The following is a 142,558-nucleotide window of genomic DNA, read 5'->3' as shown; positions in this document are numbered from 1 at the left end:
ATGGCTGCAGTGTCATACAAGTCAAAAACAAAAGTGACATTCTGAAACTGTGCTTCTTCAAATAATGCTGCCTTTCACAAATCTTCAAATATAGAGAAGGTTTTGTGTTTGTCCCTCTTTTATTTGGTTCATTACGTGGCAAACTGATTACATTGATTTAGATTATTGGAAGAAACACCGTTGCAGTAGAAAAGCTCCAGTACTTCCACCAACATGACCCCTGGCAAGTAGGATAAAAATAACACATACACAAAATAAAAGATTTTCTGTCAAAACGAAAAGTTATGTTACTCCATCATTTAATGAAAATAATACATTTCTACATTTCCCAAAACATAATATTCTGTAAACGTGTCCAGAGGTAATATAATGTTTTTCAACCTAATGAATCCAATTAAAAAATGATTGCGAACTTGAAATGAAAGACAAACGAAAGCCCACCAGTCACCTGGGCAACAAACAACTTTATATGCATCAATCTGAGAATTTTCCTGATAACTATACTTTTATCACAGAGTAACTTGTAGGTTTGTTCTAGACTAAAGATGACATTTTGATGAGAAGCTGCTAACATTGCCTACGCAGTGTTTTGTTATTTCTCATTCCAGATAAATACATCCCCTTTCAGATATTGCACAGAATCTGGTCAATATCTTTCCAGCAAACCATTTAATACAGACAGACAGACACAGAACAGATAGAAATGATAGAAATGGCAATTCCCAATCACAACCTTTTATACTGAGCTCACACTCAAACAAAAAACTAAGACATACCTTACAGGCAGGATATACCTGGCATGCAACTGAAGCATTTTGTTTGTAGAGCATAGAAATAGTTTTAGAATGTTTTTTCTAGTTTCATTGATTATAGTAGAAGCTAATTGATGCGGCATACACTACGCTAACGAATCACTTCAGTTATGTGCCTGGTGTTGTCTGCCTGTTAGAATTAAGGTGGAATGAAAGAGTAATGTTGGGGCTACTCATCAGTAGCTGTACTGTACTGTACGTGCCTTCACTCTGCCAGTAACCGTCTAGCAATTCTACCAGACAGTCCCATTCAGCTGTCTGTATCAAACACACAGCTACTGTGCGGTAGCCATATGATTTGGAATCAGGATGCTCGGGTGGGGTCAGGGTAGTCCACTGGTGAGGAGCAGAGATACTTACCGGTGTGGTCAACTGTAGCATGGGGAATCAGAGAGACAGGTTACAGCTCAGTCTTGCTATACTAAACACACACAGGCCTCACCGATGCAGCCTAAACACACACAAGCCTCATCAATGCGGCCTAATACCACTAAACACACACAAGCCTCATCAATGCGGCCTAATACCACTAAACACTCACAAGTCTCATCAATGCGGCCTAATACCACTAAACACACACAAGCCTCATCAATGCGGTCTAATACCATGACATTACATTACATTACATTACATTACATTTAGCAGAGACTTCTTGACCAAAGTGATTTACATATGTCAGCTATATTACAAGGGATTACATTGTCCCTGGAGCAACTTGGGGTTAAGTGCCTTGCTCAAGGGCACAACGGTGGAAGCCGACAATTGAACCGACAACTTTCAGGCTACTGCATGCTAGCCCAGCTCCTTAACCACTACACTACCACCGCCCTAATACCGTATGATGTAGTTCTGCAAGGGCTACTTAACAAAGCAGGAGCATCAGATACCCAGATGATATCAGTGAACAAAGCCCCAAACTTCATTGTGTGTGGTTTGTAGTGTTTTGTTTTGTTTTGAACCCGGATTGGCAATCTGGCTATTTGGTTAGAACTAACACGGATATCTTGCTTTGTGAAATAAGCCCTAGTCTGCTAAACTTATCAAATTCCTTATAAACCTGATGTTGTGTGTTGGAGTTGTCTGACAGTGTCATATGACCTCTCACATACACTACTGTTATCATCCAATAATAACACAAGCTTCTGAAATAGTCTCTGTTAGGTGATACAGCTGGATCCATTCTTCTTGTATGCGTATATATTAATCTAATTATATCTAAAAATAGCAGGTGGATGGTGGAAACACTTTATAAAGTGAAATTCTGTGAACAAAGACATAATAGAATTCCTGTAAAGGAAGATTGCAGTTTAATCTGATATAAAAGTTTATAAAACCACTGCCTGTGATACTGGCAAACTAAATCAATGTTCACATTATCATTAGCATATACACTGAGATCTTACACATGTAAAGCACATATAATGACGCAGTTGGTGACAAATAACATAAGACGACTAACACTTAACATGCAACGTTTCCCTTCAGCCTGAGGATTACAAACGCCTTATGAGAATACAAATGTGGTCTGCAGCAGTGAATATGCTATTTAAATAGTGTAGTATGTAAAATCATCTTTACCAGTATAAATCACATTTCCCAAAAAGGTAAAGCATTACATTGCCATGACTTTTGGATGGAAATAATTTAATCAAAATGTAATTGTTCTGGCTAAGCTTATATGAAACAACTTTCTGGATGCTGGTGATGTGTGTGTGTTTGTGTTATCAGTCCTCACTTGGGTTTGGCTGCAGTAGGTACTCTGTCTGTCTGAAGATCTTCTCGGTCCAGTTCTTGGTGCAGTCGGCTCTGGCTAGCAGGTTTTCAAAGTGAGCATCCAGCTCGGTCTTCTCTGCCTGTCCCAGATTCTCCTGTGTGAACTACGCAAAAGCAACATCTGATGAGGGCAGCTAATCAATACCATTACACAATTAGCCAGTCATCCGGCCATAAACCATTCATAGCAAACCAATCACACACCAAGTCTTTGTTTTCATCTGCTATAAAATAAATGATGCACAAGACTGCACCAAAATGTAAAACACACTGACATTCCTAAGTCAATAGTCTAGACAGCATTGGTCTATGTATCAATCACGTCAACAGTGTTATAACCTATATCAACAACATTTGGGTAGTAGCCTAGGCTAGCCTCGGCATACACAACAATGATCACAAGTTAAAGTGTGATTCATTTAAACCAAATTAGGCCTACTCGGTTATCCTGCTGCTTTGAGTTATAGACATCCTGTCTGCGTGAGTGGGAAGAATTTCTCCAATGGCATGGAAACGACCTGTGCGGAAACAACAACTCCTAACTCTCATAACCTTTCACCCAACTAGGCCTGTATTCCAACATGGATGGAACGTGGGAGGACGAACAGAAGCGCTTCAAGGATTATGCTACACCAAAACATCGGACACAACGACAACTCTCATACGCTCCCCTTTATCGTCTTCAAGTGAAACTCTAAAATAAATAGTAGGCTAGCCTAATTAGGCTAGTTTTATGATCGTGACACTTCTGCTTTAATTAGGCTATTTGTTGATGAGAACCAGAAGTGTTGACAGGGTAGACTATTCATCCATCACCCCCCTGGGCGACTTTCAATAGCGCATCATCACATCACGACCGAGTCAGCCGCGGTTGGTGGTAGGCTAGATGGACCACTTCACGGCTTTCTCCGTTTCATGTCTTATGTGCCCCACGCAACACATCTACTACGCTTCGGGTAAAGTCACGTAGGCCTAACTTTTTAGATGTCACGTCAAAATGTAAAGCAAACATAAAATGTATATGTTGAGTTTAGATTAGGTGACAATGAAGAGATCACTGATGCGATGATGGATATCCCACATTCGGATAGCTAATTTGTTGTCGCTGTCAGTTTCATTTTAAAGTCTGACTTTCGGTTCAACTGTTTGGCGAGTCGCGATACCAAGCTTACCTGGACAGCTCGAGAAAAAAAGACTCCCGCATCCGAGGCTAGTTTCTTTACACTAAAATCCATGATGTCAGCGAACGCAAGCTGTGTCTCCAGCGCATCTGTAGTAGGGCTCGGGCTCGGAGTGCGGCGGGGAACTGTGGATCACGCCAGAAGAGCAGTGCTGCTCACAGCAGAAAGAGCAGTCGCTCACACTGACAGAGGCATCGATGCGCTCGGAAATCGACTACTCGGCTTGTGTTTAAAGGAGCCTTTTGTATTTCATATGAGCTATCTTATGGTCGAGGTCCAGCTGTCACCGAGGAAACGATTCAGTGATAGGCTATGATATAAAACATCTGATTTTGATTATTTTATCAACTTATTATTAACAATGTTACTGGCTAGACAGGGCCTGTTAGTCCAGTCATTTTATGAAATTGCAATAGAAGCAAACCCAACTGATTTCGTATCCTCAATATGTCCTAAGTAGGCTAAGGGAAAAAAGCCCCGGAGAATCCCATAGGGGAAAGTTTGGAAAAAAAACAAATATAGCCTATTCATACGCCTAGGCTATTAATTTTTTCTCTCACGTGAATAGGGTAAACATTTTAACCTTTAGATATCACCATGAAAGTTACTGGATTACTTACATCAAGAAAAACAAAAAATGTATTATGTATATGTATATTTTTTTCAATTGTTTGTTAACATGGGCAAAAATACCACAACAGATCTAAACATTGGGTATAGCCAGGTAAAGAATGTTGTTGACAGATAACAGTAAAATACTTAATGTTAAGGTCTGAATGGAACCCATTTAGGCTACCCATAAGCATTAATACATAGAGGCTACTTTAAACCAGCCTTTATTAATTATTATTGCAGAGATGGGGTTTGGGGCTGGGTCCGTGGTCCTCTGCCCCTTATGGTGAATTTGTCTCTATAGTTTTTTACTGTAAGATTCCACAATTTTCACCTGGCTATAGGCCTATCCAATGTTTAGATATGTTGTGGTATGCAAATTAGCGCATAGGGCCTACATTATTATGCACCGTTTTCTCATGTTACCAAAATATTTTTAAAAAACTTGTAATACATTTTTTGTTTGTCTTAATGTAAGTAATCAACTCAGTAATTTCCATGGTGATATCTAAAGGTTAAACAGTTTAGCCTATTCACATGAGAAAAACAATGAATAGGCATATGAATGGGCTATTTAGGTCTTTTTCTAAACTTTCCCCTCATGGGATTCTTTGGGGCTTCTTGTCCTTACTCAGGACATATTGAGGATACAAAATCAGTTGAGTTTGCTTCTGCTTCTTTTTTTCTCTCTGCAGTGATCAAAATATTTTGCTGGACGCTGGCTAAAAACGAGAAGCCCATGGTTGCAGCTTGCACTCGGAAACTAGAACAGTGCAAAAAATAGTGCTGTTACTGAATAGTCATGCTTCCACATGATGTAGCCTATCAATTGGTCTGAAACACTTAACCAGAGCCACACTTAACGGTTCTTTGGCTTTTCCACAATCGATCATAGGCTATGTCTCTAAAAGTTGATGGACAAAATACATGTGATGTGACTACGTCGTGCACAGATCCTTTATGGGTTTTGTCTGCCTGCATGGTTTATTATAGGCTATGGGGCAGTTCCAGCGTTATGGATGTGACAATTGGACTCATATTGGTAAACAAAATAGAGTGGGGGCAACATTAGTATCAGTGAATTCATTTGCATAACTTTTAATGCAACCTCTGTCCTCTGAATACTGAGAAATCCTCTAATTTCATATAATCAATTTTATCCTAAGAATACAAGGCATTTTATCAGCGTTATGGATGTGACATGAAATGGACACACTTTTGTGAGAGATTACAGGTTTTCTACAAACTCTGTGAATTTTGAAGGAAACTGCCGAAACTATGATATATGTAGCATGAAGGAGACTTGAAGGAACACAAAAAGTGTGTTTTTGAAACTATGCGTAATTTTTGTAATGCATTATGTAGGAAAAACTGGCGTTATGGATGTGACGGTTTCACGTTATGGATGTGACGTGTCTGAACCAGTCCTTGACAAACTACATAAAACACATAATTAAGTAGTGAATTTTGATATGAAACAATTGAAATAGTAATCATGAAAAACTAGCGATGAAATTATTGCTTCCTCAGTGCCCACTAAGATCCACAGGAAGAATCAGGACAACAAGTCATTTAAAATATAAAAAATAAATTAATTTTTTTCTTTTACCATCATCATTTTTGGTCAGTGATTCCCGGGTTACTGAAACACCAGGGAACATGATACTTGGTGGCCACTCCCCTAAATAACTAGCCCTACCTGAACCGTTGCACCCAAGATGACAAAATATTTATGGTATGTTAGTCTCAAGAGCCCGCATCAACCTACCCACTCATTTGTGATTTGCACACATAAAGTACATGCACGGGCACGTGCACACACGCACATGCACACACACACACGCACGCACGCACAGTCGCACACATACAGACAGGCAAGCACACACACACATAAACACATACAGACAGGCAAGCACACACACACACACATGCACAAACACCCACCCACATGAATGCAGACACATAAACACACACACACAAAAAGTCAGCCATCTTCACCAGCTAACACGATAATCCAGTTACTGTACAACAACAGTATGACAGTTAGATTTTCGCTCAGATCGCTCAGATTTTCATTATTAGGCCACTTGAAAATAGGCTATGGCTAGGCTAATCACTGGAGGTATTTTAATATTATGTTTGTTTTGCTAATGCTTAGGCGAGGCCTCCCTGTGGTTTTGATCAACCTAATAATCTTTGAAATGTCAATTGTAAACACTAAGGTTACATGCGTTGAAACTGACATGCCACCAGAACAGACGTTTTATCGGCTTTGAGGTATAATAAAGTCTCCAGTCTTGTAAATTGACATATAACATCCATAACGTCACATCCATAACGCACCATTAAAGGTTTGAAAAGTAAGAAAGGGGCACAATTTGGTCATCACACTTTACATTGATATAAATCAGCTTTGCACAGACACTATGGACATTGTCGCATCAACACTTTATGTGTAGCATAAACTTTTCCTATAAAACGTTATGGATGTGACATGGCCATGGAACTTGCTGACTTAAAAACAAAAGCCTTACAAATGTAAGGAGTTGTGCTCTTAAAGGCAAGCTGAGCATAGACATTGCTCTACCATTCCCTTGTCAATCTGGAATTTGTCAAATGACACAATTTGTTTCTACCTTGGGTCCATTTATCCACTTTTTAAATATGTATAATATTACCATGTAAAAAATGTTGTTTCTGGTATGGTTGAACACCATATTTATGATGTAAAAAGAGAGTCATTCTCCATCAAATTCAATCAGATCAGTTACAAACAATAAAATATTGACCTAAATGAAGATTTTAACAACAGTTCTATTTGCGTATGCACAACTTTTTTTTCCATGGTAAGGATGACCTTTACATGGAATTGCCCTATAGCTTTTACAATGCTATCTTTGAGCTGGCCTATTGCAGGCACTTCTTTCTTTTTTTCTTTCTTTCTTATTTATTTAGCCTATTTATTTATTTATCTTTTATTATGTGTAGCTTACCTTTATTTATGAAAAACAGCACCGTAAAATAAAATATTAATCAGTTTCCATATCTGTTTTCTTCACACAAAATAGCCTCCCATATAAAATTGTAAACATGGTGAGCTTAGACTATATATTCCATTACACAACAGTGGCCATTCCAGTTACTCAACAAAGCATTAAGACTTGAGAAGAGTTGACATTCGCCACTTACAGTATATCTGTCAATGTGCCTACAAAACCATAGGCACATCATGTTTATCCTTGAAAACTATACAGTATTTGGTAAATTGCAGTACTTTTGTTTTTCATTTTTTCTATCTAATTATGATGTGCCTATCTTCCTAATTCTTTAATTGATTCTATCTTTCTGTCAGCTGCTCTACTAAATTGCAGTATTTTTCATTTCTCTATCTAATTGCCACCTATCTGCCATAACCCTCTATCTGCCCATCGTCCTGCTTTTCTATAAGTGCTTCTATCTTTCTCTCAACTGCTCTCACACATCACACTCCCTTTCCCATGGCTTCCTGTTTGTGTTCTCTTCTTGGCTACTTGGTGTGGTTCTGCGCCCACTGGGAGAACCTCTGAGCGTACGCCGTTGGGCTGACGGTGGAGAACGCCCTGCCGGGGAACCGGATTCTCTTCCACAGGTTCTCCAGCCTCTTCTTCAGTCCGTACACAGTGAAAATGTCCACCACGCCCACAAAGTAGCGCAGCTCGGGACCATCGATGACGTGCACTGGGTTCTTGAACTCCGGCAGAAGCCTGCGGTTCTGGTCATGGAACTCCTGGAGTTCTGTGGAGTGCCGGTGGGGAAGTTCCTGTAGGGGGGTTCCGGTGACTGGATCCTCTGCAAGGGCATGGGCCTGGCCCCTTGATTGGTCCGACTGCAGCAGGGCTGAGTCCTCCTCCACCAAAGTAGCAGGGATCTTTAGAGGCTCCTGCTCAGTAGGGTCTGTTTCTATATCCACAGATCTATACATATTGTAAATATGAAAAACATAAGTAAGACTGTGGTGTGATTATATTTTTCAACAGTAAAGTCATTACAGTAAAGCTATCTATGTATCTGTCTATTTATCAATCTATCTATCTCCAGTGCTTGAAAGTGTGTGAACCCTTTGAACAGTTTTAGAGTTTTCTGTTGTTTTATCATGATTTTCTTATTTTATCATCACCAGTTTTTAAATATGGTGTGTATATTTATCAAATTCATGGACATACCCTTCACTATAGAGATTGGCATGGGGTACCTTCCATAACATCATCTCTCAATGCAAATCAAACCAGCTAATAGGCTAACAGAAATAACACCATGCCAATCTCTGGTGAAGGGTATGTGATGATGTGGGGCTATTTTAATTCCAAAAGCCAAGGGAACTTTATCAGGATGCATAGTATCCTGGATCCATGAAATAACTGGCCTTTAAAAATAAAAATCTGCCTGCCTCTATGGGAATTTAACATAGGGGTGTGTATACGTATGCCCCCTGTATTTTAAGGAAGAACATATTTATTTACGATACGTAATTCATTCAAAAAGAAAATTGGTGTCCTTCAAGGATAGACTTTTTTCTCATTTTCTTAATTAAGGCATTAAGATCAATTTCCAAAAGATTTTTTATTCCTCTTTTTAGTCCACTTTAGCATGGGGGTGCTAACTAAGCACAACTGTATCTATTTATCAGTCTCTGACTTCAAACATCAAACCTATCATGCTGTATCTATACACTGGACTTAGTTGATGTAAATAAAATTATACGGAAAACAATTACATTAACATTCTTGGGGCGTAGAGAAGATTTGAAAGCAATACAAAATAAGCCTCTGTGCAAACCACTCAAACAACTTAAAACGGTATGTTCCATTACAGAGAAAACTAAATTGAGAAATTGTAGTTGACTTTAACAAAGTTATATGGTGTGAAGACCCTCCACTTCCCCTGCTGTCTGTGTAGAGGCCTATGCATTGACTGTGGGGTTGTTAATTGACTGATTGCATCTGGAGTGGGCGACTGGGTGTGGTCTATATAAGCCTGAAGATCAGCCTCACTAGGGGTCGGACCCTCTCTGACATTCTGACTCTTGCACTCACACACATCGAGACTTTCATTCACCACATCCACACACATGCAGACACTCAACATCCACTTATTTGCACACACACTTTTCTTCTTTCCCAGTCTGCTCACACATCCATTCTCTGTCATTACTGGTATTTCCATCTTTGCAACTGCAACCAGAAGCCCTATCATATACCCTATAGACACCGTTTTTCTGTTAGTAAATAAACTTAGGTATTGAAATTGCATTTGGTGTTGGCCTCCATTTCATGTTTACTGTCCACACCAGCTCGGCCCAAAAACAATTACATTAACATTCTTGGGGTGAAGTGACTGATTGAAAGCAATAGAAAATAAGTCTCTATGCAAACCAACTCTATGCAAACCAAAACTTAAAACGATGTGTTCCATAACAGAGAAAACTTGGTAAAACTTTACTTGACAGTATCGACATAAGAGTGACATGACACTGTCATGACACATGAACCCTAACCCTAACCCTAACCCTAACCCTAAACCTAACCCTAACCCTAACTTGTTATGACAAAAACCGAATGTCACTTAATAACAGAAGCGTTATGTCATAAACATTTATGATTTGTTTATGACACGTTCATGACAGTGTCATGTCACTCTTATGTCAATACTGTCAAGTAAAGTGTAACCGAAAAGTTAATTGAGACATTCTTAGTAATATCTGTCTGATGCATAATCTGTTATGTAAAATATGATGTTATGCTTTGACCCACACCTCAGTGAGTGTGCATAATGATGAGGACACTGAGTACGTACATGGTGGTCCGGAGGACAAGGGTCGCGAGGTCGTGGTTCTGGTCGATCTCGTCCAGATGCAGGGGCTGATGGGCCAACAGGATGCTGTAGTCCAGAACATTTAGGCTGCGCAGGAACTCAGAGTCCAGCTGCACCTGACGGACCAGCCAGGACCGGTGCTCGCCTGCCAATAGGAAGACAGCAGCAGTGAGTGGCTTTACACTCCCTATGGCCACTGACGCTTTCATTTCACAGTGACACGCTTAACGTTGGGTTTGAGTGAGTAATTCGACCTATAAACCTTAAAATAGAACATTTTTACCGAAAACACTTATTGTACTCATGCAAGAAATCTCCCGCCCAACAAAAACCCATCGCTTCAATGTCAAATGGATTTATAATGTTGATTGTGAGATTGCACGCAGATGTGAGATCAGATCTCAAAGTGAGTTTTCACACCCTTGGTGTGCTTTTCACACATAATCTGTGCTGCCCTCACTGTGTTCTCCTTACCCAGGTTGATGTGTTGCCCTGACTGTGTTCTCCTTACCCAGGTTGATGTGTTGCCCTGACTGTGTTCTCCTTACCCAGATTGATGTGTTGCCCTGACTGTGTTCTCCTTACCCAGGTTGATGTGTTGCCCTGACTGTGTTCTCCTTACCCAGGTTGATGTGTTGCCCTGACTGTGTTCTCCTTACCCAGGTTGATGTGTTGCCCTGACTGTGTTCTCCTTACCCAGGTTGATGTGTTGTCCCTCAAAGTTCATGTCCTTCAGTACCACAATGCGCTGTGTGTCTTCAGCGGGGGGGTTGGTCCAGCGTCCCACCTCACAGCCCTTCACGTCATATCTGAGGAGGACAGAAGCGGTATTGGTGAGATAACACGTCACACCCACGAGATACCACACGTCAGGCCAGACAAAACTCAAGACTGCAGGACCACATGTGCCCAATGTGCAATTTTACACATAAATGCTGCCATTTAAATATATAAGTAAGTATATATACTTGGGTAATGGGTATATATAGTATATTGGAATAAATGCAGAGACCCTCACAAGATCAAAAAAGTAAGTATATATACTCTTTTGATCCAGTGAGGGTCTCTGCATTTATCCCAGTCCGTGAATTAGTGAAGCACACTCAGCACACAGTGAACACGCAGTGAGGTGAAGCACACACTAATCCCGACACAGTGAGCTGCCTGCTACAACAGCTGCGCTCGGGGAGCAGTGAGGGGTTAGGTGCCTTGCTCAAGGGCACTTCAGCCGTGGATGTGGGCATGGGAGAGCAGTGAGGGGTCAGGTGCCTTGCTCAAGGGCACTTCAGCCGTGGATGTGGGCACGGGAGAGCAGTGCTCAACCACTTCCCCCGCCCACATTTTTACCACTGGTCTGGGATCGAACCGGCAAGCCTTCGGTTACAAGCCCGAAGCCCTAACCAGTAGGCCACTGCTGCCCCATTTGATGCATTGCCCCAGATTAAGCCACTGGATAATTTACGTCTGCGGTCTCCTGGCAGGGTACCGTCCGTTACACATCCAACAGCTAACATTCAACCAAAGGCCAAACAGCCAGATGATAAAAATTGCATGCAGTAATATTATATATCACACATGGTGCTTTAATCTGTAATATTATATATCACACATGGTGCTTTAATCTCAGTTCCAGTAATATTATATTTCACATGGTGCTTTAATCAGTAATATTATATATCACACATGGTACAGTAATATTATATATCACACATGGTGCTTTAATCTTAGATCCAGTAATATTATATATCACACATGGTGCTTTAATCAATAATATTATATATCACACATGGTGTAGTAATATTATATATCACACATGGTGCAGTAATATTATATATCACACATGGTGCTTTAATCAATAATATTATATATCACACATGGTGCAGTAATATTATATATCACACATGGGGCATTAATCAGTAATATTATATATCACACATGGTGCAGTAATATTATATATCACACATGGTGCTTTAATCAGTAATATTATATTTCACACATGGTGCTTTAATCTGTAATATTATATATCACACATGGGGCTTTAATCAGTAATATTATATATCACACATGGTGCAGTAATATTATATATCACACATGGTGCTTTAATCAGTAATATTATATTTCACACATGGGATATCACACATGGTGCTTTAATCAGTAATATTATATACATGTATCACACATGGTGCTTTAATCAATAATATTATATATCACACATGGTGCTTTAATCTGTAATATTATATATCACACATGGTGCAGTAATATTATATATCACACATGGTGCTTTAATCAGTAATATTATATATCACACATGGTGCAGTAATATTATATATCACACATGGTGCTTTAATCTGTAATATTATATATCACACATGGTGCTTTAATCAGTAATATTATATATCACACATGGGGCATTAATCAGTAATATTATGTATCACACATGGTGCAGTAATATTATATATCACACATGGTGCTTTAATCAGTAATATTATATTTCACACATGGGATATCACACATGGTGCTTTAATCAGTAATATTATATACATGTATCACACATGGTGCTTTAATCAATAATATTATATATCACACATGGTGCTTTAATCTGTAATATTATATATCACACATGGTGCAGTAATATTATATATCACACATGGTGCTTTAATCAGTAATATTATATATCACACATGGTGCAGTAATATTATATATCACACATGGTGCTTTAATCAGTAATATTATATATCACACATGGTGCTTTAATCAGTAATATTATATATCACACATGGTGCTTTAATCTCAGTTCCAGTAACAACTCAATTGATTTCTATACCGGTTGTATGTTCAGTAATAATTGTAGCAATTAATTGTTCAGTAATAATTGTATTCTATACACAACACCTGCAGGCAGCAGGTAGAAGCAGGGGCGAGTGCAGCAGGTAGACGCAGGTGTGAGTGCAGCAGGTAAGCAGGTGTGAGTGCAGCAGGTAAGCAGGGGCGAGTGCAGCAGGTAGAAGCAGGTGTGAGTGCAGCAGGTAAGCAGGTGTGAGTGCAGCAGGTAAGCAGGTGTGAGTGCAGCAATGAGTGTCCAATATTCCAATATATGGTTTAATGTTCTGCATTATGTCCAATATTCCAATATGTGGTTTAATGTTCTGCATTTCTCATTAGTGGGTCACTTTGATACTAAAAGTATGATTCTAGGTAATGACTGTATGATATCTGTACTGTCCCTGTGTATATCTGAGTGTGACTGTATTTAGAGATAAGCGGGAATATTATGTCTTTGCAGTGTTTCACTGTTCTACATGGCTGCGTCAGTAGCTATCTGTTCCGGATTGCCAGGCTGCCACTAATCAGAGTCTGATTCAGTGTAGTCCACATGAGATGGGATGACCAACGCCATCTCCTGTCAGCCTGGAAGGATACTTAAACCCTAACTATTTCCTTGTCTAGTTAGAGCAGCTGATGGATCTTTAGGTGAAGTCATGCTGTCTCTCCCTTGATGCGCATCATTGTAAATAAACTCTGTTCCTGATTTTTCATACTATTGGTCTGACTGGGTCTCTATTAAATCTATGGTATCAAAATTACCATCAGAGTGCAGCAGGTAAGCAGGTGTGAGTGCAGCAGGTAAGCAGGTGTGAGTGCAGCATGTAAGCAGGTGTGAGTGCAGCAGGTAAGCAGGTGTGAGTGCAGCATGTAAGCAGGTGTGAGTGCAGCAGGTAAGCAGGGGCGAGTGCAGCAGGTAAGCAGGCATGAATGTACTCACCTGGCTGTTATCCTCTCGTCGGGATAGAAGACGCTCTGCATCACAATGAAATATTTCTGAAAAAGAAAAGTGTCCAAACCTGAGTCTCACTTCACTACTTACACAGACGCTGCTGAGCCCACACAGACGTTGTGTCTGTGGTTTGTCATATAAGAATGTGATGATCAGTTACCTTTACGTCACCATGAATGATGATGCGGTGCACACCTATATGAAGACATGGAGGACACATTCATTACATTCCACACCTGTATTAAGACATAGAGGACACATTCATTACATTCCTCACCTGTATTAAGACATGGAGGACACATTCATTACATTCCACACCTATATTAAAGGAACCGTATGCAAGAAATGTATTTCAATTAATCATAAAATGGCCCTGATATGTCACTAGACATTAGGAAATCGTGTTTATTTCAAATACTTATATCACTGACAACAGTAGTCCGGCCAGGATATTGTCATTTAAAAAGTGAAGTTGCGGCCCTCAACTGATGTTGATGTTGTGTTTTGTAATGTCATGTTGTGTTTTGGCCTGATGCGCCACCCTCCACCTATCTACTAATCACAAAGTCAGTGGTGTTTCGGCATCCGGGTTGGCAACCTCGAGTCAGGGGGGAGGGGATACACCGCTCTAGAGTAATTTGAAAGTGATTGCAGTACCACTTTCGGCCACAATCTTACATATGGTTCCTTTAAGACATGGAGGACACATTCATTACATGTCATGATTTCTATTGTGACAATATCATAATATCCCAAATAGATGAGCAGCTCTGGTCCAGGCTTTGATGTGGTGCTGATGTGCCATATCACGATCAAATCAGCACTAGCTCCTTTGTAGCTATCCGCCACCAGCTGCTGTCTAATAAAAGGGACATCATGAGAAGTTCTCATGTTCCTTACCCAGGAACCACACCATCAGTAAGTGGAGATATCATGAGAGGTTCTCACGTTCCTTACCCAGGAACCACACCATCAGTAAGTGGAGATATCATGAGAGGTTCTCACGTTCCTTACCCAGGAACCACACCATCAGTAAGTGGAGATATCATGAGAGGTTCTCATGTTCCTTACCCAGGAACCACACCATCAGTAAGTGGAGATATCATGAGAAGTTGAGAAGTTGTCATGTTCCTTACCCAGGAACCGCACCATCAGTGAGTGGGGATACTTGTCTAGATGCTCCATGTATTTCTTCAAGTTAGACAGGAGGAAGTTGACCTCACGTTTATTCTGGGTCTTCAGGAAGTAACATTTATCATTCCTGTACCGTACAAGAAACATATTTAAAACAAACTCAACTGAGGTAAAACACTTGGATGATGCATAACTGAAAAACAGGAATTCAATGTTCTGTGTGTCAGTGCTAGATGATTTCCTGTGTTCTGTGTGTCAGTGCTGGATGATTTCCTGTGTTCTGTGTGTCAGTAGATGATTTCCTGTCTGTATTCCACACTAAATCCATAGAATAGTCAGTCATATAGTGTATGCTTTCTGTCTGTGTGAGTGAGTATGTGAGCATGTATGTGGTATATCTATGCAACTATGTGTGTGTGTGTGTGTGTGTGTGTGTGTGTGTGTGCGTGTGTGTGTTCTCTTCACTCATTAGTGCCACTGGTTTAATTGTCTGCGTGCTAAGCACTCACGTGAGGTAGAAGTCGGCCTTGCTCTTGGAGTTGCTGATGAACTGCAGGTAGCCATCGGTAGAGAGGGACGTTTGGTAGCCTCGCTCGCAGATGTCAAGCGCTCGCCGCAGACTGACAAACACAGGGCCCGCAAACGTCTGCATCTCAAACCCCTTCAGACCACAACCAGCCAGGGATGGTGTGGATGACAGGAAAATATGCATGTGTGTGTGTGTGTGTGTGTGTGTGTGTGTGTGTGTATGCGTGAGAGAGAGAGAGATCATATATTTCTTTTTGTGTGTAGATGAGTGTGTGTGAATGTATGATTCCAAATTTCTGTGTGTGTGTGTGTGTCAGTGTTGCACGGTCTGCCCGAAATTAAGCGGTCGCCCGCGGATGATCGCGGTCACCCGCGGTTATGAGTCGTAAACAAAATATTTTAATGATATTCGGGTCATTTGCGGGCGGGTCAGTTAAAATGAATTAAATATATATTTTCTACAAATAGGCCTACTTAAAATATCACAAGAAGGCTAGCTAGCATCAATACAGTAAAGCATCAATACAGTAAAGTCAACAGTAAAGAAGCTGAAGACGCGAGTTAAAATAATAAAGACACCCCTTCAGGAAAAGCGATATAGGCTATGGGAAATATTGGGAAAAGTTCTTAAAGAAGATGACAGTAGTACACTATGGTATATGGTCTATGTAGGCCTACTTCTTGAAGCCATTTATGTATGACAGCCAAAACGGGCAGCCTACAGGAATAAATGTTATGGCACAGACTACACAGCCATATCTACCGGTATAGGTTCGCGCATGCATAAAAGTTACCTTAGTTCGTTGTGTTTGTGACTTTAAACAGTGGATGTGCTTTAGTAAAGCTTTGTGCTTCATTCAGCATTATAAACCAGATCTTACGCTAACGTTTTGACCAGCAATGTATCTCTTGCCTACCTTGCCTCACCATTTCTGTTTTCGAAAGAAAGATGTATGTCCATGGCCTTCAAATCTTATCCTAGTGTTCTAATCCTTGGTGGTTGCGTGCGTGCTTGCGCTCTTATTCTCATTCTCTGTCCTGCGCAAACATATGTCCTGCATGCCTACTGCGTGTAGTTCTACTGCATAAAGTTTCGCAAATAAATTAGTTTGTTTTACAGAAATGGCCTACTGTCACACTGTATGCCGGCTATAACCAAAAGCACACATTTTGTAAATAAGCGGGTCGGATCGCGGGTCGGGTATAATTTTGTCCTAATTAATATTCGCGGTCCGAGTTGCGGTCGGGTTGATTAAAATATCGGGCGACCGCGGGCCGCTTGTGACCAAACCCGCGCAACACTGGTGTGTGTGTGTGTGTGTGTGTGTGTGTGTGTGTGTGTGTGTGTGTGTTACTGAGAAGGAATGCAGGCTTACCTCATGCACCTGACACTCTTCCTTGTTATAGTCATCTACGGTCAGCTCAGTCTAGCAAAGAAAGAACAGAAGATCAAATATCTTATTATGGCCAGATGACTGTACAACCCCAAAACAGAAAAAGCTGGGACGCTGTGTTAAATGCAAATAAAAACAGAATGTAATAATCTACAAATCTCTTAAACTCATATTTAGTTGCAAAAAGGACACAGACAACATATCAAATGTTGAAAATTACAAATTTGACTATTTCATGTAAAATATATGTTTAATTTTGAATTTGATACCAGCAATATGTTTCAAAAAAAGTTGGGACGGGAGTAACAAAATGCTGGAAAAGTTGTGTAATGATAAAAAAAACAAAAGGAGGAATGTTTCACAACTAATTAGGGAACTGGCAACATGATTGGGTATGAAAAAGAGCATCCCAGAGAGGCAGGGTCTCTTAGAAGTAAAGATGTAGGGGTATTCATCACTCTGTGTAAACCATGCACAAATGATGAAAAAATGTAATTTAAATGCTTCGTAACATGATATTGTAAAGAATTTGGGGAGTTCATCACCTACAGGACACAATATTAATAAAAATTCAGAGAATCCAGAGAAATCTTTGCAAACAAGGGATAGAGCTGAAAAACAATATTGGATGGCCGTGGTCCTTTGGGCCTCAGATGGCACTGCATCAACACCAGACCTGTCTCTGTAAAGAAAATCATTGTATGGGCTCAGGAAAACCTCTGATAACCACTGTCTATGTGCACAGTTTGATACTCAATTCAAAAACATTAACCATGCAACAGCCAAAATTGTATTTAGACATGATACAAAAAATACCACCATCTTATCTGGGCCTGAGCTTGTGTAAAATGGACTGAGGTAACAGGGGGAAAAGTCCTGTGACCAATCGAAATGTGCCATTCTTTTTGGAAATCATGGACTCATCTGGGCTAAAGAGGAGAGGGCCTCTCCAAGTATCCAAGTATGTCCAACCATACAACTTGTTTTAGGGCTCAGTTCGAAACCCAGCATCTATGACGGTGTGGAGGTGCATTCGTGCCTACAGCATGGGCATCTTGCACATCTGGCCAGGCACAATCAATTCTGAATGATGTATACAGGTTTTGAGCAATACTGCCATCCAGGCAGTATCTTTACCAAGGAAGACCTTGAATATTTCAGGAAAACAATGGCAAAATTAATTCTGCACATATTTAAATGTCTCCAGAGGAAGAGTCCAGGTGCTAAAATTGCCTGTCTGCAGTCCAGACCTGTCAAATTAGTGGTGTATCATGGAATGAAAAACATGACTAAGAATACCCCATACTGTTGAGCAACTGAAATCCTATATCAGGTTAGCCTGGCGAGCCAGACCCACATTAAAATGTAGGGTCTGGGGACTCACCGTTCGCAGTGCTCAGTCCGAGGGGCGGGATAATCAGTTGTCTTTCAAATTCCCTCTGCACACAATAGGCAATAGGATATTTGTTTTCAAGTAGCAGGGAATTCAAGCCAAACCTTTGCAACTCTGCCATCAATCATTATGTTAAGCCCACCAAACGACTCTATACACGATTTCAATGTACTGATTAAGTTTAGATTTCTGGAGCTCACAAGCCAACGGAGAGTTGCTAGACTAGCCCTTTGCTGCCGCTAGGGGCGCGTCTAGATTTCTAGGCTAATATCGGGTAGTAATGGGACAACATTTCATTCTCAAAACTCTAGCAACTGGTCTCCTCAGTTCCTAAACATTTACAGAATTTTGTTAAATGAAGAGGTGAAGCTGCACAGTGGTAAACATTCCCTGTCCCAACTTTTGTTGAAACATGTGCATCAAATTCAAAATTAACATATATTTTCCATGAAATAGTCCAAATTTTCATTTTCAACGTTTGATACTATGTCCTTTTTGCTGCTAAATATGGGTTTACGAGACTTGTATATTATCACATAATCACATAAATGTTTTATGCTCTTTTCACATGCTTTTTGATTTTGAGAGTGTGACTAAGAGTCTTTGTACAAGGCCACTCAGTTCCAGTCCCTCTTACCTGTGCGGGCTGGTCAACGGCGGACTCTAGCGCTGCGGAGAGGCCATCTTTCATCATGACGGTCAGGTTGTAAAACTCATGATCCTCACCGATCTCGAAAAGACCCAGCAACCTCCAGCGGCGGGTCAGGCGAGCCCACAGGCGCCTGCCAACGGTGCCTGAGCGCCGCTGTTTCTTCTGTTTCTTCGGCCTCTCCATCTAAGGACCAAGGAAGGACATGTCGGTTGGTTTTTACATCAAACTGATTTGTAAAAGAGAGTTAAAGGCCAGTGCGCAATGGGGATGCTGATGCTGATTCCAACATCAAGGCCCCTGTTCCTCGTCTGAATCAATTAGCCCAGTCTGCTGGGTAGTTAGTATAAAGTTAAGACATGTAGGCTAATACTGATTATCTTTTGGCTGGCTAGCTCATTGGCGGAAGATGAGAATGGGAATGCAATGTAGGCTACTGCAGGCTACTGCAAGGCGCCATAGATGCGGACCGGTCAAATGATCAGACAATTCTGATGCATTAATCTGTGTATTCAATGTGACAGATTATTTTAAAACGTTAGAACAATTTCAATGTAATCTTAACGATAGCCTCCTAGCTTCCCTTACAGGTAGAATAGCCTACATACATTAGCCTAATGTAATATATCAAAGCCTACTCCTCTGTGTGTAGACTAAGCTACTGGAAGCTCACAAAACAACCAAAGCCGTCATTGGCGTGGTTTGATAGCCTACCGTGGGGCTCTGTTGGTCTTGATCCGAATGATCTTGAATGTCAGTCAATCCAGTGCGGATGCGTGTGTCCCACATTCCACACCTGTCAGGTCAGACAGGATTTTAAGGGTGTGCCTTTCCAGGTGTGTCCCACGTCACCAACGCCAGCGTCTTCTCTACACACGCTGTCCCACTTGACCTGATTCGAACCGTTATTTTTGTCTTCAAGGAGAGCTATAAGAACAAGATATATAAGAAACCTCACTGTAAATATGTGTGCATAAATAATTCATTTTAATCATGTGTTGCCTAAGACCAGTGTGCAACCATGGGCGGACTGGCCATCTGGCATACCGGGCATTTTCCCGGTAAGCCGACGCACCTATTGGGCCGATAGAATAGGCTATATATAATTAAATAATTTTGGCCAACGATCGGCCCAAAGGAAGGACAATCAGCGGCCCATTGGTTAAATTTCCATTTTGACACTCGACTGATCCAATAACAGCTCACGTCAGGCCCCACCCCTCGCATTTTGGCTCAGAGCCAGGATTCTGTGAGCGCATCAAAAGTTAAAGGGAAACTTGGCAGGATTTCCGCCTCTGCTGGAAAAATTGTGCATTATGCTATTTCAAACTGTGGAAAAAGGTAACGATAAAGCACATGGATTTGTTTACAAGCTAGCAAAACGGTTAGCATAAGTTTGGCAGACAATGTGGATGTTACAAGGTAAGAAACACGATTTAAAACGAGTTTCTTGTTTCTCACTTCTCTTTCCGGGACGGTAGTCGCAATGTTGCAAGGTTGGTTTTCCGCCTGGGGACGCTAGGGGCAGCGGGAAAAGTCACCATTTTCACCGGAACAGGTCATTTAACCATCCAAATGATTTCTAAACGGGTTTATTACGTTGAAATAGTTGCCAAGTCCACCTTTAATCGAAGTTGCCTACACGAAATTGTGGCGGGTGCCGGTAGTGACAATAGTGCAAAAGTAACACCAATGTAGAAGCTTCAAAAATACAATATTGCAAGTAGGCTAGCATATGTCAGCAACATGTTGAAGTTCGTTGAGTTTGAACAAGGATGTAAACAAGCATACAGAGCAGAGGGACAGTGAGCAAGTGGTGGAGCCTAGTTGAGGCTACATGATAAGAACTCAGTGGTGGAGCAGGTAGGCTAAGTGTGACATGCCATGCTGACGATGATGATTATGATGACTTATTAATTGCGATAATGTAATGATATGGTAATGATAACATAGTATGGCCGTGCTGTGATTATAATAACAAATAGCGCAACTTAAATGTTCTAAATGAATGATTTGCAAACCCGGACAGCAAAAGAGTGTCAAAACGATGTTAATTGTTGGTCAGATTGATCAGTTTCCGTCAGACGCCCAAAATTCAACATCGATGGCATGGTTGTTCTCTCAAAGTAGAGCATCGAAAGAGTTCTATCTTGAAAGGGTTATCATGGTAAAGATGGGCTAAAAGACTGTAGACTGACGGAAATGTAGGCTACAAAACATCAAGTCATATGAATGCACAAGCCAACTAAGCTATATATAGGCTACAGTGGCCTATACCAGTGTTTCTCAAACTTTTTCAGACGAAGGACCACTTAACCAATAAAAAAATAAACGCACGGACCACCTAGGATAAAAAAAAAAGATAAGACCTACTTCAACAGTATATTAGCCTACACTATAGGCCTACTCACTGAACCACCTTGCTTATTGTGTTTGCACTTTGCTTATTGTGTCAGAGGATTCATATGAGTTAAACTGGCATATCTTACATAGACAGTGTTGCAGAACTGTTTGGATATACATACAAGTTGGTTCAATATTGCAAACAACTCATCTATATTATATTTTACCACGTCTGCTCGCGGACCACTTGGGATAGCTTGCGGACCAACAGTGGTCCCCGGACCACACTTTGAGAAACACTGACCTATACGATAGGCTACTGGAAGACATTAAAGATAATTAGTTAATGTAGAAATACTGTTCCAAAATGTACCAGCAATGTAGGTAGGTATATAGCCTAAAGGAATAAAATATTTCCAGCAACAGCCCTGTTTATTTCAGTTGTCCTACAGTGATTAATGTCTACGACAATCTAGGAAATTTAGCTCCTTACACATAGGCTTCAGTAACTGTTTGGTGCTGCTGTCAGTTGAGCATTATATAGTTTAAATTTAGCCTATTGAATAGTTTGAAATTATGTGAATTAATTCAAGCAGAAACTCATTAATAATTGCTTGTATAGCCTAGGCTACTTTAATATGGAGATCATGTGCTCCATGGCTACCTCTGATCAGAGTGATAGCCAATGAGGCCTACATCACTTTCAGTGCAGTTGAAAATATATGCATATTTAAGGGTAATGCAAAGATTTTGTATTTAATTAGGTGTGCCCGACCGATTTGAGGGCCGCTTGGGCCAAATATGCCAGGGCCGATTTTTGGTCCCAGTCCGCCCCTGTGTGCAACCATATGCGTTGCGCAAATCCATTCACTTGTTGCAAATTCAAAGAATCCGAAACACTGGATTCTTCACAGTACTTTTTTATGCTTGTTTTTTTGTTTGTCAACTTATATATTCTGTCAATTAATGTCTATCTTTAATCTTAAAGTCGGTTACTGTGGTAACTTCAGTGTGTAGGCCTACTGTTACAGCCCTAGTGTGTTCTTCAGTGTGTAGGCCTACTGTTACGGCCCTAGTGTGTTCTTCAGTGTGTAGGCCTACTGTTACGGCCCTAGTGTGTTCCGGCCGTCTGTCTCTGGTTTGCCGTTGCCCTTGTTTAGGTCCCACCTGCTGCTGATTGCCGGAAAGGGAGTTACTAATTGGGGTTGATTGGACAGCCCTTAAAAGACCCAAGATGGCGTTAGTTCAGTGCCTTTGAGCCTGCCAGCATCCACGGTTGTGTGAGAGCCGTGGATGGCTGTGTGTATTGTCCTGAGCTGTTGTCATGCTGTGTTCTTGACCTGCTCATTTTAAGTTTACTACAGTGGTAGTGTGTGCAAGTGCGGCAATTACTCCCAGTGGGGAGAGTGGCTACGATGTAGCAAAATACTGGCCTAGTGTGGCCAGGGTGTGCCGGGTTCAGCAAAACTACTCCCAGTGGGGAGGTTAGTGTTTGTATGTTTATATGTTTGTTTGTTACTGGGCAATTCCACGGAAAATTGACTTTTTGTCACATCCATAATGCCAGTGAAATGCCTTGGCATTTGTATGATGTGAATGATAACATTCATTTTTTGTGCATTTGTTCTTATGTAGGCCTACATTCTTCAGACAAAAATAGCAAATGCTCAAATTTCATGTAATCATTCACATCATACCATACCATCACATTTTATTGACGTTATGGATGTTACAAAAAACGTAATTTTCCATGGAATTGCCCTACTATTGGTTTAGGCCTAGCCATCTTCATACTTTAGTGTGATTGTCTGTTTGAACTTTTATTTTGATTTATCAATAAACCGGTCATCTCAATAATTTACTTCCTTGTTTGTGTTTACTATTCTCCTTAACTAGTTCTCCTTTACTAGTTAACTAGTTACGCAGCCATATGCCCCTAGACATTTTAACATCCAGGCGTAACCGTAAATGTGAAGGCAATCTATTCGCTTGTTTACAGCTGGCGACTGTTGGGCATGTCGCCTATAAGGAATTTTGCAGCCGGCATTCACTGCATTTTTGCCAGTGAGGTGTAGACTGGAGTTTTAATTAAACTTCCCCTGAGTGTACCAGCAAACACTAGCGAGCCGCCGGAGAAATGAGGGGATGCATTATCTTAATCAGTTTTGCGGCTGTTTTTTATCCGATTACACCGATTCCATCGGCGTCGCCTCTGGACTCCGAACCTGTACCGACCGCGTCGGTCCATAAGAAGAGCGGCTGCATCAGAGTGAACCACTGTAAATGCATCATGATGGACGGGTCCGGGATTATTGACCTGGGCGCGCTCGGGGACGCGGATGGCTTTCTAGAGCACCTCAAACCGCTGCGCTCAGTCGGCTCCCTGGCCACCACCGAGGTGATGTTGTCCTTCAGCCCCTGTCAGCCCTTTTCCGAGCCCGAGGACGTCACTGGGACGAGCTGCACTGACGTGGCCGCTTGTCTGGTAGTCAGGTCAGATCAGATCTGGTTTAACAGAAAATCTTCTAATTTTTAAAACTAGTACAGTGGCAAAAGGCAGTGATAGGTTGACGGGTTGAACGTGGGCTAAATGTAGTTTTGCTCTATTAATTTATTTACTTTGGAATGTATAGACTTGACAGGTTGAACGTGGGCTGAATGTTATTTTGCTCTATTAATTTATTTACTTTGGAATGTATAGACTTACCCTGGTAGTTATTCCAGTGCATTGCAACCTGTCACCAGTAGCCTATTTGCTATTGACTTAGTAAACATGATCAGCCCTACTGCACCTTCTATTACTATCTTGTAGATTTCATAAAAACAGTTCAAGACCCATGGATCGGTATCTCAACTATGGAAGGCACATAGATAATCAGTTCTATTACAACAGTTCTACGAAGACACTAAGTGTGTCCTACTCGGGTGAGTGCCTGCAGAAGACTATCCTGGGCAGAATCTTGGAAAAAAATAATATTGCTTTTGCTGCTGTTATGTGTCTTTGCTATTTGATTTGATTTATTTGTAATAAAGACATATCCAAGGGATAGAAAAAAACAATCATGACAAAGTGCAAGCACTTTATTTCCATCATGGTCCCTGATGTTACAAGACAGGACATATATCCACAAACAAAACAATTAAACATCATAAAAAATAGACTATGAGAGGCTAAACATATAAAATAATCTTCCCTAACCCTACCTTTCTGTATTAAAGTGCAATGTGCACATAGACAACACCAACAGACTCACATGGAGGAAGTCACATGGAGGAAGACATGTTAGTGTCACTAGGGATTTAAATTGTCCATGAGCCAGGATTTTACCTTTTTCCTGAAACGATGATAATTGTCTATGCTCTTAATTTCCAAAGGTACCGGTAGTTTATTCCAGATCACCACACCACAGCTATTGTTACTGTCTGTCTCAGTCTTGGTGCATAGGCCTCCTGTCTTCTGCTCTCAGTGCTAACTGCTAGCACATAGCTATAGTGTCTGTCTCTCCCTGTCTTCTGCTCTCAGTGCTAACTGCTAGCACATAGCTATAGTGTCTGTCTCTCCCTGTCTTCTGCTCTCAGTGCTAACTGCTAGCACATAGCTATAGTGTCTCTCTCTCCCTGTCTGTCTGGGCCTCATTGCTGGCGTACATCCACCCTTTGACAGTGATGTCAACCAGCAAAACATTTACTAACTTGGGCAGAATCTTGAAAAAAAAATGTTGTATTGTTTTAACTTCCGTCCTGCTGTGCATGTGTTTTTCTGTCTGTTTCTCTGAACACTGAGTTCTCTTTCTCAGTGCTGGCTTACAGCCACCCTCGCTCTCTCTCTCTCTCTCTCTGTCTGTCTGTCTGTCTGTCTGTCTGTCTGTCTCAGTGCTAATGCAGAGTTGGCCTGTCTTTCTCTCTGTTTGTCTGTCTGTCTTTCAGTGCAGGTGTACAGCCACCCTCTGTCTGTCTGTCTGTCTGTCAGTGCTGTCTATCTGAGTGCTAAGGCAGAGTTTGTCCATCTGTCTGTCAGTGCTGGCGTACAATCACCCTCTGTCTGTCTGTCTGTCAGTGCTGGCGTACAATCACCCTCTGACGGTGGTCCACTACCACTGCAGCCCGAACCGCTCGCTCTCGTCCACCCTGACCTTCAGCGCGGAGGTGCCCCTGCAGATCTGGGTAGAGAGCCCCTGTGCATGCCCAAACGCCTGCACTCTGGAGGATGTGGGGCCTGGCACCATCTTACTCATCATCCTCTGCCTCAGCGCTACGGCCTACTTCATCTTAGGTAACTCATGGGAAATCCCCCTGAATGCAGACTAAAATGTACTATAATTTACAAACTCAAGCATCTTAAGTCTCCTCCTTCTCTTGGTCTGCCTCAATACCACTAAGGACTTCATATTTGGTGACTTATCTAAACTTTCATCTCAGAAAGCAAGGATAAGATGGCCGAATAGGATGAGTTAAAGTATTCTTGCAAATTCATTTATCAATGTCTCCTGCTATCTGTTCCTCTGGCTCCTCCTGTGCTTATTTGGTCACTGCAGGTTCTATAAGAATTCCCTGAAGAATTGTACCAGCATGCAGACATCCCTACCCCTCGATGTTAGTTAAATAATGCAAATGAGGCTTGCTCAGTCTTTAAAAAGTTGATTAAAATTCTGAGCACTTGCACCCAGAAGAACCCTAAGGGTTCGTCAAAAAGTTTTCCATTACGGCAGTTCTCTGGACTTTATCTGGCGTTGACTTTTTAAAAATGCTTTTAAATGTTATGAAACCTTGTCTCTGCACTCCTCTCAGTACTAACCCACATCTTACACACACACACACACACACACTTTCCTCTGTTGCAGGTGCATGTGCCCTCCGACCCTTCCGGACGAGGCGAGCCGGTGTCCAGATCGCTCCGGAGGACAGCGTGTGGTGTATGCTCTGCTACCAGTTCACTGACCGCCACCGGCCACGCCGTCGCAGACACTATTCGCGGAGGGAGGACACACTCTAACGTGTGTGTGTGTGTGTGTGTGTGTGGTGGGGCGGGGGGGGGGGGGAGGAGGAGTCTAGAGGTCAGGGATCTGGCCTTTCAAGGGGTTACCACTATGGTTCTTCTGAGCAAGGTACTTGACCCCAAGTTGCTCCAAGGAGAACTTTCTCATGTGTCCCCAGTACACTGAATCAAGTGGCTCTGAAGGTGTGAGCGTGTCAGCTAAATGACAAATAATGTAAATGGTGCATGATGCGATCGCACCTTCATGTGTCTGGGATATCACAGACAGCCAGATTGAGAGAGACAGAGTCTTTCTGTCTCTGTCTCTCTCTGTGTGTGCTCTCCCAGTCTTTCTGTCTGTCTCTCTCTCCATATGACTGTCTGTGTGCCATCCCAGAGTCTGTCTCTCTCTCTGCTATCCCAGTCTCTCTCTCTCTCTCTCAATCTGTCTGTCTCTCTCTCTGTCCGTCTGTGGAAGAAATGGCTCTGAAGGCAAGTGTCAGCTAATGACAAACAATGCAATGGAAGCTGCTCTCTGAAGAAGGACACCATAGCAAGTGTGATTGTGAATGTGTATGTGTGACAGAGGAGGCCAATGATGAGTAAACTCTTTTCATTTATTTAATTGATGAAATTTTATTTCTTAAAATTCAAAAAAATAGTTAGCTAAACATTTATTGTAAAATATATATGAATTTTGTTAAAATGATATAACTCTGTTTCCATAAGTTACTGTCCTAAACCATGAGAAAATGTTAGCTTATGTTATGGGATATATGACTTGTGCATAGCACTTGATTCTTTCTATAAAGAATTAAACCTCTATAAGATTTGGAACTTATTTAGCAGGTTTCCTGTGCTGTTGAAATTAACTTCATATCACCTGAGATCGGCCCTCCATTTGTAAGCTAAGAAAAATGGCCTGGGCCTACCACATTAAACACTGTATACACCAAATACCCATCTCTGTCTTCACATAGACTTCTGTTACACAGACAGAGGACCATTCTGGAAATAAAATCTATGTCATAGAATTCTAAACATGAGGGACAACGGACAGATAATTCTACAGAGTGGAGGCAAGACCATCAGCTGAGTCCAGAAGTCATCAGAACATCAGAAGTCATCAGAACTCACTCTCATTGGTCCACACCAACCAGCTCCATATTGGTCCCAACATTCTAGAACACTTCTGGATATATTTGTCATGTCTGAAGGTCTACTTCTTCAAACTAATATTTACTGACCAGCGTGAGCACGGATAGCACGAGACAGTATGGCTAATGTGATAACGATAAGGTAGTTTACCAGGAGAGACCCCGTTTCTGTAACATTATCTTCATTACAGTGTAGCTTTATACGTCTAAATAAGTCTCTCAGGAACTCCGTCCATTTCAACAGCTTCATTCATATATGACCAGATAACGACTAGCCACAGGCTGGCACAGAAGAACACCACTAGATGAGAGGATGTCATTGATTCATAAACTTCAAAGCAACATGTTGTAACACCATCACAACATACGTTGGTTGTAAACTTGGTTTTGAAGAGTAGTGTTTGTACAAAACAAAAGATATAAAACAGAATCAACCAGCCGGCTGGTTGGGCAGAAAAACAAACAGACTTTCTTCATTTAAAAACACGGAGTCTCTAAGACCACAGAAGAGACTCATTCATTCAGAAAGTCTCTGTGAAAGGAGAAGACTTGTTCAGTTCTACAGCCAGCGGGCACAGCACTTGCACCCAAAAAGTGTAGCAGACCTCTAGGTTGGCATGACAACGACAAACACGACTGGCATCTCCTTCAGAAGTGCTGGATTACCTCAGGTTTAGCATCACAGATAATCAGGCCAACTGGGGTGGAGACTGACCAATCAGAGACAGACAAGACGTTAGTGGAGAATGACCAATCAGAGACAGACAGACAAGACGTTAGTGGAGAATGACCAATCAGAGACAGCACGTTCAGTAGGAGACCAAGACATGCTGCTCTGACTCACTCGTTCCTCACGTACAACGCGTTGCTGGGTCTCCATACAAATCTCAGGATTTAAAAAAAACAAACTACAGAACCAATGACTTCACCATATGAGCTATGACAAACATTGAAAAATTAGCAGGGACATACATACACATATATACACACACAAAAACATTCAAAACATTCATTCAAAAAGAAAAGACGAGATGTTCACAGATGATGTATAACACTAGGTGAGGGTTGCTGCATGTGTGGAGTTACGCGTGGGATAGACTCAGCAGGTTTTAAAGTGCAGGTCGAGAGCTGACCAGACAGCAGCTGACTGTGGAACACACAACACCCTGATCGGGCACACATCTGGGCCGAACACGGGCCAGATCCACACCATCTGAGGCAGACGCAGGAAGATCTGGCCCAGATCTCAGGACTCATTTGAGGAAGATATGGTCACATTCCCACCAGAGCCAGCTGGTGGGACATAAACTAAATGTCCCACATCTGGACATTTCCGTAGTCCCTAACACCACGTCCTAACGGTCGACACGTGTGACACGAAAAAACATCCGCAATGAAAAATGTCATATTTAATGGATTCAGCATAGACAGAGAGTGGACAGTCCTTCAGGGTTCTTCAGCTGCCATGCAACCCGCTAAAGCCTCCACTCACAGCCTCTCTAGAGGGGATCTTGCTGAAGTGGAGCTCATGTGTGGACAAGCTGAAGAACTCTTCAAGACCATGTGCCCCCCCCCCCCCATTCATTCTAAAGTGTGCACTGTCGTCTACCTCCTACTCAGTGTGCACTAACTCTAGTGTGCACTAACTCCTACTCTCCTACTCAGTGTGCACTAACTCTAGTGTGCACTAACTCTAGTGTGCACTAACTCCTACTCTCCTACTCAGTGTGCACTAACTCTAGTGTGCACTAACTCCTACTCTCCTACTCTAGTGTGCACTAACTCCTACTCTCCTACTCTAGCTAGCTCCTACTCTCCTACTCTAGTGTGCACTAACTCTAGTGTGCACTAACTCCTACTCTCCTACTCTAGTGTGCACTAACTCCTACTCTCCTACTCTAGTGTGCACTAACTCTACTCTCCTACTCTAGTGTGCACTAACTCTAGTGTGCACTAACTCCTACTCTCCTACTCTAGTGTGCACTAACTCCTACTCTCCTACTCTAGTCTAGTCAATCTGCCCCTGCCTCAGTGGCGCACACCCTGCTCCTTTAAATGGAGTGATGGATTCTGGGAAAGAAGGGAGGATGAGGAGGAAGGGGTTGGTTTGCAGAGTAACAGCTCCACTTGCAGCAGAGCATGCAGGAGGAAGATGTGTGTGTATGCACAAAATGGAGAGAATGAGAGAGAGAGGACGACAGACAGAGAGTGACCAAGAGAGAGGCAAGCCATCAATGTAACATAACAGAAAGGGAAAGTGAATGACAGAGAGAGAGAAAAAAAGGAGTGTCATAGAGAGAGATGTGTGCAGCCATGTCTGTTTTCCACTCATAGCTGCCGGACCAGCCGACACAGGAAAACAAACATGGGGACAAACATCATGTCCTCTCACTACTAAATAACCTTCACCAGCACCACTATGGCTCATCAACACACTGCATGCCCATCTCTAGGAGTCAACAACAACAACAATACACCCACACCTCCACCAAACAATACAAATTACACACCCAACACACCACAAGTCAGTCAATACCAATCCAAAAATACCCCACCATCACCCAGAAACGGCTACTGGGAGTGTGACATGCAGGCTATGAGCTGTGCTTCAGAGAGGGGAGATGACTGAGAGACCTCTACGTCTGCAGCCACTCTCTCAAGGGCAGATGAGCTGTGCTTCAGAGAGGGGAGATGAGTCTGAGACTCTCTCAAGGGCAGATGAGCTGTGCTTCAGAGAGGGGAGATGAGTCTGAGACTCTCTCAATGGCTGATGAGCTGTGCTTCAGAGAGGGGTGATGAGTCTGAGACTCTCTCAATGGCTGATGAGCTGTGCTTCAGAGAGGGGAGATGAGTCTGAGACTCTCTCAATGGCTGATGAGCTGTGCTTCAGAGAGGGGTGATGAGCTGTGCTTCAGAGAGGGGAGATAAGCTGTGCTTCAGAGAGAGGTGAGGGGGAGATGGCCGACCTGCAGCAGCATCAGGGATTCAGTTCTCATCGCTAACGTCAAGCAAAAGCATGCGCTGCCAGTCCCTCTGAGAAAGTCAGTGACTTGAATGAAAAAGTCCAGCCTTCAGTCCAGTCCGAAGGGAATCTCTGCACTGTGCATATTCCCAATCTGTAGGGAATCTGGTTGATGGCGTGCATATCCCCAATCTGTAGGGAATCTGGTCTATGGCATGCATATTCTCCTTGAGTGCCTTAGTAACATTAGTGCTCAGGGTTAGAGTCCAGAGCGGCAAACCGCTCAAATAGACAGGAAGTCCTCTGGGAAGACTAGGAGTGGTTTGGACAGTGCAAGGCCTGGCAGAGGAAGCACTCAGACAGACAGAGACAGTCAGACAGACAGACAAACAGGCAGACAGACAATCATACAGACAGTCAGTCAGACAGACAGACAAACAGGCAGCGGTTCTGATCCAGGAGGGGTCGGGTGCTGAGTGGCATTTCTCAGCGTCCCAACTGGAACCTCTGGAGCCTAATGGGTCTCGATCACCACGGGTTCATACACGCCAGCGGTCACCCTGCACAGAGGAGACAAACGGGAGCATGACACGTGAGCATCAGCAAACAGAGTCTGTTGCAAAGGTCAGCCATCAGGACAGGTGCTCAATTGCGTGTGCTGCAGGTACAGGTAGCGGCCTCACCTGCTGCCCAGCTGAATGCCACTCAGAGCCGTCGTGCCATCCCTGCTGACGAACAGACGCAGGTTGCTATCTGAGAGAAGGACGAGAGAATTATGGTGAGGGAGGGTGTGTGTGTTTGTATGTGCATGTGTGTGTGTGTGTGTGTGTGTGTGTCAATCATTCATGCTGCTTTGAAATCCTTATGATAGTGCTATAAAATACATTCTGGAGATAACCCAAAGATATCCTAACCTATTAAACCCATTTTATGACAATAAAAGTAAACCGTTTGCTTAAGCAAATACAATTTGCAGCTAGTGTAGGTGCTGTATGCTGCACTTCACTACTAAGAATATATCAGCCACCGAGCTGCGGCTGACCTGCGAGCTGCCATAACGTTAACGTATAGCCTCTGACGCTGGGTGCCTGCAGTCTGGATTGAGTGCTGACGTGGGGAGCTCTGATGGCGACGTCGGGAGCCATGAAGCAACAAACGGTCCTTGCTAAAGCCACCGAGCTGCTGATCAGCAGGAAGATCGCCCATCATGACTTCAGACTGTTGTTCTTCCAGTGCTCTGCTCTCCAGACTGCCAGTAAATTCTCTGAGTTGGTCAGTGAAAGAACTTTGTTGGTCTTGCATTGGCAGTTTCACGCGGGTCATCATTGCCCTTGGACTTTTTCAGCCGGTAGGAAATTGGACTAATTTTAACATGATTATTATTATTTTATTTATTTATTTTCAATTTGCTGTGTTGTCTGTCTTGTATGTCTTAGTGTCACGGGAACGCTGGTGACTACGCCGCTCCGTCCGGCATCTTTTGTGTTTGTTATTTTTTAAATGTTTTTGTCATGTGGTGTCAACGCTGGCGACTACGCCGCTCCGTCTGGCATTTTTTGTCTTATTGTCTTTTGTTTTTTGTCAATGTCTTGTATGTGGAGCGCTTTGGGTTGCACTCTGTGCATTTTTTCCCCTTCCTCCTCTATAATGTAATGTATGTTATCTTATTATTTATTTATTTTACTTTGTTTTTATTTTATTTATAGGCCTAGACCTAGACCTATACTTTTTTTTCTCTCTCTTTTTACATCTTGTTACTTCATTGTTACTGTAATCTCGGCTTCATTGAATATGAGGGCTTCCTTCAATGACCCTCCAAGAATAAATAAAGGTTGAATGAATGAATGAATGAATGAATGAAAGTTTAAGGAAAACACTGGTCAAATTGAACTATCTGCAGTGAGAACGACCTTCATTACACTCAAGCTATGGTGACAATCAAGACTGCCATTGACTCCCATGGGTGACTGGTTCATAGGGATTAGCCACATACCCTGGGCTCAGGACGTGTGTGTGTGTGTGTGTATGTGTGTGTATGTATGTGTATGTGTATGTGTGTGTGTGTGTGTGTGTGTGTGTGTGTGTGTGTGTGTGTGTGTGTGTGTGTGTGGCCTCCTCCTACCTTCAGTGTTGCTGATGTCAGCAAAGTTCTGACTCTGGACGATCTTCTCCACGATGTCATCAGCGTCCATGCGGGTGTCGTTCACCCACGAGGGGTGGCTCTCCACCGAGTCCTGCTTCCTCCTGGACACACACACACACACACACACACAGAGAGAGAGAGAGTCTAAGGACCGCTGCTCACCAATGGCAATCCAATCACCAACAGATCAGTTGTGGTTCAGATCTACTTTCTGATGCGTTAGTTTCACTGAATAATGTAATATGCTGGCCATTACGTTGCACTTATACACTACACACACACACACTCACACACAGTTTTACTGAATAATGTTATATGCTGGCCATTACATTGCACTTATACACTATACACACACACACACACACACACACACACACACACACACAGTTTCACTGAATAATGTAATATGCTGGCCATTACGTTGCACTTGTGAAGTAAAATACATTTATCCATCTACAGACAATTTCTATTAAAATCAAAGCTTTTTTTCTTTTATCGATTCAATCTGGACACCAGAAAGAAAGAAAGATGTAGAGAAGGACACAGAGAGAGAGAGAGTGTGAGAGAGAGAAAGTATGAAAGAAAGAGAGAGAAAGAAAAGAAAAAGAAAGAGGGGGACACAGAGAGTGAGGGAGGAAGAAAGAAAGAAAGAAAAAAAAAAGAAAGAAAGAAAGAAAGAAAGAGAGAGAGAGAGATCCCACAATGTAGCTGTATAAAGCTATAGTGGCGCTGTATGGTGCGGGAGCTGCAGCTGCTCTTACCTGGGGGGCCGGTTGCTGGGCAGGATGGGTCGGGGGGGTCGGGGGGGTCTCTCTGGGCGCAACTCTCCCTCAGGGGGGGTGTCTGTGGTGTGGCTGAACCCCCCCGACGCGCTGCTTCCTGTGGAGGTGTTCCTGCGGTGGGTCAGGTCAGACAGGCTGGATGAGCATGAGTGCTCCGTGCTGTAACCTGGAGCAAGGGACACACACACACACACACACACACACACACTTTAACATACAGTATACTCATACACACACACACACACTTACTTATACACACACACACTTTATACTCATACACCTCACATAGAGGCACACAGACACATTAGCACACACACATCAACACACACACACATACACATTAACATACAGTATACTCATACACACACACACTTACTCATACACACACACTTCATACTCATACACCTCACATAGAGGCACACAGACACATTAGCACACACACACACACATCAACATACACACACACTTTTTAGAGTGTGCGTATGAGTGGTTGCATATTACAGTATGTTAAAGTGTGTGTGTGTGTATGTTTACCATCCACCTCACACACAAGCACACAAGCATGCTCTCGTGGACGCACATTACAGTGAATCCTCAATCATAATATAAGACCTGTCCACTGAGCCCAATAGAGGAAGTCTCAGCCCAGTTCAATAGACCCACATGCTGTGGATGAGGGACCTTTAACCCTTAGAACCCTAGACTGTTTTAAGGGCATGTTCACTACCTTTAGTGTGGATGTGGATGAGGGGCCTTTAAGAAAACAGAGTAAAGGGATGTGAGATCTAGGATACAGGTGAGCTGACTAGGAAGGAAACTCCATTTCCTAGACCATAACAATGCCTAAACACACTAAACAAACATGAAGTGGTGCATAAGTAAACACACACACACACACACACACACTGACTCAAAACATGTCTTCTCTTCTTTTCTACTCTCAAGAAACAATAGTGTGCACATAGACACACAGGGACATGAGTACAGGCACACTGACCAGACAACTTGCTCTGCTAGCTTTTATACACACACACACACGCACACGCACGCACGCACGCATGCACGCACGCACTGACCAGACAACTTGCTCTGCTAGCTTTTATACACACGCACATGCACACACTGACCAGACAACTTGCTCTGCTAGCTTTTATACACACACGCACGCACCAGACAACTTGCTCTGCTAGCTTTTATACACACACGCACACACGCACGCACCAGACAACTTGCTCTGCTAGCTTTTATACACACACACACACACACACACAGATGGGACAACCTGCCCTGCTGGCTTGCGTACACACACGCACACACTGACCGGACAGCTTGCTTTGCTGGCTTGCGTAGCTGGAGTTTCTGGAGTGGCCCGTGTGGAAGGACTCATCTGGACTGGAGGCACTCAGCTCCCCCTCCTCTGGCAGACCTGATACACATGGAGCACAAGAGTTAGAGTCACACACACACACACACACACACACACACACACACACACAGAGAGTAATTGGAGGCCCTGACTAGAGCAGTGGCGACTCTTACCTGTGCTGAGCACGGAGGGGCGCTGCTTGGCGAGGCGGGGCGGGATCTCCGCACCGGTCCCCTCCCCTTTACAGTCCAGCTGCAGGGAGGTGTCTCTGCCCGACACCGTGATGGACTTCGCCGTGCTGGGCGGTCTGGAGGCGGAACAATTTAGTCAATTCCATTCAAAAGAACCTAACCTATCCATCAGGCGTTCCATTCAAAAGAACCTAACCTAACCTAACCATCAGGCGTTCCATTCAAAAGAACCTAACCTAACCATCAGGCGTTCCATTCAAAAGAACCTAACCTAACCATCAGGCGTTCCATTCAAAAGAACCTAACCTATCCATCAGGCGTTCCATTCAAAAGAACCTAACCTATCCATCAGGCGTTCCATTCAAAAGAACCTAACCTAACCATCAGGCGTTCCATTCAAAAGAACCTAACCTAACCATCAGGCGTTCCATTCAAAAGAACCTAACCTAACCATCAGGCGTTCCATTCAAAAGAACCTAACCTATCCATCAGGCGTTCCATTCAAAAGAACCTAACCTATCCTATCCATCACGCGTTCCATTCAAAAGAACCTAACCTAACCATCACGCGTTCCAAGAAAGCAGCAACAGTAAAAGGACTATTCAACACTACTAGGCATATAACATATAGGAAGTGCATGACCATAGACTGTATAGAACTGGACAGAGTGGTTGCATTCAGCAGTGTTCTATGGAATTGAAGCCTCATACTGCCTAGACGGAGTATAGTGACAAAAACAGGACAAATGGCCAATCTTCTAGCAGTACTCCAACAGTAATCTAGCAGTAATCCAACAGTAATCTAGCAGTAATCCAACAGTAATTTAGCAGTAATCCAATGTCCAGCAGTAATAATAAGTCACCTTTGATTACCAAGAACATGAAGTGAAATGTTGTGCTATGAGGTGAGCCAATACAAAAGCTCAAGTTAAAGGGACATTTTACTAACAAAGGCAAAGCTGATTGTTCCAGTGAAACCAAGAACCACTTTCAATGACAAACGCTGGTCACTAGAGGGAGCTGTTGGATACATTTAACAGCACAGAGCCTTGCATGAATACTCACGTCTTAAAACATGGATCTCCAGATAACAGAGTCATTCCAATGGTCACCTGATGAAAGAAAAAAAATAGGACATAGTATTTAACAGCAGAGAAGTCAAAACAGACATTGGTGTACATAGGCAAATACGTATCTGTGGATGCAAATAAGAAGTCTCCCTTTTGGTTTTAATGACTGCTCACTCTCTTGGATGGAGAGTGCCTTTAAACCTGACTAATCAATCTCTATGGGCCCAGACGTTTGGTTTTGTTCTGCCTCTTGCTACTGTCTGTGTGTGTGTGTGTGTGTGTGTGTGTGTGTGTGTGTGTGTGTGTGTGTGTGTGTCCTCACTTTCAGTATGGAGTTGTCCTGTCGAGTGTTCTTGGTATCGTAGCCCTCCAGCAGACAGCAGCGCACAGTGGAGCCTGATCCAGCAAACTCCGCCAGGTTCAGATCCGCAAAGCCCAGCTAGGGGGAGGGGAGGGAGAGAGAGAGAGAAAGAAAGAGGGTGAAGAAAGAAAGTAAATGATTTTACATTTGACTTTTACAACAGAGGAATAACTAGAGAGGACACCGAGAGAAGCCCTAAAAAGGGCAGACCATAATAAACGTCCAGCCCCTCATGTGAGTGCCCACCCACGGGCTACTCAGGATCTAATATCCTCCATAAATCGTTTTTCTCTTTCCGTGGAGACGCTTCCTCCTGAAGCTGTGCCTAAAACAGATGCCACACGATGGAAAATGTCCCACAGCACTTGGTCCTGAGGACTCTAGACTCCATTAGGACACTGAGGACCCACATCACTTGGTCCTGAGGACTCTAGACTCCATTAGGACACTGAGGACATTAAGTCATGTTTATATAAGCAAGTGAAGCACTGAGCAGAGCTAATGCTGAAGATTCTGGAGGTGAAATTGGGTGAGAACAGGAGCAAAGCCAAGGGAGGTGAGCAGTGTCCAAGCATCATTAGGTTTCATCTCACCGCTGTCTGGAGGACGCTGCCTAATACATCACTACCATCATCACTATCATCATCATCATCATCATCCTCATCATCCTCCTCCTCATCATCATCCTCCTCCTCATCATCATCCTCCTCACCATCATCATCATCATCCTCCTCACCATCATCATCATCATCCTCATCATCATCCTCTGATCCTCATCATCATCACCATCATCATCATCATCCTCACCATCATCACCATCCTCATCATCATCCTCCTCACCATCATCATCATCATCCTCATCATCATCCTCTGATCCTCATCATCATCACCATCATCATCATCATCCTCGGATCCTCATCATCATCACCATCCTCATCATCTCCAGAGGAATCTCACTTGTGCTTCTATAAGAACCCTTCTCCTGTTTAGAACACTGATGTTAGGCACATGCCAAGTGCAATAAGTGCACTATTCCACTCCTAGTAATAGTGCAGTTTTCAGCTCATAGTAATAGTGCACTATTCCACTCCTAGTAATAGTGCACTATTCCACTCCTAGTAATAGTGTGCAAGTGCAAAATTCAACTCCTAATAAGTGCTACCGAAGTCCACCTCTCCACCCACAGGCTTCAAGTATACTCCTTGATGTCTGTGTGCACACAAAGGCTCTCCTAGTAAACAAAACACACAACTGCACTTGTAGTAAACAAAATACACAACTGCAATCCTTATTGACCAAATCAAGTATACTACTGCACTCGTAGTAATCCAAATACACAACTGCACTCCTAATAGACTAAATCAAGTATACTACTGCACTCTTAGTAAACCAAATCAAGTATACTACTGCACTTGTAGTAATCCAAATACACAACTGCACTCCTAATAGACTAAATCAAGTATACTACTGCACTCTTAGTAATCCAAATACACAACTGCACTCCTAATAGACTAAATCAAATATACTAGTGCACTCGTAGTAAACCACATCAAATATACTAGTGCACTCGTAGTAAACCAAATCAAATATACTAGTGCACTCGTAGTAAACCAAATCAAATATACTAGTGCACTCGTAGTAAACCAAATCAAATATACTAGTGCACTCATAGTAAACCAAATCAAATATACTACTGCACTCGTAGTAAACCAAATAAAATGTACTAGTGCCTATCAATTCAAGTCCACTTCTCCATACAGTAAGTGCCCTACTAGAACACCATGTACACTACTGTTCTCCTCGCAGCGGAGACAACAGGTCACTTTGCTGACTCACAGGAACAAGGCTCTTCCTCCCGGAGACAACGCTGGAAAATGAGTGTTTGGGAGGATGAAAATAACGACATCCTCTCCACTGGACCTTGATGACCTCCGTTCCATGCTCCAGTAGACACTGTCTAGAAAACAGAACTGTTGACTTCTAACACTACAGCACTTAGCTGTTTACTTACAGTGAACTTTTTCCAGAGAAATGTCATGCAAAACATCTGTTGCATAAGCGTCCCAAGAGACCTGGAGGAGCACTGCTAGCTCACTTTGGCCTGCTTGTCGAGTTTCCATAATAAAAACCAAGCATGATAAACTTGCATGATATTACCTTATAAATTCCTAATATTTCTGGGGAAGCAGACAATAAATGACCTGTGTGATACTTTGCCAGAGAATGTGAATGCATTTCAAACACCACGGAATGGCCAGACTTTCAGTCTAAATGGAGCCCCACTACATAGGCATAGGCTACGCATTTCAAAACACTGCAACGTAAAATGACACAAAAAAGCTGTTTATGAATAGGTCTTAGTGAGTTAGGAGTCCTCTCGACTTAAGCTGTCCCAGACTTAGGTGCTACTTTTAGGTCTAAAATGCTTCGTGACTTAGGCCTACTTTTTTGTGAAAAAATTAGGAGTCCTAAAGTTAGGAGTGAAACGCCCATTATTTTTAGGAGTTGCACCTAAATTCGCCAGTTAGGAGCTACTTTTAGCCTTAAAATTCTTTGTGAATACGGCCCTGAATAAAAAGGCCTAGCCTAAATGAATCAAGGCAAAACAGCCTGTAGCCTAATGAAACATACGGATTGATGTAGTATCTTTGTAACATTATTAAATTATTCTGTTACTATGCCTACGTTTGCAAAAGAGAACATTTTAATTTGATTCTCAATAATGTTACATTTAATTTACATGTTGACAATGATTAGCCTAGTTTTGGTTGTTGTTGGCGGCGTTATTGCATGTTAGTTATGCCTACAATGCAAAATTGCTTCCTCACGATTGGAAGCTCCTGTAGCTGCATAGGATTTCAAAACACGGCAAAATGCCGCAGCTTTGTGAATAGGTCTGTGAGTAAGGAGTCCTCTTGACTTCTTTTAAGCTGTCAGAGGTGGGAAGGTGTGATTTGTTGGGGGCAGGGCCGATTAACTGGGCACAAATGTCTGATGGCCCCCCTTCCCCCCAGCCAACGTGAATCGGGTGGTTAGTTAATAGGCCTATCGTGAAGATTTTTCCTGCCATCAAAGGCACGAGCGAACATACAAACAGGGGAAATTGTATCCTGCTCTCACGACAATCACGCCGTTTTAAACTTAAATAGGTTAACATCACTCTTAAGTTCGCCTTCAAGCAAGGAAAACGATGATTTGAACACATCTGTTTCGTTGGAAGGGCAAGGGGTAGCAACAGGGCAACAGAGAGACAGGCCCGATGGCAGGGCTGTTATGAGAGTATTAAAATATGGGATATTCTACGGGAAAACATTAAAACGGCAAGACAGCGGGGGAAAGTTAAAATACGTGATATAACACGGAACAAGTTGGCATGCATTGTTTCGGTCTCCGTGCACAGGGATTATTTGTCATATTATTTATCACATATGATTATTTGTGAAATTGTGCAAACAGGCGCAACACATTTGAAAAGGAAGGACTGGTAGCATGCAAGCTCACGGGAAAGATTGATTTAAGAACGTTATCACAGTGTGTGGCTGTGGCGCGGGCGGAAGACAGCGACAATTGGCAGGGGAGGGTCATGTCTTTTTTAACAATTCTGTCGGAGGGTCATTGAACAATTTCTAGCAGGCAAGAGAGGGTCATGCAACTTGCAACTGAAGTACTCAAAATTCCTCCGGTGGCCCCTTCAATAAATAACGAACAGTCCCTAGATTGCTGCTGGGCTATATGTCTTGGTTCATGTCTGTCATTGCCGTCAAACGCATAGCCTATCTCGCTGTTGCATCCATTACAAACAAACATGCAATGTGAACGTCTGGGATTGGGGAGAGCACTAAATGCTCTACTGAATAAGCACGAAGTCAAACCTTTAAATAAAAAACACTCTTTAACAATCAAAAAAATAAAAAAATAAACCGCTAATGAAGTAAACTTGTGACCATCAAAAATCGTTTATCGCTTGTAACTCCGTGATAACAGGACGTAACATGAAGGCATTTGGCTGAGCAACGGAGGTTAATATGCTCTATATTTTGTCCAAATGATGTCTGTCTATCATCGTTGCACTCGGAGAAAACCAGAATGTTTAATTTGTCCTGCGTTTTAATTTGTCCTCCGTTTTTGCTACGGCTGCAAACGGGATTCACTCGCAGTTAACCAAATATTTCTTTATTAGGGCAGGGCAGGCATATTTCTGGCTATTAAATTATTTCTAAACCAGTCTGCTAAAGTCTGTAGTGAAGTCTGTGTAGGGTTTCCCAGGCTCCATTTCTTTTTACGCACCCTGCTCACTTGAGCCATCTACCGGTTGTTTGGGTTGTTGCAGCTTCTCACTGGAAAAATACAAATTAAAGTCGCGTGATACCGCGTGATCCCACGCGCGGACCGCGAGTGAAGCTGGCCAAGTCGAAGCACTGCCCACTGTAGATATGTAATGTGGGGTTTGTTTGTTTGTTTAATTTAAGGCCATTTCCGCAACTAAGGCTATTTGATGGCCAGAGCATTGTGTGTTACAGGTAATGTGGGGTAATGACCACTACACTAGATATGTAATGGTGGGTAATGGCCACTACACTAGATATGTAATGACCACTACACTAGCTATGTAATGTGGGGTAATGGTCACTACACTAGATATGTAATGGTGGGTAATGACCACTACACTAGATATGTAATGGTGGGTAATGGCCACTACACTAGATATGTAATGGTGGGTAATGGCCACTACACTAGATATGTAATGGCCACTACACTAGATATGTAATGTGGGGTAATGGCCACTACACTAGATATGTAATGGTGGGTAATGACCACTACACTAGATATGTTATTGTGGGTAATGACCACTACACTAGATATGTTATTGTGGGTAATGACCACTACACTAGATATGTAATGTCTACTACACTAGATATGTAATGTGGGGTAATGGCCACTACACTAGATATGTAATGAGGGGTAATGGCCACTACACTAGATATGTAATGGTGGGTAATGGCCACTACACTAGATATGATGTAATGTTTGGTAAGGGAGCTGGGGGTGCTGACAGGCTCTTGCATTGCAGGCCATCTCCATCTCTTCCAAGCAGTAACTTCACTCACCAAACCTGGCAACCCAGGCCGTCCAGCAAAGCCCCCTCATTTCCTCACCCCCCTGAGCCCTGAGAAATGCTTAAGCTCTCCTTATTAAACTCAAACACAGGCTGGCCACCAGACAGGCCTCAAACCTCGCCGAGACATGTTGATGTTGAGATGTTGACACTATGAAATTGCAACTATGTCCAACACACTGATAACAAGCCACCATGAGCCTGATACAACCCAAAACAATGTGTACGGACACACACACTTCAGAGACAGACGAGTCTTACGTTCTGTCCTGTTTCTTGTAACAGCCTGTGTGGTATTAGTAAGTTCCTGGCTGTTCCTGGTTGTTGACTCAATTTCCACTTCCAAGAATGTAGACTGACCGCTTCCAGAGGTGGGTTTCGTCCAGTGGCCCCGTTACTCAGAACCCCACTGGCTGCAGATGCCGGTGTTTGAGGAAGGCCGCTCCTACGGAGGCGAGGTATATTTAGCCCGAGGAAATCTAAAACTAGAGTGCAGGACGAGGAAACAAAGGAAGGAGTCCATTTACAGTACTCACGAGAGAGAACGTGAGCGAGCGCTTAGCTTTCTCTGCCATTGTGATTCTCCACACACCCCGTGGGAGGCCTTCTACACAGAGGACTAAAGCACCAGTCTAAACCTCACACTACAGTGTACAGAGGACTAAAGCACCAGTCTAAACCTCACACTACAGTGTACAGAGGACTAAAGCACCAGTCTAAACCTCACACTACAGTGTACAGAGGACTAAAGCACCAGTCTAAACCTCACACTACAGTTTACAGAGGACTAAAGCACCAGTCTAAACCTCACACTACAGTGTACAGAGGACTAAAGCACCAGTCTAAACCTCACACTACAGTGTACAGAGGACTAAAGCACCAGTCTAAACCTCACACTACAGTTTACAGAGGACTAAAGCACCAGTCTAAACCTCACACTACAGTTTACAGAGGACTAAAGCACCAGTCTTAACCTGGCTACAGTGTACAGAGGACTAAAGCACCAGTCTTAACCTGGCTACAGTGTACAGAGGACTAAAGCACCAGTCTTAACCTCACTGGGGCAGCCGTGGCCTACTGGTTAGTGCTTGGGACTTGTAACCGGAGGGTTGCCGGTTCGAACCCCGACCAGTAGGCACGGCTGAAGTGCCCTTGAGCAAGGCACCTAACCCCTCACTGCTCCCCGAGCGCCGCTGTTGTTGCAGGCAGCTCACTGCGCCGGGATTAGTGTGTGCTTCACCTCACTGTGTGTTCACTGTGTGATGAGTGTGTTGTGTGATAAATGTGTTTCACTAATTCACGGATTGGGATAAATGCAGGGACCAAATTTCCCTCACGGGATCAAAAGAGTATATATACTTATACTACAGTGTACAGAGAACTAAAGCACCAGTCTTCACCTCACTACAGTGTACAGAGGACTTAAGCACCAGTCTTCACCTCACAGAGGACTAAAGCACCAATATAATAATAAGTTTATTTTATATAGTGCCTTTCTCAAAGCCAAGGTCGCTTTACATAGTAGGAAAACTACACACACCTAAACTGTGCCCTGGTCAGTCACACATGCACTATACACCTAAACTGTGCCCTGGTCAGTCACACCTAAACTACACACACCTAAACTGTGCCCTGGTCAGTCACACTTGCACTACACACACCTAAACTGTGCCCTGGTCAGTCACACATGCACTACACACACCTAAACCATGCCCTGGTCAGTCACACATGCACTACACACCTAAACTGTGCCCTGGGAGGTGTCCTCACCTCGCTGCCATGTGAAGTGCTCCTGGAGGCCATGCTTGTTTACAGAACTGTGACGTGTGTCATGTCATGTGTGCAGAGAGGAAAGGCGGAAGGTAAATAGTGACCGATGTAAACAGTGCAGTCAGGTGATCCACTCAATGCTGCTGGTGTTTGTATGGATCATCTGACTGGCCAGCTGATGGCTTATGGCTTCTCACAAAGTGCCTTACGTAAGCAGTGACAGACAGGAGGAGAGGAGGGAGGAATGGAAGAGATGTCGGAGAGGAGGGAGGAGGCTACTGGAGGTCAGAGAGACGCACACACACACACACACACACACACACATACACAAATCTTTATCATGTAAACACACTTCAACTCTCTTAGAGGGCCTCATCTGTGTGTGTGTGTGTGTGTGTGTGTGTGTGTGTGTGTGTGTGTGTGTGTGTTTGGTTTGTGTGTGCCTGTGTGTGTGTCTGATGGCATGTTTATGCATCTGCCATATGTGTTTAGTGGTGTATAGGGTTAGGGTGTGTGTGTGTGTGTGTTATGTAAGAATTCTTTCATACCTTTACATACGCCTTTCCTCCCTTCAGCTCCTGTAAAGAAAACAGGAAAGCACAGATTAATCAAGGGATTCACGTCACACACACACACACACTGCACATGTACGTACACACACACACACACACACACACACACATATATAAACACACACACACACACACACACACACACACACACACACACACACGAATACTGCACATGTACGTACACAGTGTTCTGTGGAGAGGACTGAAAAGAGAGCTAAAGTTAACGCTCAGAGATGCGTTTCAGGACACTAAAATCTCAGTGGGTTACGAGAGCTAAAGTTAACGCTCAGAGATGCGTTTCAGGACACTAAAATCTCAGTGGGTTACGAGAGCTTAAGTTAACGCTCAGAGATGCGTTTCAGGACACTGAAATCTCAGTGGGTTACGAGAGCTAAAGTTAACGCTCAGAGATGCGTTTCAGGACACTAAAATCTCAGTGGGTTACGAGGAGGACAGGATGTCAGGAGGCGTCTGGCGCCCTTTAGAGCATTAAAGAGGAGAGATAAGAGAGAGAGAGGGGCGGGGCGGGGAGCAGGCACACAGACGTCTGCTGGAGAAAAGGGAGTGCAGAGGGTGTGTGTGTGTGTGTGTGTGTGTGTATGTGTCATCTGACGCTGCAGAGGTGGTCAGTCAGGCTACGGACACAGAGATAAGGGAGACCAAGAGGAGGCTTTGGGCAGATAAAGTCGTCCCATGAGCCGTAGTGATAAAGAGCCGTCCCGTGAGACGTCTCATGAGCCGTAGTGATAAAGAGCTGTCCCGTGAGACGTCTCATGATCCGTAGTGATAAAGAGCTGTCCCGTGAGACGTCTCATGAGCCGTAGTGATAAAGAGCCGCAGAGATAAAGAGCCGTCCCGTGAGACGTCCCATGATCCGTAGAGATTAAAGAGCCGTCTCATGAGCCATAGTGAGTTACTTTGAGTGGTCAGTGATTTGGAGTGGTTGGGTCTTTTGAGTGGTCAGTGATTTGGAGTGGTCAGTGATTTGGAGTGGTCAGTGATTTTGTGCGGTCACCTTTCGAACAGAGACCCTGCAAGCGCACGGGTCCAGGATGCCAGTGGTGGGGTTGGCGCTCATCTTGCAGACGAAGGAGAACCTCTTCTTCCAGCGAACGCAGTTCTCCTGCACCTCCTCCCTATTGACGAGAGAGAGAGAGAGAGAGAGAGAGAGAGAGAGAGAGAGAGAGAGGGAGGGAGAGAGAGAGGGAGAGAGAGAGAGGTGGGGAAAAGGTTAGAATTTCTTATGCTTTGTCAATGCTGCATTAGTCACATCACATGCCAACAAAGCTTATTGAGTTGAGAGTGAAAGAGAAAGAAACAGTGATGTGGGTGAGAGGGTTGCAGAGGGCACTAAAGCAGAAGAGAGAGAGAGAGAGGGGGGGGGGGGAGCGGAAGAGAAAAAGAAAGAGAAAGAGAAAGGGGGAGCGAAGGAAAGGGAGTGATCTGGGTAAGAGTGATTGGCAGGGTAATAAAACAGAGAACCAGAAACAGAACTGACACACACACACACAACACATGCACTCAACACGCACACAACACGCACACAACACACGCACACAACACGCACACACAACACACGCACACAAACAGCTGTCTGCTGGTTTAGTTCCATGGGAAGGACAGTGGTGACAGTGGAGAAAAAAGTGACCCAGAATGCTTTGCGCACAGCCATTGCTTCTTTTGCTACGGAGAACACTTGAATGTGCCACCTGTTAGGCTACATCTCTGTCCAACTGTAAACAATCTTGCCATTCTAAAATTAGTCTACGGCTCTTCTGCATCAGACACTATGAATGGTTATGAAAAAGAAACAAATTGTAAAGACACAGTCTGGAGGACCACTCCGATGATAATGTTGCAAAAAAGATGTCCATCTTCAAAGACACCACGGTCATGTTCACAATACTGACTGACCCACAGAGCACATATGGTTGCACAAGCACAAAATGCCAGGAAAAAAATCAATCAAACAACCACACACACACACACACACACAGTTGAATAGATATTCATGAAAAATGTGTGCTACTATTGAAACTCTGGTTGTATGGTTTGTGAATATGCTTGAGGAGAGGTCAGTGTGCATCTATTAATACGACAGAGAACACACAGTAGAACAGAGTCCTGCTGTAGAGTCATATTCACACACACACACAGTCCAATAATATGGCAGTCTATAAGTACTCTCACACACAGTCCAATAATATGGCAGTCTATAAGTACTCTCACACACTCACACACACACTCACACACAGTCCAATAATATGGCAGTCTATAAGTACTCTCACACACTCACACACACACACACACACAGTCCAAGAATATGGCAGTCTATAAGTACTCTCACACTCTCACACACTCACACACACACAGTCCAAGAATATGGCAGTCTATAAGTACTCTCTCACACACACACACACACACACACACACAGAACACGCAGCAGAACAGAGTCCTGCTGTAGAGTCAGGACTACAAATCAGCCCATACCCACTCAGACTATTCATCAACCCAAGGGAGCCCTGATGTGGCCCTGATGCGGCCCTGATGTGGCCTTGATGCAGCCCTGATGCGGCCCAGATGTGGCCCTGATGCAGCCCTGACCCACTGAGGTGATCAGAGCTGCTCCGCCCCATGCGCAGGGCCCTTTGAGGGCTCTCTGTGTAGAAGATGGCACAGTGCCAACGCAGGCAGCTGGCCTCGTCCACAGCCCTCTGTGATGCCACGCAAGATGGCGCAGTGCCAACGCAGGCAGCTGGCCTCGTCCACAGCCCTCTGTGATGCCACGCAAGGGAGGGGCACCGGCTGGGCAGACACACACACACACACACACACACACACACACACACGAGAGTCCCACTGGAGTGCTATTTTGCTCCTTACAGAGCCCTCTATTGTAACTTAAAGGGCCATGGGGGGGCAGCCGTGGCCTACTGGTTAGCGCTTTGGACTTGTAACCGGAGGGTTGCCGGTTCGAACCCCGACCAGTAGGCACGGCTGAAGTGCCCTTGAGCAAGGCACCTAACCCCTCACTGCTCCCCGAGCGCCGCTGTTGTAGCAGGCAGCTCACCGCGCCGGGATTAGTGTGTGCTTCACCTCACTGTGTGTTTCACTAATTCACAGATTGGGATAAATGCAGAGACCAAATTTCCCTCACGGGATCAAAAGAGTATAAATACTTAGACTTATATGTGTTCAAGAGCATCCACCAGAGAGGACCATGCATGCACACACACACACACACACACACAAACACCAGAAAGGGGACCATGCACACACACACACACACACACACACACACGCACACCAGAGAGGAGATCAGCCCACAGGAGATGGACCAGAGCAGAATTGGTCCGTATTGGCACACACACGCACGCGGGGAGAAAAGTTCCCCCCCACACACACACACACACACACACACACACACACGAGAGGGGACCAGCCCACAGGAGCCCACTCATGCCGGTGCTTATATGTGCTACGCTTTAGCTGGAGAGAGTTCGCTCACTCGCTCGCACTTGAGTGTGTGTGTGTGTGTGTGTGTGTGTGTGTGTGTGAGAGCGAAAGGCAAGTGGCGTGTGGTATGTGGGAACCAAGCCAGACAGGAGTTTGATTATTAAATACACACACTCACTCTCTCACACACACACACACACACACACACACACTCTCTCACACACTCACTCTCTCACACACACACACACACGCTCTCACACACTCACTCTCTCACACACACACACACACACACACACACACACTCTCTCTCACACACTCACTCTCTCACACACACACACACACACTCTCTCACACACACACTCTCTCACACACTCACTCTCTCACACACACACACACACACTCACTCTCTCTTACACACACACACACACACACACTCACTCACTCTCTCTCACACACACACACACACACACACACACACACACACACACTCACTCTCTCACACACTCACTCTCTCACACACTCTCACACACACACACTCTCACACACTCACTCTCTCACACACACACACTCTCTCACACACACACTCTCACACACACACACTCTCACACACACTCTCACACACACACACACACACACACACACACACACACACACACACACACAACGCACAACACACACACACTCCACTTTCCCAGCGCTTATCGTTCTGTGGTGGGGATAATCACAGCCCTCCTGCCCCCCTACACCCCCACAGCATTCTTCTGCCACATTCCACTGCCCCCCAGGCCTTTGTTACATCGCCAAGGTAACCACAAACGCCTTGTATCCACGGTGACACTACGCCAAAGACAAGGATAAAAGATGGAGCATGACAGAGGGAGAAGGAGAGAGAGAGAGAGAGAGAGAGAGAGAATGGGGGAGAGAGAGAGAAGGGGGGGGGGGGGGGTCTAAGGAGAAAATCTTAAGGGTGAAGAGAAATCACCACCATGCTCTTTCCAATTAACTGGTTAAACAAAGACAACACACACACACACACACACACACACACACACACACACACACACACACACACACACACACACACACAAAACCCCGAGAGTATCTAACTGGATCGTGTCCAAGCATGACCAGGTGCGCGACTGATGAATCTCTCAGAGTGTGTTCTGCCTTGCCGACTCATTCTGATGCTAATTTCAACCAAACTCCACACACTAAATGGAAGCTTGCTTGGGAAAAAACTGGCTGTAGAGGAACACCAGCAGCAGAGAGAGTCTGGGCCAGCACTGGGCCAGCAGCGGGCCAGCACCGGGCCTGATGTGCCCCAGAGAGAGCTGCTGTCCGGGATTGTGTTCCGCTTCCTGCTGCCTCAGTGAAGAAGTGCAACTGAAGATACAGAAAATGAACTTATTTCCAACAGTGCTCACATCTGGGACTGTGTGTGTGTGGGAGCTCGCTCTATGTTTATGTGTGTGTTTCTGTGTATCTATATGTGTGTGTGTGTGTGTGTGTGTTCTGAGAGTGTGTGTGTGTAACCTACATAGATGGCTGTGTTTCCCAGAGTTCCAGTGGGAGCTGTGTCACTTGACAAGCCCCTAATGAACGGAAGCGCTCTGTGGGGACAGCCCAGCTTTCAGCCTCAGCCCAACCTCACACACACACACAGGAACACACACACACAGGAACACACACACACACACCCAAACCTCATACACACAAAGGAATATACACACACACACACACACACACACACACACAGAACCTCACACACACACACACAGGAACACACACACACAGGAACACACACACACACACACCCAAACCTCATACACACAAAGGAATATACACACACACACACACACACACACACACACACACACACACACACACACACATATACACACACACACACAGCAACCCCCATATCTACTACCCCATACGTACTACCAAACCTCACATACCCAGAGGAACACACACATATAAATAAACCCAGTCCCTCAGTGACTACCACACACACACACTCTCTCTCTGTCACACACACACACTCACACCTAGTGACCCATTGGGGTGAGGCACAGAAACACTAAAACACAAAAACAGACAGTCAGTGTAAAGACACACACACACCCACACACACACACACACAAATACAAGCCACCGAACCTCACACACCCAGAGGTACACACACAGGCAACGTAAACACGAACACAGGACATGGCTCCGACGGACACACACACACACACACACACACAGGACCCGGCTTTATCCCCGAGCAGGCAGTTCTGTGGTGTGCTAATTGGTTTCCATAAGGCAGTGTTGTGGTGTGTGGTGATATCGCCTAGATATCGGTAAATCAGAGGACAGCTGACTAAGAGTTTGTGAAAGTGGCCTTAATGATCACAAAATGCTAAGCATGCATCTATGCAATTTGAGTTTCTTAAAACTGAGCTGTGCTTAAATTGTTCAATACATGATTTCATAACAGGCCAAATATAAAAGAAATGTTAAATATAGCCTAGATATCTAAATATTAGATGATCAGATGATTTACAGTTCTATGTAATATGCCATGTTTCATGTTTTTGTAATGTTTCATACAGTGATGCAGGTCTACTGCTGTGAATAGGCTAAATACAACTTTGATCATTTTTATAGCCTACTACTGTATAGTTAACTTTTGGCCTTGGTGCCCTGACATGTGGCCTTTGTGCCCCCCACCAAATATGCCCAACTGAAGGCCAAGTAGCCTTGCCCCTAAAATGGTGAAATTCCATTATTTAATGACATTTATGTCAAAGATACAGGAGAGTGATAATACACACATTTTGATGCATCGCAATGCATCGTAGAATCGAATTGAATCGAATCATTACCTGATGAATCGTAATTGAATCGAATTGTGAGGGCAGTGCCAATGCACACCCCTACTAATTGGGTTCCATAAGGCAGGGTTCCATAAGGCAGTGTTGTGGTGTGCTGATTGGGTTCCATAAGGCAGTGTTGTGGTGTGCTAATTGGGTTCCATAAGGCAGTGTTGTGGTGTGCTGATTGGGTTCCATAAGGCAGTGTTGTGGTGTGCTGATTGGGTTCCATAAGGCAGTGTTGTGGTGTGCTGATTGGGTTCCATAAGGCAGTGTTCAGAGGGGTATTTCACAAAGGCAGAATTAAGACATCCAAGATAAGTGATAAAGCGAGGTTTGACATAGCGTTGTCTGGTCATTCTAGCTCAACTCGTTTCACTAATGCCAATCCAGGATGAGTAGGAGCGACTATGTCAAGCCAGGTGTAAGTAATTCAGGATGTGTGCGGCTGTGCGCGTTCTCGTTTCTGCTCCAAAGTGCCCACGGTTGGAATAAAAAAGACGCGGAAAATAGCGTCATTCACACAAAGTGAACAACTGCTTTTGATATAAACTAACAATGAAGTAAAGTTATCCTTTTTGGAATGGGGAATCATGGCTATTTCTGTAAAACAGCAGGGGTAGGCGTGGTAGACCAACTGAATGCAAATTTGCGTATGCACCCACGTGTGAGTGCTTCCTTGTCTCGGCACGCAACGTCATTATAATAACAAAGCGCTTGCCACTGCAAAGATGCACATAGTATGATATACCTTAATATTATAGTTGAAAATACCTTCGAAAACTTGCCCCTCCACTTCCAATCAACTAGGTACAGTAGGCTATTCATCAAACGTCTATCAATAAAATAAGCAAACAATGAGTACCTAGGCCTATGTTAATAATTATAAGGATATCACAATTAAAATAATAACCATATGGTAGTAGTAGACAATCTGTTTTGTTTTGCAAGCAAATACATTTAGCAAATAGTTTATAAATGGAATAAAGCTCCTTAAAAATTAGCACGGAGGTCTGATGTGAAGGACAGCTAGCTGAACCAAGACGACATAATTACCATTAGAATTAAGGCAGTGGGCAGTGTTGTGGTGTGCTAAATGGGTTCCATAAGGCAGTGTTGTGGTGTGCTAAATGGGTTCCATAAGGCAGTGTTGTGGTGTGCTAAATGGGTTCCATAAGGCAGTGTTGTGGTGTGCTAAATGGGTTCCATAAGGCAGTGTTGTGGTGTGCTAAATGGGTTCCATAAGGCAGTGTTCTGGTGTGCTGATTGGGTTCCATAAGGCAGTGTTGTTGTGAGCGAGCGAGCCCCATGTTTTGGATGACACACTCGGCCAGCTATGCAGGCAGCGCTCGAGGATCCTTATCTTCCATCCTGCCCCCCCGACCCCCGACCCCGTCGCCACGGCGATCCCAGCAGCAGGCCCGTGTCAGGCCACTGACAGCTCTTAGATAAACAACCGCTGAGCAGCAGCCGTGTGTGTGTGTGTGTGTGTGTGTATGTGTGTGTGTGTACGTGTGTGTGTGTGTGTGTGTGTGTTAGCCTGACATCACCCCAGCCCAGGCCTTCCTATACAGCGCTATCTCATCCCGTATGTGTGTGTGTGTGTGTGTGTGTGTGTGTGTACATCTCATCCTGTATTGATGAGAGCAGTGCTGATTTTTCCACTGTTTCTCTCCCGCTCACACGATCAGAGTCAGAATGCTGGCGCTCCAAGCTCACAGAGCCGATTGTGCTCTCAGTGAGAGTTATCACTGGGAAACACACACACACACACACACACACACACACACACAAACAGTCTAAATCCACAGTCACTCTGAAGTGGCTGCACTCGCGTGTGAAGAATAATCCAATCACAGTCACAAGGTCTTGGTCACAGTGCGAAGAGCAGCAGTGGTCTCCAGGACAACTGGTCACTGTGTGTTGGCTGGTGTAGCTGGAGCTGCACCTTGCACAGTAAACCCCTTTAACACTGTCAAACACTGAGTCAACATGGCGCTAGCTCAACCTAGCAAACAACAGGCTGTCAAAACGCAACATGCTCAATTCAGAAGATATTTACACAAAAATATATTTATATTTTTTAAATATTTACAAGCCTACAAGGAAATATTTGTAATGAAAAGTAACCAAATTATAAATGTTGGTAAAATAAGGTGGCATTTGTGAAAAATAAGGCATTTGTGACACCCACCGAATCAATGCCACTCAATGGTCACTAACGCCTGGCCTCTGGCTGCTATGATCAGTCACTATGGTCAGTGAAACGCTTCTGTAATGTGTGTGTATGATCTGTGATCAGTGAAACGCTTCTGTAATATGTGTGTGTGTGATCTGTGGTCAGTGAAATGCATCTGTAATGTGTGTGTGGTCTGTGGTCAGTGAAATGCTTCTGTAATGTGTGTGTATGGTCTGATCTGTGGTCAGTGAAATGCTGACCCGCTGACTTTGGGTCATCTCAAATGGCCTCCAGGTTTGGAGAAGATGTGAATGATGTCTCACAACAAACACACACACACACACACACACACACACACACACACACCCCTTCCTCACTTTCTCCAGTCCACTTCCCACTTCCCTCCAAAGGTGAGTGCAGAGAGGAAAAACTCTGAGGTGGGCCAACGGCTCTCGCTCACACAACAGTTCTCACACGGTCCCCCCCCCCCCCCCCCCCCCCTCTCTCTCTTTGTTATTCTCCCATCACTGGAGAGGAAACACAAGCTCTGGAGGGATGACCAATTGTTCTCCTCTCTCTCTCTCTCTCTCTCTCTCTCTCTCTTCCTTCTGTCTCACTCTCCTCTCTCACCATCTCAATGTTCTTTGTCTTTCCAAGCTTAACTGCCATGAGACATTTCAGCAGTTCAGCACTTGAGTTACCAAAGCATTTACAAAGCGTGCAACACATGAAAGAATAAACCATTGGCACATGTCCACACACTCTCTCTCTCTCTCTCTCTCTCTCTCTCTCTCTCTCTCTCTCTCTCTCTCTCTCTCTCTCTCTCTCTCTCTCTCTCTCTCTCTCTCTCTCTCTCTCTCTCTCTCTCTCTCTCTCCTCTCTCTCTCCTCTCTCTCTCTCTCTCTGGAACAGGAAAGGCATGTGGTGGCCAAGGACACTACAGAGAGCATCCTGGCCAAAACGCGCCGCACCGTAACTGGGTCGCTCCGCACCGTAACTGGGCCGCACCGCACCGTAACTGGTCCGCACCGCCGCTCCGCACCGTAACTGGGCCGCGCCGCACCGTAACTGGGCCGCACCGCACCGTAACTGGGCCGCACCGTTACTGGGCCGAGCCGCACCGCAACTGGGCCCTCAGCCCAAGAGCTGCCCGGGTCCAAATGTGATCCTGATCCACTCAGAACCAGAGCAGGAAGTGACCTTAATCAGAGCCCACAGCATGCAGCTCTCCCTAACACACACACACACACACGCGCACACACACACACACACACACACTCCTGTACGCTCTTATCTCTCTGTCCTCCTGAATGTGAGCCATATTGTGCTGCCAACCCAAGGGCGCCTGAACTCACAGTGAGCGTGTTTATACTTCAACGCCCATGTCTGTTTGTGTAACTCCTGGAATACAAGCCTCCTATATGTGTGTGCGCGTGTGTGTGTGTGTGTGTGTGTATGTGAGCAAGTCAGTGAGACAGTGTATGTGTATGTGCTTGCGTGCATGTATGTGTGCATGTGCACATGTGTGAGTGTGTGTGTGTGCATGCAAAAACAGAGAACTCATTAAATCCAAAGATTCTAGAGTACAGTATATTTTAAAGGTTCTAGAGTACAGTATCTTTTAAAGGTTCTAGAGTACAGTATCTTTTAAAGGTTCTAGAGTACAGTATCTTTTAAAGGTTCTAGAGTACAGTATCTTTTTTTTTACATTGTAGGAGTCCAACAGACACACTCACTTGCTCATATACGAGCTGAAGCAATTCCTCTGGGATGTGTAACTTTCCACTGTGACAAAGACAGTTCAGCACAGCACAGCACAATGTGTCACAGGGGTAAGGCTGCCAGTTCCTTAAGATGTTCATGGAGTAGGACTTTGAGGGTGTGTGATTGCGCACGGTCAGCTCTCCATGTCAGTAGCCATGAGTGATACTTTCAGGAACTCTAGTCAGCAGACACACACGCACACACACAACATGTGACTAGCCTAGTGCATGCTTTTCTGTGTCGATCAATGAGGCTCCAGGATTCACAGGCATACACACACATACACACACACACACACACACACACGGCTCCAGGCTTTACACGCACGCATGATGGACAAGCCATAACTGAACAGAGTGTGTTCCACATTTTTGGTTACATAACTACAAATCTGTAAAAGGGAGGGAGGGATCCCCCCAAAACACATGCACACACACACACGCCTCATGAACTTTTGTTTTTTCCACAATAGCGCTGTTGTCCACAGTCTTGTTTTAGAGACATTGGCAGAGCAGGGAGTGAATGAGTGCAAGTATGCGTGTGTGTGTGTGTATGTGCGTGCATGCGTGCGCGTGTGTGTGTGTGTATGTATGTGTGTAAGGTCAGTGGTGTCTTATCCCAGTAGTATACAGCCATAAGTCTATACAGGCAGCATGCAGCAAGTTACACAACACTAATCTCCATACAGACACTAGCACTGCTGTCATGGGCAGGTCACTGGGGGGCCTCAGGACGGGGGGGGGGGGGGGGGGGGGGAGGGGGCAGGACAGGGCAAGGTCCAGCCCTTTGGACCTCTCTGGCATTTTCCCCTCCAGATGACACGGCTGCCATCACGTAAAACAAAGCAAAAGCATCCGCCACTGGCCGCCATGGTGATCAGATAGGGCCGGAGATCAGATAGGGCGCTGGTCGCCATGGTGATCAGATAGGGCCGGAGATCAGATAGGGCGCTGGTCGCCATGGTGATCAGATAGGGCCGGAGATCAAATGGGGCGCTGGTGCAATCATGCTCCTTTGACAGACCCGGTGCTGGTCAGGAAGGCACGGTGGGTCAGCCAAGGGCTTGAGCTATGATTGCTCCTCTCTGCTGACCTCTCATCTGTGATCCACACACACACACACACACACACACACACACACACACACGTACACACACATACACACACACACACACACACACACACACACACACACACACACACACACGTACACACACACACACACGTACACACACACACACACACACACACACGTACACACACACACACACACACAAATACAAACACATACACAGAGCAAGCCACTGATCTTAGCAGTAAACATGTTCAAAAATCTGATCTGCAATGTCACATGTTCTAACAAAAGATGTCAGACAGAGGACAGAAGGCCAGTCACGCAGGAAAGAAGGGATGAGCAAAGAAAGAGAGGAGAGAGGGAGAGAGAGAGGGGGGGACAAAGAGGCAGTGAGTGGGATATACATGAAGAGAGGGGGAGAGAAGAGGAAAGAGAGAGAGGAAGAAGGGATGAGCGGCAGAGAAAAAGAGAAGGAGAGAGAAGAGGGAAACAGAGGAGGAGAGAGAGAGAGAGAAACAGAGGAAGAGAGAGAGAGAGAAACAGAGGGAGAGAGAGAAACAGGGAGCAACAGAGGAAGAGAGAGAGAGAAAAGGGAGCGGGAAAGAAAGGGAGAGAATGAGAAAGAGAGAGTGAAACAGAGGAAGAGAGAGAATGAGAGAGAATGAGAGAGAGAGAGGATGAGAGAGAGAGAGAATGAGAGAGAGGGAGTGAAACAGAGGAAGAGAGAGAATGAGAGAGAATGAGAGAGAGAGAGTGAAACAGGAAGAGAGAGAATGAGAGAGAGGGAGGATGAGAGAGAGAGGATGAGAGAGAGGGAGGATGAGAGAGAGAGAGAAGGGAGAGGGAAAGAGAGGGAGGATAAAAGGGAGAGAGAAAGAAGAAAGGGAAGGAGAGAGAGGGAGAGATAGAAGGAGAGAGAAGGAGAGATACAAGAAGGCTCTCACACAGAACCCTTTTGACCTTGTCTGTCAACTCATGAAGCTCTTGCATGTTGTACCTGCTGTGCAGTCTTGTTTGTGTGCGCTATATGTGTGTGTGTGCTATATGTGTGTGTGTTATATGTGTGTGTGTGCTATATGTGTGTGTGTGTGCTATATGTGTGTGTGTGCTATATGTTGTACCTGCTATGCAGTCTTGTTTGTGTGTGCTATAGGTCTGTGGGGCAAAACATGAATTTCCACAGCCGTGGACAATAAAGATTTCTATTCTAAGTCACACACACACTGTCCCATAGTGATGAAGCCAGTCTCTCACACACACACACACTCTGTCCCATAGTGATGAAGCGGGTCTCTCACACACACACACACACTGTCCCATAGTGATGAAGCGGGTCTCTCTCACACACACACACACACACACACACACACACTGTCCCATAGTGATGAAGCGGGTCTCACACACACACACCGTCCCATAGTGCTGCGCTCCAGGGAGAGAGAGAGAGGAGGGAAAGATTTAAACGCTGCGCTCCAGGGAGATAGAGAGAGGGGGGAAAGATTTAAACGCTGCGCTCCAGGGAGAGAGAGGGGGGAACATTCCAAGAAGTTCCACATTTCCACGAATAGCTTCCTGCACAGACCCCTACCTCTGAGGCGGGAGGAGGACAGTCTGTCCCTCTACAGAATGCCATCAGAGGCCTAGCAGGGTGTGTGTGTGTGTGTGTGTGTGTGTGTGTGTGTCTGTGTGTGTGTTGTTCAGTCACACAGAGAGGACGAGAACTTTCTCTGCTCTCTACACCGTTCTCACACACTCAACACGTTCACTCACACACACACACACACACACACACAATAATTCTCTCTGCTCTCCACACTTCTCACTCGCACAACACATTCCAGGCTTAGAGCAGAACTGTTCTAGCCACCTGTTCCAGCACTAAAGTCCGCTTCAACACACACACACACACACACACACAGTTTGTTTTGTACAGTCAATCTACAATAACAAATAAGAAAAACTCCCAAGTAGCCAATTTTTTACGAGCATTATGAAGTTGCAGTTTAATGAAACAGTTTGTGGTTGTCAATTCAGAGAGCAGCAACCTTAAGACTTCAAAGGCATGTTTAATCTTTCATCAGCCCAGCACCAGCATGCTTTCATCAAGTACAGACTCTGCTGCTGCAAAACACAGACTTAAGCTTACATGTCTACCCCAGACACAGCCATAGATTAATATGGACACACACACACACACACACACACACACACACACGTTGGATGGGACGGCATACTGGGATGGGGGTGGGGGCAAAAGGGAGACGACAGAAACTAAAACACATTAACTTATTTGTGGCGGTCCACCACAATATCAACACTGACCACCACACAATGATTTTCCATGTTGTACTAAATTGAATGAAATCCTTTCATTGTAGAGCTATGTGCACCTTTGTACAGCCTCTCCTTGAGTCTCTGTCCCTCAACAAACCTGCATGCATGTTTAAAGAAAACATTAAAAACCCTGCAAGGATTGTTGATGGCATAGAAGACGACTGGCTAAATCGTGATTAAATCCATTAGCATCATAACCACGTCACCTACCACCACAAATAGAAATATGGGAAACACTGAACACACACACACACACACACACACACACAAACATGCCCAAATGGACACACAAACACACACAAACAAAGAAAGCTGCAGTGCTTTGGTAGGTCTGATCAGAAGGCCTCAGTAGAACACCAGTGAAGTAAACTGAACTGCAGAGTGAAGCTCCAGCTCAGATACAGTAGGAAATCTATTCCAGAACTTAGAACTTAGAACTAGAATTTAGAATGTAAATGAACTTGAATGAGCTACCATCCACTTAACTTCAAGGTTTTTTGGGAGTGTGTCCATGTCCCACAATTAACCACGTCATTTTATAAAAACCCACTTTACAAGACACCGCCCACACAGAGAGGCACGACAACTGGATGTGCTTTTCAACACCAAAGTGTAGACCGCACCTTCCACAGTGCGCATTGTGCTTTTCAACACCATTTCAGTGTGGAACGCACCTTCCACACTGTGCATTGTCTCGCGGTGGATTGTCTGTGAGGGCCCAAGGCCCTCTGGGCCCCACTGAGAGCAGGCTGACCGTGGCAGGGGCAGAGGCTATGGACGAGACCCAGGAGAACAAAACACTCTGGCCAGGACAAGACCTTAAATAGAGTCCGAACCCAACCCACTCTCAGAGGGGTCACACCCGTGCACGCGCACACACACACACGCACGCACGCACGCACGCACGCACGCACGCAAGCACGCACGCATCTCTCTGTTAGTGCCTTTTGCTTTATGGGGTAAGTTGCAGAAACGTCTGTCTAAAAATGTAAACATTTTACACAGCACATAGAGATCTCTTCAACCTTTCTCCAACATTTCAGTCAGTCTGGGTAGAAAACATCACTAGTCCCTGCAGTTACAATTTGACAGGCATGCAATTTCAGGGGCGTCATTAGCGCAATGGTATCCCACAATCCATCTGTGCGTCCCCATCTCTACTCTAACAGCGCTTTTGTCCATATGGTCATGCAATGTGTACGGCCTCTATAGTCTTTACATAAATAATACCATCCACAGTGTTCCTCTTTAAATAATACCATCCACAGCTTTCCTCTTTAAATAATACCATCCACAGCTTTCCTCTTTAAATAATACCATCCACAGTGTTCCTCTTTAAATAATACCATCCACAGTTTTCCTCTTTAAATAATACCATCCGCAGTGTTCCTCTTTAAATAATACCATCCACAGTTTTCCTCTTTAAATAATACCATCCACAGTTTTCCTCTTTAAATAATACCATCCACAGTGTTCCTCTTTAAATAATACCATCCACAGTGTTCCTCTTTAAATAATACCATCCACAGTGTTCCTCTTGAAACCCAAAGCACAGTATACGTTTCTCTGTAGTAATCTTGAAACCCAAAGCACACATTATACGTTTCTCTGTGTAGTAATCAGTGGACCACAAGGCAGCAAGCAAGCTCTGGTAAATAAAGAGTGAGTAGAGAAGCCTCTCTTCCTCTCCTATTTTTACATGCAACCTCTCTCTTCCTCTCCTCCATCGCCATGGCGCTAGCACCGCATTCCAACTCAAATTCCTAAAATAATCCAGCGGATTCTGTGCCTCCCACGACTTCTCTGGGAAAAAGCTGTGCTGTCCTGTCCTGCACTGTCCTGCGCTGTCCTGCGCTGTGCTGTGCCACTGCTCTGCAGCGAGGCAGGTGTGAGGGGACGCTGAGCACGTTGCGTTGCGTTGCGTTGCGTTGCGTTGCGTTGCGTTGCGCCACTGCAGCGAGGCAGGTGTGAGGGGACGCTGAGCACGCTGCGTTGCGTTGCGTTGTGCCACTGCATTGAGGCAGGTGTGAGGGGACGCTGAGCGCGCTGGCAGCAGCTTAATGAGGGACCTGCTGGAAAGGCTCTGGTGAAATGAGAGGCTGTGGAGGAGTGTGTGTGTGTGTGTGTGTGTGTGTGTGCGTGTGTGTGTGCGTGTGTGCGTGTGCCACCCCTGGTGAAATGAGAGGCTGTGGAGGAGAGTGTGTGTGTGTGTGTGGCCTCTGGTAAAATGAGAGGCTGTGGAGGAGTGTGTGTGTGTGTGTGTGTGTGTGTGTGTGTGTGTGTGTGTGTGTGTGTGTGTGGCCTCTGGTGAAATGAGAGGCTGTGGAGAAGACAGGCTCAGGGACAGGTCATTATGGGTCGACCGCACGCGCTCCAAAACATCTCCCCGCCCACTTGTCCGCCCGTCGTGTGTGTGTGTGGCCGTCAGACCACGCCAACTAGGGAGGCCACAGAGAACTCAACAGCGCTGCCCCGACGTTCTGCTGCAACACTAATCACACTCATTAGTCACACACACACACAAACACAAACACACACACACACAGCAGAGCACCCAGAGCCAGAACTACAGACGTAAATAAAAAATAAAGGTTCATCAGCACTGTTTCTCTTTCCAACACACACACTAACTCACACACACTCACTCACACACACACACACACACACACACTTCATTACTATGAGCTTTCATCTGCTGAGGCAGTGTGACTTCACACACCCCTGCACCAGCGCGATTCCTGCCCATCCCACAGCTGAGCTCTGTTTGAGTGTGTGTGCGTGCGCGAGTGTGTGTGTGTGTGTGTGCGTGCACAAGTGTGTGTGTGTGAACAGTGACACCACTTCCCGACCACATCCAGCACATGGAGCTGCCCCCTCCTCCCCTCCTCTTCCTGTTGTTACAGCCGAAGGTGAACAGCGCCACTGCCCCTGCTGGACTCCCCGTGGACACAGCCGGACCTTCTAATAGGTACACGCTCAACAATACCCGCTGTTCAGCAGGCCCTCGTAATGACACACACACACACACACACTCGTGCACACACACACACACACTGTTCAGCAGGCCCTCGTAATGACACACACACACACACACACACACACACTCGTGCACATACACACACACACTCGTGCACACACACACACACACTGTTCAGCAGGCCCTCGTAATGACACACACACACACACACACACACACACACTGTTCAGCAGGCCCTCGTAATGAGGCCAGGGACACATTACAAAAAAACGGGAGCAGGACCGGTCAAGCGGCGGCACTGACCAGTGGTAAAGTAAAAGAAAGAAATGAATAAATCAGGTTTTGGTGCGGCTCCCAGTGAGTGAGAGAGAATCCGAGGGACAAAGAGAGATGTCAGTGCAAGCAGAAGCCGAGGGGGGAGGGGAGCCCCAAACCACAACACAACAAAAAGGAGCTCCGCCGTTAACGCTGACCGCAACACACACTCCTGCAGCGTGAACCCCAACTACACACACTCCTCCGGCCCGCATCCCAATCACAACACACACTCCTCTGACACGCACCCCGACCACAACACACACTCCTCTGACACGCACCCCGACCACAACACACACTCCTCCGACCCACTCCTGCTTTACTGAGAGGAGCCCCAACAGAAGCAGCCGCAGCAGCAAATGTAGGTGCCTCATTTCTTCTCATCCAAGTGCCTTCATGCACCCCACTCAACCAGCTGCACCCTCATGTGTGTGTGTGTTGTGTGTGTGTGTGTGACTTCAATGAAAATGTTAGATGTTAGGTGGGTGGGCAGCCAGTGAACAGTGGCAGTTCCAGGGTGACCCTGCCGATGCCCACTCTCTCCCTGGCAGTGCCCACTCTCTCCCTGGCAGTGCCCGATCTCTCCCTGGCAGCCCTGGTAGTGCCCACTCTCTCCCTGGCAGCCCTGGCAGTGCCCGATCTCTCCCTGGCAGCCCTGGCAGTGCCCGATCTCTCCCTGGCAGTGCCCACTCTCTCCCTGGCAGCCCTGGCAGTGCCCACTCTCTCCCTGGCAGCCCTGGCAGTGCCCACTCTCTTCCTGGCAGTGCCCACTCTCTCCCTGGCAGCCCTGGCAGTGCCCACTCTCTCCCTGGCAGCCCTGGCAGTGCCCACTCTCTCCCTGGCAGCCCTGGCAGCGCCCGATCTCTCCCTGGCAGCGCCCGATCTCAGGAGCCTGGCAGTGCCCGATCACTGCCAGGGAGAGATCGGGCACTGCCAGGGCTGCCAGATGCCAGAAAGCAGGACAGAACAGTGGCAGTTCCAGGGTGACCCTGCCGATGCCCACTCTCTCCCTGGCAGTGCCCACTCTCTCCCTGGCAGTGCCCGATCTCTCCCTGGCAGTGCCCGATCTCTCCCTGGCAGTGCCCACTCTCTCCCTGGCAGTGCCCGATCTCTCCCTGGCAGTGCCCGATCTCTCCCTGGCAGTGCCCACTCTCTCCCTGGCAGCCCTGGCAGTGCCCACTCTCTCCCTGGCAGCCCTGGCAGTGCCCACTCTCTCCCTGGCAGCCCTGGCAGTGCCCACTCTCTCCCTGGCAGCCCTGGCAGTGCCCGATCTCTCCCTGGCAGCCCTGGCAGTGCCCGATCTCTCCCCGGAGCGTGAGCAGAGCCTCTGGCTCCTCCTGAGGGGGTCTACCTCTGGCTCCTCCTGAGGGGGTCTACCTCTGGCTCCTCCTGAGGGGGTCTACCTCTGGCTCCTCCTGAGGGGGTCTACCTCTGGCTCCTCCTGAGGGGGTCTACCTCTGGGGGTCCAGCAGTGTTGTGTTTAGGTGCAAAGGGACTCCTTCACACTCTCTCTACCACAATCAACCCATTTGGTGCTGAGGGGTGTGGAAAAGAGCAGCTAAGGCCACACACTTACACACTTTCTGTCATGCAGTACACACACACACACACACACACACACACTGTACTGTGTACTGCTGTTTATGTGATGAGGAGCTAAATGACATTTTAGAAAAGAAAGAGTGAAGGAAAGTGTGTGTGAGAGATTAAGTGAGTGAACAGAAATAAATGACAAACAGTGTATGTGTGTGTGTGTGTGTGTGTGTGTGTGTGTGTGTGTGTGTGTGTGTGTGTGTGTGTGTGTTTGTGTGTATTGCATGACAGAAAGTGTGTAAGTGTGTGTGTGTACTGCATAAGAGAAAGTGTGTGTGTATGTGTATGTGTATGTGTATGTGTGTCTGTGTGTGTGTGTGTGTGTGTGTGAGAGAGAGAAAGGGACTTCTGTTAGTGGTCAGTGTGCCATCATGTCCTTCCTGTTATTCTCGGTGCAGACGGAACTCCGCGGAACCAGACGGAACCGAGCGGAAGCCCTCAGCAGACCCAGCAGAACCAGACGGAACCGAGCAGAAGCCCTCAGCAGAACCAGACGGAACCAGACGGAACCGAGCGGAAGCCCTCAGCAGACCCAGACGGAACCGAGCAGAAGCCCTCAGCAGTCCCAGCGTCAGCAGACCAACAGTGACAGAAGCCAGACCCCCTGTCCCCGACTCCCTTCCCTGTGATAGACCAGCACACATACTGTACGCTCATATCTCTTCTCTTCTCTTCCCTGTGATAAACCACCACACATGTATTCATACATCTCTCGCTGTCTATTCAGCCATTCAATTCTACTGATCCCAGTACATTCATCTGTATTCATCACTGACCTATCAATCGGTCCCTCACCTATCCATTTCAGCATATAGGTCTTCTTCTGTGTCAATCCATCACTTACACCACACCCACCTGGAAAAACGCACCATGAGTGCTGTGGCTGTATGAAGTTCAGCACCGTACCACCACATGGGTTTGTTTACGCCAGAACAGAAAAGAGAACTCAACAGAGTTGGAAGATTCATAGAGGTGCTTTTGCCATGTGTGTGGGCCTGGGGCCTAGAGGACATCAAGGATGTTCTGTTCTTGCCTGTCCACAAAACACATGCAACTTACATACAAGCACTTATGTTAACAACCACTCAAGTTCATGCACATGAGAATGCAGATAGGCCTAGGTGCACACACACACCTGATCTTATTTATCCGTAATATCAGCGTCTGAGAGAACATGAAAATGATTCCAGAACACCGGGGATCAGGATGTCACCCACTGCATCACCTAGCCTACCTGACTACCAGGAACAGTGTTATTCTCACCACCGGGCAAAGGCTCATCTTATTTGAATAGTGGGAAATCATGCAAATTTAAGCTTTCAGTTCACACACGGTGTGTAGGCTAGTCCTTGTATTTGGAATTCATATTTGCAATCCAGTCACCGCTGGCGTCAGTTCCTTAATGAGAGGAAAACGCAGTCCACCTTTAGTTTGTACCTTGAATAAAAGCCATGGCAACAGTGGCTCCTGAGCGCACGAGACTAAAAGAATTACTGAGCCAGGGTCAGGTGCTAACAGAACCAGTCTAATCACACCTCATGGACGTAATGATACGATGATGGATAACACACAGCCTACAACACATAGGCCTATTCTTCTGAAGGAATACAAAAGAACAGGCTTTCATTACACTTGGCTATAAAATGACCCATGTCAAATGCATGCATTGTCTATATTACCAATAGTCAATGCCATGCCATAGTATAAAGTATCCGTGGAAATACGAGGTTCTCGCTTAAACTTGAATACAAATGACGGGTGGTCTTAGAGTTTACCTTGAGGACGATTTGGCAAAGTCTCCACCATCCAACAGTCTGATTTTGCAGAATAGAACTCCGTTCACAAAAGGCACGGCTGTCAGTTCTTCGAGCGTGAAATGCGTCTGAAACTTAAATTTCTTCTTCTTTATTAGAAACGCCATTGGTCTGTGGACTTGTGCTGAGACGTAGTGCTTCAACCAAAAAAGTAAAACAGGGAGACTTAACGCGTAAAATGTAACTTTATGACGAGCATTGCCAGTGGTGAATAGCAGCAATCAGTCCGGGGCCTGAAAGTTCTTCTGTCTTATCGTTTGTTTCATCCGCATCTCCTATCGCCAACGGAGAAGGCCTGTAAAACAAACAACGATCAACAAACACGCAGAAGTCCTATAAACCCCCAGACTATTACAAAAATATTTATTGTCATCATATCAAAGAAGTAGAAATGAAGCCTAGCCTACCTCCTCCGGGATCATCAGCTCGCGTATGTCTTGCTTAGAGACCTCCACAGACAATATAGTCCTGAACTCGATTGTTTCAGTCTTTCTTCGTACACCTTGGAAGCCTGTTGTAGCCTGTTGTTATTAGCGGTTACAACTGGGGTAACAGCACCGTGGTATACTATGCTGCACGGAAAGAAAAGTCTGCGATGTGTTCAGCGTCTGCAAAATAAAGGCTATACCCTTCTGTAAACACTTTTAACACAAGCACAATGCAATCCAAAAGATGGTTAAACCTCAGATACTGATGTGGCAACCGCTTTTGTGAAAAAGGGGAAAAGATTCAACTACATTTTTTCATCATGACATCCAAAAAAAACAAACATTGAAAGTTACTATTAGGCTCATAGCCTAATGTTTGGAAGTGCTCCGATTTCAATTGTGCGGGAGACTTTTGTACTCCGCTCTAGGCTACTCAAGCGCCGCCCTAATATATGCGTCATAACGGTAGGATTTGTTAGAAGACTGTTACCCCGGCTTTCCAAACGAAATGTCTAACAAATTACAAAAGTCATGTCTTCAAACATAAGGTAGCCTAACCATTTTGAAAATAAGGAATTACAAGGCTAAGTAAATTCTAGAAGGATAATTATACCAACCACATTCACAGTTTAGTCAAATGTTGTATAAGGACAAAACAAACAGGGGGAAAAACACTGACTACATCGCAAAAAATGTAGCTAAATAGACACCATGTATGATTTGATGAGTGTTTACAAAGCCAACTGGTACAGCGACCTCTGGCGCTGTAACGTGGCATTGCTTGGGGAACACAGTGCCTTCTATCTGGCGACTCGTTCCAGTTCACATAATTAATTATCTGTCTGGTCTTCTGCAGAATAATGACAAGACTGGACATGGTCTGTTGTTCAGTATTAAGACAATGAAAGAAATATCAGGCATCAGTAAGGTAATGGCGAATTTAATGAGTTTGCAATGACAGATATTGTATTTCAACAACTCTGAACATTCATGTCTTCTTGGATTTGTTTTCTGTCTGACAAAATCCATGCATCTTGAAATACAAATAAGGCCAAAACAAGTATTTTATTTGACTGAAACTCAATGCTTGATTTTAAAACTGATTTCTTACAAATGCATTCAAATGGAGTGTACACTGAACCGTTCACATTCAAATATCTGTCCTATCATTTGTAGTCACTCTGCTGTTTCATAAATTATGTTCAGAAAATAAAAAATAAGTTATTCAACTTCGGAGGAAGACAACGTCAGGGGGAAAAATACCAAAATATTGATGCACCATCATACAACATGGCTTGTAAAATCCGTAGTCAGACAATAAGCAAACACACTCCAGGAGTTTTGCACAATAAAACTCCATCATCATATTTCAGTCCCAATGTATGTACAACGTAGTACTATCTACTGCAACCAGCGCATAGGCGCGATACTCCACAACCTAGACCAAGTCAAACACACATTTTAATATTCCTGTACACAAATGCGGTTCCACACAAAATCACTTTATTTTGAATACACACATACACACACACACACACACACACACACACACAAACACACACAGACATTGAGAAACACTTCACAGAAGCACTCCAGTTTCCTCCCACTAAGACAGAATGACACACACACACACACACACACACACACACACACACACACAGAGTTCACAGAGTCATACACATCTACCTTCACCCACACACACACACACAGTTTACAGAGCTATTCTCATCTACTTTCACCACACACACACAAACAGAGTTTACAGAGCCATACACATGTACTTTCACCCACAGACATGAACAAAACACATTCACAAACGAATCTAAAATCACACACACACACACACATACACATACACACACATCAGTAAACAAATCTAAACACACACACACACACACACGTCAGTAAACAAATCTAAACACACACACACTCACACACACACACACACACACACACACACACACACACACACATACACATACGTCAGTAAACAAAAATCTAAACACACACACACTCACACACACACACATACACACGTCAGTAAACAAATCTAAACACACACACACACACACACACACGTCAGTAAACAAATCTAAACACACACACAGATTCCTGAGTCTACTGCACGTGCTCGGCTTGTTGGGTGGCGGGGGCTTTGCTCTCCGCTCCCTCGCTCCCTGACGTCGCCACGGCGACGCCCCCCAGGCTGTTGGCGCTCTGCAGGAACTTGCGCAGGTCCTTGAGCGCGGGCCGGAACATCTGGATGAGGGCGAGCAGCGCGGCCTGCGTCCCCTCCAGCGCCTGGGCCTGCCGCTCCTGGGCGCACGCCTGCGCCTCCTGCGAGCGCCGGATCATCTGCAGCAGGTCGTTCTGGTTCTCCAGGTGCTGGGCGATCTCGCGCACGTGCAGGTTGGTGACGCGCTGCTCCTGCAGCAGCTTGGCCGAGTTGAGCGCGATGCGGCTCTTCAGCTCCTGCGGCTTCACCGAGCACTCCGTCGCCTGCGCCGCCAGCACCTCCACCGCCGCCGCCTCCGTTGTCACGGTGACGGGCGTCTCCGTGGTGCAGTACTCCACCATGCCCTCCTCCAGCGTGTGGTAAGTGGTCTCACCTGAACAGGAACCACCACACACACATAAGCATCAACACATACATCAGCCACTACACACACACACACACACACCAGGGTTGTGCACAATTCGAATTGCAATTCTGCTTCCTGTTTGCTACCTCAATTGAAATGCAAATGAAATTCAAGAATTGAATTGGAATTTAAGAGCCAGTTTTAATTCAGTTCTGGAATTTTGCACAAGCCTGACACACACACACGCCCCAAGTACCCAAATCACATACCAATACAGACGGTATACACTCGAGATGGCCAACTTCCTCTCTACTCTTTCAAGCATCATAATAAAGGGTCATTTTCAGTCTCTTCCGGAGGTTATGTCATCTGAATTTGGCATTTGAATCTGGTTTTCTTGTTCTTGGAAGAATAACAATCACGACTATCCAACATTTGAAGTGAATGTGTCATATGGTTTCAATACTAAACCCCATGCTACCTCATTTGATCTGGAACTGAAGGAGCTGATGGATATTCTAATGGATGGCAATGGATGTTCCGTAAATAGGAAAGGACTTTACCTTCTAAGGTTTTAACTTCACAGGCCGCAGAGGCAGTCTGGGTGTCTGCTTACACACAAAGAGACACCACATCACCACAACTGCACAAACTATTTGTTTTAAGTGTCAGATGTAAAAAAAAATATTTTGGCCTATATGGCTCTAAACTTAATAAGGGTATTCAGGACAGGATATCTCATAGAATCCAACTTTATGCCTACTTCTGATCTGTCGACTAAGCCTAGGTCTGCTTCAGTCTACAAATTAATTAACGGTCAGAGCAATCGGCACTTATAAATATTTAACATTCAGAGTTCACCTAGTGAACTACCACCGTAGCATAGCCTACTGGACCGTCAGTCTCACGTTTCACCGCGCACTTCCCGCAAGCAAAGCCTAGGCCTATTCTTTTAGCGTACGTTAACGTAATTGACTTACTTTGCGTGAGAGTGACCGTAGCCGCTGAGCTCATTGGCACAGGAACACTGATCTCTGCGCTCGCTTCGCCCGCGGGAAGGCTGATGATTGTGGCTTCTCCCAGGAGGTTACAGATTCTCTGCTGCATGGAAGTCAGAATGACTGGCACTGAGGTGCAGTCGCCAGTGCCTTCCATTGCTGCGCGGGCCTGAGCCACTTTCCGCCGCACTTCAGTCTTTAGATCTGACCACTTCTTCTTTACCTCAGCCAGTTCCCTTTGACAAGTAGTCACTGCATTTACACGCTTCAGTATCTCAATCCATGCATTGTTTTTGGCGATGTGAGTAACGCCAGCGTTGAAGTGGTTAACTAAAATGTGTTTCTGTTTTTCCATCTCCTCCACAATGATTTCCACCTCCCTTTCAGAGAAATTCATTTTCCTTTTTTTAGCTTGTGATGCCATGACTATATGAAATATTACTTTTTTTAAAGAATAAAAGTGCGTAATATACGTAAAAATAGTAAGTTTTTCTCGACTGAGCTGCGCAACGTAATGGCTTCTAGAATCGGCTTCTTCTTCCTACAACAACGTTTGCGTCCGTAATGGCTGAAGTCCCGCCTCCTCCATATGACAACTTTGATTGGTTCAACCATGCCTATGGGGTACACTTCGTCACCCTCTGTAGTTGCTGAATACACTGTCACTCAAATACAAAATGGGTGGTTCAGCCTTTGACTGGCCACAGGTCTATTCCAGAAAGTATCCAACAGGTGGCGATATTTCTCCGCTTAGGAACACAAAACACTACAGAGGCATGGCTGCTGCAGGAAATAGACTGGATGAGTCATGAAATCTTATACTATAGGCTATTTTCTTCCTCTGTACATGAAGACATAATTTATTTCAAGCAATGTAAATATTAATGTTAGAGGTAAGTAGGGTAGAGGGAAAAGTGTGTGTGTGTGTGTGTGTTTAGAGGGTGAACATGACATGCCATAAATAATTAGGCCTACATTTTCAAAAACCAAGGATCCAAACAAATACATCACTGTGCACTATGCATATGGGATTATCTTATTTCACCCACCATGGGCCACAAAACTTTCCCTGCAGCCACATGGCAGCTCATGCAACATCGGTCAGCTGGCCTGGGACTCTGAATATCAGCTGCACTGCCTTTGCAAACCTCTGCAGCAGAAGAAATAGTTATCTGGTCTTGGGAAGATAAAGTCCTGTTAGAAAATTGACACCCTTCCGGTGAGTTGAAAGCTGTTAAGTATTTCAGTATCAGGTCATCTATGGTGGTCGCTAGCCAAAGCCTGATAGACACTGAAGCGTTCAACCGGAGGGTTGCCGGTTCGAGCCCCGACCAGTGGGCCGCAGCTGAAGTGCCCTTGAGCAAGGCACCTAACCCCTCACTGCTCCCCGAGCGCTGTTGTTGCAGGCAGCTCAGTGTGCTGGGATTAGTGTGTGCTTCACCTCACTGTGTGCTCACTGTGTGCTGTTTGTGTTTCACTAATTCACCGATTGGGTTAAATGCAGAGACCAAATTTCCCTCACGGGATCAAAAAAGTATATATACTTATACTTGTACTTAAATGCCATTTGGGCTTAACCATGCGATCTTTATCAGGGGTCTTTTGGCTGATGCTAATGGCACGCTGATTCCACCACACACCCCTGATGCTAATGGGCACACTGATTCCACCACACACCACGTAATGGATACTCTGACTCAAGTTTTGTGTGAACCCTGAGCCTGCATTAATACATTAATGCAAAGTATATCAAGAACAGCTCACACACAGTGTCCAAAGTAGGCATATGCTGTACAATCATGCAATGTATAGTCCAACATAGCTAAATCATCTCATTAGGATTCTTTGTAGTGAAAGACTGAGTTTCTAAATAATATTTTGTCTCTGACTGACTGATCTAAGAAAAACAATTTGAGCAGTCTCCCTTTGTCAGTCTGGTTGCTGTTCAGTGTAGTCCATCAGTCGCTGTTTCTGAAGTGTTTCAGCACGTTCTGCAGCATCAGCACGTTCTGGAACAGAATGTTGGTGTTTTTGTTCCAAGGATCGGAGGTTCCCAAGGGTTCAGCTGGTGGAGTCAAGATGGCGACGGATGGAGATGATGTCACCACTTCACCGAAGGTTCAAAGGTTTTATCTTATGTGTAATAACTATTACAACAACCCTCTCATCATGATTGTTTTCGTGATTGGCAACGGTGTTGATTTGGTGTGTCCTACGACTCACATGTTGGCTTCATGTGTGGACAGGCCGGTCCCTGGCAGGCCTCATGAGTACAGCCAGCTGGCAGCCCTATCACAGAGAGCAGCCTATTTCTGTCTTCAGAGTTATAGTGGTGTGTCACTGTATTAGAGTTATAGTGGCGTATCACTGTCATTACAGAGTTATAGGGTTAAAGAGGTGTGCCAGCTCGGCAGACTCTAAGCATACTGAGTAAAGCACAACTGTTGACATAACAAACATTTATTATGGCAATTCTTGGCATTTTGAAAGTACACTGTATTCATGTGGGCTACAGCATTTCTAAACAATAAAAACAAATGACAACCTCAAATTGTACACATGACGTGTACTTCCCTTCATTTGAAGATATGCTTAGTTACTTTAAACTGCATAAAAGATGGGCAAGACAAGACAAGTGTTTACAATGTCTTAGGCCTAAATTGAAGACAACTTTTTCTCTCAAGATGAATTATACATTTAGTAATGTAAATGTAACAAATCAGAGATTTGTGGAAATGCTTTCGTCACAGAGTTTTTATGGACTCATAAACAAAAACAGGAGTTATGGGAGTTAACAACTCCGGAACTGTGCCTATGCTGACACGCCACAGTAAATTATAATAGAAATATCTTCTCAAAAATGGTGCTTTTACTGTTATTATATGCAACCTTTTACTGTTATTATATGCAACCAAAGGTGAACAAAACAGGTTGTTTTTCATTAATTTTCTTGAGCAGGAGAAGCCATAAAAAGATAAGAAAGCATCCAGGTGATAATTGTTTCTCTTCAAACTGATTAGATGTTCCGTGTCTTATTGTTGTCACGTGTTATGTCTGCCAATCCCACCGTGGCCCATAATGAAGAGAGAGATAGAGAGAATAGCATGGAAAGATAGAGAGAATAGATAGAGAGAATAGCATCCTGTTTTCCCTGATTTGCAGCTGCCGTGCTGACCCCCTTTTGTAAAGGTTATCAGTTACTGCGTCAGGCGTAGACAGCCACCTGTAATCTGCTGAGATCAAAACACGGCACATTGGGGCCAAACACTATATTGTGATGCACTACTGTGGAACTTGACCTTGCCATGGCTGGAGGGGTGAGGGGGGTATTTGCTGTAGTTATTATCAAAGCCTGTTACTGACCGCAATTAGGTGTCTTATTTTGAAGTTGAGGGCAGATGTATACGTGTGTGGGTGTGTGTGTGTGGGCGTGTGTGGGGGGCATAGTACAAAAACAGCATAGCGTACAGCTGATATAGTGAAGTAAAAACACCAATTAATAACCGAAAAACAACGGCAAAACAAGTCCTAAAATTACATTAATGAATAAAAACAAGTTTTCCCCCAATCAGCCTATAACAGTAAAGCACCCAATAACTAAATACATCAATATGCCCCCATTAGAACAGACCACCTCGGATTCCCCATTAATACATCAATATGCCCCCATTAGAACAGATCACCTCGGATTCCCCATTAATACATCAATATGCCCCCATTAGAACAGACCACCTCGGATTCCCCATTAAACGTCACCCCATTAGATCTTTTGCGTCGTTTGCCCCCATTACAACATATCACCTCAGTTTCAGCATGAAACGTCACCACCTTTAGGCCTCCTGTGTCGTTTGGTGTGAAGATCACACTGGTTGACCTCCAAAGCTCTTAGTGTTGGCCTGGCCTGGCCTGCTCCCGTGGTCTCTCTGTACGTCGCCGTGTGTGTGACTCCCCCAAAATAGCAGCAGGACAGCCCTCAGGCTCAGATGTCCATCATGGGACGCAGGCGGCCGATAAGTTCAGGATGTCTGCCTTGCATTCTCCTTGTGGTGCCTCTCCGGGGTGTAGAAGTGTTGCCATTTCGCCCACATGGTGTGGAGTGTGTTGCCATTTCGCCCACATGGTGTGGAGTGTGTTGCCATTTCGCCCACATGGTGCGGAGTGTGTTGCCATAGACCTCTGAAGTTTGCCTACAAAAAAGCAGCCATCTTTGACATCCGGTATCTGGCGATTTTTCCTATGGGAAAATAACATGGGGATTTTGATTTATCACACCTCTTAAACTCCGGCGGGGATGAAAAAGTCTGAAATGCAGACGTTTTCCTGAACACACTTTTGTCCTCTGCCTTCGAGTGGATACTGTGATCTCCGGTACGTGAAGGAGGCACACTTAGATTTTTGCTACCCCAGAGCTAACTTGCGATGCAACTTGCCATAGGTAGTTAGCTTCAATTAACAACCGGATCTCCTTATATGGGCAAAGATGGCCTTTTTGGTTATTTTTTGTAGGCAAACTTCAGAGGTCTATTTCGCCCACATGGTGCACAGTGTGTTTAGCAAATCTCTTTTGTGACTGTGACTATGAGGGCATTATCACAGAGCTACTGGGTTTTTTTTTTTGGTCTTTTTATGCCTTTAATGACAGGACAGTGAAGAATGACCGGAAGCGAGTGGGAGAGAGAGTCGGGGTGGGATCCGGAAAGGACCACAGGGCGGGAATCAAACCCGGGTCGCCAGGGTACGGTGCAGGTGCCCCAGCCAGTCGCGCTACGGCCAGAACTATTGGTTTTGCTTGTGGCTAATCCAGGAACATGAAATGTTTTGTCATCAAACAAGGCACATTTTAATGCTGGCCACCCAAACCTCTGAACATGTTTATCACCACAACCCCTGAACATGTTTATCATCCCAACCCCTGAACATGTTTATCATGTTCTGAGTAGACCTTGCTTTGTTATTTCATGGTCTGTTGTCAGCTAATACTATTGGCACAGCAGTGGTACTTTACAAGCCAACTGGCAATCCTTAGATGTCAGCACAAAGAGATGGCCTGAACACACACACACACACACACACCCTACTTAAGAGAGGAATGTCAGATCAACCTTGAAAGTTAGGCATCAGAGCATTCTTGGATAGGAATGAGGTCTGGATTTGTTGCATCATCATTAATATGTCAATATATGCCTACTGTATATTTTTTCCTTTTTACAATGATGGAACGTATAAGTATATATACTCTTTTGATCCTGTGAGGGAAATTTGGTCTCTGCATTTATCCCAATCCATGAATTAGTGAAACACACTCAGCACACAGTGAGGTGAAGCACACACTAAGGGCCCGTCCACACGGAGACGCTTTTTAGGTTAAACGCAGAGGTTTTGCTTCGTCTTGGCCGAGCGTCCAAACAAATCCTGTAAACGCACTGCCCGAAACCGCACTTTTCTGAAACCTGGTCCCAGAGTGGAGAAATCTGAAACCGTAGCCCGTTTGAATTCGTTTAGACAGCGAAACATCCTGCTTGCCTATCGATGATGTCATCGCCACACCTCAGCTGCCCTGGACTTGCACTTATAGTATTGCCTAACAATACTAGTTCATACATGACATTACCAACGATTACACTCATTAAGATAAATATCACAACTGGTGCTGCGCAGCGCCGATAGCTTATGACTTGGTGGACTGAACACTGTTTTTTCCCGGTGTTTTTTAATGCATTAGCTACTGTCAGTGACGCGAGAGAACTTAAGTTATTAGGAAAGTGCGGTGTAAGTTTAGGCTACATTAATTTGTGCGTAGTGCCAGTTGTCATTCATTTATTTTACATGTCTTACAACATATATACATGCATTCAGTCGAGTGAAATCAGATATAAGCATACAAAGACGCTTAGAACTCACGTTAAGCCGATGGTAGCACACTGAATGCAAATGCGCGATTTGATGCAGGCAAACGTATTGACTGTTACTAACGAAGGTTTTATAGCAATATTATAAATGTGGCGACAGAATAGCCTAGAACTTGGGTAAGCCTTGCGTTTAGTAGCCTAATTGCGGTGATGGCCTAAACTAATGTGAATCACGGACTATCCTACAACCAAAGAAAGTAAAGGTGATTAGTAGGCCTACCTGCGTTAGCCAAATAAAGGACGGGACTGCACCCTTCACAAACCGTAAAATAAAGTTAATTAGTTTTACAGTTGACTGTTCCCCATCAGTCCACACAAACAATTCTGGTTTCCTTACACTAGCCATTTCGTCATAGCCTATTCTGTCTGTTTGTAAAGCACAAACTTTGGTCAATTTCTGTAAAGAAACAGTGCCACCTATAGGCCTGGGTTATGAAGTAACGTGTTGAGTCGTGTTGAGATGGATCCGTTTGGACGCAAATATTCTTGATGCGGTTTCAGGGAAGACGGAGGAAAAAAAGATCGGTTTCGTATGTGTGGACTAGCCCTAATCCCGGCGCAGTGAGCTGCCTGCAACAACAGCGGCGCTCGGGGAGCAGTGAGGGGCCTTGCTCAAGGGCACTTCAGCCGCGGCCCACTGGTCGGGGTTTGAACCGGCAGCTCTCCGGTAACAAGTCCGAAGCGCTAACCAGAAGGCCGGAGTAATGTAATGTAATGATGGGTAAAGATGGGATGATAATAACTTTTAAAATGTCAAGTAAGATAGCAGGAACCAGCAATCCATGTCAGTCAAGTTACAGGCCGAACGCAGACCTCATCAACCATTATTGAGAATGTTTGGAGAAAACATTTGATTTGACTATAAATGAGGGTGCACTGCAGAGTAGGCCTATAGCTAGCTTAACTGCTTAGTTTCATAAAATGTCCTGCAGCAAAACCTGTGCAACAAAGTGCATGTGAGGCTTACTACTACGCCTTACTAACTCACTAAAACAGGATGTTATCATTGCTGGTGCGTGATATAAAAAATATTATAGGCTACTGCAATTAGATATTCAAAAGATGTATTGCATCCTCCAGCAATATGGGACATAGCATCATCTCAACGTATTACACGCTCTTACTAGAAACAAATATCACTGCTTTGGCTATGTAACTAGTGATCATGATGAAAACGTTCACTCTGATTAGATGAAATACATGGTGCAAATGCAAATGTCAATTGTGTGGGCAGGAAGCCCAGCTTTTGAAATTCTTGGCGCCCACCTCAAGAACAAAGGCCAAAGAGAGCAGGGGAGACGTTGGTACTACTGGCCAATGGGAGCGTGCTACAGATGATGACGCAGAGTGTGGGAGTGGCTCTTTCCTATTCATAGCATGTGGCACACTTCCGTACCGGCATTTCAGTATTCTTTTGCCGAGAGGCAAACCCATCGTGTGTTATTTATTTATTTATTGCGCATACTTTCAGTTTTTAATTTAAGATGTTGTCCCTTTGTCTTTACGTGCCTGTTTCGAACTCCGATCCTATCGAAGTTGATTATTTTGAGTCAAATGGACTTCCATCCGAGCTGAAATCCTTGTTCAAGCTAAGCGTGCTACTCCCATCTCAGGAATTTACTACTTATCAGAAATGGAGAAAGGTAAGGGCTTGTACTTTATTTATGAGCGTTTTTCACGTCTACACGATTTGCACGCATCTAATTTAGCAGAAATGTCTGTTCCATTTTGTCCTGAAATATCAGTTTCGTCGCGTACCTAAACCATGAGTCATACGGTCACAGGCCGGGGGTTGGATTTCTCGAAAAATGTGACTTCCCTAACGCGCTTCCTCTGCCTAACCACCTAATAAGGACGGCAATTCCGATTACGTGGACTGTAGCTAGCGCTACTTTGCCGTTGAGATCTTAAAGGTGCAGCAATTGTCGATCGGTATGTTATCGGGCAAATAAAAACACAATCCTGTCAACTGTTGTGCAATTCAGAGTGAAACTCCTATGCTAACTTGTTAGCAACCCTGTGTGAGTGCAAATGCTGCGATCTGGCATGACTATCGATCGAGGTGACAGAAGGCTCCAGTAACTTCGGTATGCAGTCGATTGCATGGTCCTGCCGTTAGTGTAAAATGCTTCTCTCAGATTGTCCCAATAATTTAGCCATTTTGTCTTGAAATTCAATAGCCTGCTGTGCAAAAGTTTCAGGCAACATTTTAGTTAATAATGATACTTTCAACATAGTAATTTTACTCCTTTTTAATGTTGGAATGTGCACTATAGCAAAAATGCATTCAATATTTTCACTATTTTCTATAAGAACTGCGTTGAGATAAAGGTCTTCCACTTCCTCTGGACTGTGATAACTGAGCAGACCCTACAGAAGGTGGAGACCCAACTTGGGAGTCTCTTCTCTCACTCACATGTGCGAATTAAACAGGCGCTCGAGCATGACTTGTTCGAGAGGGGCGTCTATCTTCATACTAGTGAAATGGGTCATCTTACCAAATCTCAAGACGCCTGCTCTAAAGTGCACTGCACAGGATCGGCCGGGTGCCAGCTGGTCAGTCCCCTGGCCGCATGCAACAACTGTTTCCTGATCACATAGACGACCGTGACTGACACCTGCACTAGCACACTGATTTGCATGTGAACGGGAGTTGTGCAGATGGCGCTCTCCAGTTGCATGTCTGATCCGTCTATGTGTTTCATTTCTACCAACTTACTGCGCCCAGTACACACTATCAGACAGACAGGACACGAAGTGTGGCGGTGTAAATTTAAATTTGGTCACTAAGAGTGTGAAGAGGTGTCCAGGCGGCCACACACACAGGCAGCCCACCCACATAAGCCACAGGGAACAGTTTGCCTTTGCAGGACTGCTATGTGATGAAATCATTGAGTAATGGGCAGCTTATCTTATTTCTATGTACTCAAGCCTGATTGAGTGATATGTAGGCCTGAAAGCTGGCCACGTTACTGCTGTGCAGCCTAAGTCCTGCTTATTTTACATCACTAGGTTGAAATTGTGCGTGACCCGGTTCTCAAGTGATGCTATGATTGCTATCGAGTTACCCTACTGCTTGTGTCCTGGACACTGTGACCTTTAGGCTAGCCTACATCCCTGACCTGTTAGTTATGTCCAGTTAAGTAATACCCTGATCTGCATTTGAAATGTATTCAATCATCATTTGGACCGCAGATGTCTAGGAAAGTCGTGTGTGTGTGTGTGTGTGTGTGTGTGTGTGTGTGTCCAGGTTTCTCTTCCTTTGGTGTTGTGTGTAAGTAATGTCGGCCATCTTGTCCTTGCAGAAAAGTGTGAAGGAGGAGAAGGAAGTGGACGGCCAGCTGGACTTTGAGGAGTTTGTGCATTACCTGCAAGACCACGAGAAGGACCTGAAGCTCGTCTTCAAGACGCTGGATAAGAAAAGTGCAGGTATGCGAGGTGTCGGAGATCGGCGTTTCTGGGACTAAGAGAGAACTGGGCATTTTTTTTGGTGTGGCAGACTGCAGTGTTTTAATCGTGTCTGTTTGCTGTCTTTCTCTTCATTCAGGTCATGTTGATGCCAAAGAGATTGTGGAGTCGCTACGAGACCTTGGCGTCTACATCACGCTACAGCAGGCCGAAAAAGTTCTCACAAGGTAATTTTAAACGAAAGCCGCAATCTATCAACGAGCTTCGGCGCTCCAAGCCTCGGCTGCTTATGGCTTTGGGTGAGGGATGACGAAGGCAGTTGTGTAATCTCGGTGTAGTCTGTTAAGTTACCTAAGAGCTCATGAATCACCACGGTGACCTGCTTGTAAAACACCTCTAGTACCCTGATTTGAGTGCTGACTGTGTCTTCTAAACGCTAGGCCTGCTGTGGTTGGGCTTGACTGTCTCTCTCTCTCTGTGGCTTGTGCTTGTTGCAGGCAGAAGGGACCACTCTCTGGTTCCCTGCCACCTTGTAAGTAATGACCTTGTCTGCTCCACGTGCTTTGCCCAGCCTTTTCTCTGCTTAACCCCTCTCTCCATCTCAACACCTACTTGACTGTGTGTAGGATGGCACTCATTGAAAATGATGTTATCGTAATGCATGATGGTGTAAAATCTGTGCCGTAAAAGCTACATTTGCGAAGCCAATATATTTTTCCTGGTCAGGAAGTTATAACCCCTCTTTAAATCTGAGCATTTAGACTAAACATCTACACATGACTTCTGAAGTGGCTATTGTGATGCCTCGTTCAGTCCTTTTGGGCCTGTTGTAATGTGTATACTCTTCTAATTGTATTGTAGTATGGACAAGAATGGGACGATGACCATCGACTCAAAAGACTGGAAGAATTACCCCACCTTACAGCCTGTGGAGAACCTCCCAGAGATCATTCTTTACTGGAAACACTCAACGGTGAGCAACACACAGACAAACACAGACTCGTATGTATGCAGGCACAAGCTAAGCTTTAGAATTCTTCTTTTTGACAATTAATCGGCCAGCCTTGTCACCCTTGCCCTCAGTTAGCCTCTGAATCTTATCCAGATCAACCAACCGGTCCTAGCCGGATCCAGTGTATCTGGGCTGAGGGCCTGCTCTCGTGATGTTGGTGTTTGGTGTCTTACAGGTTTCTGAATGTGGTTCTCTCTCTTAGTACACTCTTAAAAACCCCTGCCAACAGTGTCCTGAGCTTTAATTTACCTTTGCGCTCGAAGCACAAGGGCTCGAAATATCCTCTTCCAAGAATTAGGCTGCCTGGAGGACACTGTGATCCAGGCCACTAGACGGCTTTGCAGGGCCAGTGTGCCTGACGCTAAATCTTTGACGTGTCTGCCTCTCATGTGCCAAGAGTTGGTCCAGTCTTGCCCGTAGCTAATAATAAAGACTGGGATGCCTGGAGGAGGGCTGGGCAGACGCAGACAGGCCAGCCAAATGTCGAGCAGCATTAGTTTATGTGGGGACCCGCTAATTGACCTGCGTCACTCTGTGGTGTTCAAAACACTCCGTACATCCCGCATGCTCTTGCCAAAAGGACTGTGTTCCCATCCACTCCAAAGACACAGATCGTAATAACGGCTCAAGCTGTATCAACTTGGCTTTTTGGCTATGCAGGGCCAGCTCAGCTCAGCTCAGAAGTGCTTAATAGGGAAAACCCATGTAGTGTACTCTATAGTTCTCTTATCTCTGCCATGGGTGCTCTTTAGTATGATATAGATTTGCGTCTCAATTATCTTTAGTCAGTCATATGTATAACCCCCCACCCCCACCCCACCCCTACACTGACCTAGAATGTTATGTTATGTTATGTAAGCGCAGCTGTGAAGGCTGCTGTGTAATGCTGGGGGGCCCTTTGGCCTTTTGCAGTAGGAAGCCCCTCACCATGTTCTGGGCCCCCCAGTGACGCACTGGGTGAAATTTACACTTCGGGGGGGATGGGTGGGGTTAGTGTCCCATGAGGTTCCAAAGGGTAAAGACTATCAGTTTGGTGTGACTTGGACCATAGACCACGATGACCAGCTCTCAATGACGCACGACAGGGCCCTGTCGCACGATCTGCCGATCAATATGTTAATAAGTGCCATTTTGTGTGCATAGTGGGGCTCAAACACAAAACCTGTTGATCTTGATGCTGCCAAATGGCACAAAGATGGGGCTACTCAGAAGATGCTGTGTGACAGTTTGCTCAGTTTTAGACCGACTAGTTTGCAGAAAGTGCTGTTCTGTTTTCCAGGAGTCTGATTGGTTGTGTGTGTTCTCTGCAGATCTTTGATGTCGGGGAGAACCTGATGGTCCCAGATGAGTTCACAGAGGAGGAGAAGCTGACGGGGATGTGGTGGCGCCACCTGGTGGCCGGAGGGGGCGCAGGCGCAGTCTCTAGGACCTTCACCGCCCCTCTGGATCGCCTGAAGGTCATCATGCAGGTGAGGAGGACACACACAGACTTAAACACACACACACACACTCACTCTCTCTGACTCAAACTCTCCATGCGTCACTCACCGAGGGAACATCTTGGCCCCAATAGTTCATATGTACTTGCTCATGTTCCCTATGAAGGTGCTGTGGGGGGGGGCGAGGAAGGGCACTTGGTCTGTACGATGCTGTCACATGACCTGACCTACTCTGGCAGTCTCAGATCTTTGAACAGGGTGGCTTCCATTTTACGCAACCTATATGTTTCCCTTCCCTTGCATTTTGAGGGGAAAGTAGGTTGATTGCGTAACTTTCTCCCAGCCTAGTGAACGGAACAATTTGAGGCAGATATCACATATTACACAAGAGTACTTACCCAAGAGCCATAAATGTGCTAATCAGTACACATGCACGCTCGCACTCTAGTTAATGAGTGCATGTGTGAGAGAAAGAGTCTCGGAATCTCGGCAGCTCGGCAGCTGTGCCTGCCTCCAGCCAATCAGAAAGCACAGGGCCTCACACACCCTCGATTCTGTGCTCTGGTTGGCTGCAAGCGGTTGATGTTGCATTGCTCGTCCTGATTGGCTGCAGTTCCAGATGCGGGGGGCAAAGTCGGGTCCATGTCATTGCAGCAGTTGTGCGTCAGCAGCCTTGTTTGATCTGGGCCACTGAGGTCAAGTGCTGCACCAACCACTTGACCTCAAGGGCTTTACAATTTTGTGAAATGTTTGCCTTTGATCTGGTCTTGCCAAACCCAAACGTGCACTAAGACCCTTGGACAGTTCTGTTCAGTGCAACAGGGTCTTACAGTAGAGGAGCGTAATTACTACTAAGTATTAATCAGCATGAATTAATGAACCAGACCATACAACGTCATATTTAAAGAATGAAAAGGCAAATTGTAAAATGGGATAAAAATGTTCTGGAGGAAATGGCGTTTCTCGATCATTGTTATTGAGGGCCATCTTGTGTGTGTTCCGTCAGGTCCACGGGTCTCGGAGCGGCAACATGTGCCTCATGACTGGCCTTGCCCAGATGATCAAAGAGGGCGGCGTCCGCGCGTTGTGGAGAGGAAACGGCATCAACGTCATTAAGATCGCCCCCGAGTCGGCGCTCAAGTTCATGGCCTACGAACAGGTACTGCCCCGACTGACTGGCACCACCAGTGCCCTGGTGTCAGAGTTGGCATTGGAGTGGTCTTAGAGTACTACCCCTGTAGGTGTTCTAAACGCCTTGACCCCTGATTAAGGCTCGATCCTCATTAAGTGTCTGCCTTCCTTCCTTGTCTTCTAACCAGATTAAGCGCCTGATGGGCAGCAATGGGCAGACGCTTGGCATCTCGGAGCGCTTTGTGGCCGGCTCTCTGGCAGGAGTCTTCGCCCAGAGTGTCATCTACCCGATGGAGGTGAGCAGACAGCTGTCAATCAATCAGTCCATTTGTTGTTGCGCTGGGTTGCAGAAATGGGTTATGGGTAAAAACTATTGAGGGTGAAATGGTTTTGTAAACAGTCAAAGTGTAACAATCGACATAAGAACTCATCAGATGGTTATAACCTCTAGTCTACAACTGCTGATTTGTGGACCAAACGCAAGTCTCTAACCTTGTCCTGTGCTGCCATGTTTGCCTGCAGGTCCTCAAGACCCGATTGGCACTGAGAAAGACGGGCCAGTACGCTGGCATCTCGGACTGTGCCAAGCAGATTCTCAGGAGGGAGGGCATGAGTGCCTTCTACAAAGGCTATGTTCCCAACATGTTGGGCATCATCCCCTACGCGGGCATCGATCTGGCAGTGTACGAGGTGAGTAGGTGCCTAGCAACATGGCACTCTACTGGAGAGTGGTCCAGCTGTAAATGCCAGTCCAGTAGAGAATCGCTCAGTGGAACAGTGACTGAGTGAGTAGGAGTTGAGTTGTGACCTTTCACCCTCGTATTCCCCCTACAGACCCTGAAGAACTCCTGGCTGCAGCGGCACGGTTCTGACAGCAGAGACCCGGGCGTGTTGGTTCTCTTGGCCTGTGGAACAGCCTCCAGCACGTGCGGTCAGCTGGCGAGCTACCCTCTGGCCCTGGTGCGGACGCGCATGCAGGCACAAGGTGAGCGCCTACTCTCCCTCTCCCCTCTGGGACACCCCTTCAACCAGAGGATAGTTATAGCCTGGGGACTAATGTTGCGTGAGACAATAAAGTCACTTTGGACAACGGTGACCTCTAAGTACCATAACTGTTAACTAAAAATAGTATTAATAGCCTGGTTGTTCCCACCTTGGGATTCTGAACTGGCCTGAATGTTGTTGTCCTATGTGTGTAGCATAACTGAGATGGTGTTTATATAATGTCATGTTGTTGCCGGTGACATTGCGTCTTTCATTGCTGACTTTGCGTCTCGTTGTGTCTGTCCTCAGCTACGCTACAGAGCAGCGCCCCCCAGGCCTCCATGACTGGCCTGTTCAAGCAGATCCTGCAGACCGAGGGCCCCACTGGCCTCTACCGCGGCCTGACCCCTAACTTCCTCAAGGTCATCCCAGCGGTCAGCATCAGCTACGTGGTGTACGAGAACATCAAGTCCACCCTGGGGGTGACGTCGCGGTGAAGAAGCCTCTCCATGCTGCTGTGATTTATCGTTTTCTTTTGGACAGAGAAGTGAAGGGTCTGGACAGAAGAGTCCTTCAGTCTGGACGCCTCAGACCCTGTGAGGGAGTTGAGGCGTCGCCCTGCTGAAGGAATGAGAAGGCTGGCAAACGTCTGTCTGGACTACGAGTTCTTCAGGAAGTGAACAAGTATGGATTATGAATGCTGTGCAAAGGGGATCGGGGGTGCCTTTAACCAGCGCTGCTGCTGTAATCGAAATAGATTTATTTTTTATGTTAACTTTGAGGAGAGACCATGGTACTGGAATACTGAAAGCTCGGACCAAATCTGTGTTGTGAATCCACCTCTAGCTTGGAAAAAGGCTGAAGAGTGTGTGTTTATTTGTGGGCGTCTGAGAAACCGTCTAATGTCTGATGTATTCTTCCAATGTAAAGCATTAACAGTATGTATGTATGTAGGATGGACAGTATGTATGCCCACTATTCGATTGATCGTCTTCATATCCGCGTTTGTCCCAATGAGCAGCACCAAGTCTTGTCGCCCTGAGAGGGAGATCTCAAGCTCTGAGAGAGGAGACCGAGTGCCATGAGCGAGGCTCAACCATGGTTGCTTCACACTACACACAGCTCGGACTGCTGGGGGGGGAGGGGTGGGAGGGGTGGGTCTGCCCTCACCCTGGGTAGAACTTGGGGGTATTTATTTGGTAGTTTCTTTATCTTATCGGTGCTCTCTCTGCTGCACCCCTGTTCCACTGGGCTGACTGGTGGATATATTTATGTACGGACACACAGAGAAAGTATTTATTTTTTACTGGTGGAGCGGGGCAGCAGATGGAGCTCGTCGTTTAAAGCAGCGCAGCAGTGGTTGGTGGCGCGTCATTGTGTTTTCATAATTGGGAGATTGCTAGATCTGTGGGCATTGCCTCAAAGCTAATCTGTTGAGATTGCTAGATCTGTGGGCATTGCCTCAAAGCTAATCTGTTGCCTAATCTGATGCCTAATAGGGGAGAATGCGGAGTATTGCTAAGATTCAGCTTGATTCAAAATCGGTGCATTAAATGCCATTTCCTTTCTTTTTTTTAATGAGCTGCCAGATTGTGTTCTAGATGAAAAATGTTTGCATTGACCTGTTAAACTAGAGGAATCAACCTTGGTTGCTCATTCAGTATTGAGGTGACTGGTGTAAAGATGGTCTTCAATTCAACATATTTTGCAGAAGTTGATGTAGAAAATCAATGGGTTCATGCACACAGAAGCCGCATTTGATTCAAAAATCGATATTTGACTCAAAAGCAATGCACTTTAAATGACTTCAGTCACTTTTTAAATGTTCTGTGTAATTCACTGTTGGGGGGGAGAGAAGAGCATTAAATCACTGTCTGTGTGTGTTTCGTCACGTAATGTGATGGTTTGTATGGGCCAATCATTCCAAATATGTTGAGTTCAAAAAAGGAGATGAGGGCTAGGTGCACTGAGGTGATTTTGGGTTGACTGTAAATCAACAAAGCTGGAACAAAAATATCTCTCTTCAGTATATTTCACTACAACTGAATGTAAGCCTAGGCCTTAAATACAAGATGTCGTATTAACAGATAAGATACCTCAGGGAAAACCAGTTGAATAATGAAGTTTTTTGTAACTTAGTAAATGGCTAGCCAGTATTGTTTCTATTTCTGTTGTTAGCCCTCTGTGTTGCATTTAACAGATCTGAAAAGACTGAACACTCTGGACTTAATAAAAACACATTTTAAAATCAAATTTGTTGTCTGTTAGCGGTTTCTAAAAGGGGGGGGGGGGGGGTGTAAAAGTTGTTGTGTGGCAATATCTAAAGTGTATCTTATCATGTGTTCTTAAAACAACTGCTCACCTGCTTATTTTAATGTTATAACGAACAAATCTTATGCCACATCTACAGTTATTGGGTCATTAGCAGTTGGGTGGTCACAAGTTGTCACTGCTCTGCTTCCATTTGTGACCTAAGCAAACCAAGTGAAGAACACTAGTCTGGAGTTCTAATAATGAGCTTATCTGTGATCTTATCGTCGTCATCAGTGGTACTCATCCCTGTGTGGTACAGAATTGAGTTCACTGAAGTAGGTGAAGATCATAAACAGGGAAATCTGACACTCTCATGTGTTAGTATTGAAAGGACCCAAGTCTTTGGAAAAGTCGTCTGACTATGTGGTACTAACAGTTCTACTTAACAGAATACATCCCTTCACAATCACCTGAAATATTGGTTGGTTTCATAATTCTGAACTACAGAACTCATACGGGCCATGAACACCTAATGAATGCACAACAAATAACTTGTTTGCACTTTTATATTCTTCATAAGCATAAATAATATTAAAATATATTATATTTGAATATTTTCATCATATATTGTTCTAATTTCTTTTGCACAGTTGGGATTCGTTGCAACCCTCCATTTTATTGCACTTGCTCTTGTACGACCAAGCATGTGACTAACTAGATGTACCGCAGAGCGGTACAAAATATGACCGCCGCCCAGTCCAGCACATTTTTTCCACAAAAAGAAATCACGCTGAAAGGCCTATATGATTCTAACGGTCTCACTAAATTGCATTATCCACACTCAATTCTCACTGGTATCTGCTAGACAACAAGTACCAAAACATGATTAGTTCATAGATTTCACATGTAAAATTAATTTTATACAACCCCACCCCCATCTTGCCTGTTCATAATTCTGAGAAATTCTTGAATTGTGTGCATGTGTGCGTGTACAAGTTTATGTGTGTGTGTGTGTGTCTGTGTGTGTGTGTGTGCGTGCTTGTGTGTTTGCCTGCGTATGTGTGTTTGTGCATGTGCATGCATGCATACATATGTCTACTGTGTGAGTATGTGTCATACGTATGATTACTGTAAATGTATGTGTGTGTGTGTGTATCTGTTTATGCACATGTGTGCACATGGAATGAATTAACATGACCCCTGGAGGCAAACATACGGAAAAAATTGGTCATCCTAGGCCCTACGGTTCTCAAGATATTCACAGAAAACTGTGTCTGCCCTACCCTCCTTTCGGGGGGTCCAGTATAGCGGGGGGGCTACAGATCAAAACGAAAAACGACTGTTCCATGCTATCCATGTGGGGTTACATGCCCACCAAGTTTCGTGTACCCCGGTCTTTCAGTGTCCCGGGAATCCTTGTTGGTGTACGGTCACTAAATGTACACATAAATTATTTTATTGTAAGGCCCCCCATGAACGAAAGTTCACAAAACTTGGCATGCATTCGGAGGGTGTCATAATGATCCTACACTTTCAATTTCGTGCAGTTTTGACCATGTCAGCCAGAGATATTGTGGTGAAAACACCTAATTTTTTGCTTTTTAATTTTTAACTAGGTGGCGCTATACATGAAATAAGTGGTAATGGGATGGGTTGACATGCCCCCTTATGACCAACATACAAAAAAAAGGTGGACCTCCTAGGCCCTACGGTTCTCGAGATATTCACAGAAAACTGTCTCCGGCCACCTACAGGCCAGTTGGTGTTTAGTAACATAAATTAATTTATTGTGTGGCCCCCCATGAACGGAATTCGACGAAACTTGGTGTGCATTCAGAGGGTGTCATAATGATCCTACACTTCCAATTTCGTGCAGTTTTGACTATGTTAGGACACAGATACCTGCGATTACAACACCTCATTTTTACTTTTTTGTATTTAACTAGGTGGCGCTATACATGAAATGAGTGGTTGTGGAATGGGTTGACATGGCCCCTTGAGATCAACATACAAAAAAAAATGGTCTTCCTAAACCTTACGGTTCTCGAGATATTCACAGAAAACTGTGTCTGCCCTACCCTCCTTTCGGGGGGTGCAGTCCAGCAGGGGGGGGCTACAGATCAAAATGAAAAACGATGGTTCCATGCTATCCATATGGGGTTACATGCCCACCAAGTTTCGTCTACCCCGGTCTTTCAGTGTCCCGGGAATCCTTGACGGAAATTTGGACATGCGAAAAAGAAATGCGCGGCGGTCATAATAAATCCCATAAACCATCAGAACACTATATGCAAGCTTCTGTACAGAGTGTACAGGTGCAATCAAATGTGTGTGTTTTGGGGGGGTTGGCAGGGCGGCTGCAGGACCGTGGAGGGGTGATTTGACACCGCTGTGTATATGGGCGTCTTAAGTTATAAAGCTGCAATACAAGTGTTATTATGACATGTATAAGGGCAATTCCATGCAAAGGTCATCCTTACCATGGAAAAAAAAGTTGTGCATACGCAAATAGAACTGTTGTTAAAATCTTCATTTAGGTCTATATTTTATTGTTTGTAACTGATCTGATTGAATTTGATGGAGAATGACACTCTTTTTACATCATAAATATGGTGTGCAACCTTACAGAAACAACTTTTTTTTACATGGTAATATTATACATATTCCAAAAGTGGATAAATGGACCCAATGTTCAAACAAATTGTGTCATTTGACAAATTCCAGATTGACAAGGGAATGGTAGAGCAATGTCTATGCTCAGCTTGCCTTTAATAGCACAACCCCTTACATTTGTAAGGCTTTTGTTTTTAAGTCAGCAAGTTCCATGGCCATGTCACATCCATAACGTTTTATAGGAAAAGTTTATGCTACACATACAGTGTTGATGCGACAATGTCCATAGTGTCTGTGCAAAGCTGATTTATATCAATGTAAAGTGTGATGACCAAATTGTGCCCCTTTCTTACTTTTAAAAACTTTAATGGTGCGTTATGGATGTGACGTTATGGATGTTACATAATGTGAATTTACAAGACTGGGGACTTTGTTATACCTCAAAGCCGATAAAACGTCTGTTCTGGTGGCATGTCAGTTTCAACGCATTTCAACTTAGTGTTTACAACTGACATTTCAAAGATTATTAGGTTGATTAAAACCACAGGGAGGCCTTGCCTAACCATTAGCAAAACAAACATAATATTAAAATACCTCCAGTGATTAGCCTAGTCATAGCCTATTTTCAAGTGGCCTAATAACAAAAATCTGAGCGATTATCTTCCTGTAACTGTCATACTAATGTTGTACAGTAACTGGATTATCGTGTTAGCTAGCTGGTGAAGATGGCTGACTTTGCAGCTGGAGTTAACATAGCAACCTCCTTCTGTTGCAGATCTGCTCAGCCTGCCGTTCACGTCTGCTTAACACAGTTTAATTTTAAATGTGACGCGATATGACAGCATTTGAAGTGTCAGGTCCTCTGTAGCTAATACCCACAGAGTAACATGAGTAAGGGCAGCAATAAACTAGATGTACCGCATAGCGGTACAAAATATGACCGCCTCTCAGTCCTGCATATTCTCTTCGCAAAAATAAATCACGCTTGTCAATTTGTCTCCATCTCCTACTCCTGCAACTCATGTGCATGTAAATGAGTGTGTGCATATGTGAGTTTGCTTTTGTTTATAAGAGTGTGTGTGTGTGTGTGTGTCTGTGTGTGTGTGTCTGTGTGTGTGCATGTGCGTGCCTGTGTTTGTGTGTTTATGTGTGTGTGTGTGTGTGCGTATGTGTTTGCATGCCCACATGCGTATGCGTGCCTGTGTGTGTGTGTTTATGTGTCTGCATTCATGTGGGTGGGTGTTTGTGCATGTGTGTGTGTTTGTGTGTGTGTGTGTGTGTGTGTGTGCTTGCCTGTCTGAATGTGTGCGACTGTGCGTGCGTGCGTGTGTGTGTGTGTGTGTATGCGCATGTGCGTGTGTGTGCATGTGCTTGTGTGCATGTGCTTGTGTGCATGTGCGCGGGCATGTACTTTATGTGTGCAAATAACAAATGAGTGGGTATGGGTTAGGTTCATGCAGGCTCTTGAGACTAACATATCATAAATATTTTGTCATCTTGGGTGCAACGGTTCAGGTAGGGCTAGTTATTTAGGGGAGTGGCCACCAAGTTTCATGTTCCCTGGTGTTTCAGTAACCCGGGAATCACTGACCAAAATTGATGATGGTAAAGGAAAAAAAATAAATTTCTTTTTTATATTTTAAATGACTTGTTGTCCTGATTCTTCCTGTGGATCTTAGTGGGCACTGAGGAAGCAATAATTTCATCGCTAGTTTTTCATGATTACCATTTCAATTGTTTCATATCAAAATTCACTACTTAATTATGTGTTTTATGTAGTTTGTCGAGGACTGGTTCAGACACGTCACATCCATAACGTGAAACCGTCACATCCATAACGCCAGTTTTTCCTACATAATGCATTACAAAAATGACGCATAGTTTCAAAAACACACTTTTTGTGTTCCTTCAAGTCTCCTTCATGCTACATATATCATAGTTTCGGCAGTTTCCTTCAAAATTCACAGAGTTTGTAGAAAACCTGTAATCTCTCACAAAAGTGTGTCCATTTCACGTCACATCCATAACGCTGATAAAATGCCTTGTATTCTTAGGATGAAATTGATTATATGAAATGTGAGGATTTCTCAGTATTCAGAGGACAGAGGTTGCATTAAAAGTTCTGCAAATGAATTCACTGATACTAATGTTGCCCCCACTCTAAGGCATTTTGTTTACCAATATGAGTCCAATTGTCACATCCATAACGCTGGAACTGCCCATAACAGTGAGAGAAGGAAAAGGCTTCATAGCCGTATACATTTCTCTGAAGAAACAGCACCATCCAGGGTCAATGATAGGTGGATCTGATAACATGCATATTATTAGTAATGCCAACCAGAGAAGAAATCCCTCCAAGAAACAACATGATGTTCCTCAATTAAGAGCATCCTTTTGCCTTGAATATTTAGCCTACATAATATGAGAGAGCACCAGTTAACTTATTACACTAAAGAAAAAGTGTTCATCTGCATGCTATAGAAACAGGGCTTAGCTTAGAGCTGTGCCAGAGTATATCACATGAGGTAGGCAGGAGGGAAACTGTATAAGCAAGTCTGATGAAGTCTCACCAAAGTTAGTTTCACAGCGCCACCTGGTGGTTCAAAGATATAAAGACAGGAAAGAATGAATAAAAGAAAGATAAATATTTCTTTTATTTCCACTTTTTATGGCTCTATTATTTAATTTGGTTAAACACTTTTCCACTTTTTATGGCTCTATTATTTAATTTGGTTAAACACTTTTCCACTTTGTATTACAGTTTTTCTCAGTCGCTTTGGTGCTTTTCTCACATCACTATTAACATTTGCACAGAAGTGCAAACTGCAAAACCCAGTGGATGACCTGTAAAAGCACGTCACTTGCTCAAAATGGATAGTCCATTCCTCAAAAGCAGGTATTCATGTCAATGAAACTGTCAGTGTCATCAAAATGAGAAGTCTTGACACCATCGTTTATGAACAAGATAGTCAAATGGCTTTGTCATGTTTTCATTATGACAGTTCTCTCAGTGTTTTCCAATGCAAAAAAAGGTCAGAACTCGGTGACACTACCTGAACATGCTCAAGACAGCACTATACAGTACTTGTACAGCCATTTGAAAACTACAGTAAAGTTACACATTGCTGTAGTTAGGTGAGTAAGTGAGTACAAGACACTGAATGCATACATTTTTACTGTATGCTCTTTGCAATTCTACAGCACTGTGACAGAATTTGATAACTAGTTCAACAATTTTGTATGTAATGACTCAAGCAATGAAATGAAGACTATTAGTTTTATTGGGAACGACTATTCAGCACTCATAAGTATAGTTCATTTTGACTGACATGACATAAGCAAATGATAATGTTAAAAAACAGCAGAGAATTGTATGAAAGCAACTGATACATGTCCAAAAGTATTTGCAATTTGTTCAGAGGAAGGAGAAATTGCTACTATGATGTGCACAAATGACTAAATATTGTGGAGGTTGAACTAATAGTTATGAGAATTTTCATTCTGATCTGAAAAAAGCACCAAAGCAACTGAGAAAAACTAATGACCGCATCATGTTCAAGGATCATTTCACTGCAGAGCTGTAAAGATTCCTCCCAGTAGACTGAAATATTCCAAGATATGGGTAGATGAAGCTGTATTCCAGCTGTATCGCTGTGTGGGGCGGAAGCTGCACTGAATACAACAGGAAAGCCCTGCAGCGCATAGTGAACACAGCTGGAAGGATCATTGGTGCTTCACTCCCCTCCCTAAAGGACATTTACACCACCCACCTCACCCGCAAGGCGACCAAAATTGTGAGTGATGCAAGTCACCCCGCTCACAATCTGTTTGATCTACTGCCCTCTGGGAAGAGGTACAGAAGCCTGCGCTCCCGCACTACCAGACTCACCAACAGCTTCATACACCAAGCTGTAAGGATGCTGAACTCTCTCCCTCCTCTCCCCCCTCCACCCTCAGCTACATAACATCCTGGACATTGGACCCACAATGGCCGCCTGCACTACTCCACTTGCACACTTGTACACTTTACAACTTGGTGTTGTTGTCCTGAAAACACAACACTTCTGCTGCTCTTACATAACTTGCACCACTATGCCACTTTCTTTATTACTTAGGTCAAACAGAACTACCCAAGCCTTTTATTGGCCTGACTTTGCACTAGTATTTTATTGACTGTCTATGCACAATTTCAACCAAATTTTGCTGCTCTTATTTTTTCATTATTATATGTGCCCTCTTATTTACTTACTTTTTTGTTTACTTGAATGTTATGTTTGTCTGTGGACTTAAATTGGAAAAATATGTCTTGTCTTCACCGTGGGATAGTGAGAAACGTAATTTCGATCTCTTTGTATGTCTGGAACATGTGAAGAAATTGACAATAAAGCTGACTTTGACTTTGACTTTGAAGGCATATGGAGATGAAGCGTGAATACTGCTCATCACATCTCCCCTGTGACCTTATAACACAATTCATATCCTAGTGATGCTCTTACATTGCAATTCTGCTTCATTCTACATGAACTGAGCAGAAAGTTTAAGGGAGTGGCCGTACCAGGGGCGGTAGCATAACCCCTTATGCTCTCATAAGGCTAGAGCGCAGCCGCAACCATAGCGCTAAAGCAACGAACACGACCTCCCAGTTAACAAGTAAGTTAGCCTACCAGGTGACTTCAGTTTCTGGTGAAACGAAACCAAACGTCATCTATCTCTTTCCCACCTTTGTGACATTATTTCATCGACATAGGACGATCTCTTTGTCAGATTCGAGAGCCCGAAGAAGCATGGCAGAGGCAAATAACCAGGAACTTTTCACTTGTCCGATTTGTTTGGACCTATTGAACGATCCAGTTACTATTCCGTGTGGACACAGTTACTGTATGGACTGCATTAAGAACTGCTGGGATAAGGAAGCTGGTCGCAATGGAATTTACAGTTGTCCCCAGTGCAGGGAGACCTTTTCTCAAAGACCCGTTGTAAAGAAAAACAATATTGTCGCCGAGCTTGTGGAACAAATGAGGAAGACCAGAATTCAGACCTCTTCTGTTGCTCAAGCTTTTGCTGCGCCTGTAGATGTGGAGTGTGACGTCTGCACTGGAGAAAAACGGAAAGCGGTCAAGTCTTGTCTTGAGTGTCTGGCATCTTACTGTGAAACTCACTTTGAAACTCACAATGAACTTCACGCAGGAAGACACTCAGTGATTGATGCCACAGCCAAGCTACAGGAGAGGATGTGCTCCCATCATAAGAAGGTTTTAGAAATATTTTGTCGCACTGACCAGAGCTGTATCTGCTATCTGTGCATGATGGACGAACACAAAGGCCATGACACAGTCACAGCTGCAGCAGAGTGGAGTACCAAACAGGTGATGTTATTCTGGCTAAAATTCACGTCTGCCTTTATTTCACTGAAGTTACAAAGTCCAGACTCAGTTAAACATTAACATGTCAACGTATCAGGGTGCAGACCGTAGGCCTGACTTCCGTGCTAACTGGCTGTACACACCCCTTAGCAGTGTTGGGAGTAATGCATTAAAAAAGTAATGTAATTACAGTAATGCATTGCTTTTTCCTGTAATGCAGTAATGTAAGGCATTACCAATACAATTTCAGTAATATTTTACTCGGTACAATTCTCAGTAACTGAAGTTACTTTGCTTTTTAATCCAAAATTGTTTAGATGACCGTAGAAAGGGAATTTGAGTTATCTCTGCCATTCATGTATCTAACATGGTTAGGCTTTACTTCTCATTTCAAGCAGTGAGAATAACTAAAATGTTTCTTTTACAGACAAAGATCATAGCCATTATTCTCAAACTATCTACACCACTGTAAGTGGAAGGAAAGGCAACCAGCAATGATGAGAACCATTTAAAGTCAACATACAATTTCACTATGGCTACATTTTACTATATTAAGCTGTGAGTGACCTTTGGCTTTTGGGGCCTACATTGTCCCATGAGCCATAACTGCAACCATTATATTGTTCTTTTGTTAGCCTTAAGCCTAGCTCAGTCATTATGCCATACCACATCACCTCCTGCCATGTAATGAGCTGCATTGAACACATGAAGATCTATTGAGAACACCAAATCCATATTTCCTGTTATTTTGGTGAAAGTAATGTAAACGTAGTGTAATGCCTTACAATTCAAAGACAGTAATATTGTAATGTAACAAATTACTTTGAGATGACGGTAACAAGTAATAAATAATGCATTACGCTTTTGAAGTAACTTGCCCAACACTGCCCCTTAGGGCTCTGGCTGCAGACTCTCACTTTACTTCTACAGATGTGTCCGTTTGCAGAACCATGCCTGAGACTTAGACCGCTACGCCATCAATATTGCTAACTGTAGAGCAGGGGTGTCATTTAGGCAGTGGGCCGGATTTGTTGGAATGAGACCTCGTGGGGGCCGTCATTGTCTTAGTCATTATCATTTTTCTGCATGGGTAACAGATTGTTGTTTGATGATATCCTCATTTTCTATACCCAGGTATAAGCAAACCAAGTACAGATCCCTATACCCAAAACATCTGGGGGGCGCATGAAACCTGCTGGCGGGCCGGATCTGGCCCCTGGGCCTGTTGGACACCCCTGCTCTAGAGGTCGACATGTCCCAAATTAGAGAAGTTGTGCGCTTGATGGTTTTTTGAGCCCCCACAGTCGACTTCAAGGAATCACTGCCACCATCGACTTCAAGGCCTCTAACCATAACCCTAACCCTTGATTAAAAGTTGGTTTTTCACCCGTCACATTCATCCGATTTCGCTAACTAAAGGGTGCTGTTAGAAACCATTGGTACAGATCACAATTGGGGGTCAGAGTTCACCTATAAGGATATTTCAGGAGTAGAAGGCATAACATTGAGATGACTCCATTTCTGCCTGACACTTTAGGCTTCCATTGCACATTGAAAGGGAATCGATTAATGATACCATTTTTGAAGGATTCAAATGAAAGTAAAAAATGTGACAACCAGCCCCATTCTCCCCTGCTCCTGCTCTCCCCTGCTCCTGCTCTCCCCTGCTCCCCCCTACTCTCCCCTGCTCCTGCTCCCCCCTACTCTCCCCTGCTCCTGCTCCTGCTCTCCCCTGCTCCCCCCTACTCTCCCCTGCTCCTGCTCTCGCCTGCTCTCCCCTGCTCTCTCCTGCTCTCCCCTGCTCCTGCTCTCGCCTGCTCTCCCCTGCTCTCCCCTGCTCCTGCTCTCGCCTGCTCTCCCCTGCTCTCTCCTGCTCTCCCCTGCTCCTGCTCTCGCCTGCTCTCCCCTGCTCTCCCCTGCTCGCCCCTGCTCCTGCTCTCCCCTGCTCCTGCTCTCCCCTGCTCCTGCTCTCCCCTGCTCCCCCCTGCTCCTGCTCCTGCTCTCCCCTGCTCCTGCTCTCCCCTGCTCTCTCCTGCTCTCCCCTGCTCCTGCTCTCTCCTGCTCCTGCTCTCGCCTGCTCTCCCCTGCTCTCGCCTGCTCTCCCCTGCTCCTGCTCTCTCCGCTCCTGCTCTCTCCTGCTCCTGCTCTCGCCTGCTCTCCCCTGCTCTCGCCTGCTCCTGCTCTCCCCTGCTCCTGCTCTCTCCTGCTCCTGCTCTCCCCTGCTCTCCCCTGCTCCTGCTCTCCCCTGCTCCCCCCTGCTCCTGCTCCTGCTCTCCCCTGCTCTCTCCTGCTCTCCCCTGCTCCTGCTCTCTCCTGCTCCTGCTCTCGCCTGCTCTCCCCTGCTCCTGCTCTCCCCTGCTCTCCCCTGCTCTCTCCTGCTCTCCCCTGCTCCTGCTCTCCCCTGCTCCCCCCTGCTCCTGCTCCTGCTCTCCCCTGCTCCTGCTCTCGCCTGCTCTCCCCTGCTCCTGCTCTCCCCTGCTCCTGCTCTCCCCTGCTCCTGCTCTCCCCTGCTCCCCCCTGCTCCTGCTCCTGCTCTCCCCTGCTCCTGCTCTCCCCTGCTCTCTCCTGCTCCTGCTCTCGCCTGCTCTCCCCTGCTCTCGCCTGCTCCTGCTCTCCCCTGCTCCTGCTCTCTCCTGCTCCTGCTCTCCCCTGCTCTCCCCTGCTCCTGCTCTCGCCTGCTCTCCCCTGCTCCTGCTCTCCCCTGCTCCTGCTCTCGCCTGCTCTCCCCTGCTCCTGCTCTCCCCTGCTCTCCCCTGCTCCTGCTCTCGCCTGCTCTCCCCTGCTCCTGCTCTCCCCTGCTCCTGCTCTCGCCTGCTCTCCCCTGCTCTCGCCTGCTCCTGCTCTCCCCTGCTCCTGCTCCTGCTCTCTCCTGCTCCTGCTCTCCCCTGCTCCTGCTCTCGCCTGCTCTCCCCTGCTCCTGCTCTCCCCTGCTCCTGCTCTCGCCTGCTCTCCCCTGCTCCTGCTCTCCCCTGCTCTCCCCTGCTCCTGCTCTCGCCTGCTCTCCCCTGCTCCTGCTCTCCCCTGCTCCTGCTCTCGCCTGCTCTCCCCTGCTCTCGCCTGCTCTCCCCTGCTCCTGCTCTCCCCTGCTCTCCCCTGCTCCTGCTCTCCCCTGCTCTCCCCTGCTCTCCCCTGCTCCTGCTCTCCCCTGCTCTCCCCTGCTCCTGCTCTCCCCAGCTCTCCCCTGCTCTCGGTCACCGGATTGATTCCCATGAATATTTGTTTGCTTGTTCTTTTGTATTTATCAGACGATGTTCATACAACAGCCCCTGTGGCCAGGCTAATGTTAGCCTATACGATCATTTGTACTTACAAGGTCATGTTAGACATTTAGACAAGGCAGATTTGAATTTGATCTGCAAACGGCCACATCTGCAAGAAAAGGGTAAAACGCCAGCAATCCAGCTGAAACATACAGTTATGGCATGGTATTAACGCCAAAACACCTAGGCTACTAAGAAATCGCCTACAAGTGTCCATTCAAAGAAAATGGATGTCTTGACAAATATGTCTACAGATGTTATTTGTTTACATGCACAGAAGTAATCTTTGCTACTAGCAGGCAGAAATACATGTTGTTTATAAAAGGTAGGCTATAGTTGACGTGTAAGCCTACTAAACAACAAATTTACATTTGGGCAGACTGGAAGAATTGACATCTGTTTAGTCTGATCGATCGGATTCAGCAGGGCACTTAAGACCCACGTCCTGAGGGGAGGGGGGGTTTTGTTTAGGGCTGTATCGATATACGATTCAAAACCGAAATCACGACATTCATATCAACGATACTGTGTCGCGGTGTGAAAAGGCAGAATCGCGACACACCTTTCTAGTGTTTCACGCAGTGCTTTGCATCTTACGCTGCCGCAAAAGCAACCCACATCTCCCGCTTTACTTATCGGTAGCCTACGTTGTCCAAAAACAAACAAATTAATAAATAATAATTTCATACCTCTCCTTGCTTTCATTGTAGACTATGTGTGCAACTTTACCAAACAGTATAGAAGTAAACCCCCTCTCCTTGCCCCGCTCTCTCTCCCTCTCACTCTCCCTCCCTCTCTCTCCTGCTCAATGAACACGCGCGACTTAAATAAAACATTCACAATCGTGAAAGCAAGGACGCATAAAAGACGACTAGCTAAATTACTATTAAATCCGCTTAGCATCATTAGCATGCTGCACATATTTGTTTAAAACTCTTGCATTGAAGTTGACTCATCTCAATACCAACGTTTCCCAAAAGGGCCTGTCCCAAGGAGAACAAGTATTACCTTGAACACACATGGGAAAACTGAACAGTCCAATCAGTAGACTATGATAGGCTAAGCTAGCCAACTATGCTACTTTGTTTACAATATTTCCAGGCTTCAACCAGACAGCTGAATTAAAGAGGTAGAGTTGTAATAAAAAATAGCAGGCCTAGGCTATAGACTAATCTGCATAAAGTGTGCTGTCATAAATATCAGTCATTCAGAAAAATATTTTTATATCAGGATATAAAATAAGATATATTATATTGTAATCCTCTGGTGTTCTAAGGGAGGCTATTAAAATGTTATTTAATAAAATGTCTAGCCCCCCCCCCAAAAAAATCGAGATTCGTATCAAACCGTGGGTCAAAAATCGTGATACAAACTGAATCGTGAGGTTGGTGTATCGTTACAGCCCTAGTTTTGTTATAACAGTCTTGGACAAATATATAGAGCTTTGCCATACGTCAAAAGTTTGGAAAATCCTAATTTCATTGAGACTAATACCGAAGGTCATGATGATTATTCACAGCTGTATATGTATATTGTATATGTATATATGTATATTGTGAACCTGATCAGGTTTAGGCTGATTTTAAGAAATATGGATCTTTATTAAACAACAGAATCAGCGGAAGCAGACCCAGACCAAATTCCAGCAGACAATCCAGGAGAAAGAGAAGGAGCTGCAGGAGCTGAGGAAGGCTGTGGAGACGCTCACGGTGAGTACTGACCAGAGAGGACAGCAGCTGTTAGCTTGATGTTTTAGCAACATGACCACAGTTCTGATATTCTATGACCAGGTCACACGTTTTTGACACAGGTTTCATTTTGTCCTGCACCTAAGATGAGCACAATTACCTCTTCCTGCAGGCCTTACATTTTACAAACTGCCTCTTAGTTTTTGCAGTCACACACAAGTAATTGCGAAAACTATATAAATAGTCTATAAATATTTCAGAGAAGACGCCAACTGACTGAACCTTTTCAGAGTCTGTAATGCTGAGTTACTTTCCAGCACATCCAGGTGCTTTGCTGTGAGCCATATACAGCCTGCAGCCATATAAGCATTATTTCGATCAATGAGGTCACTTGTTCAAACTCATTTTGTTTTGATCTGAGGTAGGGTTTGATCCTGAACCTTTTTCTAATAGTTTGTTGTATAAGTATAAGTATATATACTCTTTTGATCCCGTGAGGGAAATTTGGTCTCTGCATTTATCCCAATCCGTGAATTAGTGAAACACACACAGCACACAGTGTACACACAGTGAGGTGAAGCACACACTAATCCCGGCGCAGTGAGCTGCCTGCATCAACAGCGGCGCTCGGGGAGCAGTGAGGGGTTAGGTGCCTTGCTCAAGGGCTTGCTCCGGTTACAAGTTCGAAGCGCTAACTAGTAGGCCACGGCTGCCCCTCTGACCCTTTAATGGAAGGGAGAGAGCTGCCGAGAGCACAGCCCAGCTGCAGCTGTACGTGTGCAAACTTCTGTTCACACGTTCAGGCTAAACACATTTTTGGATACTAGTTGCCTACCCATGTCCCGTTTTTCCATCCTAAGAGATTTTGTATTGTTCGTGTCTAGCATGTTTGATAGCACCTAGATCTGCGAGATTAGCTTCTCAACACATCAAATTAAAAGAGAGAAACAGGCTGACAGATGAAGGCACTACCGGTTGACTGAAAACCTCCAGTTGGATAGCAAATGTTGATTGTTTGATAGCTAATGAATTACACACAGTAATGGAAAACATGTAGATAGGGGTGAACTATGTGAAAGGGCAGATTTGTAATATGGCCCATACAACCATCAAAGAAAAAAATGTTGGCCCCTATCACCGTCAAAATTGCCCATCCCTTTAAATTGACCACCTCTTTGTGTGTCTCCTAACAGAGCTCTGCACAGACAGCAGTGGAGGACAGTGAGAGAATCTTTACTGAGATGATACACACCATTGAGAGAAGGCGCTCTGAGGTGAAAGAGCTGATCAGAGCTCAGGAGAAGGCTGAGGTGTATCGGGCTGAAGAACATCTGGATCAATTGGAGCAGGAGATTGCTGAGCTGAAGAGGAGAGATGCTGAACTGGAGCAGCTTTCTCACATTGAGGATCACATCCATTTCCTTCTGGTATGAAACAGTGTTGATGCACAAAGTATCCGTTTTCATTTGACTTGTGTTTTCCACATTAATGTTTCAATTCAATTCACATGTATGCCCCCAAATGATATGGAGTAGATTGTGCCACTTAGATAGATAGATAGATAGATAGATACTTTATTGATCCCCAAGGGGAAATTCAAAAACTTAAAAAATGATTCAGAATATTTTGTATGTTGCATTAAATGCAGAATTTGACAAATTGTATCAAAAACCCAATTTTAATAGTATCTGGAAATTAAATTTAGTTTGGAGCTGAATCCCAGTAAGCTTGAAACTGAATGTAATATTTAGAAATTAAAGGTGCGCTAAGCGATGCCACACATTTTTTAGGCTAAAACATTTTATGTCACTTACTGCAAACATCACCTAAACAACCGCTAGCTGTCTGTGTCCTGAATACACTGTAAAAAAAACGCAATCGCTGTGGACAGCCCAGGCTCCAAAAATGGCAACAAAAACAACCTGGGCAAACCTAGCCCATAAAAACATAACAAACTGTTCCAGCAAATCACAGACGAGATGCACATTTAGGGGAGTTTCAATTGCACGGGAGCAGCACAGGAGGGAGGGAGGGGGAGGAAGTTGCGAGCTAGCTCTCTGTTTTGTTTTGTTTGAAAGTCAACAGAAGTGACGTTACCCAGCATCGCTTAGAGCACCTTTAAATTATTTTGTATTCATTTGTTCTGAGATATAGGCCTAGGCTAAATGATTCTCACTGAAAATCTCACTCTATATTGATTTCCACATTCAATTCTCACAACTCAGTTTCAGACCAGGAAATTAATAAATGCCTACCACTAACAGGATAGCTAGCATCGTATGCTAAGATAATCGAAAATATGCACACCCAAGTTGGCTCAATTCTTATTCAAATTAGTAAATCTTAGATAATTCAACAGCAATGAAAAATTGAGAAAAATGACAAATCTTTTCCATCACTTTGCATTGATAATTTGGAGTTACTCAGTTGTCTTGCATGATGGCGGAATCTAAACATCTCGCTTCTCTAGCGTCTTTTTGTTGTAAACAAAATCAACTCAAGCATGCTCATGTTGAAGTGTACCCTCTTATAAAGCCTGCCAAAACGATTTGATTGGCCCGAACACATCTTGACTGGGCATATAGACTTCTCAATTGACCAACTCTAGACCGACTTATTGAAACTCAAATTTTGTGGTTGCAATATGTATTAACTTTGGACCCACTTTGATGTGTTGGACGTGATGGATAAAGGAGCCTTTGAAAAGGGTGTCTTAACGCAGCTGTGGTAGATGGAGGTTCAAAGTGTCAGCTCTGATTGGTCATGGCATGTGTAACCCACATTGATATGGAATGTTTTTTGTTTTTATGATTTACTCTATTGTTGTTCATGCTCTTGGTACACACTCTTATTCTTTCCTTTCCTTTAGACCTTCCAGTCTGTCAGTGGCCCACCACAGTCTCAAAACCTAACCAGCTTTACAGTGAACCAGAGTCTCTGTTTTGAGGCTGTGATGAAATCAGTCTCCACACTGAAGGACCAACTGGAAGATTACTGCAGACAGGACATCCTGAAGAGCTCTACTGCAGGTTGGTCAAATTCCTGGAGTTTAACATTTAAGAAGCTGGAGACTCTGAATGTCACTTCTCAAGAAAACATACGTCATATAAAACAGTTCATATAATTTCTATTGACACAATGGTGATATGTGCTGGACATTAGGATGTTATGGTTACGGTGCCATTCTTTCTCTCTCAATAGTGGCGGAGCCTGTTTTGACAGCACCAGTGACCAAAAACGATTCCTTACAACGTGAGTTGGATATCAAAACAAACACAATCATTGTTGTATAACGTTTTTGATGGAATTGTGATATGTGCTGGACATTAGGATGTTATGGTTACAGTGTCATTCTTTCTGTCTCTATAGTGGCGGAGCCTGTTTTGACAGCACCAGTGGCCAGAGACAATTTCTTACAATGTGAGTTGGATTGCAAAACCAACCCAAACATTGCCGTATCATTTTTTTATGCAATTGTGATATACACTTGATAATACAATGTTATGGTTATGTTGCCATTCTTTCTGCCTCTATAGTGACTCAACCTGTTTTGCCAGCACCAATGAACATAAACAATTTCTTACAATGTGAGTTGGATATCAAAACAAACACAAACATTGTCGTATAATATTTTTGATGCAATGGTGAAATGCACTTGATATTACGATGTTATGGTTACGTGCCATTCTTTCTGTCACAATAGTTTTGACAGGACCAGTGACCAGAGATGATTTCTTACAATGTGAGTTAGATATCAAAACAAACACAACCAGAATCCTGTATAATCACACCACAAACACACCCATATATTTAGCAATTAGAAAATAAACATACAGAGACGGCACAAAGACAAAACATTCTCAGTCTACTTACAAGGCATCAAAGAAACGAATGACACACACACACACATATTTTGTCTCCTTGTCATAAAACCTTCCCTGTCTTCTCCAACAGATTCCAGTCACTTCACTCTGGATCGAAACACAGCACATACAAACCTCCACCTTTCTAAACGGAGCAGGAGGGTGGAATGTAGAGCTGAGGCCAAGTCATATCCTGATCATCCAGACAGATTTAAACAATGGTATCAGGTGCTGTGTAGAGAGGGTGTGTCTGGGCGCGCCTACTGGGAGTTTGAGAGGAGTGGGAGTTGTGATATAGGAGTCGCCTATGAAAACATCAGCAGGGAAGGATCAGAAAGTAGGTTTGGATTTAATGATCAATCTTGGTGTCTAATTATCAACGACTGCAAATCCTGCTCCTCTGTCTGGTTCAATAATAAACAGACTCAGATTCCTCTAGTGCGCAGCTCTAGAATAGGAGTGTATGTGGATCACAGGGCAGGAACTCTGGCCTTCTACAGTATCTCTAATAACAAAATGACCCTCCTGCACGAATTCCAGACCACATTCTATGACCCACTCTATCCTGGGTTTATAGTTAGTAAAGGATCATCAGTGAAGCTGCTGTGACTCACAGACAGATCAAATCTGTGAGGGCATCTATACATGCATGTGTAAATCATCACACCTAAACACATACAACACACCACACATCTGGCAGCTGGGTCTCTGAATCTCTGATCTGGTCACCATCAGACCAAAGCCATTCATACATATCTGGACCCCAGCATATATTAAAGCGTCTGGACCTCTGCTGGAACAAACATCACCACACCACACATTAGCTAGCCATATAATCCTAGGTGAGAACTACCTTGGTGAACCCAGTGTTTCACTCCGTCTGACCCTCTCCCACAATTCATCTCCTCTCCCTCCTGCTCCCCCTAACCCTCCTTCCAGTCCCTTTCACTGTTATGGCTTCAGTTCACAACACATGTCTTATGAAGGTCTACTATGAAACCCATGAGATTATATTCAGTGGGAGTACAATTTTACAAGACTGGATTCCACCAATTGTTCTGAAAGGGAAAAAGGAAATGTGCTGTTGTAAAAAAAAAAAAAAAAGAGTTTATACTTGTATGCAAAGTTTGGGTTTTGGGTTGGGTCTTGTATAATGATGCATGTTACCTATACTTTGTCAAATGAAAGACATATTTACTTAATCTTTCCTGTTAAAGTTATTAAATATATAGTATTCAAAATAACTTGTATGAAAATTATAAAAGGTAAAACTATGTGAAAAAAACAAAATAAAATAAACTGTTGATTTCACATGTAATGTTAGTCTGGCGTAGTTCATCTTTAATTCTATGGCATGTAGGTCTAACCAGTGGTGAAATTAAACTAGGCCTACGTACATTAAACTCAAATTCTCTAAGAAGTACTGCAAACACATCTGTCTTTCTAAAGAAGATACACATCGATGTCATTCAATACAGCACAGACATTGGTTATGCACTAAAAGGAAGCAAAAAAGGAATACACTCACAAGATAACCACCCACTTCAAAGACAGCAGGAACGCACAAAGCCTATGGCAGGGCATTCAGGCCCTCACGGACTACAAGCCCGCGCCACAGAGCTGTGAGAGCAACATCCCTCTGCTCAACAACCTGAACCGCTTCTTTGCTCGCTTTGAAGCACAAAACAGCACCTGCCCACAGAAGACCCATCCCCCTCTACATGAGCAGCCCCTGTGCCTCTCTGCCGACAGCGTGAAGAGGACACTTGCTGCTATCAACACCCGTAAGGCAACAGGTCCAGACAACATTCCAGGTCGTGCGCTGAAGGACTGCGCAGGGGAGCTTAAGGATGTCTTCACAGACATCTTTAACACTTCCCTGAAGCAAGCCATCGTCCCATCATGTTTCAAAGCTGCCACCATCATACCTGTGCCGAAGAAAACTGCTCCATCCTGCTTCAATGATTACCGCCCCGTGGCACTGACACCCATCATCATGAAGTGCTTTGAGCGGCTTGTCATGTCACACATCAAATCCCTTCTCCCCCCCACCCTGGACCCCTTCCAGTTTGCATACCGAGCCAAGCGGTCTACAGAGGATGCAATCTGCTCTGCCCTCCACCCAGCCCTCACCCACCTGGAAAAAAGAGACTCATATGTGAGATTGCTGTTTATAGACTTCAGTTCTGCATTCAACACCATAATACCACAACAACTCATCAGCAAACTTGACAAACTGGGACTCAGCACCTACCTCTGCAACTGGCTACTGGACTTCCTCTGTCAGAGGCCTCAAGTAGTACGTGTTGGCAACAATACCTCAAGCAGCATCACACTGAGCACAGGGGCCCCCCAAGGCTGCGTGCTCAGTCCGCTGCTCTTCACCCTGCTGACGCATGACTGCACTGCAACCTACAGCAACAATCACATAGTGAAATTTGCTGACGACACAACTCTGGTGGGTCTCATCACCAAGGGCGACGAGACCCAATACAGGTTGGAGGTCGACCATCTGACCACGTGGTGCAGGGACAACAACCTCCTGCTGAACGTCAGCAAGACCAAAGAGATTGTTGTTGACTTCCGGAGAGGTCACACCCAACACCTGCCACTGACCATCGACGGTGCTGTGGTGGAGAGAGCGAGCAGCACCAAATTCCTGGGGGTGCACATCAGCGAAGACCTCTCCTGGACCACCAACACTGCATCACTGGCGAAGAGAGCTCAGCGCCGCCTGTACTTCCTGCGGAAACTCAGGCGAGCAAGTGCTCCACCAGCCATCATGACCACATTCTACCGAGGCACCATTGAGAGCATCCTCTCCAGCTTTATCGCTGTGTGGGGCGGAAGCTGCACTGAATACAACAGGAAAGCCCTGCAGCGCATAGTGAACACAGCTGGAAGGATTATTGGTGCTTCACTCCCCTCCCTGAAGGACATTTTACACCACCCACCTCACCCGCAAGGCGACCAAAATTGTGAGTGATGCAAGTCACCCCGCTCACAATCTGTTCGATCTACTGCCCTCTGGGAAGAGGTACAGAAGCCTGCGCTCCCGCACTACCAGACTCACCAACAGCTTCATACACCAAGCTGTAAGGATGCTGAACTCTCTCCCTCCTCTCCCCCCTCCACCCTCAGCTACATAACATCCTGGACATTGGACCCACAATGGCCGCGTGCACTACTCCACTTGCACACTTGTACACTTTACAACTTGTTGTTGTTGTCCTGAAAACACAACACATCTGCTGCTCTTACATAACTTGCACCACTATGTCACTTTCTTTCTTACTTAGGTCAAACAGAACTACACAAGCCTTTTATTGGCCTGACTTTGCACTAGTATTTTATTGACTGTCTATGCACAATTTTCAACCAAATTTTGCTGCTCTTATTTTTTTCATTATTATATGTGCCCTCTTATTTACTTACTTTTTTGTTTACTTGAATGTTATGTTTGTCTGTGGACTTAAATTGGTAAAATATGTCTTGTCTTCACCGTGGGATAGTGAGAAACGTAATTTCGATCTCTTTGTATGTCTGGAACATGTGAAGAAATTGACAATAAAGCTGACTTTGACTTTGACTTTGACTTTGACTTTTAAAACTAATTTAATACAGCGCAGACATTGGTTATGTTCAAAAACTCAGTGGTATTCCTCTGTCTTTCGTTGAAAAAAGCCCACCTCATATGGGATAAGCAGTTGCGATCGAGTTCCTGGGATTAGGAATGACTACACCCCCCCCCCCCTTAAGGTATGTAGCCGTGTGCATGCCTTTATAAAAAACAGAACAGTCAAAGTGGGATCTATAGACCATCTGAAATGTTGAAATCATGCTGTTCTTCAATTAAGAGCACCCTTTTGCTTTAGATAGATAGATACTTTATTGATCCCCAAGGGGAAATTCAAGGTCTCAGTAGCATACAGACATCACACACACATTCACTAACAGCAGAAAAAAGTAATTAAAAGTATATAATATATAAAAAACACAACTAAGCAATAAGGACAGTAGAGGATAAAGAATATACTAAAATAGAAATTATACTAAATAACACTTAATCTAAATCAATTCTAAAAACAGTATCCACATAGTGGGTGATTAATCAAGAGGCACTTGCAATGACTGAGGCAGGGACTGTGATTCTCTGTGCATAAGGTAAGGTGCTCTGTGTGAGTGAGTGTCATGGTGATGGTGCAAATGAGTAGGTTGAATATTTACATAATATGAGAGCACCAGTTAACTTATTACACTAAAGACTAAAACACTAAAAAGTGTTCATCTGCATGCTCATAGAAACAGGGCTTATCTGTGCCAGAGTATATCACATGAGGTATGCAGGAGGGTCACTGTATTAGCAAGTCTGATGAAGTCTCACCAAAGTCAGTTTCACAGCGCCACCTGGTGGTAAAAAGATATAAAGGCGAAAAAATTCATGAAAGAAGGATAGTGAAAACACTGTCCTGGTTCTATTATTCAATTAAGTTAAACACTTTTCCACTTTGATGTATTTTAGACCACATCATGTTCAAGGACCATTTCACTGCAGAGCTGTGAAGATTCCTCCCAGTAGACTGAAATATTCCAAGATATGGGTAGATGAAGGCATATGGAGATGAAGCGTGAATACTGCTCATCACATCTCCCCTGTGACCTTATAACACAATTCATATGGAGATGAAGCATGAATACTACTCATCACATCTCCCCTGTGACCTTATAACACAATTCATATGGAGATGAAGCATGAATACTACTCATCACATCTCCCCTGTGACCTTTTAAGACACAATTCATATCCTAGTGATCCTCTTACATTGCAATTCTGCTTGTATTCATTCTACATAAGTAGAACTGAGCAGATGGTTGTGGTAGTGACAGTACCAGAAAACGTTCCTTGGAGGAGCTCAGTGGCCCAGGGGTAGCAAAACCCACTTATTTAAGTGCTCTCATAAAGGCTTATTCACTTATTTAAGTGCTCACATAAAGGCTTATTCACTTATTTAAGTGCTCTCATAAAGGCTTATCCACTTATTTAAGTGCTCTCATAAAGGCTTATTCACTTATTTAAGTGCTCTCATAAAGGCTTATTCACGGCGTGTTTGGGATGAAACGTGAATGCAAATAGAATTACAATATAAAGAGCATAAAATGTTACAGCAGGGGCTGTAAGGGGACATGGGGCTCTCTGAACCGGGAGGAGACCAAAAGCCTAAGAATTTAGGACCCTGGGGGAGGAATGACCCCCAGACAGAGCCTGCACTGACTTGACTGAACTTGTCCCTCAGCAATGGACATAACACTTAAAGTGTTCAGTGTGGCCATGGCTCTACAGCAACTGGACATAACACTTAAAGTGTTCAGTGTGGCCATGGCTCTACAGCAACTGGACATAACACTTAAAGTGTTCAGTGAGTGTGGCCATGGCTCTACAGCTTTCCGATGTGATGCTCCTTCATCCTGGACTGCAATTCAAAAACAGTTAAAACATTACATATTCATTCCACTTTCTGATTTTAATTGTGTTAAAATGTTCTGTAAATCCCTGTAAATGCTTTTAGATTGTCTTGCTATTTTCCTAATGTTTCCTTATTCTGTTCACATCCTTGCTAATTGTGTTAAGTTTTATGATGTTTATTCTCTCTAACGATGCTGCCTTTCTTGGCTAGGACCCAATTGGATGTGAACCTCAATCTTAGTTGGAAAATGTGACTATGGTTAAACAAAGGATAAATAAATCAAATGAAATAAAATAAAAAGTGTAGTCTCGCTGGTTTAGTAGCCTAGTGTGTTTACCAAGTTTGAAATAAGGATTCTGTAGAACTGGGCATTATTTTTATGGACATTCATTTAGAGATCAAATATCTCAAAATCCCACCCATTCCTGGCATTTGCGCTAACAGGAAGCATCATTGTATCCTCACATAGGAGGTATGGTATGCACGGAGCTGATTTACCCAATGGGTGTGGTTTGCGCTGCATTCCCCCAAGGCAAATGCGCAGGCGCATGGCGCTTAATTGTTTTGCTCTTTACAAATCTAAGTGTGCCTTAAATGTCATATCCTACTATCTAAGCTATTCATTGAATGACGGATTTGGAATATAAACGAGATTTCTGAATTAGGAAAAAGCAATCTATTATTCAAGATGTTCGAGGAGACTTTTCAAAACTTCACGATAAATTTCAACGCTTTAAACCCAAAAGTGACCTTTTCGGGTGGAGATCTCTTGTCAGGTCAAGTGCTGTTTGATCTCACTAAAGAAGTAAAGATTCAGTCCATAATTATGTCGATGAAAGGTAAAGCTAGCGTGTTATGGCACGAACAAAATCGGGGTACTGCTACAGGTCGTCGTGGTGGAGTAGGAAGAAGCAGAAGAAGACAAGGGGCAGCCAGAGGGAGAAGGAGAACATACTCCGCCGAGTTAGATTTCTTCAATCTCTCCCATATCGTGATGCAAGCTAACGATGGTAGGTTGTGCCTGTCTTTTGTTTAGTTTCAGACTTCACCACGAGTCATGCTAGGCCCATAGCCTAACTTTTTCTCAATATTGCTTGTTTGTTTACAGCAAGTGGTCACACCGTCTTACCTCCGGGGAAGCATGTGTTTCCGTTTACATGCCAGCTTCCACAAGGGTAGCCTAGACCTACGCCACCCTTTTAATAAGACGTTCTGCCATTCTACTTGAAATGAATAAAGATGTGGTAACATAAACATCTTTCACCTCAAACAGTGACTTCCCTCCGTCGTTTAACGGGACGTATGGGAAAATTCGGTATTCCATGGTTGTCGCCATACACAGACCTTGGCATTTGGCTAAAGAATTTGATACGGAGGTCCAGTTTGCCAGCCGCACGGATGCCAATCATCCACATCTTCGGGTGAGGAATCTTGTTGTGTTATGATAATATGATTTCAAGAGAGTCAGACCAGAAGCAGAAATTGGCTTTAAATTTAATTAAGTTCAACCAGTTAGCAGATGATATTGATGTTCTGTTGTTCTTGGTGTTGGTAGATGCCGCTCACAGGGTCTAATGCCAAGACACTCTGCTGTCTTTGGTGCACCAGTGGACCAGTGTCCATAAACGCCCAGGTGGAGAGGAAAGGCTTCAGCCCAGGTAAGTAGCCTACACAAGGGGAGAATAGCCACCGGTTATTTTGTCATAACATAATTATTACATGTAGGCCCACTAATCCCCTGCCTCGCCCATAAATGTCAAATGCCACACCTGCATCTGTTCAGACAGGAAAAGTGAAAACATGTGTGAGAGAGACAGGGAACTTTGTAAAGGGCATGGATCAAGGAACAAATAATATGTAGAAAGGATTTCTTTTCCACTTTGCCATTTATTCGTTATTGCAGTGTATTTAACTTGAGGTCATCAAGTTATTGTGAAATCGCTACATTAACTGTGCAATGCATATGGAAAAAAATAATGAAATTATAATTCATTTGTGTTATTACTTTTGAGTATCAATATATATGACTGGTGTGTTATTTTTTTTGCAGGAGAGACAGTGAAAATTATTGCAGAAATTGGTAACGCCTCCAGTCGCACGGTGACGCCACATGCTAAACTGGTCATGGAGCAGATCTGCTACACCTCTGGGAGGGCGAAGAGGAAATATGTGTCAAGTGTAAAGTCGAGTAAAGACGGCCAATCCATTGGTCCCAACACCACGGATGTACACAGTGAGATCATGCTTCACATCCCAGAGAATGCTGCCTTAACCATTGCCAACTGCCAGATCATTGACGTTCAGTACTATGTTATGGTAAGCATGAGCTCAGAGATAAGCACAGCCAGCCAATTTACATCAGCCATATGTGTGATGTGTGGGCATGTAGAGGTCAGTCTCTTATCAGCCATATGTGTGATGTGGAGATGTAGAGGTTAGTCTCTTATCAGCCATATGTGTGATGTGGAGATGTAGAGGTTAGTCTCTTATCAGCCATATGTGTGATGTGTGGGGATGTAGAGGTTAGTCTCTTATCAGCCATATGTGTGATGTGGAGATGTAGAGGTCAGTCTCTTATCAGCCATATGTGTGATGTGGAGATGTAGAGGTCAGTCCCTTATCAGCCATATGTGTGATGTGGAGATGTTAGTCTCTTATCAGCCATATGTGTGATGTGTGGGGATGTAGAGGTTAGTCTCTTATCAGCCATATGTGTGATGTGGAGATGTAGAGGTCAGTCTCTTATCAGCCATATGTGTGATGTGGAGATGTTAGTCTCTTATCAGCCATATGTGTGATGTGTGGGGATGTAGAGGTTAGTCTCTTATCAGCCATATGTGTGATGTGGAGATGTAGAGGTCAGTCTCTTATCAGCCATATGTGTGATGTGGAGATGTAGAGGTCAGTCTCTTATCAGCCATATGTGTGATGTGGAGATGTTAGTCTCTTATCAGCCATATGTGTGATGTGGAGATGTAGAGGTCAGTCTCTTATCAGCCATATGTGTAATGTGGAGATGTAGAGGTCAGTCTCTTATCAGCCATATTTGTGATGTGGAGATGTAGAGGTCAGTCTCTTATCAGCCATATGTGTGATGTGGAGATGTAGAGGTCAGTCTCTTATCAGCCATATGTGTGATGTGAGATGCTCAAGGTTTCTTCCTGGAATATGGGAGTTTTTCCTTGCCACAGTTGCCATATGGCGTGCTTGTGGGGGGTAAGAGGGTTAAGGCTGCCAGTCTTATGACGTCATTTTCTATATTTTTGATATGTTGCTGAGTATATCATAAACAGCAAAGAAAAGTGATTGATAATGACTGACTGACTATTATTGTGTTACATGCTTCAAATGTAAAGCACTTTGAGCTGCATTCTGTGTATGAAAGGTGCTATACAAATAAAGCTTTATTATTATTATTATTATTATTATAGATGTCAGTCTCTTATCAGCCATATGTGTGATGTGGAGATGTAGAGGTCAGTCTCTTATTTGCCATATGTGTGATGTGGAGATGTAGAGGTCAGTCTCTTATTTGCCATATGTGTGATGTGGAGATGTAGAGGTCAGTCTCTTATCAGCCATGTGTCCATCTATCTATCCATCTGTCCTTCTGTCTCTCATATTGCAGCTGTCTCTGAAGATTTCCCGCAGTTCAGACCTGGAAGTCAAATTCCCCATTGCACTGTGCGGCATTCCCTTCAATCCCAATCAGGCCCCTACTACTGTCCAACCTCAGAGCCAGCACCCTGGACAGTACCCAAATCAGCAACCTGGCCCATATTCAAACCAACAAGCAGCTCCGTACCAAAATCCACCACCAGGTCAGTACCAAAATCCACCACCAGGTCCGTACCAAAATCCACCACCAGGTCCATACGCAAATCAACCACATCAACCACCAGGTCCATACGCAAATCAACCACCAGGTCCATACCCAAATCAACCACCAGGTCCATACCCAAATCAACCACCGGTCCCATATGGAAATCCACCACCAGGTCCATACCCAGGCCAGCAACCAGGCCAGCCTCCAAATCAATATGCGGCCCCAAACCTTGCCCAGAATCCAGGACTGTACCCACCAGCTGGTTTCCAGGGTTAGTATCACAATTAATACCCATCACCTTACCTGCAGGTCTCCTCTGGTTCTGGGTACTCCACCTAAGTCAACGTTGACATCTGTTACAGTGCAGAGGAGGATGTGTTGTATCAGTTGACATCAGGTAGTATAGAAGCCAAGTTTGCAGGTTGTTTATAGATGAGTTATTGATTGTATATGAAGGAGGTTATCCAAATAGTTACACTGTCTTCCTGAAACAGACGTAATCACCCTCTCTTCCTGTTCTCACTGCATGAGAAAGGTAAGATTTTCTGATTCATATCTAAGGACATATCTTGTTATCCTGAGACTTCTTGGACTGAACTCTGGGGTTGATAACCATATAAAACATATTTACTTGTCTGTGTAAACCAGCGACATAACTGGATGCTTTATTGTACTTCAATCTTTTCTTTGCTTTATACATTTCTTCTTGAATGGAAAATATTTTATGAATTTTATGTTACATTACCTGAAAGTGTACTTTATGAAAAAGCTTAACAAAGCCACACTCAAACCAATGCTATACTTGATTTTATAACTTTTAACTATAACTTTTTTGTGCTTTTTCAATTTTTATGAATGCTTATGGCTATGGAATTTAGCAGACACTTTTGTCTAAAGCAACTTACAAAATAAAACAATAGTTAAAAATTAACAGTAAACAATTTAAAAGAGTTAGTAAGACTACATTAAGAAAAATTACAATAGTAACAATAATGTCAATGCAATATCAACAATCAATAATGAAAATAAACAATACCATAAATATACAAACTATAAATTATAAGAACCACTTAATTAAATGAACATAATTAATTATGTTCATATATGTTTATGTATGCAAATATGTTTTATATGTATGTTTATTCTTACTCTGTTAAACATTGTTATTTTGTAGTACATAGTAATAGTACTGTTATAGTAATATTAATATTAGTATCATCTCAGAATAATCAGGGACAAGGCAGAGCAGATGCATCATTGGCACAGAGATTCTTATTCCCACCTCTTTTCACCTCATATATGTTATGTAATGGTGGCCTGGTCACACCAAACCCTAGCCTGACGAGCCAGACCCACATTAAAATGTTGGGTCTGGACACTCAGGGCCAGATGTACTAACGCTTTTGCGCCCACTTCAGGCGTATTTGTTTCGTAACGTGCGTGTAAAATCATTGCGAGGTATGTACAAACAGGCCGCAATGATGTAAAAGCGCAAACTGCCTGTCGCAGGAGCTGAAAGTGGTTGATTGCGATTGTCATGTCATGCATATGCATTCATGGGAGGATCCAGGGGAAAGTGGGAGTTTAGCGTAAAAAGATGGGAGGGGAAGAGTAAAGAGCGCCTAATTATGTATTCCGCGGTATGTACAAAGACTGCTCCTGAAAGCGCACGTCTATTCTGCGCCTAAATACTTGCGCCTTGTAAAAGCAGGTGTTAATCCAAATTGAAGTTCAATGCTTCAATAAGAGAACCTTTCAAAGACAACAGAATCGCTATTTAGAGCACCAGTTTTGCAAGTCTTTGTAGGCTACTCTCAAAAGCAACATTAACTTTCGTTGGCCTTTCGAATGTCTTACTTTCACGTTCACGTCATTCACTTAAACTTTCCTACTTGCTAGATTTGACCAATTTTCCATAGCCTACGTTCACAAGTAGTTTGAGTAGAACTACTGATCTTCATTAGCCTATCTCCCTGCTCGTTGACATCTTATCATCTATGGTATTATTTCATGATCGCTAAACGTTTGATTCTTTTTAATGTTGTCATCAGTTAACTTCATTCAACTGCGCTTGTAGGCTCTGCCATTCAGTTGTGGACGTTCGTAAATTGCGTTTATGGGCGGAGAGAGGCAGAGAAAGGCGCAGTTTACACCAAGGATTGAACGATTGATAAATACGACGGAAACTTGGGTCTGTCAGCGTTCGCAGTCTGCGGTTTGTCCATTTGCGCTGATAACGTTACGTTCGCAAATGTACGTACATCTGGCCCTCAGTGTTGGCAGTGCTCAGTCCGAGATGCAGGATAATCGGTTGTCTTTCAAATTCCCTCTGCACTCAATAGGATAGCGCTACAACTCATGAGTCCCATGCGTTTTCCCACCAGCGGAGCTAGTTGGCTTGTTCAAACTTTTGCCAACTTAAAAAAAGGTTAACTCGTGTCACGCTGTTCGCCAACAGCAACATCCATCTTCTTTGTTTTCAAGTAGCAGGGAATTCACGCCGAACCGTTTCAACTCTGCCATCAGTCATTATGTTAAGCCCGCCTAACTACTCTATACACGATGTAATTGGCCCTATCAAAGTTTAATTTTTCCAGCTCGCAAGCCAACGGTGAGTTGCTAGACTAGCCCGGACAACAAATTAAATTTGCTGCCGCTAGGGTGCGTCTAGATTTCTAGGCTAACCAAACCCATATTCCCTATGTTAAATGGGTCTGGGAATACTCCACTGGGGAATGTTTCTGGCCGTAGCATTGTAATGGGAGTAGACTTTAGCGCTGTTACACTTTGAAATGATTGGTCCTCACTTACAAGTTCTTCCGGCTGCAATTTGTTGATATTTGTTGACATTGCTCTACCATTGAATTGCTTACTCTAGCTCTCCTCTGATTCGTTCGCAGTCCTGGTGGCAGAGGGAAGCATTCCCAATGGAACGTTCCCAGACATTTTTCACAAAGTGATTATGGGTTTGGTGAAACCAGGCTAACTTAATGGAGGATTTTAGCAAATACAGTTAACAAGCTAGTTGACTTTTAAAGGTGCCAACTCTGCTATTGGTGTTTGAAAGACAGACTGTAGGCCTTTAGCCAATTCTGACAACTCACTAGCTTTGGATGAAAACTTTAACGAAACAACGTCTGTGTTTAATACAGAACGAACCTCTTCCAAGTTCCTCTGTTTTTTGGGTTTCCATGCCCTAGATATGCCTTATACCTTCAGTCTCTCTCTCTCTCTCTCTCTCTCTCTCTCTTTCTCTCTCGCTCTCTCTCTCTATTAAGAGACAGACACTGCCAATTGTGTTATCTTTGCGTATATGTTTACCTTCGGTGTAATCACCGTCATGATGATGTCTGTGTGGTAAACAAGCTGTTGTGTAGATCTGTTTACATTCATGATCACACAAATCTGGGACCAGAGAAGGAATAAACCTGACTTATTAGGCAATGTCAGGAAGACATTTCTGTCCATGTGCAATATTGACACATTTAGGTCAGTATATCTTATACGCACATAGGTCCACTGTAGTCTCTGTGGTATCACACCATTGAATTGTTTTTTGCCTTAAAACCAAATTATTTGCACTCTCTGTACTGTTGTTTAAAGGATCAGAGCGTGTTATTCAAATAGCTGAATGTAGTCAGGCTGTGTGCACTACGCTATACAGGGTACAATGATTAGTCACATTCACACTACCTCAGGATGAACATCACTGATCTCAGCCACCATTAAAATAGTCTAATCTGGGACAGTTTTAAAATATTTGTGTCAAATACATGTCAGTTCACCTGTGCACATGTAGGGTACTGGATGTATTTGTGTGGAAATAAGTTGCACTATTCATTATAAACTGAAATTAAATTAATTTTGATCACTTGAGTTCAAAGCAAAGGCTGCACGCCTCATGTTCCTGAGTAAGCTCAAACAAATTTAAAAACATCGTTTTTAATTTCTGAATTGTTAGATTTGTTTTCATTGAGTTGTAGAACTGTATTCTATAATTAGGCCAGATCATTATAGAACAGAGAACAGTCGTGCATGTTAATGCCTGTAACTGAAGAAATTTGCGTGTTACCTTGTTAAATAAAGTTCATTGTTTAAATGACCTTATGAAACTTTGCCATGTTACTCATTGATAAAGTTTATCTCTATCTTTTCACCATTAAGTTTTATTTTCCCAAATTGATTAGAATTTATTTTAAAAGTACTGGAAATCAATATTAGATGATCTTCCAGAGGCAACTTGCGTTTAACTGCCATTGTGATGCCGTTGACTACTACTATTGAAGCTCATTAGACTACACCTTGTGTAACCTGTGTCTCTTGTTTATCATATCCTTGTGCATTAATAAAAAAAATAACTGATCATCCCTCTGTGGCTGATTTAGTCATTAATTGTATTTCTTACAATAGACACATGATGAGCTGCAGTTGCAGAGTTTTCATGGGCTTTGTTTGGAGCATTGCACTTACATGATAACATTTAATGAATTTAATTCAGTCCTCTGTATAGGAGCTGCAAAAACAAAATCATTAGCTGAGTTTGTTGTATTGTTTGTAGAATTGTTGTTTTATGTAGTACAGGCTTAGGCTATAGCTTGTTTTAATTCTGTGTAGTCCTGTGTAGTTTTTCACATAATCGGGGAAGTGGTCTGTATTTGTAGGCTACAAAGCCAGTCCTGCATTGCACCCTTGTGTAAACTCTCAAAAGTCCTTAGCCCGGCCTGTTTCGGGTAAATCACACTTGGCTCTGGGGTCTATTGGTAAATGCTGACCTCTACTGGTAAGATATGTCTCTGCAAACAAACCTCGGCCTGACAGAAACAAAACAACTCAAGGAGGAAACAAATGGCTAGGACAATTGGTTACTTTGTCCGTTTTTAAGCCAATTTATTTTACTTGCCACAAAGTAAAATAACGTGTTAAAGACTATTTGGCAAATGTTTCATTTTGTCTACGTTAAAGCTCAAAGGTGGATCGGTACAAATCAACTTTTAACCCGATTAACGTGGGCGTAATTAGTTAGCTCACGTTAGCTAGCTAGCTTATAAACTGCTTTGTTGGTGTTGTTGGTGTGGTGTTGTGACACTTTGGAATGCCTATAATTTGAGGTTTTCTGCACTAATAACGTCACGCCACAGTTTAACGTTAACTAAATGTTATTTATTATTAAGTTATCGCTGTGCTAGAGTCGCTCAAACATGTCAACATGTTTAAGAAGGTGTTTAGAACAGGTTGTCTCGTAAGAACTGGACATGTCATCCTTACTTGGGCGACAACACTTGTGTTATTTTTACACGACACAGGTAAGGGTTTCAAGTGTAGTGAACAAACATGGGTCAATTCATGACTTTTAAAATAACTTTTTCACGTTTTAACCAAATGAACTGATTTTTCAAGATTTGCGGAAGTATGAGGAGAAAGGGGAGCTGGCACATCCGGTGGTTTTCGCATCCTTGGTGCTCATCTCCGTGATGCTTTACTTCACGGTTTCGCTCATGGACCCGGGGTTTGTGCTCAGCGACGTTGAGGTGATGATTTAAATCGATCCCATGGCCTGCATGCTACAAATGTATAACAAACAGGTTTTCACAGAGCAACTTCATACAGTTTAACTTGCTTGTGTTATGTTCTATATCAGATATCATCTACAAATGAAGAACTGGAAGAAATGATGCCACAGACAGCTCGTCTTAGACGTTGTGGATACTGTTTACTACTGGTATGCCTATTAAATAATGAAAATTCCATTACAATATTTACGTAACCTGATGATAGTATTATCAGTGTGTTTCCGAGAATACACTGCATGTTGCTTTTGGTCTATCATCATAGTTTTATCAGCCTTACCATTCACACTTTACTGTGTCATAAAGTTATTCTTCTCCCAAACAGCAACCGAACGTTATTCTTCTCCCTAACAGCAACCAATGAGAGCCAAGCACTGCAAGGCATGTAACAGATGTGTGAGACGGTTTGACCACCACTGTCCCTGGATAGAGAACTGTGTCGGGGAGCGGAACCACCGCTGGTTTCTGCTCTATCTGGGAGTCCAGCTGCTGGTTCTTCTGTGGGGCCTGCAGACTGCCTGGTAAGTGGCGCTTCATGAAGACCCATCCAAACACTAGTGGATTATGGGTAAATGCAGTCTCTGTGTTTTTAGTTGAGACAAAACTGAAGTTAGGGCTCTGCACTTCAAGCAGAGTTACAAAAAACACTGATTATTTGGACACTTTTGACATTAATTACTCTGTATCAAAATTTGTGTTGGCTCTTTGCATCTACTATGTGTCACATATTATACATTATATATAAATATTTATTATATAATGCCTGGTTGAGATGTGTGTGATCACACTGTCTATGTAGATCTGACACCACACGGCAGATTGGTTTTGAACACATTTTAAACAAACAAACCCCAAATGGCTAACATGCAGCTGTGTTCGTCTGTGTCGAACAGGTCTGGCATTGTTTCCGCCCCCACATGGAAACTGTGGTTTGTGCAGAACGGCTTCCTGCTGGCGGCTCTGGGGGTGACTGGCGTGTTCTCAGGCGTCGTCGTGCTCCTGCTAGGATGCCACCTCTACCTGGCGTCCAGCAACACCACCACCTGGGAGTTCATGGCACGCCACCGCATCTCCTACCTCAAGCACTGCGATTCGGAGGAGAACCCCTTCGACCGAGGGCCACTCTGCAACCTCTGGGACTTCTTCTGCGTGTGTCGGACTGTGGCTTGGGAGAGAGTGTACGCCAAGTTCCGAGCAAGTGCAGTGTGTGACTGACTACTGAATATGGAGACAGTACTGGGAGGCTTAACACACTGGCTACTCAGATTCTCTTGAAAAATATGTCACGGCGGTGATGATTGGTGCTTCACGACACATTCAGGAAGGAGTTTACCATTGTGCTGCTGGATGCATGATATGCAGATCATGGACATGGTGTATTGCTGAGCAACATTGGCCATCCATGCATCTGATTGTCTTTTCATAGAGATTACAGTTAACATGAATCGTCTGTAATACATTCCCAAAACGTCCTTCACTCATTTTGACCCTAAGTGGCACACTACATCGAATATTTCTCATCTTTTTCAGATGCAAAAGTTCCCCTCAGTTTTTTGTAGGTTTAAATGTCTGTTTCAGAATAATCAAAATGTAATAATTTAGCTGTTTCTGGGGAAACATTTACTGAATTTGTAATGAAAGGTTTGTTTCAAAACTTTCTCTTGCTTTAATGTAATTTACTACAAATTAACTTTAAATAAATATTTGTATTTATTCTTGGGCCTTCATTTAAATTTGTACAGTGCAAAAACACCATTCATTCAAATATTGGACAATGTGCTTTGTCCAAAAAGGTTGTTCTTTAACCATGTTTCAAAACTGCATAACAAATGTTTCAGTTGTAGAGACAAAACAATTTCTACTTATGGGGATGCCTACATACAGTATAGGGTCATGTTGCTTAACTCCATGAATTCTGGCCCAACCATGTCCATCATGGATTCTTGTACTTTCACTGCTCTCATAGAGGCCTACTGTGGTATATGATAATCAATGGGCAATACAGAATTAGTATAGTTATGTAAACCATGTACCCTCTTAAATTATTGTAGTATTCACATAAGATGGTTGTTGGACCTCAGACAGTTCAGTATAGGCTTTACTTTGTTTTTAAAAATCTAGATTTCTGTAGAATGTTTTGTTGATCCTGCTCGGATGTTTTGCAGGACTAAAATCCCGCCCGTTTTGTAGTTTTTCCACACCACTCCCTATCTTACGGTTCCACCAATCAGGTCGCAGATTCATTTTCGAGCGCAGAACTCTGTAGGCTGCCCGCGAGGAGGCGGAGCACGTGTTCAGTTTGCGCTTCTTGCGCGGAGCGCGTTCTTACCGGGGGAGCGCGTGAGTGACTAGGTTGTGTGGTTGTACGCGTGTGTGTGTTTGCATTCCCTCGCGAGCGCAGCACACTTCCTTTCTTAAATTCTTGTCCTAAATTGTAGGCAGATTATAAAATCCAATCTGTAGCGTATTTTCTAGCGACTTGTTCCTCAACCAGCGAAAATCATGTCAGCCTCAGCGGCTAAAGTGAGTAAAAAGGAGCTGAACTCTAACCATGACGGAGCGGAGGAGACCTCTGGTAAGGAATGGCGGCCTTGTGAGCATCGCCATTTTCACTTTCTCTTGTTCCTCATTATGGAGTTATGGATATGTCTTAGAAATTATAAAAGTATATATGTAATTTAACATCAGTCATGTATGGTGCATGTGTTTTCTAGTATTCGTGATTGGGACTTGGTTAGCTCTGTAGCCCTTTGAGTGCTAGAAGGCACACCGGTGGTGGAAGCCATATTGATATCGTTATGCTAGTTAGCTAACTAGCTAGCTTCACAATGCTGAATTATGTCAATGTAATGCAAGGCATGTTTTATTTTATCGAGCTATATATTAAGCACAACAAAACAGATGCGATTTTTACGAGCATCTTATCGCCACTCCCCCCAACGAATATATAATTTGTCAGAAGTGTACCTAGTACGCCCGAAACACTAACTTAATGCATTGAATGAATCACTAGGTCTGCGCTAGCCAACTAGCCAGCCACTATTGTTGTTTTGCCCCGCCGCCATGATGTCGCCAGCTAGCTCACATTAGCAGGCAAGCTAATGTTGTCCAACGTTGTAGCGAGTTTATATGAACCATTGACTATAGCAGAAGCGAAAGTCCGCATTTGATATCGAATATTGAAATGGGGCAACATCGAAAATCAACTTTTGGATGTAGCACTTACTTGGGGTTTACCGTTTGTATTTGACCGTTAGCTACTTGCTAACTTTAGCACGTAGCCCGAGACCGCTTCATTACCACAGCAGGAGCGGACGCCCTGCGAGCTGCCGCACATTTAAACCACGCGGGCGGCATTCTCCAGGTGCAGGAAAAGTCGTTCGGGCGCGCGGTATAGCCTATATGTTGCATTTGTTGCGTTCCCCCTCAAGTAATTTGAGCAATATTCCCTTGAAGCGCCCGTTTAATGTTGTGTTTTAAAGTATGTTTATGTTTGTCTTTCGCTATTATCTGGAAGGCCATGTGCTATTCCGCATACGACATTTAATTGTAGAATTGGGAATGACAGTGTACTTTAATCTTGGAACTTCCTTGACCTTTATTTTTTATGTTTTTAATAAGTGAACCTGAAAACTTTAACAAACAATGTATCATTGTCGTTTCATGTATGCAGAAAAAGAGCAACAGGAAGCCATCGAACACATTGACGAAGTACAGAATGAAATTGACAGGTAAGACGTTAACTAACTTTATCTTGCAGCAGACCTTGAATTGTGCAAAGGGCATATCAAGTTTAAGATTGGTCATACTCATGTTTTGTGTCTTGTGTCTGCAGACTTAATGAGCAAGCAAGCGAGGAAATATTGAAAGTTGAACAGAAATACAACAAACTCCGTCAGCCATTCTTTCAGAAGAGGTCAGAACTGATCGCCAAAATCCCCAACTTCTGGGTCACAACTTTCGTCAACCACCCTCAAGGTGAGTGTGTGTGTCTGGATTTTATGATGCTGAAAGCCTGCTGTGTGTATTACCAAAACAAATTGGTTAAAGATGATGCACAATTTATAAAAATACTTAAGGAACTCCAGTCATGGGTGGCAGTGATTTTTATTTTTATTTTTTATTATTGCTCAAGTGGTCTTCATTTTGTTCTCTTTGCAGTCTCTGCTCTGCTTGGTGAAGAGGATGAGGAGGCACTTCATTATCTGACCCGGGTGGAGGTGACTGAGTTTGAAGACATCAAGTCAGGATACAGAATAGATTTTGTAAGTAATGTTTATGTGTCTGTGTTTTAATGATTTAATGTCTCTTTTTTTAATGTGGCAATGACTGAAGCTAATTGTTTGACGAACCCCCCCCCCCTCTTCTTGTTTTACTTTTTAGTACTTCGATGAAAATCAGTACTTTGACAACAAAGTTCTTTCCAAAGAGTTCCACCTGAACGAAAGTGGGGACCCAACTTCAAAGTCTACAGAAATCAAATGGAAATCGGGAAAGGTGAGTTGCGCAGCCATCTGCTCAGTTAGGTTTGAGAGATCTGTAACTTCTTTTCCAGTCATCCATTTTTTTGTTTGGGAGTAATTAAGTGTACCATTTTACTTATAGTAGGATGTTTGTTCCTTGATCACTCTCTTTGCTGAATGGGTCATGCTGAGTCAGTTTTCAAGTCTGAGACCCACCCAGCATTGATGGATGATTTTGACATTTGTAGTGTTTGCCTTAGGTATACATGTCGGCTCGGTAAAGGGACAAAGAAATGCACTGTGTTTTATCATCCTCTGAATATTTGCTGTCTTCTTCTTCTGTATTCTTTGCCCTGACCCATTAACTGAGAACATAACATTGATTACTTCAATGTTCACTTCACCACCTAATGAATTATTACGTGGGTCAATACAAAAATTAACCTGCTATTGTTAATTTCTAAAACTTAAATAATTATATTTAATTATTATTATTATTTTTCTTAAAGAATCCCGAGTAGAGTATCCAAAAACTGTTTATTCCCTAGCAGTCAAATATTGAGTGTTTGTAGAGAATCAAAAAACTGTTTATTCCCTAGCAGTGAAATACTGAGCGTTTGTAGCTTAACGACAGTGCATCTGTCTCTTTATCTCCACAGGACCTCACAAGTCGGTCTGGGCAGACGCAGAACAAGGCCGGCAGGAAGAGGCAACACGAGGAGCCAGAGAGCTTCTTCACCTGGTTCACCGACCATTCCGACTCAGGGGCTGACGAGCTTGGCGAGGTCATCAAGGATGACATTTGGCCCAATCCCCTGCAGTACTACCTGGTTAGTGACACACACACACACACACCAGGGTTCTAGTATGTCCAGAATTATAATCCAGTGAAGTTGGTAGCATGCTCTGTAACAGGGTTGCAGGCACTGAAGACACACGAATGTTAAGTCACTGATTGAAGAATGGCTTCTTAGGAGGCGTAAAAGTCCTGCAAACAGTTAACCCTGTCTCACTATGGATTTGTAATAACGGTTCTTAAGTGTGACCTCAAAATGTGAATGTTGCCATCAGAAGCATCCATTTGATGTAACATGAACTTAAATGACCATTTAGAATTGGCGCAATATAAATTCTAAATCTGCACAGTTTGAATTTTGCGAGGGGCCTTAAAGGGATAGTTCTCTGCCTGCTAGCTGTTTGAATCGTATTGTTTAATTTTTCCTGGTGTGTTGCATTCACACAGGTGCCTGACATGGATGATGAGGGTGAGGGGGAAGATGATGAGGAGGATGAGGAGGGTCTGGAAGACATAGACGAGGAGGGTGAAGATGATGGAGAAGAGGATGAGGACGAAGAAGATGGGGATGATGGAGAGGTACGTCTCCATATAATGCATGTTTAGGTTGCCATGGTGATGGTCAGTTTCAACACTAGCAACATCTCTGGTCTACTCAAGGTGTTGACTTAGCACCCAGTTTTTAGGAGTTAAAATTGTGAGGGATTGTTCTTTGTATTCACAAGCTGTTGATCCAGAAGCCAGTTTTAAAGACATAAGATTGTGGGTGATCCAGCAGCCAGTTTTAAAGACATAAGATTGTGGGTGATTGTTTCATGCTAGTGTGGAAGCTGCACACACTGATGCAGCAGCAGTTGACCAGACCTCTGTTTCGTTTCTTCCAGGATGACGACGGGGAGGACGACTAGAGCCGAAAATACCGGACGCTCCTCCCCCTGCACCCTCCTCCTCTCCCCCCCCCCCCACTTGATTTCTCCAGCATTTTTTCTGTTTTGTTTTTCTCAAGAGCAGGATGCTATCTCTCTCTCTGTTTATTTTGTGCTCCTCCTCTCCTTCTCCGTTGAACCACCTCCCCAGACGGTGCCATGTCCAAGGTTGCCCCTCCCCTCCTTCCTCCTTGACGGACTCATAATAAACTGACTGCTAAATCCCGCCTCCAAGGCACTCTCACCATCTCAGTCCCCAGATGTATTTGAGGTAAACGACAAACTTAGTGTCAGCACGTCATCTGGACCGGATCAACCAATAAATAGCAATTTATATATATGTACAAATATGTATAATTTTCTTCCTGTAAAAGGTTGTGTGGAGAGAGGAGGAAAAACAATGATCAAAAGCCATGGCGCAGTGAACTGCTAGATTTAGCGTTTCACAGGTTTGTTTTCCTTTTCCACTCGAAAGGCATTAGAGCCCTTCCAAATGTCTTTTCCTGTCATGTGGTTTAACAATAGTCATTACCAGCTCATTCCTGTCACCTCTTGTAACATTGTTTTGAGGTCATTTTTTGGGTGGGATGGGGTCTTTGAAGGTTGTGTATGGGAAGGGTGGGTTTGACACCATTATTTTGAGTTTTGTTTTTGATTTTTAACTGTATTGTTTTACAGACATCCACAAGATTTGAAATGACTTTTTGATAAAGAAAATAAAACTAAAACGGGAAAAAAAGATGCCTTTCGGCCCCACTGCCTCAGCAAAATTAATTGGAAGCTACCGCTAATCTACTTGATATTTACACAGGGGTTTAACCTACAAAATGTTTGAAAGTTACTTTGGTAAAATAAAAGTAAATGTTGACACAGATGTTTCAGATTATTCCCAGCATTGGTCAACAGAATCATTCAGCTGTTACTTGGATGAGCCATAAGTCTTTTTTATTAAACAAAAATATTGAAAAATGGTCAGAAAACTATCAGCTTCTGAATGCTTTGGGTGTGACGAGAAGAGAAGATGCAAAGTGTTCGCGAAGCAACCTCTGGATGATCAACGCCACAAAAGTCTGCTGTGAGTCATCAAACTGCTCGGTGCTGATTGTCGAGGGCCAATCGCTGGGTTGAAATGCCCAACCTGGAAGTAGAAATCATGTAAGAAAAAGGCAACCGTACGACATTTACAAAGACTTAACGTTTAACTTGCTGTTTATATTTAGCATGCAGAGATGAGATGAATGACTGACCGAGGTGCGCTCTGCACCGTGGACATGTGGCTATGGTCCAAGAGTAGCCAGGAAACCAGGTGAAATGTTTCTCTGCTGGCCAATGTTTCCGCACGTCTGCTGTCTTGAAAGTTATGACTTCGAATTGATAACCCTGAGGGTTTTCAAACAGCTGAACAGACACCCTCTTCTCCCCAACAACGGTGTCGTTTCTATGAGACAGTGCAAGGCGACTGTGTACAAAGTTGGCGTTTGATTCGAGCGCTATTTCATGTCCACATGATCTGCACAAGAGCAAGTCGCCACTACTAGAGGAAGTGCCGCACGCATGGCTGTACTTAACGCAAAGCGACACAACTAGAAACTGAAGGATAAACATGAGCGGTAGACGCTTGCATACGCCCATCTCCTCCGAGCTGCAGCTCTGCTGCTCCATACCCATGCTTGAATTTGTGTGGCACGAACTGTTCAATCTGATGTGTGTCCACTTAAAGTCCCATATGTCTCACTCTCATCTAACCAACAAGCGATCCAGACAATCCAGTTTCGTGCTATTGTTAATATATATAAACATGTCGCATCTCAGTCACCACGAAATATGATTTTATGATCCATTTTTCGATGTAAACTAAACGTTTAAAATATCGGTAAATTTCGTGGTAGACATCTTACTGTCGCATTTCGCTTACACGCACCCAGTAGAACAACCAATGAAGGAGCATGAAGTAATTACTCTATATTAAACCGCGCAGCGCCCTCTGCTTAGGAGGACTGCATACACATGTTGCATTCGCTCTTCAGATTACTGAGGCCATTGACTAGCCCTTATGAGTGGGCTCTTACCTCTGGTCAGAGATGGATTACTGCACGGACCTACCAGGCCCAGGGGCCCTGAAGCCCAAGCCATTGCATGGAATCATTGCCTCAATATTAACACATCAGGATGTAGGCTATGAATCTGATTGAATTAAAGTATTGGCCATCCCCAAAATGCACCAAAATACAGGAAATCACATCCAACCAATTAAACATGTTCTAAGGGAGGACCCCCAAACCCTCCCACCCCCACATATATATATTTTTTTATTTTTGCTTATTTTTCGCTTGCTCTGTCATGACAAATGTCTGAGAAACTCCATCGCTACCTTTTTCTAGCCGGTGCCTGGCGTGTACAGTATGTGTATTTGAATGCAGTAAAGCAATTTGTTACACTCGTTATAATTCCTGACACTGAGGCCATCGGCCCGCCGGCCCACAGTTGCAAGGGTGGTTTTTCCGCTCACAGGCGCTAGGGGGAAGCGAGACGGCCACCATTCAACCCGAAAAAAGTCATATAACCATTCCAATGACTCTGAAGCTGTTAAATGAAGGTAAATTGAGCTAAAAAACTTGCATATTAAGCTAAAAAACCTGCATAGTGTGCCTTTAAATGTAGATAAATAGATCATAAAAATAGTGGAAGAGGTTCTTAGCACTGACTTGAGTTTGTAATGATTGCAGTCTCCAAGGTCTACAGTGTATGCGTTTTAGCAAAACGACTTCACAGTTATGGTATGTGATGTTTAATTGAATAGACATACAGTCTGATGCTCGTAGTGCACTGTCCAACCATGTAGTCTGAGACAAAGGATTTTCTACAGGTAGATCAGACGTGATCGGAAGTTAATTAGCCCATTTCGCAACATGTTGCCACTGTGTAAACCTTACTGTGGAACAGCACAGTCCAGGAAGACGTTTTACCCTGAACATCAGTGCACTGAACACCTGCCCTGCCAAGCATAAACATGATGAACATCAGCGCACTGAACTGCGCTGCCAAGGAAGGCATCATTAACATCAGCGCACTGAATACCTGCGCTGCATCATTAACATCAGTGCGGCCGGACACCTGGACATGGAAATGGGCGTATTCTAGTTAGAGATGCTTAAGTAGAACGTTGTGTTTGTCTTTGCAAACATGTTTGCATTTACCAGAAACAAGGCCAGTGCTTCCCAAACCCTGATTAAGCTCTCTTAACTAAATGGAAGAATGAACATCCCACAAACAACTTGGATGCTAAGATGTGCACAATTTATTACTGGTAAGGCATGCTTTATAAAAGCATGTACACAGTACACTTCATTTCATTTTATGCACAGGTATAATACACTATCAATGACATTAAAATGTACTTAAATGTATGGCTTAAGCAGATATGTCATGATTAACAATCAATCTATTAATGCAAATAAATAAAAAACAACAGAGTTAGCACCCCCCGTAAAATGAGGATGCTGGGGACTTGACGTCGGAGATGGTCAAGAACAGTAAAAGCTCGAGCCTGGCCTAGCCAGTTAGCTAATTAAAACACACGCATCTAACTTTATCCATCGTGTCAAATTCCACATACTGTGTAATATGACATACCACAGAAAAAAAAATCCATGCATGGTTTGAACACTATGTTCCTTCTGTACACGGTAGCCAAGCACCCTAAACTGACTTAAGGCTTAATACCGCAAAGGGTATCAACACAGGCACAGTGCAAGGACCTCTAAAGTTCGACTACAAAAAGGACCCACAGCTGCCATCCTTGACCATATAAGGAAATCAGGATCTCCTTACACAGAAGATGGTACCAAGATATTCTTATATGGGCAAAGATTACAGCTTTCGGGTCCATTTTGTAGGTGAACTTCAGAGGTCTGTTGTAACTAATGAAAGGGGCCGCGTCCTTGGCGGCCCGGCCGTGAGGTTGTGTAGCATGCGAATGTAGCGCGAGGGAGGTTTCTTCCGACTGCAGCAGCTCTTCGGGGCACTCGGGCGGTTTGATGGATGGCTCGACGATCCATGCGATCACCAATCAAGACCTTTCCAGGGCGGAGCTCAGGGGAAAGCCACCAATCAGGTCCTCCAGAAGCCAGAGGCCAGCTGGCCTTTTGGAGGCGGGATCTGTTTGGTTCTCAAAGCATTCTGGGAAGGAAAACAGTACTTATGGTGAGTAATCTACAGCCACTGGTTAGAGACATATTCTACAATTTATATAATATTAGCCAACAGGTTTCTAAAATAATATTTAACAAATTGTTTGCTTTAGATTAAGAGATTGCATCAGACAGTGGGCCCTACCTTGAATAATGGGTATAGTACAAAGTCTTAAGTCTAACTAAAAGTTAATTTAATAACTAATCAATTGACTAATTTAGCACCTTAGGTAAGATGTTAAGTGCAAACACTTATGAGTCAGCTCAATGCTCCCACATGTAGAATGATAGCTATAATTAATGCATGAGAACTTTGCTTGTTAAGAGGCTTTTAAATTAGGGATATGTGAGATGACCATGCCGTAATACAGAAGCTTTGTATAAGTATAAGTATTATTTTTATCCCGTGAGAGAAATTTGGTCTCTGCATTTATCCCAATCCGTGAATTAGTGAAACACACTCAGCACACAGTGAACACACAGTGAGGTGAAGCACACACTAATCCCAACGCAGTGAGCTGCCTGCTACAGCGACGCTCGGGGAGCAGTGAGGGGTTAGGTGCCTTGCTTCAGCCATGCCTACTGGTCGGGGTTCGAACTGGCAACCCTCCGGTTACAAGTCCGAAGCTCTAACCAGTAGGCCACGGCTGGTTATCAGCACAGACAGTAGATCGGTCTGCTCACCTCCAGGAACTGCTTCAGCCGCATAACGGAGCCCATCTGACCCGTGCTCGTGACGGCCTCAATCCTGCAACAGAGAAATATGGCCGTCAATGAAGCATTTAAGCAAGTTTGGAAAATTAAATATAGGTGCATATCTATGAGCCTGCACCACTGGAAAAACTGGGTTACAAGCCTCCGCAAACTCTTTCAGTACACAAGAGGACAATGCTTTACCCGTACAAAAAACAAAGAAAGGTCTCAATGCATGCATGCTTTGGCCTAGAGCTGCGTACCTGAAGAGTAAGGTGCTATATCCTAGCCTGAAGAGTAAGGTGCTATATCCTAGCCTGAAGAGTACTATATCCTAGCCTGAAGAGTACTATATCCTAGCCTGAAGAGTAAGGTGCTATGAGTAAGGTACTATATCCCAGCCTGAAGAGTAAGGTGCTATGAGTAAGGTGCTATATCCTAGCCTGAAGAGTAAGGTACTATATCCCAGCCTGAAGAGTAAGGTGCTATATCCTAGCCTGAAGAGTAAGGTACTATATCCTAGCCTGAAGAGTACTATATCCTAGCCTGAAGAGTAAGGTGCTATATCCTAGCCTGAAGAGTAAGGTACTATATCCTAGCCTGAAGAGTACTATATCCTAGCCTGAAGAGTAAGTACTATATCCTAGCCTGAAGAGTAAGGTACTATATCCTAGCCTGAAGAGTAAGGTACTATATCCTAGCCTGAAGAGTACTATATCCTAGCCTGAAGAGTAAGGTACTATATCCTAGCCTGAAGAGTAAGTACTATATCCTAGCCTGAAGAGTACTATATCCTAGCCTGAAGAGTAAGGTGCTATATCCTAGCCTGAAGAGTACTATATCCTAGCCTGAAGAGTAAGGTGCTATATCCTAGCCTGAAGAGTAAGGTGCTATATCCTAGCCTGAAGAGTAAGGTACTATATCCTAGCCTGAAGAGTACTATATCCTAGCCTGAAGAGTAAGTACTATATCCTAGCCTGAAGAGTAAGTACTATATCCTAGCCTGAAGAGTAAGGTGCTATATCCTAGCCTGAAGAGTACTATATCCTAGCCTGAAGAGTAAGTACTATATCCTAGCCTGAAGAGTAAGGTGCTATATCCTAGCCTGAAGAGTACTATATCCTAGCCTGAAGAGTAAGGTGCTATATCCTAGCCTGAAGAGTACTATATCCTAGCCTGAAGAGTAAGTACTATATCCTAGCCTGAAGAGTAAGTACTATATCCTAGCCTGAAGAGTAAGGTACTATATCCTAGCCTGAAGAGTAAGGTACTATATCCTAGCCTGAAGAGTACTATATCCTAGCCTGAAGAGTAAGGTACTATATCCCAGCCTGAAGAGTAAGTACTATATCCTAGCCTGAAGAGTAAGTACTATATCCTAGCCTGAAGAGTAAGGTACTATATCCTAGCCTGAAGAGTAAGTACTATATCCTAGCCTGAAGCTCAAGTTAACCCTTAGAACCCTAAGCTGTTTTTAGGGCATTTTCGCTAACTTTATTCATAAGGATTTATTCTGGTCATTTTAAGTGCCACACACACATATTATATATTGTTTTTTTCAGCTGAGTCTAGGCTATCCAGAACTAGAACTAGAGTAATTCAAACGAGAATTTGATTTAATTTCATGATTTTTTTTTTCATTTTCATACTTGATCGTACAGACAAGTGTGTAGTCTCTTTGGAAAGCCCCATTTCTGCACTGTCATGCAATAAAGGTTTTATCTCGCCGCAATGAACAGTTCCGGAGCAATGTAACAGAGAAGAAAGGGTGTGTTTTTTGATGCACTTTCCGTCAATCGGGTTCTAAGGGTTAACATCCTAGCCTGAAGTTCAAGTTAACATCCTAGCCTGAAGTACAAGTCAACATCCTAGCCTGGAGTTCAAGTTAACATCGTAGCTTGAAGTTCAAGTTCAACATGTAAAACCACTGATAATTGAACAGAATGTGGCAAATGTGAAACAAAACAATGTACAATAAAGGTGGAAGTGGAGGGAAGAGAGTCTCAGAATAAAAAAAACAGAATAGTTAACCAGTTAGCCGAATATCATCTATTTTTATCATCTATCTCACCCCTACACAATAGCAAGAGACCCTACGGACCGGTGAAAGATAAACCGTACGGACCCGCGGTACCGCATGTGCAGTGGTGGGTACCTGGGAAAGTAGTCGTCCTTGATGAGGAAGAGGAGTTTCCAGAACTGACCCTGGTACTGCTTCAATAGCTCATGACCACACACCTGAATAAATAAACAAACACACATTCACCGCTGAATTAATAAATAATAAATAAACAAATTCATCTAAATATAACACTTCAAGACCCCGATTAATATTCAGAAGAAGTCATACTGCTATAACCAGCTGTTTACTCTCAAACTGTGATTTCCCAAGACCATTTAAAGAATAATTCCGATATTTAGCACTTTGAGTCCCTTTTCTGGTTTGTTTTGGATGAACTAGAGTGGTGGACACCGAAATTTTGACGATTGGTCCTGTCTCGACTTTTCTGACTGGGTTTGAATTGCCTTTACTGCTTCAGAGTGGCTGCCTACGGGCATGCACAAACATGTCCTTAAAACAACCCTTAAACGTTTGTTTTCAAAACTGTGCAACTCACCGAGTGGTTAGTGGTGTTATGGTGTAGTGGTGTTAAATACCAGAATTATCCTTTAATTCTGTTAAATAGCTGTATGTAAAAAAGTCTTCAGGAGCTGGGCTTTACCTCCAGGAAGTCGAAGAGGAGCGTCGCCGTGACGTCCGCCAGAGGCTCCATGTTCAACATCTGGGCCAGCCAGCGCCAGCCGTGGCTCAGGCCGTGTGGGTCCGGCTAGCAGAGAGGACAGCAGCAGAACATGAGTATAAGTGTATAAGTATAAGTATAAGTATAGTATATATACTCTTTTGATCCCGTGAGAGAAATTGGGTCTCTGCATTTATCCCAATCTGTGAATTAGTGAAACACACTCAGCACACAGTGAACACACAGTGAGGTGAAGCACACACTAATCCCGGCGCAGTGTGCTGCCTGCAACAACAGCGGCGCTCAGGGAGCAGTGAGGGGTTAGGTGCCTTGCTCAAGGGCACTTCAGCCATGCCTACTGGTTGGGGTTCGGACAGTCCGCTATGCTGCTCAACACTGTGTGTGTGTATGTGTGTTAGAGCTGTGAATGTACTCCTTGTTTGGGGTGTAAGGCCATCGGAGCGGAATGATTGCGTGTGTGTGTGTGTGTGTGTCTGTGCTTGTGTTAGAGTGGTGACTGTACTCTTCCTTGGAGTGTAAGGCCATCGGAGCTGAATGACCGTGTGTGTGTGTGTGTGTGTGTGTATCCCCAGGATCCTCCAACTTAAAGCGTAACTCTCGCCAAAATGCGTCCTAGGGTGTTTTTGTGAATGTACCCGAGTCAAACTTTCGTTTAAAAGCATAATTTCGTCCGAAGCGCCACTTTTGTGGGGGATTACATATGAAGGCTACTCTTAACATCCAATATCATTCATCATCCTGCCCTATTTATTAATGTACAGCCATCTGAGCTGAATGATTGTGTGTGTGTGTGTGTGTGTGTGTGTGTGTCAGAGCTGTGACTAACCCCTTGTTTATTAGTGTACGGCCATCTGAGCAGAATGATGGCGGCGTACAGGCGGATCATCCCAGACATCCTCTTCAGGAAGCTGTCCTGCGCCTCTACTCCAGAGTCCTCCACGCGGTATCCCAGGATCCTGTGCGGGTGTGGACATGAGTCAGCAAAAACACCACACAATCACTCATCGAATCACACTCGCCCATATATAAGCAGACTTATAGACAGTCAGACTCAAACTAGAAGCTTAAGATTTCTGTGGAAAATAACACAAATTATTTTAATTATTTGGGAACACTCAGAGAACAGAGAAACAATGGTTCATGTTGTTACAGAACTTGAATTTATAAAATTCTACACAATGTCTGCTTCATCTCGTTCGATTTACAGCTGTGTAACACTGCGTTTCATTCACCTTCCGAATCTTGTTCTCGATATCATGGCCACTTCCTGCTTGTGACAACTCGGTGAAAACAAACGCATGGACAACTGCAGTAAATTCAAAAATGAATATTCGTCCATTTACTCTGGTCATTTTTCTATGAGCCAGCTGGTAAAATGAGAACACTGAGAATGACACGGTGCTCCACATGGGGTGCAGGATCCCTACGGCTTTTAACCACATTTCCTAGACTCTCCTGACGCATTTCACCACAAAAACATTGCGATTCTCTTGATACACAATGATTTGCAGTAGCACTTCCAGGCCAGGTGGGGGCAGCATTAGCCCTTTAGTGGCTGGGCTCTTACCTCTGGTAGTCCTCCACGGAGGTGCCCTCCTTCATGGGTGGGTAGTAGGGCACGGCGTAGGGGCACTTCTTGTGCAAGTGCGCCAGGATGAGGTCGCCCACCCTGGGATGCAGCTCCCACACGCCCGAGGCCACCACGGCGATGGGAAACGCCGCCTCGTGATGAGACGCCACCTCCTCCTCGCCTTGTTTCTGGAGACAGACGCACGGGCACGCACGGGCACGCGCACACACACATGCGCACACACACACACATGCGCACACACACACACACACACACACACACACACACACACACACACACACACACGCAAGTCTGAGTTGGCATACTGACTGAAGGCTTGTAGAATTACACAAACGGCTGTGAAAACTGCACTTTGTCAAACACTAACAATTTTAAATATTATTATATGTTCAATTTTAAATATTTTTATGTTGTTCTTGAAAGAAAAATGTATAATAATTCTGAATAAGTGCAGCAACAGACACAGTGCAAAGCAATGGTGTGCAAGCACAGAACAACCAAGCTGAGCCCAAATGAATGCTTTCAGTGTCCCCACACAAACTATGTATTCCTAACACTGGTAAAAGCCACCCTGTTCTCTGCTCTGTGTCCGTGTGGTGTGTGTGTTCAGTGCTCTGCTGTTGTGTGATCGGTGTGTGTGTGTGTGTGTGCAGTGCTCTGCTGTTGTGTGATCCACGTGTGTGTGTGTGTGTGTGTATGTGTGTTCAGTGCTCTGCTGTTGTTGGATCTACGTATGTGTGTGTGTTCAGTGCTCTGCTGTTGTGTGATCCGTATGTGTGTGTGTGATCCGTGTGTGTGTGTGTGATCCGTGTGTGTGTGTGTGATCCGTGTGTGTGTGTGTGTATGTGTTCAGTGCTCTGCTGTTGTGTGATCTATTAGCTAGATGTTCTCTGCCTGCTGCAGCACAAATTGCCAATCTGGGACAAACAATTGAAAGTTGAAAGCTGAAACTCACCACAAATTTCTCCGCCAGTTTATAGCTCACAAACTCCAGGCCATGGGGATGGAGGGAGGTGGACACAGACTTGCCCCCGGAGACCACGGGTCGCCCTGACAACAGCTTGTCAATCTTGTCAAAGACTTCCCTCAGCTTGGAGCCTGAGGAGAGAAAGATTTGGTCAGCATCTGCTCCTGATCTGATGATTTGGTCAGCATGCTGCTCCTGATCTGATGATTTGGTCAGCATGCTGCTCCTGATCTGATGATTGAGGGGATAAGCTAACGTGCCCATACTGCAGCCCTTGGCATGTATGAGAGAGTTCCTACTATACCAAACATTTATCAGAGAGTTCCTACTATATCAAACGTTTATCAGAGAGTTCCTACTATACCGAACGTTTATCAGAGAGTTCTTACTATACCGAACGTTTATCAGAGAGTTCCTACTATACCAAACGTTTATCAGAGAGTTCCTACTATACCAAATGTTCATCAGAGAGTTCCTACTATACTGAACGTTTATCAGAGAATTCCTACTATACTGAACGTTTATCAGAGAGTTCCTAATACTGAACGTTTATCAGAGTTCCTACTATACCAAATGTTTATCAGAGAGTTCCTACTATACTGAACGTTTATCAGAGAGTTCCTAATACTGAACGTTTATCAGAGAATTCCTACTATACCAAATGTTTATCAGAGAGTTCCTACTATACTGAACGTTTATCAGAGTTCCTAATACTGAACGTTTATCAGAGAATTCCTACTATACTGAACGTTTATCAGAGAATTCCTACTATACTGAACGTTTATCAGAGAGTTCCTAATACTGAACGTTTATCAGAGAATTCCTACTATACTGAACGTTTATCAGAGAATTCCTACTATACTGAATGTTTATCAGAGAGTTCCTAATACTGAACGTTTATCAGAGAATTCCTACTATACTGAACGTTTATCAAAATACCTGCTACTAAAACTGCGTTTCCCAAAACCATAGTTGCTAACTAAATTAGCAACTTTGTTGGTTGCAATACAATTTTCCGTTGCCAACCAACTAAGTTGCTAACAGGTTAGCAACTATGGTTTTGGGAAACGCACCCCTAAACGTTTATCAGAGAGTTGCTACTATACTAAACGTTTATCAGAGAATTCCTACTATACTGAACATTTATCAGAGGATTCCTACTATACTGAACGTTTATCAAAATACCTGCTACTAAAACTGCTAAAGAAAGATGGCAACACCAATCAGTTTTGCTTTAAAGCATGTACACAATGCTTTACTATGAAGTTTGTTTGAGTGTACTTAAAGAAATTAATGTCCATTCTTACACACCTGACACACTTGAGATTTGGCTGACAGGGATGGTAGCAGCCTTCTGAAGCTCCATTCGAACCTTCTTAGTCTGTAAAATACACATTATATATATATTTTATTACACACAACCGAACAATTGAGACCTACCAAAGTTAGTCTCATGTAACATAGAAAGCGGAACCAACCTGCATGTCCTTTGTGCTATTCAGGTCTTCAAAAGACTGCGCACACTGATTGGCTGCTTCCTGTAGTTCTCTGAACCACTTGAGGGTGCTCTCATCTGCACTGTTCTGTAAGCCTGAAGAACAACACCACCAATTAGGTCTCATGATGTCCGAGCCCGTCTCTACCAATATCCCTCACAGACACTGTTGTGTTTTCTGTGGAGTTTTGTCATTTGTGAAGTTTTGTTATTTCTTATTTGCATGTGTGATCAAATGTTTACCTGCCAGAGCTATACGTGCTTATAAATGCCAGTAACACTTATGGAGAAACGTTTGAGGTTTAGCAGCCCAATAGTGTAGTGCCTCTTTAAGAGAGGAGTGTACTGTGAGGACATGTGACCGGTGTTTACTACGTGAAAAGGAAGCGCGAGATTCATTTAGTTTGTAATGACTTTCAACCCGGTGTGCAGCCACTTGGTAAGCTCTCTTAATTTCAAATGTTTCTTGTCTGCTTTTGTGATGTACGCTTGATGTTGTCTGCTGTCGCCTTGCTATGTTGTTGCTGTGTTTATGTCCGTTGCATGTTAAAGGTAACGCTATGCTCTGCATGCGTTACCTTTAACAATGCACTGCATGCATTTTGAATAGGCTTTTGGTAGGACTTGAATATGGTGCATAATGTTTGAATGTACATGCAAATTATGAAATGATGATGACTATGATGATGATGATGGATTATTATTATAGTATATTAATAATATTATTATTTATTTGTATTTTGAATGTTATTTAATGTTATTGGGCTATTGAGGTAAAGAACTGGGGAGCTGTGTTGGTTGTAGTATACACATGGAAATTGAAACATTGCATTTCTTATTATTCCAGGTTTATTACCTGGTTCCCTTTTGAACAAAAATAAACAAACAAATGTGGAATACTGAGTAATATCCTATGTACGCTGGGTTGCCCTTTCCGTGGGCAGAACACGGAACAGACACTACCCTGGGAATCTACAGTTCTCGCGGGAGCACAAGATCCATACAATACAATTTGGTCAGCGAGTCACTCTGGCAATGAAGAATGATGCACGTTTCTTTTGCCCCTTGTATCGCGGGGAACCAATCACGTCTGTGTATCTAATATAGGCGGGCCAGAGGCGAGTTAAACAGATAACAGTCGCAGTGTTATCCAATTGCGTCGAAGTCTGGAATCAGCCAGTAAGCATTGGTCGTATAGTGCTATCCAATTGCGTGCAGTGAGATTTTCAAATCCATGCTTGGTGCCGCCCCTTGAGTTGGGCCATTAAATTATTCGTGACCAGACCCTTAATCTTTCGGATTTGGGTCTACACAAACACCAAGCACGTCTCTACCAATATCCCTCACAAGCACATCTCTCTGATATGCCTCTGATTGGTTAGGGTTAGGGATTTAAATAGAATAGAACACTAGTTGTTTTTGGTAATACATATGTTTGGCTCCCCGTACCCTGTGTGTTAGCGCCCCGTACCCTATGTGTTAGCCCCCGTACCCTGTGTGTTAGCGCCCCGTACCCTGTGTGTTAGCGCCCCGTACCCTTTGTGTTAGCGCCCCGTACCCTGTGTGTTAGCGCCCCGTACCCTGTGTGTTAGCGCCCCGTACCCTGTGTGTTAGCGCCCCGTACCCTGTGTGTTAGCGCCCCGTACCCTGTGTGTTAGTCCCCGTACCCTGTGTGTTAGCGCCCCGTACCCTTTGTGTTAGCGCCCTGTACCCTGTGTGCTAGCGCCCCGTACCCCGTTTCTTGGCCCCCTGTACCCCCGTACCCCGTTTCTTGGCCTTCTCCTTGGCGGCGTTGGCAGCGTTCTTCTTCTCCAGCTCCTGCTGGGCCTGTAGCTGCTCCTGCTGGCGCCGCTGCTCCTCCTCCTCCTGCTGCCTCCTCCTGCGCTCAGTCTCCTGCGCCTCCTGCTGCTGCAGCTCCCGCACCAGCCCACGCATGTCCTGCAGCGCGCGCTCCACCACCACCATGTCCTCCACGCTCGGGAACTCACCCTGCACACACACACACGCACGCACGCTTGTGAACTCGTTTCATGCTCGGGAACTCAGCCTACACACACACGGCGAGCACAGAAACCTGTCTGACACTTCTCCATGGCCACACACACACACACGCGGAGAGAAAGTGAGTGCGCTGACCTCGGCGGTGGTGCGCACCACCTCGGACACCTGGGAGCAGAGCTGGTTGGCGCGGGTGATGATGGCGGCGTGGTCGAGGGCGGTGTTGGGCTCCAGGAGCTGGTGCAGCTGGAGCACCTCCTCCTGCACGGCGTTGAGCGCCCGCAGACGCTCCCGCCCCTCCGCCTGGCGCTGACGCTCAAGCTCCGCCTCCCGCACACGCTGCTGCTCCGCCTCACGCAGACGCAGGTTCAGGATCTGGCGCCGCGGAAACAGACAGGTGTCAATCACAGTGAGAGAAAGCATGAAAAGGAAAGGATGATAGATAGATAGATAGATAGATAGGTAGGTATACTTTATTGATCCCCAAGGGGAAAATGCATAACTGGGTCCACCCATGATCAGAGAGAACAAGTTCATTTAAGACTTTATTAGGACTATTTTGAATGATATTTCAGTCCCAAAACTATTAGCAAAGTTAGCAAAGTAAATACTTTTGTTCTCTGAACTTCTATACAAGTTTAGCTTCACAATTCACGTAGAACAGTAGCTGCTACAAAGTTTTTTTTTATCAGTTATCTCTATCTGTTCCACGTGAATCATATTGTAATTTTACTATATTGTGATATACTGTATCTGTACCGTTGATAGAAAGAACCATTTAGTTCATCATGGTCATCAGGAGCTTTGCTAAAACACTCAGATTCAAACAGAAACCGAAGCACCTCTGTCATACAAAGAGGCTTGAGAAGAAGTGAAGGAGAAAGGAGAGAGACGTTCTGACGAGGGTCCGGTTCTGTAGCTACCTTGATTCGTTTCTGATGCTCCTCTTTCAGTTTCTCCTGGCGTCCCAGGCTCTCTTGTGCCCTTCAGAAAAACAGAAAGGTTATGAATGAAACTAAAAAGGACTCAACACACACAAACACTCTATGATCTATGGTTGGATCTCTTCATTACAATGACTAACTACAAATATCATCCACCACCAAGCATACAGTACGTGCTTAAAGCAGCATAGAGTACCTGAGCGTTTGTCTTTGCATTTGCACCTGAGGTCAATATGAAACGCGACACCCTGAACAGCACATTTCAAGGTAGCCAATTGACTCTTCATATCCCTAGTGCCTTGAAATGCATTTACTGATGGCCTTGAGAAACCACCATGATGACCGCTATGGCCTTGAGCAACCACCATGATGACCAATGACCATAGACACAGAGTTTTGAAATTATAATCTCTTCACCATTTACCAATTGTAGCTGTTAAACCAGGGGTGGGCAAACTGCGGCCCGCGGGCCGGATCCGGCCCGCCGAGCATTTCATTTAGTTATCAGACGGCTCGGTTGTTGTGCGGCCCGCCGGCCAATTTTCAAAACCCAATGTGGCCCTTGAGCCAAAAAGTTTGCCCACTCCTGTGTTAAACAATACTTTTGGAAAATGTAACCCTGAATACCACCTACTCTTTGTCCAGCATGTCTGACTAGTGTTCCATCACCTACTCTTTGTCCAGCATGTCTGACTAGTGTTCCATCACCTACTCTTTGTCCAGCATGTCCCTCATGCTTTGGAATTCTTGTCGCTGCTTCAGCTCCATGAGTTCCTCAAAGCGCTTCAGCTGCTCCGACTCCAGGCCCGCTACCGTGGCAACCAGACGCTCCTGTAGTTCCACACGTCGGTTCAGCTCCGCCTGTTGCAGGAGCATGAGAGTGATTACCACAGGATGTTCACGTGTACGTGTGTGTGTGTGTGTAGGGTGGTGGTTAAGGATATTAATTATACATGCCAAGGAATCTGTATATGAATGCTGTATAATAGTAAAATTATAAGCATAGCATGAGTTCACCCTCCTCGTGTGCAAATCTAATAGTATAATGCCCTGTAATGCAGAACCCTCCTCGTGTGCAAATCTAATAGTTTAATGCACTGTAATGCAGATCCCTTCCTGCTAAACCCCCACACATGACAAACACAGGCTGTGATGGAGCTGGAAGTGAGGAGGGAACCTTGGCTTTGGCGCGGTGTTTCTCCTCACAGATGCGGATGAACCCGGCCACCTGGGTAGCCTTTGGTGACATCAGCGAGATGGCGGGAGGCGGAGTTGGGTTGGCCACTGGGCTGAGGTCAGCCTCCCTCTGCTCATCGTCCTCTTCCTGTCACAACACACAGGAAACCGTACCCATGAATGTGACGTTTCAACATCAAGGTCACAGACATACACTGATGGTTGAGTAGGCTATATTACTGAATCAGCAGATATAATGGACTACTAACTACATGACGCACAGTGAATCCTGATTATTCACCAGTTAGGTCAAAGAAATGAGAAGCTGAGACACTTGATTTGATTTTCCTCACTCACCTGTTTGTCATCCTGTTTCGAGCTGGAATCCGGTGGAGAGGAGAGGGTGAGGAGAGAGGCGGCGCGGGGCGAGGCCGGGCTGAGCAGCGTCTGGTAGGGGCTGGTCGGGAGAGAGCTGGACAGCGGCTCTTCTTCGGACAGGCCCGGGCTGGTGTCCCGGGAGGGCGAGCACAGGGAACGAGTCTTCTGCAGAGGCCGAGTGCTGAGTCTTTTCAAGATGAGTCCCGATAGCGGAGACAGGCTTGGCGACTCATTACAGCCGTCCAAGATGTCCTAGTGAAAGAGGAGCAAGCTGTCAACAGCGACCAGACGGGCATGGTGCACATATACACGAGCTTGTCCAAAACGCGCCTGTGATATCATACTACACTGGCTAAGGTCACGTTAGATAAGGTTTATAGTAACGTTAGACACATTCAATGTTTACTTCCTGCGTTACTACATTCCAATATTGCATTCACATGATCATGTTAAGTAAGTGAAGTCAAATCCTCACTAAAAAAAATCACGACCTCAGCAACGGATATAATTTCTCACGATTGCTAGCCATCGCTGGACAAACATAGGGATCAACTGTTAGGGTAGCTATGGATCACCTAGCATACTAACTTACAGTAAAGTAAGACACTATTCATCCAAGAGATAACTTTATAGCATAATAAAATGTTGAATGTGGTTTAACGTTAGTACAGAAAACATCCAATAACACCTCGGTGATGGTAGACTAATGCCATTTTGCTAATATTAGCAAAGATGTGAGGCGGCCCACCCTCTCTGACAAGCACGTTAGCAAGGTAGCTTCTAGCTCTGTAGCTAAACGTTCGGTGTCATGGTTTTGGTCCTACCTCTCCCTTCTCAAGCCAATCCGGGTTGTATTTTAATTTCCCTTTTGTTGAATTTTTCAAGGCTTCTAAAGTTTCCCATCTTAAACTTTCCGCAGGCATTTCATACACTACACAGGACACAGAAATTGACCACTGATCGTGCCAAACTACAAGCTGACAACAAGGTACCGGGGAAATGCCGTGCCGTGGACGGGTTTGAAAACTACAAACCTATACGCACTTCCGGTTTAGACCGAGTTTTTTTTTTAGACTGGGTGCACCTGTCCTGGAGCTTTTCGAAGGCCCATCACATCACGGGCATATACTAGACAGAAGACGTATTTCAGACTACTTTGAAAAAAATGATCAAATTCACAAGGTAGACTACTGTAGGATTGCGATTATTGCAGAAAATGCATAGACTTCTTCATTGAAACCAAAAGTACACGAGGCTGAAGTTAGCACCCCTTTCAGATCGCGGGGAGTTAAGTTTCGATTCCACCTTAAATATTGCAATTTTCTACCACAAGGGGCCAGTGTGGACCGCAAATCCGCGATAACACAGGCATGTGCCTGCATGTTGCAGATGAACAGGCATTGTTCACAGACGTTCAAAAGCGTGTATATTTTTTTTCTGTTGTTATGTTTTCTATTAAATAATTTTGTACATATTGCAGTGTGTGTGTGTGTGGTGTGTGTGTGTGTGTGTGGGGAGGGGGGGGGTGGTGGTATGTAGTTGGTAGCAGATTTTGACGTTTTTCTACAGTAAATGTATACCCTACGGCCTACATGTCATTTTGCATCGGATTTTTCAACACATTCTGAAACTACACTCTTTCCAATGACACCCCACTTGTGAAATTCTATGGTGGAAAATGGCCTTTTTTGCCCTTTGAAAATATAGTATGTATTTTGTGAAATTGCAGAATTTCTGCACTAGAACAGCCACACTCATCTCAGGAAGGATTTTGCAAGGGATATTTCACCACATTCTGAAACTACACTCTCTCCTCTTTCCAATGAATTGCAAAATTTCAGCACTTGAACAGCGACAGACATCCCATAATGACACCTCACTTGTGAAATTCTTTTGTGGAAATGTGACCTTTCCACCTCTTAGAACATGTAATATGTATTTGTGAAATTGCAGAATTTCAGCACTTGAACAGCTACACACATTCCAATGACAACCCCCATGTGAAACCCCCATCGCATAAAATGGCTTTTTTTTTTTTTCGATTAGAACTCCCATGGCCTATTTCTCTCATTGCAGTTTTTATACACTAAAACTGGTCCCTATTGGTCAAGACTGATTTGTTGCAAACAATTCCACCCTATATGAATAGTTGAGTGTGTCCTCTTCCAATGACATCCCCCATGAGCAATTCCATCCAAGAAAATAGGCTTTTTTAATTTCAAAATCCACAAGCTATTATTCTGATGGGGGGCCAAGCAGTGAAGCTGCGAAGCATCATTACTGTTTCTACCTTTTCTTATTTGGGCCAGTAGCAAAGCCCAATTGTATATGTAACATACAAAGCCATAAATGGCTGGGCACCTATATTAAAGATCTTTTAGTACCACATTACCCACCTAGACTGCTACGATCACAGAATACTGGAGTTCTTGTAATCCCAACAGTAGAGGCAGAGCTTTCTGCTACAGCGCACCCCTCCTCTGGAATTAACTCTCTCCATCAATTTGATTAGCAGACACCCTATTTTCAAGTCTAGACTTAACACATACATCTTTAGTGCCCCCCATAGTTAGGTATGGTGTAGTGTGGAACTTCAGGGTTTGTATTGGAATGGACTACCTCTGCTGTGTCCTCATGTGACTGGCGCCCTATTCATGCGTGTCATGGTGGCAACTGACCATACCTGCGCTGGTGCTGACTACCCTTCACCATGCCTTAGGTATGCTGCCATAGCATAGCGCTGTCATGGACTTTTCATGTGTCACGCCGTACAACTCTGCTTCTTTCTCTCTCTCAACTCCCCCTCATACCTCTTGTCTTTGTCTTGCCATTCAACTCCCTCTTCTCCCCTTCTCTCTCTCTCTCAACTCTCCCTCTCTTGCCTTTTGTCTCTATAGTATAACACTATATAATAACATTGATATACTTATTAATACTAACCATCACGACTTATAGTAACACCTACTATTTATCTCTCTTCCCTCTTACCTCACTTGTGAGATAAACTATTCCTTGTGTTTGGCCCTCATCGCACCTGAAGTCCCATCCCTATGACTGCCCTATGTGATGACCCTGTGCCCCTTCAGGCCTCCTCCTGTCAGTGCATGGGAAGGGCTGGGCCTGGTTGGGCTAATACCCTCATTGATTACACCTATGGTTAGGGTGGGGCCATATAAGGGGTTCCCTATCTTTCTCATTAGGCATTTTTTTCCTTCTTGCAGGCCCTCACTTTGATTCTCTCACACTTGCACTTTGCTCTCTCCCCTCATTTCTATCTCTACCTCTCTTTCTCTTTCTTTGTCTTTAGGCCCACTTCACTAGCTTCTTTGCATCCATACATCCATACACTCATACACGCACGCCACCACTCTCATTCATTTCCCCCCAGACATTTTGCTATTGGTAACCTTGTGCTTTACTTTAATAAATGAATATATTTGGTTTGAACCTTGTTGTCCGTGTCCCTCTTTATGTTTCGGTCTGGGAACGAGCTGGCCGTAACACCTACCATTGCCTATTGCAGTCCCCTTGTCTGGATTCCTGGCCCGTGCAGCCTAGCCACCCAGTACTTGACATATGACAATTCCTAATCCCTATGGACAATACATGCCCTACATTGGACTATTTGAATTTTCTGACACTAAATAGGATTCATGCATACATCATACTGGTTATGTAACCATCTTACCTCTTTGTAACCTATGCGCTCTATAAGTGACATTAAATATAAGTTGAAATTGAAATTATTCACTGCACCACATTATACTGATTGCTTACACTTTTATTTTCCAAATCCAACTCCACTCCATTTTGTTAAGTTCTATTAATTTATTAAAAATCTAATATATGTATTGCTACTCCGTGTGTGGTCCTTCCGTACTCTGTTACTTTGCTGAAAACCCCCCCCAGCTATAAACCAGCTTATGCTGGAAGCTGATTTTAGCTGGTCTTTGCTGGCTTAGTTGGTTGGTTGTCACCGGGATGCTGTTGGTAAAATATTACATACCAAAGTGAAACATGAAATCCATGAGAATCATACAGGGTTTAAGTACAGCAAAGCATAGATATTCATACAGTAACAGTGGCAAAGTCAGGAATCATCCAGGCTAAGCTTAATC

The 142,558-nt window shown here is 44.2% G+C and overlaps 10 protein-coding genes across 29 annotated transcripts in view; 5 read left to right on the top strand and 5 right to left on the bottom strand.

Moving 5' to 3' along the window:
• The window catches only part of sh3glb2a (SH3-domain GRB2-like endophilin B2a), a 28,616-nt gene extending 24,284 nt beyond the window's left edge, over positions 1 to 4,332 (bottom strand). For 2 of the 12 annotated variants that reach the window (XM_042100601.1, XM_042100610.1), the window contains exons 1-3: positions 3,758 to 4,330; positions 2,548 to 2,689; positions 1,173 to 1,184 (exon numbers count right to left, since the gene is read on the bottom strand). In XM_042100601.1, coding sequence (XP_041956535.1) covers positions 1,173 to 1,184; positions 2,548 to 2,689; positions 3,758 to 3,820 — 217 coding nt within the window. In that variant the 5' untranslated portion in view covers positions 3,821 to 4,330. Of the gene's footprint in view, positions 1 to 1,172; positions 1,185 to 2,547; positions 2,690 to 3,757 lie in introns of all 12 variants that reach the window. The other 10 variants (XM_042100603.1, XM_042100606.1, XM_042100599.1 and 7 more) reach the window with 7 other exon arrangements.
• Positions 4,333 to 7,172: 2,840 nt separating this feature from the next.
• Positions 7,173 to 19,882, bottom strand: LOC121715166 (phosphatidylinositol 4-phosphate 5-kinase-like protein 1). Of its 2 annotated transcripts, XM_042100596.1 has the most exons (10): positions 19,816 to 19,882; positions 19,090 to 19,287; positions 17,042 to 17,092; positions 15,647 to 15,798; positions 15,140 to 15,264; positions 14,164 to 14,198; positions 13,992 to 14,047; positions 10,925 to 11,037; positions 10,211 to 10,373; positions 7,173 to 8,331 (listed from the first exon to the last, which is right to left on the bottom strand). In XM_042100596.1, exons 2-10 carry the CDS (start codon positions 19,285 to 19,287, stop codon positions 7,905 to 7,907), a joined length of 1,320 nt encoding a protein of 439 aa, XP_041956530.1. In that variant the 5' UTR covers positions 19,816 to 19,882; the 3' UTR covers positions 7,173 to 7,904. The 2 variants fall into 2 exon arrangements, with proteins under 2 accessions (XP_041956530.1, XP_041956531.1); XM_042100597.1 differs by lacking the exons at positions 19,090 to 19,287; positions 19,816 to 19,882 and having other exon boundaries at positions 15,647 to 15,757.
• Positions 19,883 to 23,299: 3,417 nt separating this feature from the next.
• Positions 23,300 to 25,770, top strand: LOC121715188. The gene is made up of 3 exons (XM_042100640.1): positions 23,300 to 23,937; positions 24,257 to 24,369; positions 25,502 to 25,770. The coding sequence occupies exons 1-3, from the start codon at positions 23,582 to 23,584 to the stop codon at positions 25,750 to 25,752; spliced, it is 720 nt and encodes a 239-aa protein (XP_041956574.1). The 5' UTR covers positions 23,300 to 23,581; the 3' UTR covers positions 25,753 to 25,770.
• A 1,269-nt stretch (positions 25,771 to 27,039) lies between these two features.
• Positions 27,040 to 65,105, bottom strand: fam102aa (family with sequence similarity 102 member Aa). Of its 5 annotated transcripts, none has more exons than XR_006033543.1 (13): positions 64,680 to 65,105; positions 64,234 to 64,567; positions 44,924 to 45,044; positions 43,885 to 43,914; positions 36,412 to 36,528; positions 36,085 to 36,131; positions 35,003 to 35,136; positions 34,785 to 34,889; positions 33,443 to 33,629; positions 32,661 to 32,782; positions 31,222 to 31,291; positions 29,414 to 31,098; positions 27,040 to 29,364 (listed from the first exon to the last, which is right to left on the bottom strand). XR_006033543.1 is itself a non-coding variant. In XM_042100618.1 (12 exons), exons 2-12 carry the CDS (start codon positions 64,377 to 64,379, stop codon positions 31,053 to 31,055), a joined length of 1,125 nt encoding a protein of 374 aa, XP_041956552.1. In that variant the 5' UTR covers positions 64,380 to 64,567; positions 64,680 to 65,105; the 3' UTR covers positions 27,040 to 31,052. The 5 variants fall into 5 exon arrangements, 1 of the variants encoding a protein (XP_041956552.1); XR_006033545.1 differs by having other exon boundaries at positions 27,040 to 29,472; positions 29,519 to 31,098; XR_006033546.1 differs by having other exon boundaries at positions 27,040 to 29,464; positions 29,519 to 31,098.
• A 1,593-nt stretch (positions 65,106 to 66,698) lies between these two features.
• On the bottom strand, positions 66,699 to 68,832 carry naif1 (nuclear apoptosis inducing factor 1). Of its 2 annotated transcripts, XM_042100629.1 has the most exons (3): positions 68,263 to 68,832; positions 67,846 to 67,890; positions 66,699 to 67,309 (listed from the first exon to the last, which is right to left on the bottom strand). In XM_042100629.1, exons 1-3 carry the CDS (start codon positions 68,702 to 68,704, stop codon positions 66,819 to 66,821), a joined length of 978 nt encoding a protein of 325 aa, XP_041956563.1. In that variant the 5' UTR covers positions 68,705 to 68,832; the 3' UTR covers positions 66,699 to 66,818. The 2 variants fall into 2 exon arrangements, with proteins under 2 accessions (XP_041956563.1, XP_041956564.1); XM_042100630.1 differs by lacking the exon at positions 67,846 to 67,890.
• A 6,751-nt stretch (positions 68,833 to 75,583) lies between these two features.
• On the top strand, positions 75,584 to 84,416 carry slc25a25a (solute carrier family 25 member 25a). The gene is made up of 10 exons (XM_042100594.1): positions 75,584 to 75,832; positions 77,495 to 77,618; positions 77,737 to 77,824; positions 78,459 to 78,570; positions 79,920 to 80,078; positions 81,055 to 81,207; positions 81,368 to 81,475; positions 81,702 to 81,869; positions 82,014 to 82,164; positions 82,473 to 84,416. Exons 1-10 carry the CDS (start codon positions 75,674 to 75,676, stop codon positions 82,658 to 82,660), a joined length of 1,410 nt encoding a protein of 469 aa, XP_041956528.1. The 5' UTR covers positions 75,584 to 75,673; the 3' UTR covers positions 82,661 to 84,416.
• Positions 84,417 to 91,622: 7,206 nt separating this feature from the next.
• On the top strand, positions 91,623 to 102,284 carry LOC121715152 (E3 ubiquitin/ISG15 ligase TRIM25-like). Of its 3 annotated transcripts, XM_042100574.1 has the most exons (9): positions 91,623 to 92,395; positions 97,266 to 97,361; positions 98,534 to 98,767; positions 100,210 to 100,369; positions 100,542 to 100,592; positions 100,710 to 100,760; positions 100,877 to 100,927; positions 101,044 to 101,082; positions 101,295 to 102,284. In XM_042100574.1, exons 1-9 carry the CDS (start codon positions 91,814 to 91,816, stop codon positions 101,810 to 101,812), a joined length of 1,782 nt encoding a protein of 593 aa, XP_041956508.1. In that variant the 5' UTR covers positions 91,623 to 91,813; the 3' UTR covers positions 101,813 to 102,284. The 3 variants fall into 3 exon arrangements, with proteins under 3 accessions (XP_041956508.1, XP_041956509.1, XP_041956510.1); XM_042100575.1 differs by lacking the exon at positions 100,877 to 100,927; XM_042100576.1 differs by lacking the exons at positions 100,877 to 100,927; positions 101,044 to 101,082.
• Positions 102,285 to 107,199: 4,915 nt separating this feature from the next.
• zdhhc12a (zinc finger DHHC-type palmitoyltransferase 12a) lies at positions 107,200 to 117,774 on the top strand. The gene is made up of 10 exons (XM_042100573.1): positions 107,200 to 107,678; positions 107,777 to 107,843; positions 107,942 to 108,089; positions 108,224 to 108,326; positions 108,719 to 108,984; positions 110,297 to 110,489; positions 115,892 to 116,022; positions 116,133 to 116,213; positions 116,416 to 116,582; positions 116,955 to 117,774. The coding sequence occupies exons 1-10, from the start codon at positions 107,357 to 107,359 to the stop codon at positions 117,274 to 117,276; spliced, it is 1,800 nt and encodes a 599-aa protein (XP_041956507.1). The 5' UTR covers positions 107,200 to 107,356; the 3' UTR covers positions 117,277 to 117,774.
• Positions 117,775 to 118,372: 598 nt separating this feature from the next.
• Positions 118,373 to 123,118, top strand: seta (SET nuclear proto-oncogene a). Its single transcript, XM_042100636.1, has 8 exons — positions 118,373 to 118,636; positions 119,735 to 119,792; positions 119,897 to 120,039; positions 120,223 to 120,326; positions 120,445 to 120,558; positions 121,184 to 121,354; positions 121,768 to 121,899; positions 122,205 to 123,118. The coding sequence occupies exons 1-8, from the start codon at positions 118,564 to 118,566 to the stop codon at positions 122,226 to 122,228; spliced, it is 819 nt and encodes a 272-aa protein (XP_041956570.1). The 5' UTR covers positions 118,373 to 118,563; the 3' UTR covers positions 122,229 to 123,118.
• Positions 123,119 to 125,521: 2,403 nt separating this feature from the next.
• gle1 (GLE1 RNA export mediator) lies at positions 125,522 to 139,505 on the bottom strand. The gene is made up of 16 exons (XM_042100563.1): positions 139,265 to 139,505; positions 138,420 to 138,692; positions 138,064 to 138,210; positions 137,599 to 137,747; positions 136,866 to 136,926; positions 136,081 to 136,317; positions 135,708 to 135,933; positions 133,928 to 134,040; positions 133,761 to 133,830; positions 132,438 to 132,580; positions 131,459 to 131,649; positions 130,718 to 130,847; positions 129,853 to 129,957; positions 129,285 to 129,367; positions 127,121 to 127,184; positions 125,522 to 126,425 (listed from the first exon to the last, which is right to left on the bottom strand). Exons 1-16 carry the CDS (start codon positions 139,361 to 139,363, stop codon positions 126,357 to 126,359), a joined length of 2,160 nt encoding a protein of 719 aa, XP_041956497.1. The 5' UTR covers positions 139,364 to 139,505; the 3' UTR covers positions 125,522 to 126,356.
• Between the last annotated feature and the right edge of the window lie 3,053 nt (positions 139,506 to 142,558).

The sequence above is a fragment of the Alosa sapidissima genome, chromosome 8 (assembly GCF_018492685.1).
Source record: "Alosa sapidissima isolate fAloSap1 chromosome 8, fAloSap1.pri, whole genome shotgun sequence".
Taxonomy (NCBI): domain Eukaryota; kingdom Metazoa; phylum Chordata; class Actinopteri; order Clupeiformes; family Clupeidae; genus Alosa; species Alosa sapidissima.
This window is presented reverse-complemented; position numbering and strand designations above follow the sequence as displayed.

Coding starts and splice junctions, on each gene's coding strand:
- LOC121715166 (XM_042100596.1), bottom strand. CDS start 19,287: ATGGAGAGGCCGAAGAAACAGAAGAAACAGCGGCGCTCAGGCACCGTT. Junction 17,093..19,089: donor CCGTTGACCAGCCCGCACAG/GTAAGAGGGACT, acceptor TTTCTTTGCTAG/ACTGAGCTGACCGTAGATGA. Junction 15,265..15,646: donor AAGGCCGACTTCTACCTCAC/GTGAGTGCTTAG, acceptor TGTACGGTACAG/GAATGATAAATGTTACTTCC.
- LOC121715188 (XM_042100640.1), top strand. CDS start 23,582: ATGAGGGGATGCATTATCTTAATCAGTTTTGCGGCTGTTTTTTATCCG. Junction 23,938..24,256: donor GCCGCTTGTCTGGTAGTCAG/GTCAGATCAGAT, acceptor ACTATCTTGTAG/ATTTCATAAAAACAGTTCAA. Junction 24,370..25,501: donor ACTAAGTGTGTCCTACTCGG/GTGAGTGCCTGC, acceptor TCTGTCTGTCAG/TGCTGGCGTACAATCACCCT.
- fam102aa (XM_042100618.1), bottom strand. CDS start 64,379: ATGGCGTTTCTAATAAAGAAGAAGAAATTTAAGTTTCAGACGCATTTC. Junction 45,045..64,233: donor TTTGCCAAATCGTCCTCAAG/GTAAACTCTAAG, acceptor TCTCGTCAATAG/GGAGGAGGTGCAGGAGAACT. Junction 31,099..31,221: donor GGCATTCAGCTGGGCAGCAG/GTGAGGCCGCTA, acceptor TCCTCTGTGCAG/GGTGACCGCTGGCGTGTATG.
- naif1 (XM_042100629.1), bottom strand. CDS start 68,704: ATGGCATCACAAGCTAAAAAAAGGAAAATGAATTTCTCTGAAAGGGAG. Junction 67,891..68,262: donor TACGGTCACTCTCACGCAAA/GTAAGTCAATTA, acceptor GTGTGTAAGCAG/ACACCCAGACTGCCTCTGCG. Junction 67,310..67,845: donor TGAAGTTAAAACCTTAGAAG/GTAAAGTCCTTT, acceptor GTTCCTGTTCAG/GTGAGACCACTTACCACACG.
- slc25a25a (XM_042100594.1), top strand. CDS start 75,674: ATGTTGTCCCTTTGTCTTTACGTGCCTGTTTCGAACTCCGATCCTATC. Junction 75,833..77,494: donor CTTATCAGAAATGGAGAAAG/GTAAGGGCTTGT, acceptor TTGTCCTTGCAG/AAAAGTGTGAAGGAGGAGAA. Junction 82,165..82,472: donor GACGCGCATGCAGGCACAAG/GTGAGCGCCTAC, acceptor GTCTGTCCTCAG/CTACGCTACAGAGCAGCGCC.
- LOC121715152 (XM_042100574.1), top strand. CDS start 91,814: ATGGCAGAGGCAAATAACCAGGAACTTTTCACTTGTCCGATTTGTTTG. Junction 98,768..100,209: donor ATCACATCCATTTCCTTCTG/GTATGAAACAGT, acceptor CCTTTCCTTTAG/ACCTTCCAGTCTGTCAGTGG. Junction 100,593..100,709: donor CAAAAACGATTCCTTACAAC/GTGAGTTGGATA, acceptor CTGTCTCTATAG/TGGCGGAGCCTGTTTTGACA.
- zdhhc12a (XM_042100573.1), top strand. CDS start 107,357: ATGTTCGAGGAGACTTTTCAAAACTTCACGATAAATTTCAACGCTTTA. Junction 108,985..110,296: donor ACGTTCAGTACTATGTTATG/GTAAGCATGAGC, acceptor CTCATATTGCAG/CTGTCTCTGAAGATTTCCCG. Junction 110,490..115,891: donor GTACCAAAATCCACCACCAG/GTCAGTACCAAA, acceptor TGATTTTTCAAG/ATTTGCGGAAGTATGAGGAG.
- seta (XM_042100636.1), top strand. CDS start 118,564: ATGTCAGCCTCAGCGGCTAAAGTGAGTAAAAAGGAGCTGAACTCTAAC. Junction 120,040..120,222: donor TTTCGTCAACCACCCTCAAG/GTGAGTGTGTGT, acceptor TTCTCTTTGCAG/TCTCTGCTCTGCTTGGTGAA. Junction 120,327..120,444: donor CAGGATACAGAATAGATTTT/GTAAGTAATGTT, acceptor TTTACTTTTTAG/TACTTCGATGAAAATCAGTA.
- gle1 (XM_042100563.1), bottom strand. CDS start 139,363: ATGCCTGCGGAAAGTTTAAGATGGGAAACTTTAGAAGCCTTGAAAAAT. Junction 135,934..136,080: donor TGGTGCGCACCACCGCCGAG/GTCAGCGCACTC, acceptor GTGTGTGTGCAG/GGTGAGTTCCCGAGCGTGGA. Junction 134,041..135,707: donor GGAGAAGGCCAAGAAACGGG/GTACGGGGGTAC, acceptor GTTGTTCTTCAG/GCTTACAGAACAGTGCAGAT.